Here is a 107121-nt window from a genome sequence, read left to right on the forward strand (position 1 = left end):
TTATTTATTTATTTTAATTTATTTTCAGTTGTTACAGATAGGACAGACATGACTGGGGGATAGGAAGGAAGGAAGGAAGGAAGGAAGGAAGAAAAGGGGAAGAGGGACAGTGAGAAAGGGCACTTAAAAAATATCTCCCAGGTCACCTGTTGAGAGAAGAAAATAAGAGAAAACAAGCAAAAAAGAGAGCAACATAATAACACAACACCATTGCAATAATCTAGCTAAGTGTAAATAACAGTAAATATTAAATACTGAATGTGATTGTGCAGCACGCAAGATTGACATCGCACAATGTGGTTTGAGGTAGCAGCCAAGAAAGGTGTAGCTTGTGTGTGTGAACACCTGTGTGGATGAGTGCTCGTCTATTCAAAAGGCTTCTCCATGTAACGATCTGCTAGAAGGTGTGGGGAGCCACAGCCCCGTCCCCCAGGGCATGAAGCAGGCATGGAGGAGATCCAGGCCCCAGACATCCAGAGGCCCCCAGAGTGCGAGCGCCCAAAGAGGACCACCGGAGGGGCAACCGTGCCACCTTCCTGGGAAGAGCTGAGGAGAACCCCAGATGAGGGGTCACCCAACAGCCACAGAGCAGAAGCCAGAGGGGGCTGCAGTGACGTACACGCGGGCTCTGCCGGCAGTCAGCTGTGCCAGAGTGAATCGAGCCCCCACAAGGGGCCCGACCGAGCCACAGGCACCAGGCCCCACCAAGCAGCCGTACCGGGGAGTAAGCTGCTACAAACCTGAGCGCCCAGCCTTGGACACCAAGTATGCACCGATGTCTGAGGGCATCAGCCACCAGCAGGGAGTGTGGTGAGGGGAAATAGGCCTCCATACCTTGGAGGGCCTGAGATGTTCCAAGGGGGTGGAGTGTAAGACCCGAGCTGACATATAGACACAGACGAATAGGCGCACACAGACCTAAACATGCATTCCCACCCTCATGCACACATATACAAATACTCGGCGCTCATCCAACCTGGATACAGACACAAAGAGTATTTTAAACTATTCTGTAAATTCTTGGAAAGTGGTCTTTTTTGGGGGGGACCTCTGCTACTACCAGAGGTTGTCTGCACCACACCAGGGCCTGTGCTGCTAGCATAAACCAACTGAGCCTCACCAGGGCCTGTACTGCCGGCTGGACCCATAGGCACCACACCAGGGCCTGTGCTGCTAGCATAAACCAACTGAGCCTCACCAGGGCCTGTACTGCCGGCTGGACCCATCTGCACCACCCCAGGGCCTGTACTGCTGGCTGGGGCCATCTGCAGCACACCAGGGCCTGTTCTGCCGTCTGGACCCATAGGCAACACCCCAGGGCCTGTGCTGCTGGCTGGGGCCGTCTGCAGCACACCAGGGCCTTTGCTGCCGGCTGAACAAACTGCATCTGTGTTGCTAGTGCAAGACATCAGCACCACACCAAGGCCTGTGCTGCTCGAAAAGCTTATCTGCAATACATCGGGCGCTGTGCTGTTGATTGAAGCCTTCTACACCACATTGGTGAATGTGCTAGCAGAAGCCCTCTGCTAGCAAGCCACCAGGACCCGAACTTTTGGCTGGAGCCTTACTTGCCATCCTAGGTTTGTGCAGCCTATTTAATTCAGCATCAACAATCATTGTGTTTTGGATAATGGCTTTTTTAATAACTTTACTTTGCTTATTGGCCGTGGGGGACTTTTGGACTCTCAATTTTTCTAAGATGAGAACATTTAACAGTGACCCCATTCTGCGAGACATGGTTCCCAGATCTACATGCGTCACTGCTGCTATACATCCTGTACAATTTCCAATGTATTTGGAACAGGACATTAATCATTTTGAACTACAGAAAGATTTACCTCATCTTCAAAACCTTCTTGCTTTGTACAATTACAAAATTAGTTACGAAAAATCCTGCTTTGTGTCAACATTTCACACGTCAAAATCAATAAGTACAAAGCAGAGACTTCTGATCGTCTTACTACTGCTCTTATCTGGTAATGTGCAACCTAACCCAGGCCCTGAGCTGCAATGTAGCCAGACACCATCTGAATTTAAATCCTCACCTGGGCTGAAGATAGTTCATCTTAATGTGCGCAGTTTGTTACCCAAGATGGATATGATCAAGATCTGGGTTCAATCAACAGATGCAGATATTGTCCTCATTTCTGAAACTTGGTTGTCTAAATATTAGGGGTGCAACGATATACGTATCGATATTGAACCGTTCGATACAGTGCTTTCGGTTCGGTACGCATATGTATCGAACAATACAACATTTGTAATTTATTTTATCAACTTTCCTTCTGACGATGCTGTCTGTGTTGAGCGCTCAGTGAATCTGCGTTCGACTACTCCGCCTAGGCTGCACTGTCGAGCGCAGATCCACTGAGCGCTCAACACAGACAGCATAGTCAGGAGGAAGAGCGCAGGGCAAGCTAGCGAGACAGAAGTTAAGCTCTCCTTGCAAGATGGACCTCCCCCACCCTCATTCAGATCTGGCGTTTGGAATTATTTTGGTTTTCATGTGACGTATGACCCTGAAGGTAAGCGAGTCATGGACTAAAGTAAAACAGTATGTTGGATGTGCCATGCAATGCTTAATTACATTGGTGTGAACTAATGTGTTAGCGCAGTTAGCTCGTTAATGTGTTGGCCATCTAGCCCCATGCACGGGGGGATCGGCGGTAGCTCGTTTACGGAGATTTGCCGTGTTGTGGCGTTAAGGTCATTTCAACGAGATTAACCTGAAAGCACTAGTGGGAACACAACGAATATGACTGCACATTTACCCCGACATCATCCTAGTGCAAAGACAAAAACAACAAGCATGCTACTAACTTTAGCCGAGTCATTTAGACAGCTGTTAGCACATGATTCTCCTTATGCTGCTGAGAATATAGCCCAGAAGAAGCGGATAGTATAGCTTTTATTTTGGAAAGAGCCATTTCTCTGTAATAAACTCTCTTTTCCAAAGATGAGTGATTCCTCAATCAGATACAGGGCTTGCAAAATCGCTAGCCTGACGTCCTGGAGCTAGCGATTTTTCCAGTCGGGCTACCAAAATCTACCTCTGCCCTGCCCGTCGGGCTATTGTAGGAAAAATATATGTCAATGCTTTTGCATTCTTTCAGAAATGTAGCTGGGTAATTATGTCATTGGCATCGGTGAGCCACTGTCAATATGTGACATATTGAAATCGCGTTTGAATTTGCGCTTGTTTTTTTGCTTTCACTTTGCAATGACAGCACTGATCTGTGAGTGATGATAATTTGTGCACCAATTCCTCTGACATCGTCTTATTAATCGTTAGCTTACTATGCAAACATGACAAGTGAAATCTCCCGCAGCAAGCTTAAACATGTGAGAGGTTGATCGCGCAGAGAATCGCTGAGCTTATGTGAGTCCGTGTGTAAAAGTAGCAGTATATATATTTTAGTTCTGCTGAGCCAAATAAGACAGGTCGGGGTGAAGAAGTGACAGCCAAAGAAAAGCTTACCGCAAAACGGAGAAGTTATGACAAATCAGACTATAAGGCAAAAAGAAAGTGCAGCTTTATGGTTTCATGGACAAAATAATTTCTGTGGCTGCGATATGATGAGCTATATAACCAGGGCTGCACATAAGTGGTCCGCAGGTGCGCATTCGCTGTCAAAATAAAAAACACGCACAAGGGTTAGGGTTAAATTTAAAAACTGTACTTTTGAGTTAAAATATATATTTATAATTTTAATAAATGACAAATTAAAAAGGCATGAACATTTTTTTGTATCGAAAAAATATCGAACCGTGACACCAAAGTATCGAACCGAACCGAACCGTGAATTTTGTGTATCGTTGCACCCCTACTAAATATATATCTGATGAACATGTTAGCATGGCTGGCTACAATATCTATCGCACCGATAGGTTTAAGAAAGGTGGTGGTGTTGCTGCTTATGTTAAGTCAAAATTTGATGCTACAATAGTTCTATCAGAATCAATTTGCAAACAATTGGAATTTTTGGCTCTGAATGTGAATGTTGCAAAGGGTCTTTGCATAACAGTTGCTTGTTGCTATCGACCCCCTTCTGCCTCCACAGAAGCTCTGCGTTCTTTAAACCTTTTGCTGTCCAGACTAAATTATGGGGAGCTTGTTCTAGCTGGTGACTTTAACTGGGATTGGCTCAAAACTGTTTCAGATGATTTTAAATCTTTCTGTGATTCTATCAGTCTTACCCAGCTGGTCAATTTACCCACTCGGCCGAATCTCAAAAGCCCCGAAAAGTCTACCTTGATTGACTTGATTTTGACAAATGTTCCTCATAAATTTTCATCTTTGGGTGTCTTTTGTAACGACTTAAGTGACCACTGTGTTGTTGCTGCTATTAGAAATACTAAAGTGGCCAAGTCACAACATGGTATTATTTTTAAAAGAACTCTTAAACATTTTAATGAGCAAGCATTTTATCATGATTTGTCAAATTATGACTGGAAGAAAATAGGATTGATCCCTGATGTAGAATTAGCGTGGGCATTCTTTAAGGATGGGTTTATGCAAATTGTGAATAAACATGCTCCATTAAGAAGATATAGGATAAAAGGTCGTGAAAACCCCTGGTTCTCCCAAGAGCTGGCAGATATCATTCATGAGCGTAATCTGGCTTGGGCCAAAGCGAGGAAAACAGGCTACCCCAGTGATTGGCTTCTTTTCAGACAACTAAGAAACAGATGTACTTCCTCTATTAAGAAAGCTAAAACAGAATATTATCTGTCTGTCACCACTGAGAACCTAAATAATCCACAGAAGTTCTGGAAAATCATTAAGTCTCTTTCAGTGAGTAAAAGCTCCCACGCTCTACCCACCTATGTTTTTAAGGATTCTGTTCCTGTTTATGATAGGAAGGAGATTATGAATTGTTTTAACAAGCACTTTATATCTTCTGGCTCTTTGTTTGACTCTCTGAACCCAGTCTCTGTAAAATCTGGCACAAACCTTCCGGTGTACACTGGTCAGCCATTTAACTTTGTTCCTTTCTCTGTGCAGGAGGTCTGTAAAGCTCTTAAACTGTTAGATCCTAGAAAATCTCCAGGGCCAGACTTACTAGATCCTTACTTCTTGAAACTGGCAGCTGATTTTGTAGCAGAGCCTCTCACAACACTTTTCAACCTCACACTGGATACGAATAAAATTCCCTCAGTATGGAAATCAGCTTTTGTTGTTCCTCTATTAAAAGGGGGCGACCCAGCAGTGTTAACTAATTACAGACCAATATCTAATCTATCTGTGCTGGCTAAAGTTCTTGAAGCTCTTGTGTGTGAGCAGTTAAAGGAGTTTTTGCACATCAATGCCATTTTATCTGAATATCAATCAGGCTTTAGGAAGAATCACAGTACTATCACAGCTGCAATTAGAGTGGTAAATGATATTACTATTGCACTTGATAAAAAACAACACTGTGCATCCCTTTTTATTGATTTGTCAAAAGCATTTGACACTGTTGATCATTGTATTTTAAAACTTAGACTCTTCCAGTCAGGACTCTCCGAGAGAGCAGTGGCATGGTTCTCAAACTACCTCAGTAACAGGACTCAGTGCATTAAATCTGACGGTCTATGTTCTGACTTTGTTACAGTGCACAACGGAGTGCCACAGGGTTCTGTATTAGGTCCCCTTCTATTTATCATTTACGTAAACAATCTTAGTCTACATGTGCCAGATGCAAACTTGCACTTCTATGCTGATGATACAGTTATTTACAGCTGTGGTTCAACTCTTGTCCAAGCCATCGACTCCTTGCAGAAAGCCTTTTCTGCTGTCCAGCACTCATTACATCAGCTTAAACTTGTTCTCAACGCAGACAAAACAAAGCTCATGTTGTTTTCTAAATCAAGGAGACGAGCCCAAACAATCCCATCAGTAACCACTCTTGAAGGTAATAAAATAGAGTTGGTTCACACCTATAAATATCTGGGAATCTTAATTGATGACTCGCTTACCTTCAAACCACATGTAGAGAATCTTGTGAAAAACCTGAAGTTAAAACTGAGATTTTATTTTCAAAATAAGTTGTGTTTCTCTTTTAATACAAAGAAGCGGCTTGTTGCTGCAACATTCTTGCCTGTGCTGGATTATGGTGATATTCTATATATGAATGCTTCTGCTCAATGTCTTCGAATGGTTGATTCTGTGTATCGTGCTTCTCTGAGGTTCATCACTAACCGTAAATTTCAGACTCACCACTGTGAGTTATACTCTCAGGTAGGATGGCCTGCTTTGGTAAGTCGGAGGAACTCTCATTTATACAGTTTTATATATAAGGCGATACTTGGGTTGCTGCCTTCTTATATATGTTCCCTGCTTGTAATGAAACATGCTGGTCGGTATTCTCTTCGTCCGCATGGTTACTTGTTGCTTTCTGTTCCATTTGCCCGAACTGAACTTGGTAAAAGAGCTTTTGTCCATTTAGCACCCTTGGCCTGGAACAAACTGCAGAAGGAATGGAAAATGACTGAATTCATTTCATTAAGTGATTTTAAATCTAAACTACGAATCCTTGAGGCCAAGTCCATAACATGCAACTGTTTCAATTAGATTGATTGTCATTTTAACTGACTTTTTATTTTATTTGAATTTTATTGAATTTTATTTTTTATTTTATTTGTATTCTTTCACTTATTGTTGCATGTGTGTTGTTGCTGCCTGTGTTTGAGTAATTTCTGTAACTGTGAGACATCTGCTGCTGCCTATCTTGGCCAGGTCTCCCTTGAAAAAGAGGTTTTTAATCTCAATGGGATCTTCCTGGTTAAATAAAGGTTAATAAATAAATAAATAAATAAAAAATGGACACTGTACATGTACTGTACAGCACGGCCCCTCCTGAGAACCCTCAATGTCTACATGCATTTAAAACTGGGTGGTGGGCACTATGGAACGCCAGGACTGCCATAATGAATTAATTAAATACATCATTAAATAATTAATTAAATGTGGCAATAATTAATTAAAATTGGAATTAATTACTTAAATAAATAGTTATGACACATGTAATTAATTAGTTATTGACACATTTAATTAATTATTTATGTATTTCACATTTTAATTAATTATTGACACATTTAATTAATTATTGACACATTTAATTAATTATTTAATGCTATATTTATTTATTTCATTTTGGCAGTCCTGGCGTCTGGCTGTCATCTTGAAATAATTTTATCTGTCAGCCTCACCCATCAAACTCAGGGGGCGGGGTTAATGCTGCCCATGCAGCTTCTCTAACATTTGATTGGTTGCCGTGCAAAGTAAGTCAAAACAGGTCGATCCTAGATAATCGATTGCTTGTGTAGACTTGGGGCAGCCAGGTATCCCAGAATGCATTTCAAATCACAGGCAGCAATGGTGGTGGTGTAGTTTTAAAATATCCCGTTTTTCTGTCACCAACTACACTTTTAACAGTGTTTTAGCTGCGAATGTCGCGCCGTAATCTTCACATGTCTGGTCAGGTTGTCAACATAGAACATGTTTGCAAAAGTGCTCAGATGTTTTCAGAGATTTCACTAGCTCTGCTAACAGTTAGCATGCAGAGTGCACCGAGGGGGTTACGTTAACCGGTTTGTTTACATATTCCACTCTCCGTGTTCCACATGTTGCATTCGCAGATTCTCATTTTCACCGAACGATCGTCTCTTTCCGCCTGGTCTTGTGTCTCTGTGCTTCTGTAACATAAAGAACGAGCTGACATTTTTCTCACGAAACCAGCGATCAGCTCAACAGACCCTCAGTTTACCTGCATGCAGACAGAGGTCAGACAACAATTTTACATGTATGATCTTAAAACAGGACACAGCCACTATACGTGCTGCACAGTAAAAAATGGAGTGTCAATATTTCAGTGTAAACCTATTTTAACCTAGAGAGAGTATATACAACTCTGTGAGGAGTAAACCAGCTCTAACGTCAGAGTTAAAAGTCAGTGTAAAGTTCTGTAGACACGGAGTGAAGACATAACTCCACACAGTGTTGATTAGTACCAGTCCGCAGGCGTGTGCGGTCTGAGAGCTACCACAGTCAGGTAAGTTAAGTTAACATTCCCATACTGGTAACATTGTTTAGTAAGTATTTTTAAACTAAATAGCTCTTTATAGTTACACTGATGTCGAGTTAGCAGCATTTACCCATAGGTTTAATGATATTGTCGAGTAGCTACATGCTAACCATTGCTAAAAGTTCAAATGTTCGTTATATTCTCACTGAGTTAAGATTAACCTAAAACATGTTAACTATGTATTTCTTCTAAGTGCAGCTTAGATAATATTATTGTCACATGTCTAATGGGATAGTTTTAGCAACTAAATTACCGTTTATTAGTAAGCTAATAATCGCTAATTAGCTTCGAAGGAACTATCAGAAAAAGTGGGTAACATTACAATAAAGTTTACTCTACTGATTTATATTCTTTTAAGCAAATGCCAAAGGCTTACATTAATTTAGAATTAATTCAGATTCTTTTATATAAATTAATTGACAGCAATGTTAATGATATGTTAATATACAGTAATTGTTCACAGAAATAAAGCGAATTGCAGTAAGAGCGACCAATACTTGATAAGTAGACTAAAGTTATTAAACAATATTAGATGTTAGTCACACTTGGTCCATTTGCAGTAACACTGGTTGATAAAGGATCTTTATTAGCAGTTAATCTGTTACTTATTTCTTCATGCTGTAGCTGTTAAGTAATATTGACTTTTAACTGCTTCTATTTTGTATAAAAACTAAAGCTCTAAAGTACATCCACAGTTTTAAACTCTTTCCTTTATTATTTTTTTCTCTTTTGTTTTGTGAACAGAATATGTTGCTGCGTGTTTTGTTTGGTGGGGAGCAGAAGTATGTTAGGCTGTCTGACCTGGGCCCTATTTCAGAAAGCCGGTTTAGTGCAAACTCTGAGTAAGTATACCCTGAGTTAACGAAAACTCTGGGTTTTCGGTTTCACAAAGCGAGTTCAGATGAATCCTGAGTGAGTCACTATGACGACACACTCCGTGAAGCTAACCTGCCCCCTAGCAGGTTTACCACAACTAACCCTGACTGTCTCCGCCTCTTTGTCGGAAACCTGACAGTAGGAAGTGTCGGACATGGCGTGCCCCTACCTCGAAGAGCCAGTAGATGTTGAAGCCCAAATTCTCCGCAGAGCTCTCCGCCGGGAGAGAGTGATTAGAGCGCGTTTGGACATTTGATCATTTCCTGATGATTTTCTGTGTGAACGTTACCGTTTTTCAGCACAATCTATAATTCATTTAAATAACATCCTCAGGCCTAATATTGCTCATGTGACACATCGCGGACATCCTCTCAGTTCTGTACATATTATTTGTATTGCACTTCGTTTTTTTGCAAACGGGAGCTTTCTGTATAATATTGGTGATGCTGAGCACGTTTCCAAGGCTACCGTCTGTCGGGCAGTCAGGAATGTTACAGTTGCACTGAAACGTCTCCTCAAAGTCAAAGTCAAAGTCAACTTTATTTGTCGATTCTGCCACATGTACAGGACATACAGAGAATAGAAATTGCGTTACTCTCAATCCCTAGATAAATAGCAAATGAACATTTAAATATATTTAAATATAAAAGTGATTAAAAATGCAAGTAAAATAATTAAAAAGTAAAAATTTAAATAAATACAATTTTACATATAACAAGAAAGCTATACAATATACAATATAATGGGTAAGTGACATTGAGTGTAAACCAGGCAGAGTAGTGCAAATAGGCAAATAGTGCAAATGGAGATTTACTAATGTACGGTAAGAGAAAGTGTAACAACAAAGTCTTATGAGGTAATGGCAGTCCAATGCTCCACAAAGTGACTGGTAACTGGTGCAGGCCAGTGAGTGAGTCAGAGAGTGTGTGTGTTTGTGTGTGTGTGACAGAGTTCAGTGAGACCGTGGAGGAGAGAGGGGGCAGAATCGGGAGGGAGTTAAGCTTCCTGACAGCCTGATGGATGAAGCTGTCCTTCAGCCTGCTGGTCCTGGCCTGGAGACTCCGCAGTCTCCTCCCCGACGGCAGCAGCTTGAAGAAGCTTTGCATTGGGTGCGTGGGATCAGCCGCTATGCAAAGGGCTTTTTTAGTGAGACGGGTGCTGTAAATGTCCTGGAGGGAGGGGAGAGAGACACCAATGATCCTCTCTGCAGCTCTCACTATGCGTTAGAGGGTTCTATGACAGGACGCATTGCAGGCTCCAAACCAGGCTCCTGTACTCGTCTGCACTCGTCTGTGGTGTTCCCCGGTCATAGACCCACAAGATTTATCAAAGAGGGATTCCACAAAATTGCAGGTATCAGGATGAACAAAACTCAATTCATGATGTGGTGATACTTGAACTACTACTTAAATTTTACATTTATTTTCAGGGTTCCCAGGCGTGATTGGCTGTACAGATGGCACTCACATTCCAATCATTGCTCCTTCAGTAAATGAAGGAGACTATGTGAACAGGAAGTCTTTCCACAGCATTAATGTACAGGTACATAGTTCCCTGTAGCATTTCAAACTAACAAATTATTTCATTATAGTAATGGATGCTAATTTGTGTTCTCTGCACTGTGAAGATCATATGTGATGCTGCCAACATTATGACAAATGTGGAAGCCAAGTGGCCAGGCTCTGTTCATGACTCACGAATTTTTTGTGAATGTACACTGAGCACAAAATTTGGACATGGTGAGTTGAAAATACTTTAAAATATATAAAGACCAATTGCTACAGGGACATTTGAACTGAAGTGTATCCTTCTGTCTTAGGAGAGTTCACTGGCTACTTGCTTGGTGATAGGGGGTATCCATGTTTACCCTATTTGCTTACCCCTTACCCTGACCCTGAACCGGGCCCACAGCAGCGATATAATCTGGCTCATTGCAGGACAAGAGCCAGAGTTGAAATGACTATCGGAATGCTTAAGGCCCGGTTCCAGTGCCTTCAAAGACTCAGGGTCACCCCAGAAAGGGCATGTGACATTATTGTGGCATGTGTGATTCTTCACAACATTGCCACAATTAGAGGAGAACACTGTCCTTCTGAACCAAACATCAGCAGTGATCCAAACCATGAACATCCTGACCCTCCCACGGACATACAAGATGGAAGAGCAGTCAGAGACACCATATGTCACAATCATTTCCTTTGACCCATCATCTCAACATGTTGAAAGAAGAATAAACAGATTTTTTGTTCAACTGGCTTTATTGGTCGCCTGTATTTCCTGTACACAAAGTATTAATAAGTATATTATTATGTATAAGTATATAACACTGAAATAATTCGTCCATCTCTGACCACTTCACCCACCCTTAACTGATGTTCTAGCAGTAAAATCTCAATCTTGGTCTTTTGGATCTGCTGCTTGAAGTGTTCCATTTCCAAGTCACATTTTTTTATTTTCTTGATCAAATGGGTCTTGTACAGCTGCTTTACAGGGAGCTATTGAAACAGAAAATAGCATTGACATTCATAGTACATGCCTACTTAGGTTGGTTGTAAATCAGTGCTGAACATCTTACTGAGGAAAGGTTTGTTGGAGACGTGGCTGGACCCTCTTCCTCTTCATTTCCATCATCACTCTGTTAGAGACATAGAAAGTCCATGGTTTTATTATAGTACCACATTTTATTCAATTGTTATATTTTCCATTGTAAGATGTAAACCTCATAAAGTGTCTCTGTTGCTTCCTCCTCTGTTACAGCTGTCAATGTTTCTTCATTATTTTCCTGTAGTAAAGAAATTAACAACATTGCTGTTCTACTGTAAACTCATATAATCTGTGGAGTATTAAGAGTACTCATAACTGCATGTTGGTCTGGCTCAACAGGAGGCTGCACCAGATGCAGTACACCATCACCATCAACTGATAGAATATGAGGTTTATACAGGTCACTTATAACTTACAAGGGACCAAATGGCAATTAACAAACATATACCAATCACCTTACACTTCATTGTCATTATGCTCTCAAAGACAACCAAGACTGAGGGAAGGCAAAATCAGTAGGAAAATAACTTCACTACAAAATAATTCATTATGGTAAAGAGTTTATCAAATGAATGAGTAGCACTGCAAAGGTGACTGTGAAGAAAGGATGTATGCACATCATGTATTATTTTGAATTTACCTCTTATGTAGGCACTTGTGTCTTGCGGGGTTACTGACTCAGAGGATGTCCCCGCAGAGATGCCTTCGGCCACAGGGCGCCCACTGTTTTGGCTGAGGGCCAACTGCTCAGCCTCTGTGAGTGGTGGTGGTGGAGGACCCCCACCTGTTTTTCAGGCCTCTGCTTTTTTTCTGTTGGCTATAACGGGGTCACATTTGAGCATACAGAGTAAGCAAATATGTACTTGTAATGTGCTCAGATAATTTCAATAAGTGCTTACAGAAGGAAAATTAATGTAGCCTCTAACTGCAATTGATTTACATGGGACAAACAGACCAAGCACTATGGCTCATAATACAATTACACCTTACCTGTTTGGACTATATTTTTATATTTCATTTTTACTTGCTGCCAGGAACGTTTGGGGCCTGTTGGGTTGCACCTGCGCTCACATCACGTCACAAAATAAAATGTATAAAATAAAAAATAAAATAAAATAACGTGTTAAATGGGTGGAAATCCCTAGATCAATGTTTAAAGTAACACTCACGCATTGACTCTGTCGGCTATGTTTTGCCATGCATGCTCCCTTTGTTTTGCAGCTGAGGCTGTGTTACTTTTTTTCCGCAAAATTTGCATGTTATCGGCATATGCTGCCATCAGAATTTCGGCCTCAAGCGCTGTAAAATACATTGACCGCGCCTTCTTTCCCTCCGTCTCCATGGTGACTCGCTTAATCTGTGCTCCACTAATCAGGGCTTTATGTATCCTCGTGCGCGCGCTTGACTTGGGGTTAAAGCAACTCCGCGTTGATTGAACTAATTGTTATCAGCCTTTCTGAAACCGAATATTCCGAGTTGGACAGTTCGGGGTTACTCAACCCTGAGTATCGTTTTTCACTCTGAGTTTTCTAAACCGGCTTCCTGAAATAGGGCCCTGACATTTGATGCTTTCATGAAAGAAGGTTAGAATATCAGGATAAAACAAGATAACAACGTTTACCTGGTCAATAAACAAGCTTAATTATATTCTAAGTCAACTACCTAAGTTGATAATTGTTTCTACTTCAACAATGAATGAGAATTACCTATATTCTTAAGCTTCATCTCATCAATATTTTGTGAAGACATAGCCTTACTCTACCATTTGATAAGAAAATGCATGGCCTTTTTTTTTTTTAACAATTTCTGTAACATTTCTTTTCTCTTACCTTACTTCAGTGTGCCTAAAATTTAACATACCAGAAGGCAGACAGCTAGATATGAAGGTGTTTGACCAGTCTGACACAGAAGTAGACGCAGAGGTGTTTGAAGAAATAGTGAAGGGGTCACCTGTAACCTTCCGAGTCATGCTGAGCAATGAAGAACTTGGTAATCACTCACATACGTATATGTTTATATGAAATTTAAAGGTTGAGATTGAAGCATTAACAGTTAAATTTAATGCTTCTGCTTTGGTCATGTTCCTTAATGCACAGGTGTATCTCTGTCATCATCATCTTCTCCATCGGATGATACAATCATTCTAAACTTCACAATGTGTGAACCTCCTGAAGAAGCAGCAACCACTGAAGGAAGACAACCTAAAAGGCCATGCCATATAAACTATGAGGCAAAAGCTGTGGGTAGTGAACATTGTTAGTCTAATTTGCATGTTTGATGTGAAGTGTTTTTATGTAATCGTTTCCCAGTTTTTCTCAAGGTTTAAAAAATTTCTGACTTCATATTTTATGTCTATTTAAGTTGATTGAAAAAATCCTAACAACAAAGCCTGGTGGTGAACACATCATACAAGAGTATGCAAAAACCAAATCTCTGACAGATGCAACTAGAAGACAGATGATAAACATACTTGCTGCTGAGATGACAGAAGCACATGGGTAAGAATCATAAATGTAGTCTATAAAGAAACATTTTTAGTATTGTATTATTTTTAATTGTGATGTTCAATGCCAATTGAGTGACGGTCATCACTGAATTTATACATTAGGACATCACCCCCTAAAAGTGTAAGAGTGATGTATGCGCAGGGGATTGTTGCTCTGTTTCCATATCTGGAAGACCCATATTCACAACATGGATATGTAAGTAAAGGGGACTTTGCAACATTAAACACATAGTTGCCCTCAGAAATGTTGATAACATTCTGCTTGTATTTAATTACATAAGAACATTACTATGATCCAGAGAGCGGTTCAGGATACCTTGCGTGGCGGTTGAAGACAATTCAAAGAAAAGCTGCAGAGGAAAGAAGTGTCTCACTTTCCAAATCTCCTAAAAGTAAGTTCACTTGTGATTTAAATGATTCTGATCTAATTTGTAGGCAGGAGTCAATCAAATTGTTTTTTCTTAAGTTGGCGGGCCAGGCCGTGGTCGATCCAGACCACTCACCACTGAGACAGTGTTATCAGATGAGGATGTAAAAGCAGCTATTGCTCTTTTGAGACACTCTGCTGATGAAGACACTATCCGTGAAAAGATGAAAGCTACCTTCATTTATCGGCATTCAATGGTCAGCGATGATAAGAATGCAGCAGATGTCTTCATAGTCTTCCCGCGGTTTCTGGACACACCAGGACTGGTAAGACATCTTCATTTGTTGAATCACTGAAATATTCCATGCAGCTTGCAATTTCACTCATTACACCTCTTATCTTCTATTTTTGCATTATAGATAGAACAAGATTTCAGACTCCTGTTTGATGAGGTCACTGCCAACAAATTCTTGGAGAGGTGGCCCATCGATCTCAAATCAAAGATTGTAAAGGAAAGTCATGGACTTGTACCCACCTCGGAGCTCTTGGAGTTGATGTGCAATGCTGAGTCAGCTACTGAAGTTGAGAATGGTATGACTGACTGTTTTTATTTGCCATTGTTGGTTATATAGGCAATTCTGTCTATCGAATGTATTTTTGGAGTAATTCTTTGTTTATTCGTCTGTAGGCTGGGACAGTGACATGTCTGCTATCTTGCTGCTGCTACATCTGCTACCGCCATCTGCACAAGGGTGAAAGAGACCAGGAAAGATGTCTGCATCTCAAGCTGTCGATAACCTCATCAAATTCCTAAAGGTATGTTATTTAAAATATATATTCCATCACCGCCATTGTAATGTACAGTAAGGTGATCTAATCTAATGGGATAGTCACTAAATACTGCTGTTTAATGTGTTGTTGTAGGCTGGAACCAGTGTACAGCAGCATCTAGACAACATCACCCGAAGCAGTCAGCCCTACCTTCTTGCTCAGGGACCCACAAGAAGCAGCATCCACACCTTCTTCATTGTGATTGACAAGCATGCACTTCCATGTAAAGCGACAGGTTCAGTAGGAGCCCTTGATGAACTCTTTAAGGCCCATTATGTCTTTGATACGTCATACAGTTCATCCCTGACCAACTTTTTCACTTTTCTGCAAACAACCATTTACAACATTGATGTTGGGGAAACAAAGGAAACTCCCAGAGTTGCGAGCAAGAATGGTGCGTTAGTATCCATTGAGATCAAAATAATGAAGTGCTTTCTTTGCAAAAGTGATCATGGTAGACCAAACAGCCTTGTAAAACACCTTAAGGTAATTCATGGTCTCTGTACTGGGAGGACACTATATCTCAAATGTGGCCAAGTGGGATGCTCACGTTCTTTTAGTAGTTTTTCTGGCTTTAGAAAGCACCTGAACAAATGCCACGTAAGCAGTTCATTTGATTCTGCAGAACTAGATTTTTCACCAGTTCAAAGTGTTACGGACACAAGTACTACTGCTAATGTTGATGTGGTGCCTGAACATTTAGAGCATAGGTGTCAAACTCTGGCCCGCGGGCCAGATTTGGCCCGCAGCCTGATTACATTTGGCCCGCGAAGCCATACCAAATTACTATTAGAGCTGGCCTACTGGTAGTATACAGTTAATATATATATTGTTTAGTATTAAGCTTTGCTTGTTCCATATTCAGGTTTTCAGCAAAACTTGTTTGAGTCCATAAAAAAAGATTCATTCTTATATCTAGAGGAAGATTTTTTTTTTTCAATAAATATTAATGTTAGCCCGCGACTTTGTTCCAGTTTTGAATTTTGGCCCACTGTGTATTTGAGTTTGACACCCCTGATTTAGAGGCTGAGTCGGAATTATCTTCAGCAGACCTTGTAAATAGTTGTGCAGCTGTTATTTCTGATCTAAAGGCAGCAGGTGTAGGCCAAAGTGTAGTGAATTCTGTAGTGAATTCCATGGAAGAGATTGTTCAAGATATCCAACAACATGCTAAAGAAACAGTCATTAAGCATGTATTTAGTAATGAAAGAGAAACAGAAATGTGCAAGAAAGTTGAAGCATGTTTTGATGAGTTAGAGAATCCTTTCTCAGTTCTTAATTCTGAGTACAAGAGGTCAAAATATTTATCAGACAAGTGGGAAACTGTAGAACCAGTTGAATGTGTAATTGGCTCAAGATTTGACACAAGGCGAAATAAAAAGACTGGAACATATGATCAGGCAGTTGTTCAAGATAAATTCATGTATGTTCCAGTTTTATCAACATTGGAATCAATATTTAAGAGTCAGCATGTTGGAGAAATGTTGAAAAAATCAGACACTTGTGATTCAAGACGCAGAGATATTTGTGATGGATCTCTATTGAAGACACGCCCTCTTTTTTTCAACAGAAAAGCACACAGTTCAGATCCAAATGTTCTATGATGACTTTGAGGTTGCAAATCCTCTTGGTTCCAAGCGAGGTATTCACAAGTTGGGTGCAGTATATTTTACCTTAAGAAACTTCTCTCCCAAATGGAATTCTTTTTTGGCCAACATACACCTTTGTGCCTTATTTCATGCACAAGATCTGAAACGTTATGGTTTTAGTGAAATTCTTGTTCCTATTGTTCGAGACATTAAAGTGTTAGAGAGCGATGGTATTGAGATTCCACTATTCGGTGGTTATGTTCGTGGTAGTGTGGTACAGGTCACTGGTGATAATTTAGGCTTACATAGCTTGTTTGGTCTGGTGGAGTCTTTCAGTGCAAGGTACTGTTGCAGGTTTTGTTTAGCTGATAAAGATGACTTTCAAACAGAATTCTCTGAAGATTTCCCCCAAAATAGTGTTGCGCACCAAAGACAACCACACTGCTCACTGTCAGGAAATGTCTAATAATCCATTGCTTCCTTATGTTTTTGGTGTAAAGAGTTCATGCTTATTGAATTCACTGACATATTTTCACACAACTGAGAACTTCTCAGTTGATGTGATGCATGATGTTTTGGAAGGAGTGGCCCAGTACAAACTGAAGTTATTGTTTTTGTATTTAAAAGAACAACATCTTACATTGGGAGAAGTGAATTTGAGAATACAAAGTTTTGATTATGGATTCATGGAGAAAAACAATAGGCCAGTAGCTGTGAATTTAGGTGGAGAGTCTAATGATCTGGGACTGAATGCTATTCAGACATGGTGCTTACTGAGGAATGTTCCCCTCATGTTTGGAGATTTGGTAACCTCTACTGACCAACATCGGGGCCTACTACTTTTATTACTACAGATAGTTAACATTGTATTTTCTCCTATGTTATCTCAAGGTATGTGTGTATATTTAAAACATTTGATTGTGGAACACCACAAACTGTTCAAGATGTTGTATCCCCAGAAAAAACTTTTACCAAAGCACCATTTTCTTATCCATTATCCTCGCTGCATCCAAAAAATAGGGCCTGTACTTCATAGTTGGTGCATGCGCTATGAAGGTAAGCACAATTTTTTCAAGAAACTGCTCAAATCATTCAAAAATATCACCAAAACGCTGGCCAAAAAAACACCAGAATTATATGGCATACATTTGGCAATCTTCAACAACCTTTAGTCGGTTAGACATTGGTCCAGGAAAAATGGTGTCTTTAGATATGGTAAAAGGAGGTTCTGGAATTGCAATAGCAATGCAACTGCCCAATAGAGTTCAAGTTATGAAAGTGAACTGGGCTAAACAGAATGGTATTGTTTACCGCCCGCATTTGGTTATTTGTGGCAAAGTAGTGTCTGAAATGCCTGTGTTTTACCAGATTGAGTCAGTTCTGATAATACATGAGAAACTGGTACTTCTCATTTTGCCATTATGTACAGTAGCCTTTCAAGAACATTTCCATGCTTATGAGTTGACCAGGACAAAGCAAGATTTAGTTGTCTTTCATGTTGACAGCCTGCATTATCCCAGGCCTTTTGACATACAATTGTCGTATGGAGTGAATGACAACTGTCATTACTTACTGTCATTTGTAAGAGTTTGTTATGCTAATAAATGCTGTTACTGTAACCTGTATGTTTGTAGTTATTTTCATAATATAGGATAGATCACAGCCATTTAGAAATATAGCATCATATGATAAATATGAAAAAATAATGAAAATGAAATATTATTACACATTAGAGTGAACTTGGACTAAAAATAACTCTATAAAGTGAAATCATATTACTCTAAACAGTGTGAATAACCCTCAGTGTTAAATATTTTTACACATTTTGTTGTTAATTTTGACACTAAACTGAGTAGAATTAACACTAAAAAGTTAACACTGGCCATAGAGTAAATTTTACCCTAATTTTGAGTGGGACCAAATGTTATCTGAAACAGAGTTAAAATCAACTCTCTAAGTGTAAAATTGACAGTTTTTTACTGTGTGGCCTCATATCAAATGTGAAGGCAGAATGAGTCTACGTTTGACGTTTGTTTATATCTAATCTTCCTTTTCAAACATTTAAACAGCAGCGAGTCTGCAGCTGAGGGAACACAAACTCAAATTGTCGGAACAGGTTTGCTCGTTTCTTGGATTCATTTGGTGATTTATTAAATGTATAACTGTTATTCTAATCTGCTGCTGGGTCTCTTACACTTTTCTTTATGCTGTATATTTTCACGTCTCTGGAATAGTTGGCAGTTAGTCAGCTGGGAAACTCTGCATATCGTGAATATGCTGACCTCGCTCCGTGGTGTACAGGGCCGTTTACCCTCATGATTAATATTCACAATAAAAATATTAGCCGAACATCATGAAGTCTGTATGTGTTTCATAGTGTCGAACAACCTTTGTACAGTTAAAGCCAGCAGTTACTACATGACAGAAACACCAACGTTATCTCTTTTATGCGTTTATACACAGGTCACGCTGATTACTGAACAAAAACCCAAAGATCAGATGTTAAACAGATTTATTTGCTCTCTCTCCTCCTTAAACATGTTTTTAATGTTAGTTATAATTCAGAATTGGCGACTGAAACACGTAGGACACATAAGAACATCAGGAAATAAAACACCGATAAATATAACCTCAGTAAAAGAAGTCAGCGGGGGTTACTACAGCTGTGTACCGGGGCCTGCGCTTTGTCGGTGGGATTGCTTGCGAGGCGAGCGGGTCTATCCCACGCTTTGCCGTGAGACTGGGCAGACGTCTCCGAAATCATCGAAGCACTTTTGCAAAGAGGCTGTATCTTGACAAACCGACCAGACACATGAAGATTAAACCACTACATACTCGGCTAAAAAAATATTAAAACGGTATTTGGTGACACACAAACAGGGTTTTTCAAAGTTCAGTTCTGTTAGCTTCCACATGCCGGTTGTTGTGTGCTAGAAACAATGGCCACCAGGCCTAAGCAATGGTTTTGACTTGATCAGCGTTAACCCCGCCCCCTGAGTTTGATGGGTGAGGCTGACAGATAAAATTATTTCAAGATGAGAGCCAGGCGCCAGGACTGCCAAAATGAAATAACTAAATATAGCATTAAATAATTAATTAAATGTGTCAATAATTAATTAATTAAATGTGTGTTGGCCCTGCGACAGACTAGCGACCTGTCCAGGGTGTACCCCGCCTCTCGCCCTATGACAGCTGGGATAGGCTCCAGCGCCCCCCGCGACCCTGAAAAGGATAAGCGGAAGCGAATGGATGGATGGATGGATGGAATAATTAATTAAAATGTGAAATACATAAATAATTAATTAAACGTGTCAATAATTAATTAATTACATGTGTCATAACTATTTATTTAATTAATTAATTCCAATTTTAATTAATTATTGCCACATTTAATTCATTATTTAATGGTGTATTTAATTAATTCATTATGGCAGTCCTGGCGCTCCATAGGCACCAGCGCCAGAGGTGAGGTTGAATACAAAGACTGTCCTCTGGACACCGTATAACATGCCCGATCCCAAGGCCCTATATGTATGTGTTATGAGAGTGTGAGTAATGTGGATGTCTAGGTTGTGGAATAAAATCAGTCTGCTGATAAAACAGTGAGCACAGTGAGAAGATCTTCACTGAGCTGATCCATCTCATCTCATAAAATTGAGGCACAGGTGACCAGGAGGGGACAGAGGGGGAACGACCTTTTATTGCTTTTTTCTACAACAATTTCTTAGTTCAGCTGCAGTATTTGATATCCTGTAATGACTAAAATGATAATTTAAACTAATTTACATAAAAAGATTGTCTTTTAAATGTTAAGGTTATTTAACAACTTTAAAGGCTGAGCAGTGCTATTTTTAAATGAAAAACTCACAGGCTCACATGTTCCAGGATTGAATTAGTGTCTGATAACCCTCCCTCTTCCTGCTCTCTAACTCAGCACCTCCTCTCTGTCCACATGTTCCCTTGTTCCCTCCCCTTCTGATCTGCAGTTTGAAGATGGGTGCAACCAACATGTGGTGACGTATAAGAGCTGACAGATCCCATTCGCTACAGAAACCTATGTTGTTTAGATCAGAGCAGTTTCAGTTCTGAGGAAGTGAAACTCACACAGTCACTGACACTGTTGGGTGAAATGGCGCAGAAAAGTGTTCAGCTGGACCGAGAAACCTTCTCTTGTTCGATCTGTTTGGATCTACTGAAGGATCCAGTGGCTCTTCCCTGTGGACACAGCTACTGCATGAAGTGTATTAAAAGCTTCTGGGATGAAGAGGAAAAGAAGAAAATCTACAGCTGCCCTCAGTGCAGACAGACTTTCACAGCGAGGCCTGTCCTGGTGAAAAACACCATGTTAGCAGTTTTAGTGGAGCAGCTGAAGAAGACTGGACTCCAAGCTGCTCCTGCTGATCACTGCTATGCTGGACCTGAAGATGTGGCCTGTGATGTCTGCACTGGAAGAAAAATGAAAGCCTTCAAGTCCTGTCTGGTGTGTTTGGTCTCTTACTGTGAGAAACATGTTAAGCTTCATTATGAATGTCCTGCATTTGACAAACACAAGCTGGTGGAGCCCTCCAAGAAGCTCCAGGAGAAGATCTGCTCTCGTCATGATGAGGTGATGAAGATGTTCTGCCGTACTGATCAGCAGAGTATCTGTTATCTCTGCTCTGTGGATGAACATAAAGGCCACGACACAGTCTCAGCTGCAGCAGAAAGGACTGAGAGGCAGAGAGAGCTGGAGGTGAGTCGACAAAACATCCAGCAGAGAATCCAGGACAGAGAGAAAGATGTGAAGCTGCTTCAACAGGAGGTGGAGGCCATCAATCAGTCTGCTGATCAAACAGTGGAGCACAGTGAGAAGATCTTCACTGAGCTGATCCATCTCATCCAGAAAAGAAGCTCTGATGTGAAGCAGCAGATCAGATCCCAGCAGGAAACTGAAGTGAGTCGAGTCAAAGAGCTTCAGGAGAAGCTGGAGCAGGAGATCACTGAGCTGAAGAGGAAAGATGCTGAGCTGAAGCAGCTCTCACACACAGAGGATCACATCCAGTTTCTACACAACTACCCCTCACTGTCAGCACTCAGTGAGTCTACAGACTCATCCAGCATCAATATCCGTCCTCTGAGCTACTTTGAGGATGTGACAGCAGCTGTGTCAGAGGTCAGAGATAAACTACAGGACATTCTGAGAGAGGAATGGACAAACATCTCACTGACAGTCACTGAAGTGGATGTTTCACTGTCACAACCAGAGCCAAAGACCAGAGCTGGATTCTTAAAATATTCATGTGAAATCACACTGGATCCAAACACAGCAAACACATGGCTGTTATTATCAGAGGGGAACAGAAAAGCAACATTTATGAAACAACAACAGTCTTATTCTGATCATCCAGACAGATTCACTGGATGGTATCAGGTCCTGAGTAGAGAGAGTCTGACTGGACGTTGTTACTGGGAGGTGGAGTGGAGAGGGGGAGGAGTTGATGTAGCAGTCGCATACAAGAATATCAGCAGAGAAGGATATGAATGTGGATTTGGATGTAATGACAAATCTTGGTCATTAGATTGTAACAACAACAGTTTTACATTTCGGTACAACAACATCCAAACTCGTGTCTCAGGTCCTCGTTCCTCCAGAGTAGGAGTGTACCTGGATCACAGAGCAGGTATTTTGTCCTTCTACAGCGTCTCTGAAACCATGACTCTCCTCCACAGAGTCCAGACCACATTCACTCAGCCGCTCTATGCTGGACTTTGGCTTTACTGTAATTATGGAGCCACTGCTGAGTTGATTAAAGTGAAATAGACTGAAGTCTTTCATATTGTTGTAAGTTTAAATCTGTATTTTAGTTCCCTTTTAGTTTCTCTCCATCATTATTGTGGTATTTATGTGCTGCACATAAATCAGATGTCAGTCAAACATTATGGGCAGTACCTCGACATCTTCAACATGTTGTCTTGATGTTTTTACGTTTTATAGGTGGAGCTCTTTCCTGTGTCTGTTCAGCCATGGAGACTATCAATGCTTATGGATATTTTTATTTGAAAAATTTCTCCACATGACAACATAAACTTCTCTATCTTCTAAATGTTTACTGAATATTTTTCTTAGGTATTTGTATGTTGTTGTTTCTCTTCACTGATCTTAACAGAGAAGTCTACAGACCTTCCTTTATCACACAGATTTTATTCTCATTTGTACATTTATAAAGAAAACAATTAATTACAGAGCAATAAGAAATTTTAAGAAAGTGCACTATATCATAATTTATAGTAAAGTGTATTAAAGCATCGTTAGTTAGTCACTTATTTAGTTTGGAGCTGTATCATCTGACACTGTAGAAACATTTCCTCCAGCTTCAGCACAGAATGTTAAAAACAGAACTATTAATGAGAACAAACAGTAGGAACACAGTATCAGCAAACATCATGGCTTAAAATGGAGAGTAAAAATCTAAAAAGAAATAAACAAATTAGTAAAAAGGATTTCCTGTTGACATGTTATTGGTCCTATCTTGTCTGCAGCACCTCCAGGATGCTTCTTATATGTTTCTGGTTATTTTTGCACCAATTTTAGTTTTTGTCAGTAGGAAGTTCAAGTTCAACTCAGTGTGTTTGTTTGTTTTTTTTCAAACTGATACCTGACCTTGAACACCAAACATCTGTCAATAAAGCAATGATATAAAATGCTTATATTAGTACTGAAAAACTGCATATCCACTTTACAAATATAAATAATGATATAAATCCACAGCTGAACTGGAGGAGCAGCTGATCTAGTTCACTCATGTGTTTCTGGACTAAGAGTTGGAGCAAATACCTTATGATTCAGTGATGTTTGTTTTTGTTCAATATTTTGTAGATCCAAGAGTGAGTTTGACTCATGATGATGATGTTCCGAATTAAACAAAGTTGGTCACAAATTCTTCAAAGCTGTTTATTAAGAATATATTCACTTGGACTCATGAGACAGGCTTGTGATCCAAGGGAGCCATCAACTGGACAATTACTGACATGACAACAAAAAAGCTAAGTACAGAGGGGGGAACAGAGGTGAAAATACTTGCTTTAAAGGATTGTAATGTTTCCTTTTAAAATAAGTCTCTAAGGTCAGACAAAGGGACAGAAACTCATAGCTTTCTACCAGCCCAATGACAAAACTATAAGTTGTTTTTTAACATCTACTTTTTCATCTATTTGGCAGTCACAGTGAAAAGTATAAACATTGGCACGCTTTGTCTTGTGATTCTGCTGTTCGTAAAAAATGACCATGCGCAAAGTACCAGACTTTAAGGCTTTGACTTGATGCCAATGGCCTGAGGAGGACAGTATTACCCTTGGACATGTGTAGTCTGCCGTCTACTCAATAGAAGAAGAAGAAGCGCGGAAATGGCACAACTGTCTTCAGTTTCTGGGAGAGTTTAACAATGAGAGACTGATGATGCAGAAGAAATCTCCGTGGTTAAAAACATTAAAAACAGTCGTCCAGGATGATGAGATCCGCCACTGGCTCAGACTGCTGTATATCAGCCGGAGACCCGAGATGAAGTCACGCAGCAGGTATGTAAAACTGTGATGTTCTCAATGAACTAACACAGGAACGATCTGAGCTCAGTCTGTAAGCTAACAGGCTAAAATCAGAGAGCAGCTAATCAAACAAGTGCGTCCGTTTTTTTTAAAGGTCAACTTTTAACAATAGACTTTCATGAGACACATCAAAACCAAACAGGGAGGGAAAGCTTCGGTTTTCTGCACTGTGCCACAGTTCGCTGTCTGCTTCGGTTCACGACGCCTCACTCCGGGGCTACAGACAGTTCTCTGCCGCCTGTGGTGCTCCTCACCTCCGTCTGCACCCACAGACTTCCCGAGGTGGAGGCAGGCCGGCAGGGACTTTGAGAGATGGGCTTTACTTTTAAAAATAGCCCTTAATCAGGGTCTAACTCACTAAAAGATGGCCACATGTCTCTCTCCAACTTAATCTCTTTCTTTTAAGTAATTGTTTTTCATTGAAATGAAATTAATTGTTCAATAAAATGATTACATTTATAATTGAATTAAAGTTAAATGAATCAAGGTGATTTTGACTTTGCTAGTTAACAGGAAGAGAAACAAACTTACACAGGATCAAATGAAATTTGGACCCAGCAGAAAAAGTCAGATCACAGACAAACAGAAACATTCCTCTTTGGCTAAAATAAAATGCAGATTATTGCTCATCTGCAGTTTTAATCATGGTGAATAATTTATGATTCAGCCAAGTAAGATTCTTCTGTGTGGAGGTTTTTCCCCTGTCAAAAGGCATTGACCATTACCTTCATCTAAACATGGAATTTAAGTCATGTAGTTGCCGTTGTTTGTTTTTAAAGAGGTCATAATATTTTTGTGATGGTAGAAATTTATCTTCAAAGTAATAGTTATAAAGTGAATTAATAAGACTTTCCAACAAAGAGAGGGAGTCACATGGTGCTTCTGAAACATTTGTACAAACCTCTCTCACATATGTGAGCAACATGCTCACAGTGTACAGCCCTGCTGACTGAGGCTGCACCTTTACCTGTCTAATCTTTTTCTTTTTACTTTGTTCCTCAAGTCCCACATCAACATGAAGTGTAAGGAGGAGGAAGATCTGGCTGGCCAGCAGGTCTGGAAGCAGGAGAGGAACTTCAATCTGGACCAGGAGGACACAGATCCCCCACAGATCAAAGAGGAACAGGAGGAACTCTGCATCAGTCAAGAGGGAGAACAGCTTGTAGTGAAACACGAGGATGAAGGCATCGTCGTCTGGAGCGGGGAAGAGCGGCTCAGACAGCTGCATAACATCTGGAAACCTGAGAAAGATTTACAGACCAGCGGTAAAACTGTAATCGCTTTTCTGAAGTGTTAACATTAATATTAAACCTACAGTTTGTATCAGTTAGATCTATTTAAGGGAGATTGGTTATGGTGTCCACCTGAGTGGCAGTGAGACTTCGAGCTCCGACCTCAACGTCCTTTGCCTACGCCCAACAGCGGTTAAAATCCAATCTTTTAGCGGCTGCCTCACCGACTTAAGCTTCTGTTCTGATCTAAACAACCAAGATGCCGACCAAACATAGGTCCAAGCCTAAAACAGCCGGAAAGGATGGATCAGACGATGACCCTAACAACGAACCTGAAACCGAGAAAATGGAAGGCGCTAGTGCTAGTGCTCAACAGACCGAGGCGAGTGTTTTGGCCGCAATTCAGTCGTTGAAAGTACATTTCACTGCTCAACTGCAAGAAGTTAAAATATCAAACCAAGAAATAAAAGAGGCGATTGGAGTGTTTTCGGAGAGGCTCACCTCCGCAGAAACTCGCATCAGTAAAGTTGAAGACGACGTCTCTTCCCTCGTAAGTAAAGAGACTTCCCTTCATAAGAAAATTCAGGAACTACAGTTAAAGGTGGACGACCTCGAAAATAGAAGCCGGAGATCTAATCTGAGACTCGTCGGATTGACTGAGAATACTGAACAAGGAGAAATTACAATATTCTTGCAAACTTTCTTAATTGATGTTTTGGGACGAGACGCGCTCCCATCCCCACCTATCATTGAACGAGCACACAGACTACAAGGGCGAAATACTCCAAATGGCCCACCCCGTGTGATCATCATGTAATTTTTGAATTATCAAGACAAGATGAGGGTGATGAGAGCGGCACGTCTGAAGGGAAAAATAACGCACAACGGACATCACATTATGTTTTTTCCTGATCTGTCAACGGAAGTCCAGAAACAACGGAAACAATACAACCAGGTAAAACAACAACTCCATGAAATGCATATAAACTTCGGACTGATCTTTCCAGCAAAAATGAGGATTCTCCACCATGACAACAGGCTCCTCTTCCACACACCAGCGGAGGTGGAAGATTTCATGCGAAAAGTCCGGCAACCAAACGAGGGATAAACTTCACGCCCACTCAGAAACGCTACATCAAATATATGCAACTCTGATGAACAACTCCAAACCGGACATATAACGGCTGCTGGTGTACAGGTATGATATAGATGGCCTTAGGTATGCTATGTCTAAATCTTTTCATTCAGTTACATTTGTATGGCCACTTCTTTAGTTAATACGGTCGGACCTAAGTTTGTAACTTCAATCATGAGGACGCTCTATCAGCTCCTTCACACGGATCTGATGCATAACCAATCCGCTATGACTTTGGGGGGGAAGGTTTTGAGATCTACACCGATGGAAGATCTCTGGGTTGTTTTTTTTTTTTTCTTTTGTTTTCTGGTTTATAAGAGATTGTTTTTAAAGTGCAGTGCTCTTGAAATAACAACTTGTGAGTCTCGACAGGAGAGACGAGATGTAGTCAAACCCAGATTACTAAAGGTACAAACTGTATGAGTAGTTATTCAAATATTGATCTAATTTCCTGGAATGTAAGAGGCCTTAGAAAATATATTAAACTGAAAAGAGTAATGGATAGAATAAAACAATATCACCCAAAGATGGTCTTCATTCAAGAAACACACTTACTCGTGAATGAAACTGACCGGATAAGGAGGAGATGGCCAGGTCAGGTTTTCTTTAGCCACTTCTCAACACATGCTAGAGGAGTGGCAACACTCATTCATAAATCAGTACCCATGTGCATTAAAAAAAACATATTGGACCCCGCAGGGAGATTCATTATTCTACAATGCTCCGTGCTGAATCAAGATTTAATATTAGTTAATGTATATGGCCCCAATATTGACGACTCCAACTTTTATAATAATCTATTTCTCTCTATTACAGACCTTCACGGTGAGATAATTGTTGGGGGGGACTTTAATTGTACCCTAGAGCCCAGGCTTGATAGATCATCAGGCTTAGACTCTTCCCATCCAAAATCTAGACAAGTCATACAACACTTTATGTTTGAATTGAATCTTAAAGATATATGGAGATTAAAAAATCCAACAGGGAGAGAATATTCTTGCTACTCAGCCAGTCATAATAGCCGCAGTCGCATAGATTATTTTCTTATCTCAAACTTTCTTATCTCCAGAATTAACAGCTGCTCATATAAAAGTGTGCTTATATCTGACCACTCAATAACCACGCTTAACTTCTCAGTCACAGCAGCTTTTAGACGTAACCCTATTTGGCGTTTAAGACCACACTGGCTGCACAATCAAAATATTTGGAATATGTAGGCAAAAATATTGATGACTATTTCTACTTCAACAAATCCGAAACTACAGCCTCAGTAAGATGGGAAGCTTTTAAGGTCTTTATTGGTAGACAGATGATAGGCTACACCAAAAACAAAGCAAATAAAAACTATACTGAGATGTTGGACCTCGAAGGTCAAATAAAAGAAGTGGAACTTGAGATAAACCTGAATGACTCTAAAGAAAACCAACAAAAACTTTTAAGATTAAGAGCAAAATACGATAAATTAACTACTGAGAAAGCCTCAGCCGGACTATTTAGACTGAGACAGACCTACTATGACCAAGGGGAAAAGGCAGGAAAACTTTTGGCATGGCGTATAAAAACGCTACTGAACGAACAAACAATAAATGAAATTAGAACTGCAGACGAAAATATCACAGATCCTCATAGAATAAGTGAACTCTTTGAACACTACTATTCGATGCGAATTAGACTCTCGGTTATCGATGAATGAACTCTCCACTGCAATTGATAAATTAAAAATGGGAAAAACTCCCAGCCCAGATGGAATTCCACTAGACCTTTTCAAAATATTTAAAGACAAATTAATATTTCCTCTATATGATATGCTGGTGGAAAGCTATGATTCAAAAGAACTTCCCCCCTCCTTGCGTAATGCACTTATATCGGTATTCCCTAAGCCTGGGAAACCGCCTACAAAATGTGAATCTTATAGACCAATTTCACTAATAAACTCTGATGCCAAGATAATAAGCAAAGTACTGGCAAACAGACTTGAACGGTACCTTCATCTTCTTGTTGATAATGACCAAAATGGGTTTGTAAAAGGCCGACAAACGCAGCATGGGATTCGCAGAGTACTGAATGTACTTTACACAAACTCAGAACAACTAGACATGGCTCTGCTTTCCTTAGACGCAGAAAAAGCTTTCGATAGGGTCGAACATAATTATCTCTATACCAAAACATCTCTGGCATTAGAACAAATAATATTGAGTCTAAAATTGGATTATTTGCAGATGATATTATTTTAATGCTGTCTAAATTAAAGAGTTCAATTCCTCAGCTACTTAAAACAATTAACTTCTTTGGCAATATCTCCGGTTATAAAATTAATGAATCCAAATCGGCCATCCTCTTTTTTAATCATTCTGAAAGAACTAAACCACCTATTCAAACAACGTTTCAAATTGCCAGAGACAGTCTCACTTATCTAGGTATAAAAATCACTCCAAAAATTAACGCAAATTATTCTCCTACTATCAACTCTGTTGTTGGCTTAATCAATAGATGGTCTATGCTACCAATCTCGATGATTGGACGTGTAAATATTCTCAAAATGAACATCCTTCCAAAATTTCTATATCTCTTCCGAGTCATTCCTCTCAACCCTCCAGATGACTTCTTCACAAAGACAAAAACAATATTCAGTAAATTCATTTGGAATAACAGACGAGCTAGACTGCGTCTTTCGCTACTATATCTTCCGTATGACAGAGGAGGTCTCTGTGTTCCAAACCTCAAATGGTACTACTGGGCTGCCCAACTCTCTGCGGCCTCATGCTGGTTCTCAACAACTACCCTACCCTGGGTAAATTTAGAAAGGTCAAGTACTACCCCCTTACCACTCAGCACTTATCTGTACTCTGCAAAATATAAAGATCTGATGAAAGATACATCAAACCTCTTTGTTAAAAATACTATTCGTGTGCGGTTCGAGGCACTCGAGTTTAAAAATGAAATGCCAGCACTATCCCAATTCTCACCTATCTGGGGCAATAAGGCCTTTAAACCCGGTTGGAAAGATTTGGGCTTTAAAATATGGGCCGACAGAGGCCTGTGCAAAGTTGCAGATCTATTTGACAAGGACACCTTAATATGTTTCAATGGCTTGACTCAGAAATTTGACATTCCAACCAAACATTTCTTTAAATTTCTTCAAATCAGAAGCTTCATTTCAAAAACTCAAAAATCTCTAACACCGCCCACCCTAAACTCATTAGAGGATATAGCAATAAACCATCAGCTGAAGAAGGGTTTAATTTCTCGCTTCTACAATAACCTTAGAGACGGCTCTCAAATATCCTCAGAAAAAGAAAGACGCGCATGGTGTCAAGACTTAGAGTGTAGTATAACTACAGAGGAATGGCAAAAAGCTTGCTTGAAAGCTCAAACACAATCTATAAACACTCAATTTAAACTAATCCAGTACAAATGGTTAATGAGAACATATATTACCCCAACATTATTAAATAAATTTGACCCCAAAACTCCGGACATATGTGTTAAATGTGGGGAAAAGGGCACACTGATGCACTGCCTATGGGAATGCTCAGAAATTCAAAAGTTTTGGAAGGAAGTTTTAGAAATAATTGCACATATTACAAGTGTCAAATTGGATCCATGTCCTAAATTATGCATCCTAGGAATTTTCCCCGCTGAAATCCAGCTGAGCAAAGCTAACCAAAAAACCACAACCTTCTGCCTGCTACAGGCGAAATACAGTATAGCCAAATCATGGAGATCCACTAGTAGACCACACGTGAGAATTTGGTTATCGACATTGTCAAAAACCCTTGCTCTGGAGAAACTTACGTCTATGATAAAGGGTAAACATGCTTCCTTCAAAAAAATGTGGGGAAATTTTTTGTTATTTTTGGAAGGTGAGGAAATGATCGATAATGTACAGAAATGATTCTATCTATTTAACCTGTATGGAGAAGTAACGTCACAGCTGCTAAAGAAAACCTGGGGAACCTGCGATTGCTGGTCTGCTAAATAGAAGGACAGGAGAAGGGACGTGAAATTAAATGGATTGGAAACGGAAGAGGACGCAGCTTATCATTGCAACCACTAATCTGGATGCCTCTCTAACTAACATGATATCCTTGGATTAAACTTCAGCCCGAAACCCTGGAATGTTATACTTGCTTGATTTTTTTTCTCTCTGGAGCACTATCTGTAAACCTTTGCTTCAGGGTCTTTTTTTTTTTTTTTTTTTCTTTTGTTGTTGGGGGGTTATTTTGGGTTGCATATATTTTTCTGAAATAATATATGAATGATTTTCATGGGAGAGTATATATAATATATCTCTGTGTCCTCCTAACATTAATCATTTACGATGTACATAAATCATTATTATATACTCAGTTTTTTGGTTTTTTTTGGTTGATGGAAAAGTAATAAAGAATAAAATTTTAAAAAAAGTCAGATCTATTTAATGTGTATTCGTGAAAACATGACAGGGAGTTTTAAATGGACTGGTTCTTATATAGCGCTTTTCTACTCAATCTTGAGCACTCAAAGCGCTTTACAAAACTTGTGCATTCACCCACTCACTCCCATTCGCACAAGCACATTTTTCTTAGTGCTTTCTACCAACATTCAGACACACATTCCACAGATCAAAGAGCAACTTGAGGCAACTTGGAGTTAGTATCTTGCCCAAGGATATTTGAAATGCAGACTAGGTGAAGCCGGGAATCGAAGCGATCAGTAGATGATCTGCTCTACCGCCTGAGCTACAGCCACCCCCAATAGTGAAGATTATTTTGAAAAATATCAAGATGTAGATCAGTTTCGAGATCAACTCCAAAATAGATCATCAGTCAGTCAGTAATAAGTGAGTTCTTTTTTGTTTGAAAGGTTTTTTTTACTCTTAATGTTGCTGAAAAATGTCAGAACTCAAGTTCTCATTTGCATCAGAGTGCACAAATAACTTCATTTTTACACACTTTTAATTTCACCTGCAAATGTGAGCAACATGCCCTCATTACAGACTTTAACTAAAACTTTATCTTCTCAGAAGTGTTTTTCTATAATTACATTTTTTTTATTGTTCGTTTAGACCTCCACCAGCAAACTGCCTGTAAGGAGGAGGAGTTTGTCGCCAATCAGCAGGAGAGGAACTCAAGTCTGGACCAGGAGGACCCAGATCCTCCACAGATTAAAGAGGAACAGGAGGAACTCTGCACCAGTCAGGAGCTGGAGGAGATTGTACTGAAGCAGGAGATCAATAGTTTTATGGTGACTTCTAGTTTTGAGGAAAGTGACCTCAGTGAATCAGAACCAAACGATGACCAGCTCCTTGCTCTTAACTTTCCTGAACCAGAGCTTGAGGAACAGGAAGAAAACCAGCATGTGGACTCGGGATCAACTAGAAATGCGGAGCTGAAGAAAAGGAGACGTCACAAAAACCGAACAGATAAGTCTCGGAGTGAAACTGATACAAGTAAAAAATCTGTAAGCTGTGACACTTGTGGAAAAACTTTTCAGTGTAAATCCAACCTGACGAGACACATGAGAGTTCACACAAGTGAGAAGCCACATTCTTGTAGCACCTGTGGGAAAAGATTCATTTGGAAATCAGGATTGGAAACTCACGTAAGGATCCACACAGGCGAGAAGCCATATTTTTGCATCACTTGTGGGAAAAGATTTAATAAGAAATCCGGATTTGAAAGTCACGTGAGAATCCACACAGGCGAGAAGCCGTATTTCTGTAGCACATGTGGGAAAAGATTTGGTAAGAAATCAGGACTAGAAACTCATTTGAGAATCCACACCGGTGAGAAAGCGTATTCTTGCAACGTCTGTAGGAAAGAGTTTAGAGACTTGTCGACTATGAAAAGTCACAGAAGGATCCACACAAGTGAGAAACCATATATTTGTAGCTCCTGTGGGGAAAGATTCAGTTGGAAATCAGGACTGAATTTTCATCTAAGGATCCACCTGAGTGACAAACCAAATCACTGCAGCACCCGAGGTAGAAAATGACCTCATGCTCCAAGTCACGGTACATTTCCTGTCCACAGCAGTGAAGGGCACTCTATGTTGTTTGTTCCAGCCCTGACTTTATGTTTCTCTAAGTTTGATATTTTTTTTATTGGTCTTTAAAGGTGACACAAATATTTATTGAACATGGATGCTCTTTTAATATTTACCACAGAAACTTGTATTTCTTCTTCAGTATAGAAGAAAACAAACATGAAAATGAGTTTTTCATCACTTGTTCCTTGTAACAACCATGATGTGATTCCTTTTTATCAGCCAATAAATAAGTTTTAATACACAGGACTAAAGATTTAAAAAAGTTCAAGACAAGTATACAATTTTTATTTAAATATGTTTTCTTTGTGATTTATGTTAATGAAGGTTATACTTCAGCATGGCTTTGACCTGGTTGTCCTGGTTATTCTTAGCAACATGTTGCAAGATTTGATTAAAATTTTTTGTGACTAATTTTGTGTATTGTGTAATCCCTGCTAAATAAAAGCAGTTAAATGTGCTATATTGGCTCATGATAAGTGTTTATATCATTTTGCCTAAATGCAAGTAAACTCAATGTTTGCCAACTCTGTGTGTGCAGTTTGCTTCATAAGTACAGTAACAGAACTTAAACTACATGGAGCCTATTTTGATTACATCATTACAGATGTAGATATTATTCATAGTTCATATTTCACAGTGTGCTGCAATCTTCTCCACAGACCTGCATTGCTCTCTGTTCAGACCCGTCATCTTCAAGATGTCCACTAGATGTCGTCAGAGTTCCCCCACTTTCCTCATCTATTGTGTTGCCATTACCTGAGCCTGCTTAAAACCTACAGTCCTTTACATATGGGTTCATTCAGGGTCATGTTTAGTGGGCAGGTTTAGTGCGATGAAGGAAACTCGTTTTCTTTAACTTTACCTCTCAGTAAGTAACTGGAGTAACAGACTCACTGATTCCTCCCCACCTGCTGGACATGAACCAGCTGACTGACACTTGTTTTCATTTTCTCATTCATAAAGTTGCTACCAGTTCAATTCATTTATATTTATATATAGTGCCAAAAAACAACAGTTGCCTCAAGGTGCTTTATATTGTAAGGTAAAGAATGTAAAAACCTCCACAATTGAACAAGCTGAAAAGAGCAAATGCTTGGCAGCAGTGGCAGAAACAGGCTGTCTGTCGTAATCACTGTAAAACACTAATCACTGGTCAGTCATTTGTTGTGTTGCAATCGGTTACACTGAGGGAAAAAATTTCACAACTGGATCTCGGAGATAATGTGAATATTTGTGAAAATATGTGAAGATGAGGCTGAAATAACTCTGAGACTCTAAAACATGATGAAATGCTTACATATTGAAATGTGTGTAGTAACATGACCTACAGCTTGTTTAAGAACTCGTGATTTTTTTCCCCTGTTGGCATAAGGTGAAATCCTGCATAAAGGAGGTGACCTTTGCTCCCTGACTCAGACGTGATAAACATGACCCAAATCATTCACGTTGGTGCCAAATAATGTTTTGTTAAAGTTTAACAAGCTTTCCCAGCCTGAAACTGCCAGACAAACAAATCACCTGTTGGAGATGCTGGTTTAGCTCCCTGGGTAAAGTGGGTGACCCAGATGCTAAAGCCCAGCTATGACTCCTGCCTGAGGACTTTTAGTCTTGGTTTGCATCCAACTTTTCTGCCACAATAGTTCAATTTTCTTAATAAAACACCAAATTACAACAAGTTACCTCGAGGCAGTTTATATTGAAGGCACTTTATTTGAAGGTAAAGATCCGACAATAATACAGAGAAACAACAGGTAGAAGCAATGGAAGATTGAAAATAACGGTTGTCATTACTTTTCATTCAGTCATATATTAAGATACAGAAACACCATCTGTTGTGTGTAAAGATGAACAGTAGGGGTAGGGTGATTTTCACCAGATCAAAGCCATGGATTCACAATTATGGTTTGGTGCTGTTGAGTACCTGGATAGAAAATGCACATGTGGAATGGTAGAAAGTGTTCAGCATGCTTTGATGATCTGCTTCAACTATGCTGGGGTGAGCATTACAGACTGCTTCTTAAATTTAATAACCAAATTGCATCAATGGGGAACTATAAATTCTACATTTGGATTTCTGATTATTATTTCTGGCTGATTTTCATTAGATCGACCTGAGTAGGGCAGCGACAGATGTGTGCGGTCCAGAAGTAGAAGAAGAAGAAAGAGGAGAGCAGAAATGATGACATTCTAGGCTCGCTTTTCACCTTTGATGTACTCTTAGCAGGAAGACTTTGGTTTGGTGATGTGTTAGAGATAATTTAGTGGTTGAAGCTACTGTGGACTGACCAGATCTGCCATCAGCTCAGAGTGCTGGATATCACCGCAAACCTGAGACAAAGTCATACAGAACAGGTGTGTAAAACTGTGATGGTGTCAGTGAAATAACACTGACTCATGCAGGACTCTGATAAAAACTCAGCTTGTGGGCTAACAGACTAAAATCAAAGCATTCTTTGATTTTAGTCTGTTAATTTGATTTTAGTCTGAAAAAAGGACAAGTGACGGACAAGGTAAGCGACTCATGTTGTAACTGACGTCAGACGCCGGAGATTGTTGGCGGAAAATTAAAGCAAATGGTAGTTTAGATTTGAACAAATTCATTTAAGCTTCAGTAGGGGAGACCGGGGATAGTTGTAACATTTTTGACATTTCTGTCTGTAAATTGGAGCTCTTTTAAGGTAGTGGATTCAAAATGTAATGCAAAGTATTTACATGTCTCTGCTATTAAATAGTGCAGCTATTTTCTCTGCAGCACAATTACTCATTGCATGGTATGGTCTCAAACACGAAGAGTGAAATGTTACAATTAACCCCATAGTCTGGGTTAGTTGTAACATATCCTGGAGTGAAATGTAACACAATGAAATAAGGGTACTAACAAAACATTAACATGTAATCTTTGTTTATTCAACACATGAATGCACTTAGAGCCATTTATGTAATTATGTGTGTGTGTGACAGAATGCAGAAATCTAGCTTTTGAACATATTCCAACCCCCCAAAAAAGACAAATTATGGAATTTTCTGCAACTGAATATTTCATTAATTTTGGTTGGTCTTCCTTGAGTTTGGCCTCATTGGCTCAGTGGGCATTATAACCGACAACTCTTGCACCAATTTTGAACATAACAATGAAGCTGAAAAAATGTAGTTGTTCACCAGCATCGCAATTCCATTACTTTTTATCCTGGCTTACCTTGGTGTGGTTTGCAAAGTGCTTCAGAAAGATGAGGAAATCTGTTTCTTGCACCCATCCTGATTTATTTCCACTACCAGTACTTCCTACTGGTCCATCTCTGACACAGTGGTCTGCATAATGTATGTGTGGGAACACAAACAGTGGAGGAATTGTGTTGCCAATGGCATTAACCGCATATACAAAAGCGACCAGTGAACCTCTCTCTGCTGATGTCGTTGCCCCAACTTGTTTAATATAAGTTAAAGTAAAAGTGTGGTAAGTTGTAACATCTGCATTATTGTTACAACTAACCCAGACTGTTGCTGTTACAACTGACCCAGACTATAGCCATGAACTAGCTAACATTACAGCCAACGGCTAAAACATTAGCACTAAAGACCTACACAGAATATATCCCCATAGACATACAAATAACATAATTTAAGTTTGATGAGTTTAACTGCAAAGCAGATAATGCTATTAGAAATTGAAATAAAGTAGAAAAACGTACTTTTTTTGATGTTAAATTGTCTGTGTTTGACAAAATGTGCTGATTTTTCACATGTGATAGCAGAACTGAATTGGGCATGCACAGGATGAGTCACATCATTTGAAACTTAGCCTTGATTGGAGAAATTGGAAGTGTTACAACTGACCCACGTTACAACTATCCCCGGTCTCCCCCTATTACCAAATACACTTATCAATTGTCTTATAACTAACAATATTTGTCTAAATAATCTCCAACACCCTGGAGAACAACGGGGAGAGTTTAGAGACTCTCCAAGATTATATTGATCAGTGCTTTCAGGATCTCGTGATGAAGAAGACCCAGTGTGCAGCTTCCCCGGCCAAAGCTGAGACGCCGTCGTCGAAAAGACAACGCCCGGCAGATTCCCCCGGCTCAACATCGCCAGCCGGCAAAGATATTGCCGACATACTGGAGTCAATCGACAAGCGATTGTCCAGTTTCGACGCAAGGCTGTCCTTGGTGGAGATTCTTCACCGAGAATTTAAATGCTTGTGAGAATCCCTGGAGTACAGCCAGCAGCAGGTGGAAACGCTTGCTGCTGAAAATGCCACGCTAAGGGAGTCGGTGAAATGTCTCACAGAAAATGTTACCCAGCTCAATAGAGAAAATAAAAAAATAAAAGAAACAGTTATTGATCTACAAGCTCGTAGCATGCGTGATAATCTGGTATTTTCTGGTATTCCAGAAGCCGCTGGAGAGGACGCGGAGACCACGGTAAAAAGCTTCATCAAAATCCACCTGAAGCTGCCGGAGGACACTGTGAAGAACATCGTCTTCGATCGGGTACATCGCCTCGGCCCCATTCGGGCTACGGCCGGGAGACCACGTCCTATCGTGGCCAAATTCGGCCACTTCAAACAAAAACAACAGGTGAAAAGCCGCGGCAGGGAATTAAAAGGAACGGACTTCAGCGTGAACGACCAGTTCCCCAAAGAGATCTTGGAACGACGCAGGGTCCTCTTCCCAATCCGACGCGGCTTCATCCAGAAGGGCTCCCGCGCTGTCATCGCTGTGGACCGGCTGTACGTGGACGGACAGCTCCACCGCGACCCCAACATCACTCCGTGGCTGTATTAACCTCACACCAGATAAGAATCAGCTACACCATTTCCCTATCCACTCACACTAACTTGCATTAACATCTGTTTAACTTACTAGTATCAAATCGCATCTTAAAGTGTGCTTTCATAGCAGAATTAACACCGTCACTCTCCGTCAGTGATTTAATTGGAATGTTTACGTTTTGTTTTTTTCTTCTCGTTTTTTTTCTCTCTCTCTTTTCCCCCTCTTGCTTTTATGCTGCTCACCCCTGTCCTTGGTTTCTTTCTTTATTCCTTTCACTGCCTCGATCACCTGCTTCGACACTCATCCACAAACAACACCCTTTATTTCGACACATACACACCATGCGCTCAACGGCAGCACATTTACTTCAGTCAGACAGCGCACACAGTCGTTTAGGATACACACACTTAAGCCAAGCCTACTCATATTAGTAACTATGCAAACACATAGTCAGACTCAGGGAGCATCTCGCCACACATTTTTTCTCTCTCTCCTTCTTTTTATTTATGAACAAGTGACATATTCTCTCCACCTGTCTAAGCGACGCACACAGCATACATCCCTATACACAAACATCTATGGGTACACTGAGGTTCATTACATGGAATATAAATGGAGCTGGCTCCAGAGAAAAGAGGTTAAAAATATTTAACCAACTCAAAAAACTACAGGCAGATGTTGTCCTTTTACAAGAGACCCACAGACCTCTTAGAGGTTCGAACGAACTTAAAACACCTGAGTTTCCTAATATGTTCTCAGCTTATTATAATTCTAGACAAAGGGGAGTAGCAATTTTAATACATAAAAATATTAATTTCACAGTACTCGATACAGTTATAGATCCAGAGGGCAGATTCTTAATCATTAAACTATCTATACTTGATAAAAAGCTATGTATTGCAAGTGTATATGGTCCAAATGTTGATGATCCCTCATTCTTTCACGTTTTTTTCAGTGCACTCTCTGAACACTTAGATGGCACACTTGTTCTTGGAGGCGACCTCAACCTTGGACTAAATGAAGAAATGGATAGGCTCAATACAGCAGGAACTCAGCGTAACTGGCAGTCCACAAATATAATCAAACAGTATATGAGCGACTTTGGTCTTTGCGATGCATGGCACTCCCTTCACCCCACCAGTAAGGAATATACTTTTTTCTCACATGTCCATCACTCCTACTCTCATCTGGATTATTTTTTGGTCAGCAGCTCACTGCTGAGTGACATTTCAGACACTGAGATTCACCCTATAGCTGTCAGCGATCATGCTCCTGTATCTTTAAAACTAATGCACAAGAATAATACTACGCCAAGTAAAAACTGGAGATTTAATACATCACTACTTAAAGATGAAGACTTTATTAAATATTTTAAAAAAGAGTGGACTTCATATTTAGACTATAATGAAACTCCCGAAACATCAGCTTCTGTTCTATGGGAAGCAGGGAAAGCTGTGATGAGAGGTAAAATAATTTCTTTCTCATCACATAAAAAGAAAACAAAAATATTCAGGAATTAGAAAAAAACATCAAATCACTAGAAGAAGCCTACGCGTCCCACCAAGATCAGGAAACATTGAACAAAATACGCAAAACAAAACTAGAATTAAATGAGATAATTGATAAAAAAAACAAAATTCTTAGTACAAAGACTACGCTTACAAAATTATGAACATGGTAATAAATCCGGTCAATTTCTAGCAAACCAGCTAAAAATAAATAAAGAAAAAACAACTATATGTGCTGTTCAAGATTCATCTGGGAACACAATATATGACCCGAGACAAATAAACAACATTTTCAGGGATTTCTATAACACGTTGTATTCACCACAAATAAACCCATCTAAAAAAGAAATTGATCAGTTGTTGGACAACATAACTCTTCCAAAATTATTAGACACTCAAGCAATGGCACTGGATTCACCACTGACACCAGGTGAACTCCAGGAAGCCCTGATAAGTATGCCCAATAATAAGGCTCCAGGTCCAGACGGCTTTCCTGCAGAATTCTACAAAGAATTCTGGTCGATTCTAGCACCAGTTTTCTACAGAACGTTGTTGGAAATCAAAGAAAAGGGCAGACTTCCATCAAATATGAATTCTGCAAACATTAATCTCCTGCTAAAACCAGGCAAAGACCCTGTATATCCCTCAAGCTATCGTCCAATATCCCTTATAAATGTAGACCTTAAAATAATCTGCAAAGCTCTCTCAAAAAGACTGGAGAAAATAACCCCCCTCTTAATTCATCCTGACCAAACTGGTTTCATAAAAGGTAGGCACTCATCAACAAATACACGTAGATTACTTAATTTGATGGACTACTCATACAGTAAAAACCTAGAAACTACAATATTCTCTTTAGACGCAGAAAAAGCATTTGACAGAGTTAACTGGAAATTTCTATTTGCAACTTTACACAAATTTGGTTTTGGATCCTCTTTCATAAACTGGTTAAAAATATTAGATAATTCCCCAACAGCTTGTGTCAGAACAAATGACCAGACATCCTCCAGCTTCTGTCTCTTGAGGGGCACCAGGCAGGGATGCCCACTCTCCCCTTCACTGTTTGCAATTTTTATTGAACCACTAGCAGCAGCAATTAGACAGAATTCAGTAATTAAGGGCATAAAATGCAAGAACATGGAACATAAAATCAGCCTTTATGCGGATGATGTGTTACTCTTTCTCCAAAATTCACAAACCAATATCTCTGTGGTGATTGAATTGATAAACTCTTTTGCAAGAATATCAGATTACTCAATTAAATGGTCAAAATCTACAGTCCTACCGATTAATTGCTCCCTCCATAATTCCTCTTCAACACCACTGCAATCGGGAAATATAAAATATTTAGGTATTAATGTTTCTCCCAAGCTTGCAGATCTAACTAAACCATATCCCACTTTTAAAGAAGGTAGAAGGTGATCTGGCTAGGTGGAAATGTCTACCCATATCACTCATGGGAAGGGTTGCCGCTATAAAAATGATGGTCTTACCAAAAAAAAATTATTTATTCTCAATGATCCCAACTAAACCGCCACAAGATTGGTTCAGATCTCTAGATTCATGTATGTCCAAATTGCTTTGGAAAAATAAACCCCCACGTATAAGCTTAAAAACACTACAAAAGACCAAGGATAAAGGAGGATTAGAACTACCTAACTTTCAGCACTACTTCTTAGCCAACAGGCTTCAGTTTATCTCAGGATGGCTAAAACATACCGTCTTAGATGAACCTTGGCTAGATGTAGAACAAGCACTTTGCAATAATCTAGAGATTTCAGATCTACCATTTATCAGCTCAAACATCCAACGACATGAATGCTTTAAAAGCGTCAACATCAGCTCTTCTCTGACAGCATGGTGGGAGTTTCTAAAATTCACGGAGTCTTCATTAATCCCATGCAAACGTACACCTATCTGGAACAACCCTGACATATTACAAAACAATAATATGATAAACTTTTCAGATTGGAGTGGTAAAGGAATCAAATATTTAGAACATATACTAGAAGGAACAGAATTTATTTCATTTGACGGACTAGTTACACAATATGGGATCAACAAGAAAAGATTTTTAGAATATCAACAAATTAAATCCATAGTAAAAAAGAAATTTAAACCGGGTCAAGTTGAACTACAAACACCACCAAGTGTGGTTCAATTTCTTACTCTTAAAACCCCCAAATTACTTTCCAAAATATACAGAATGCTTTCTAAAACAGATGAATCAATATCACTTCCTATTGCAAAATGGGAAGCGGATTTATCAGCTAACTTAGACCAAAACTTCTGGTCTCAGACTTGCTTACAAACCTTTCATCTAATCAGAAATCCCAGTCTTCAATTAATTCAATACAAAATATTACATAGAGTGCACTATACAGGTCATCGGATGTTCAAGCAGGGGCGGAGCATGGGGGAGGCTTACTGGGCTTAAGCCCGGGTTGTTTTGTCAGAAGCCCGGGGTCTTTTGGAGTGTAATTTTTTCATAGTTAGATGCCTGGCTGACAACTGTATAAAACAAAAAGTACACACAATATTCGAAGCACATAGTGCACACTGTGGGAATTTACGACTGTGCGTGAATCCCCCCCTGATATTGGTATGATCCGAGCTCAGGCACTAAGCGACTGAGCGAGGGGGCGGGGCAGCTGCTGCCTGTGAGTGCACTGTTGGAGAAACGGAGCCAGCCATACTAAGGAGAGCTTAAGTTTGAGCAGGTACCAAAGCAAATCATTCGTACCGTACAAATAATGTAAATATGACGGTGCATCACGAAAGATTGATATCAAACTGATCACTTGACCAATATTACGTTACTTGCTGTCCCCCCCCCTCCAGGGGCAAGGGTACCTAGACCCGGTTCGTAGAGTACGCTTGGGGAGTGTGATTGTGTGTACAGCGTCTCTTTATGTCTGTCTCCACGTTGGTTGAGTGTGGAGTAAGTGCATATGAGAGCATGAGGGTGGGAATGGATGTTTGTATCTGTGTGTGCCTGTATGTCTGTGTCTATATGTCAGGCTGGGTATCAGACGCCACCTCTCTGGGGACATCTCAGGCCCTCCAAGGTTTGGAGGCCTATCTCTCCCCCCCCCCCACCACCACTTCCCTTGCCAGTGGCGGACTCCCTCAGACATCGGTGCGTTGGTGGTTCTTTGTGTCTGGGGATGGGCGTCCAGGTACACGCCGGCTCACTCCTTGGCGGCCGCTTATCGGGACCTGGAGCCTGGGGCTCGCTCGGGACACTTCGGAGGTGGGGTGCCCCCGACCTCTCGGCCTGGGGCTCGGTCACTCAGGCACGGCTGGCTGCCGGCGGAGCTCACGGGCACGTCACTGCAACCCCCCCTGGCTTCTGCTCCGCGGCTGCTGAGTGAACCCTCATCTGGGACTCTCCTCAGCTCTTACTGGGACAGTGGCGCGGCTGCCCCTCTGTGGGTCTTCCTTGGTCTCTTGTGTTCTGGGGGCCTCTGGATGTCTGGAGTTTTGATCTCCTCCATACCTGCTTCATGCCCTGGAGGACGGGGCTGTGGCCCCCCCACACCCTCTAGCAGATCATTACATGAAGGAACCTTTTAAAAACAAGCGCGTCCATGCTCACAGGTGTACACACGGGTGATCACACCCACAAACTACACCCTTTTTGGCTCCTACCTCAAAGCACACTGTGTTCTGTTGATCTTATGTGCTGCACAATAATGTTTAATATTTAGTATTTACTGTCATATTCCCATATATCATTGTGATGTTGTTTATTCTATTACTCTTGTTTTCTTCTACTTGTTCTCTTTTTTCTTTCTCAACAGGTGATCCAGGTGATTGATATATGGATTTTTTTTCCTGCCCATTCTGTTGGTTTTTGTTTTTTGCCCCTCTCCCCCGTCCCTCTTCTCAGCTGTTTCTCTTTCCCTCTTTCTTTCTCCCCTTCTTTCCCCCAGTCAAGTCTGTCCCGTATTCAGCAAGTGAAAATAAAATAAACAATAAAAGGTGAATCAAATGGACCATTACGGCAAGGCTGGGATGGTCAATTTGGTAAAGTAAATCCATTGGGCATCTTTCTTTGCCTTTAGACAACAATTCTGATGGCAAAGGAGCCAAACAGGACAGGCAAAAAAAAAAAAAAAATGATGTGTGCGGTCCAGAAGTAGAAGAAGAAGAAAGAGGAGAGCAGAAATGATGACATTCTAGGCTCGCTTTTCACATTTGATTTACTCTTAGCAGGAAGACTTTGGTTTGGTGATGTGTTAGAGATAATTTAGTGGTTGAAGCTACTGTGGACTGACCAGATCTGCCATCAGCTCAGAGTGCTGGATATCACCGCAAACCTGAGACAAAGTCATACAGAACAGGTGTGTAAAACTGTGATGGTGTCAGTGAAATAACACTGACTCATGCAGGACTCTGATAAAAACTCAGCTTGTGGGCTAACAGACTAAAATCAAAGAATGCTTCTCTTTTTCTCTTTTGTTAAAAACGTTGAACATCCAGTGAGACACAGAGTAAAGTGACTTTCCGAGATTGTTTCTTCTTCTACAGATTCAGATAAATGATGTCATTTTGAGCCAGAAAGAACATTTCCATCATAAAGTAGAAGACTTTTATATTCTTTATTTATTTATCTGGTAAAAAGTCTCATTGACTTTAAAATGTCTTTTTCAAAAGAGATCTGGCCAAGACCAGAAGCTCCAGTTTTCTCTGCTTCTTTTTGCAGCAGAGCAAAAAGGACAGAGAGCAAGGGACGAGAGAAGACACGAGACAAAGACATGAACGGGACCAAATACTAACCAAGACAACCTAAACAACAAATACTGAATAAATTCAAGAGCGTAAGCCCTTGAATTCTGATTTAATAAAGTAAATCAGAATACTTTATTAATCCTTCAGGATTAATAAAGTATTCTGATTCTGATAACTAGGAAACATAAGATACACAGAGAACAGAATAATGATTAAACAAGACTCAAAAAACCAAACACAAAACACTGGGTCAACGGCCCAGGTACCCTAACAGCCGAGGGAAAAGATGACCTCCTATTCACATCAGTATGGTATATTTTACTCCCATATCACTACTCAAAGATCATATTTTATTGTTGTAGGTTGTGGAGGTGACACACACACAAGCTGTAGTTCAACAATGACTTCATTCCTCTATTGACCTATAAAGAGGTCTTGTTACATAAGATTAAAGCTGGAAACTGACACACATAAGCCCAAACACATTGTGTTATTGTGGACGTTGAAGTCACTGCATGTGTTTTTCATGAAGATTAAACTTTCCTGTGCTGTTGGTTCTTTGTTTAATTCTGTTGATTCTTACTTTTTTGTTCCTAAAGTTTAGTTTAAACTAAACCTAGTGTTCACATTTCCCCTGTCTCGTGTAGTCAATTAGGTTCAGCTGTGTCTTTGCCATTCCATGTCTCCCCCTGTGTGTATTTATACTATGTGTCCTCGTGTGCTCCTCGCCGGTTCATCTGTGTTTTTTCCTGCATCATTCTGTGTCGTCTCCCTGCATCTCCATTTTAGGTTTCAGTTCTGTGTTGTGTTAGTTTTTTCCAGTTTAGGTTTCACCTCCTGCTGGCCTCCGTTGCCCGTTCCTAGATGCCCCTGGTCTCATATCGCACTGGACTTCATCACTGGTCTCCCACCATCCTCAGGTAACAGTTATTCTGACCATCATCGATCGGTTCTCCAAAGCTGTGCATTTCATTGCTCTGCCTAAGGGGATTAGGTGCAAGAGTTGTTAAAATGTATAATTAAATAATAGATGAATTCAATAGCAAACTGTGCCTCGTTCTCAGATGGACAGCAAGTGGAATGTGATAGATGAGATGAGGAGATGGAAGGAAGAAGAGAGGCAAAGAGTGATTCACAGGCAGAGCTTAGTTTATTTCCCAGTTTTGTTGCCTTATGGTTCCAAGCGCCGTGACCAATCTTTGCGTTTTATTATTATCTCATAACACTTGTTTAATCAGCTACCCTCTCTCCTGTGGACTGTTTAATCTCTACAGTCTCAGATCAACACAGCCCTGCCCTCCAGCACTATCAGCAGCAAGAGCAGAAGCAACCCCCCAAACAGCAACATTGTACCCCATCAGGTAAAAAATGGGCTACGTTTGCTTTGCATTGTGCCCACCTGATGACAGTGATGTAGTGTGATGTGATTCCATATTAGATTCTTGATGAATGTGGGTTGTTGTTCTTCAGCCTGCTTCTATGTGCCCTTTTTAACTGTGAGCACCCGCCCCTTTAAACATCTCTGCACTGCCCTGACTAAATGTATATATAAACTGTCTCTATGGTTTACAGTCTGAGTCTGACAAGCTGTCAGCTGTTCATTTCTGCTATTTGAATTGTTAAAAGAAACAAACTATTCATTTAGCAGATTAACAAAAAGAATAGAGAGGCATCCAGTTATTGACATTTATATTATTTAGTTAAAGGTTTAAACAAAAAAACAATTAAACACAGAGCCTCTTCCTGCTTTCTGGAATGAATCACAGCATGAAAACCCTTCCTCTTCTTCCTGCTCTCTAGCTCAGCACCTCCTGTCTGTCCATATCGTTCTGTGTCCCCTCCCCTTTAGATCTACATTATGAAGATGGGTGTAACCAACATGTGTTAGAGCTGGCAGGCCCCATTCACAGCAGCAACACTTGTTGTTCAGATCAGACCAGTTTCTATATTAAGGAAGTGAAACTCACACAGTCACTGACACTGAGAGGAGAAATGGCGCAGAAAGGAGTTCAGCTGGACCGAGAAACCTTCTCTTGTTCGATCTGTTTGGATCTACTGAAGGATCCGGTGACTATTCCCTGTGGACACAGCTACTGCATGAAGTGTATTAAAAGCTTCTGGGATGAAGAGGAAAAGAAGAAAGTCTAAATGTTTAAAGTAACACTCACGCATTGACTCTGTCGGCTATGTTTTGCCATGCATGCTCCCTTTGTTTTGCAGCTGAGGCTGTGTTACTTTTTTTCCGCAAAATTTGCATGTTATCGGCATATGCTGCCATCAGAATTTCGGCCTCAAGCGCTGTAAAATACATTGACCGCGCCTTCTTTCCCTCCGTCTCCATGGTGACTCGCTTAATCTGTGCTCTACTAATCAGGGCTTTATGTATCCTCGTGCGCGCGCTTGACTTGGGGTTAAAGCAACTCCGCGTTGATTGAACTGATTGTTATCAGCCTTTCTGAAACCGAATATTCCGAGTTGGACAGTTCGGGGTTACTCAACCCTGAGTATCGTTTTTCACTCTGAGTTTTCTAAACCGGCTTCCTGAAATAGGGCCCTGACATTTGATGCTTTCATGAAAGAAGGTTAGAATATCAGGATAAAACAAGATAACAACGTTTACCTGGTCAATAAACAAGCTTAATTATATTCTAAGTCAACTACCTAAGTTGATAATTGTTTCTACTTCAACAATGAATGAGAATTACCTATATTCTTAAGCTTCATCTCATCAATATTTTGTGAAGACATAGCCTTACTCTACCATTTGATAAGAAAATGCATGGCCTTTTTTTTTTTTTAACAATTTCTGTAACATTTCTTTTCTCTTACCTTACTTCAGTGTGCCTAAAATTTAACATACCAGAAGGCAGACAGCTAGATATGAAGGTGTTTGACCAGTCTGACACAGAAGTAGACGCAGAGGTGTTTGAAGAAATAGTGAAGGGGTCACCTGTAACCTTCCGAGTCATGCTGAGCAATGAAGAACTTGGTAATCACTCACATACGTATATGTTTATATGAAATTTAAAGGTTGAGATTGAAGCATTAACAGTTAAATTTAATGCTTCTGCTTTGGTCATGTTCCTTAATGCACAGGTGTATCTCTGTCATCATCATCTTCTCCATCGGATGATACAATCATTCTAAACTTCACAATGTGTGAACCTCCTGAAGAAGCAGCAACCACTGAAGGAAGACAACCTAAAAGGCCATGCCATATAAACTATGAGGCAAAAGCTGTGGGTAGTGAACATTGTTAGTCTAATTTGCAGTTCAAAGTGTTACGGACACAAGTACTACTGCTAATGTTGATGTGGTGCCTGAACATTTAGAGCATAGGTGTCAAACTCTGGCCCGCGGGCCAGATTTGGCCCGCAGCCTGATTACATTTGGCCCGCGAAGCCATACCAAATTACTATTAGAGCTGGCCTACTGGTATTATACAGTTAATATATATATATTGTTTAGTATTAAGCTTTGCTTGTTCCATATTGAGGTTTTCAGCAAAACTTGTTTGAGTCCATAAAAAAAGATTCATTCTTATATCTAGAGGAAGATTTTTTTTTTCAATAAATATTAATGTTAGCCCGCGACTTTGTTCCAGTTTTGAATTTTGGCCCACTGTGTATTTGAGTTTGACACCCCTGATTTAGAGGCTGAGTCGGAATTATCTTCAGCAGACCTTGTAAATAGTTGTGCAGCTGTTATTTCTGATCTAAAGGCAGCAGGTGTAGGCCAAAGTGTAGTGAATTCTGTAGTGAATTCCATGGAAGAGATTGTTCAAGATATCCAACAACATGCTAAAGAAACAGTCATTAAGCATGTATTTAGTAATGAAAGAGAAACAGAAATGTGCAAGAAAGTTGAAGCATGTTTTGATGAGTTAGAGAATCCTTTCTCAGTTCTTAATTCTGAGTACAAGAGGTCAAAATATTTATCAGACAAGTGGGAAACTGTAGAACCAGTTGAATGTGTAATTGGCTCAAGATTTGACACAAGGCGAAATAAAAAGACTGGAACATATGATCAGGCAGTTGTTCAAGATAAATTCATGTATGTTCCAGTTTTATCAACATTGGAATCAATATTTAAGAGTCAGCATGTTGGAGAAATGTTGAAAAAATCAGACACTTGTGATTCAAGACGCAGAGATATTTGTGATGGATCTCTATTGAAGACACGCCCTCTTTTTTTCAACAGAAAAGCACACAGTTCAGATCCAAATGTTCTATGATGACTTTGAGGTTGCAAATCCTCTTGGTTCCAAGCGAGGTATTCACAAGTTGGGTGCAGTATATTTTACCTTAAGAAACTTCTCTCCCAAATGGAATTCTTTTTTGGCCAACATACACCTTTGTGCCTTATTTCATGCACAAGATCTGAAACGTTATGGTTTTAGTGAAATTCTTGTTCCTATTGTTCGAGACATTAAAGTGTTAGAGAGCAATGGTATTGAGATTCCACTATTCGGTGGTTATGTTCGTGGTAGTGTGGTACAGGTCACTGGTGATAATTTAGGCTTACATAGCTTGTTTGGTCTGGTGGAGTCTTTCAGTGCAAGGTACTGTTGCAGGTTTTGTTTAGCTGATAAAGATGACTTTCAAACAGAATTCTCTGAAGATTTCCCCCAAAATAGTGTTGCGCACCAAAGACAACCACACTGCTCACTGTCAGGAAATGTCTAATAATCCATTGCTTCCTTATGTTTTTGGTGTAAAGAGTTCATGCTTATTGAATTCACTGACATATTTTCACACAACTGAGAAGTTCTCAGTTGATGTGATGCATGATGTTTTGGAAGGAGTGGCCCAGTACAAACTGAAGTTATTGTTTTTGTATTTAAAAGAACAACATCTTACATTGGGAGAAGTGAATTTGAGAATACAAAGTTTTGATTATGGATTCATGGAGAAAAACAATAGGCCAGTAGCTGTGAATTTAGGTGGAGAGTCTAATGATCTGGGACTGAATGCTATTCAGACATGGTGCTTACTGAGGAATGTTCCCCTCATGTTTGGAGATTTGGTAACCTCTACTGACCAACATCGGGGCCTACTACTTTTATTACTACAGATAGTTAACATTGTATTTTCTCCTATGTTATCTCAAGGTATGTGTGTATATTTAAAACATTTGATTGTGGAACACCACAAACTGTTCAAGATGTTGTATCCCCAGAAAAAACTTTTACCAAAGCACCATTTTCTTATCCATTATCCTCGCTGCATCCAAAAAATAGGGCCTGTACTTCATAGTTGGTGCATGCGCTATGAAGGTAAGCACAATTTTTTCAAGAAACTGCTCAAATCATTCAAAAATATCACCAAAACGCTGGCCAAAAAAACACCAGAATTATATGGCATACATTTGGCAATCTTCAACAACCTTTAGTCGGTTAGACATTGGTCCAGGAAAAATGGTGTCTTTAGATATGGTAAAAGGAGGTTCTGGAATTGCAATAGCAATGCAACTGCCCAATAGAGTTCAAGTTATGAAAGTGAACTGGGCTAAACAGAATGGTATTGTTTACCGCCCGCATTTGGTTATTTGTGGCAAAGTAGTGTCTGAAATGCCTGTGTTTTACCAGATTGAGTCAGTTCTGATAATACATGAGAAACTGGTACTTCTCATTTTGCCATTATGTACAGTAGCCTTTCAAGAACATTTCCATGCTTATGAGTTGACCAGGACAAAGCAAGATTTAGTTGTCTTTCATGTTGACAGCCTGCATTATCCCAGGCCTTTTGACATACAATTGTCGTATGGAGTGAATGACAACTGTCATTACTTACTGTCATTTGTAAGAGTTTGTTATGCTAATAAATGCTGTTACTGTAACCTGTATGTTTGTAGTTATTTTCATAATATAGGATAGATCACAGCCATTTAGAAATATAGCATCATATGATAAATATGAAAAAATAATGAAAATGAAATATTATTACACATTAGAGTGAACTTGGACTAAAAATAACTCTATAAAGTGAAATCATATTACTCTAAACAGTGTGAATAACCCTCAGTGTTAAATATTTTTACACATTTTGTTGTTAATTTTGACACTAAACTGAGTAGAATTAACACTAAAAAGTTAACACTGGCCATAGAGTAAATTTTACCCTAATTTTGAGTGGGACCAAATGTTATCTGAAACAGAGTTAAAATCAACTCTCTAAGTGTAAAATTGACAGTTTTTTACTGTGTGGCCTCATATCAAATGTGAAGGCAGAATGAGTCTACGTTTGACGTTTGTTTATATCTAATCTTCCTTTTCAAACATTTAAACAGCAGCGAGTCTGCAGCTGAGGGAACACAAACTCAAATTGTCGGAACAGGTTTGCTCGTTTCTTGGATTCATTTGGTGATTTATTAAATGTATAACTGTTATTCTAATCTGCTGCTGGGTCTCTTACACTTTTCTTTATGCTGTATATTTTCACGTCTCTGGAATAGTTGGCAGTTAGTCAGCTGGGAAACTCTGCATATCGTGGATATGCTGACCTCGCTCCGTGGTGTACAGGGCCGTTTACCCTCATGATTAATATTCACAATAAAAATATTAGCCGAACATCATGAAGTCTGTATGTGTTTCATAGTGTCGAACAACCTTTGTACAGTTAAAGCCAGCAGTTACTACATGACAGAAACACCAACGTTATCTCTTTTATGCGTTTATACACAGGTCACGCTGATTACTGAACAAAAACCCAAAGATCAGATGTTAAACAGATTTATTTGCTCTCTCTCCTCCTTAAACATGTTTTTAATGTTAGTTATAATTCAGAATTGGCGACTGAAACACGTAGGACACATAAGAACATCAGGAAATAAAACACCGATAAATATAACCTCAGTAAAAGAAGTCAGCGGGGGTTACTACAGCTGTGTACCGGGGCCTGCGCTTTGTCGGTGGGATTGCTTGCGAGGCGAGCGGGTCTATCCCACGCTTTGCCGTGAGACTGGGCAGACGTCTCCGAAATCATCGAAGCACTTTTGCAAAGAGGCTGTATCTTGACAAACCGACCAGACACATGAAGATTAAACCACTACATTCTCGGCTAAAAAAATATTAAAACGGTATTTGGTGACACACAAACAGGGTTTTTCAAAGCTCAGTTCTGTTAGCTTCCACATGCCGGTTGTTGTGTGCTAGAAACAATGGCCACCAGGCCTAAGCAATGGTTTTGACTTGATCAGCGTTAACCCCGCCCCCTGAGTTTGATGGGTGAGGCTGACAGATAAAATTATTTCAAGATGAGAGCCAGACGCCAGGACTGCCAAAATGAAATAAATAAATATATCATTAAATAATTAATTAAATGTGTCAATAATTAATTAATTAAATGTGTGTTGGCCCTGCGACAGACTGGCGACCTGTCCAGGGTGTACCCCGCCTCTCGCCCTATGACAGCTGGGATAGGCTCCAGCGCCCCCCGCGACCCTGAAAAGGATAAGCGGAAGCGAATGGATGGATGGATGGATGGAATAATTAATTAAAATGTGAAATACATAAATAATTAATTAAACGTGTCAATAATTAATTAATTACATGTGTCATAACTATTTATTTAATTAATTAATTCCAATTTTAATTAATTATTGCCACATTTAATTCATTATTTAATGGTGTATTTAATTAATTCATTATGGCAGTCCTGGCGCTCCATAGGCACCAGCGCCAGAGGTGAGGTTGAATACAAAGACTGTCCTCTGGACACCGTATAACATGCCCGATCCCAAGGCCCTATATGTATGTGTTATGAGAGTGTGAGTAATGTGGATGTCTAGGTTGTGGAATAAAATCAGTCTGCTGATAAAACAGTGAGCACAGTGAGAAGATCTTCACTGAGCTGATCCATCTCATCTCATAAAATTGAGGCACAGGTGACCAGGAGGGGACAGAGGGGGAACGACCTTTTATTGCTTTTTTCTACAACAATTTCTTAGTTCAGCTGCAGTATTTGATATCCTGTAATGACTAAAATGATAATTTAAACTAATTTACATGAAAAGATTGTCTTTTAAATGTTACGTTTATTTAACAACTTTAAAGGCTGAGCAGTGCTATTTTTAAATGAAAAACTCACAGGCTCACATGTTCCAGGATTGAATTAGTGTCTGATAACCCTCCCTCTTCCTGCTCTCTAACTCAGCACCTCCTCTCTGTCCACATGTTCCCTTGTTCCCTCCCCTTCTGATCTGCAGTTTGAAGATGGGTGCAACCAACATGTGGTGACGTATAAGAGCTGACAGATCCCATTCGCTACAGAAACCTATGTTGTTTAGATCAGAGCAGTTTCAGTTCTGAGGAAGTGAAACTCACACAGTCACTGACACTGTTGGGTGAAATGGCGCAGAAAAGTGTTCAGCTGGACCGAGAAACCTTCTCTTGTTCGATCTGTTTGGATCTACTGAAGAATCCAGTGACTCTTCCCTGTGGACACAGCTACTGCATGAAGTGTATTGAAAGCTTCTGGGATGAAGAGGAAAAGAAGAAAATCTACAGCTGCCCTCAGTGCAGACAGACTTTCACAGCGAGGCCTGTCCTGGTGAAAAGCACCATGTTAGCAGTTTTAGTGGAGCAGCTGAAGAAGACTGGACTCCAAGCTGCTCCTGCTGATCACTGCTATGCTGGACCTGAAGATGTGGCCTGTGATTTCTGCACTGGAAGAAAAATAAAAGCCTTCAAGTCCTGTTTATTCTGTCTGGCATCTTACTGTGAGAAACACCTTCAGCCTCATTATGATGTGGCTCCATTAAAGAAACACAAGCTGGTGGAGCCCTCCAAGAAGCTCCAGGAGAACATCTGCTCTCGTCATGATGAGGTGATGAAGATGTTCTGCCGTACTGATCAGCAGAGTATCTGTTATCTCTGCCCTGTGGATGAACATAAAGGCCACGACACAGTCTCAGCTGCAGCAGAAAGGACTGAGAGGCAGAGAGAGCTGGAGGTGAGTCGACAAAACATCCAGCAGAGAATCCAGGACAGAGAGAAAGATGTGAAGCTGCTTCAACAGGAGGTGGAGGCCATCAATCAGTCTGCTGATCAAACAGTGGAGCACAGTGAGAAGATCTTCACTGAGCTGATCCATCTCATCCAGAAAAGAAGCTCTGATGTGAAGCAGCAGATCAGATCCCAGCAGGAAACTGAAGTGAGTCGAGTCAAAGAGCTTCAGGAGAAGCTGGAGCAGGAGATCACTGAGCTGAAGAGGAAAGATGCTGAGCTGAAGCAGCTCTCACACACAGAGGATCACATCCAGTTTCTACACAACTACCCCTCACTGTCAGCACTCAGTGAGTCTACAGACTCATCCAGCATCAATATCCGTCCTCTGAGCTACTTTGAGGATGTGACAGCAGCTGTGTCAGAGGTCAGAGATAAACTACAGGACATTCTGAGAGAGGAATGGACAAACATCTCACTGACAGTCACTGAAGTGGATGTTTCACTGTCAGATCCACCAGAGCCAAAGACCAGAGCTGGATTCTTAAAATATTCATGTGAAATCACACTGGATCCAAACACAGCAAACAAACAGCTGTTATTATCAGAGGGGAACAGAAAAGCAACATTTATGAAACAACAACAGTCTTATTCTGATCATCCAGACAGATTCACTGTCTGGCGTCAGGTCCTGAGTAGAGAGAGTCTGACTGGACGTTGTTACTGGGAGGTGGAGTGGAGAGGGGGAGTTTATGTAGCAGTCGCATACAAGAATATCAGCAGAAAAGGAGATGAATGTAGATTTGGATATAATGACAAATCTTGGTCATTAAATTGTAACAACAACAGTTTTACATTTTGGTACAACAACATTAAAACTCGTGTCTCAGGTCCTCGTTCCTCCAGAGTAGGAGTGTACCTGGATCACAGAGCAGGTATTTTGTCCTTCTACAGCGTCTCTGAAACCATGACTCTCCTCCACAGAGTCCAGACCACATTCACTCAGCCGCTCTATGCTGGACTGAGGCTTTACTGTTATGGAGACACTGCTGAGTTGATTAAAGTGAAATAGACTGAAGTCTTTCATATTGTTGTAAGTTTAAATCTGTATTTTAGTTCCCTTTTAGTTTCTCTCCATCATTATTGTGGTATTTATGTGCTGCACATAAATCAGATGTCAGTCAAACATTATGGGCAGTACCTCGACATCTTCAACATGTTGTCTTGATGTTTTTACGTTTTATAGGTGGAGCTCTTTCCTGTGTCTGTTCAGCCATGGAGACTATCAATGCTTATGGATATTTTTATTTGAAAAATTTCTCCACATGACAACATAAACTTCTCTATCTTCTAAATGTTTACTGAATATTTTTCTTAGGTATTTGTATGTTGTTGTTTCTCTTCACTGATCTTAACAGAGAAGTCTACAGACCTTCCTTTATCACACAGATTTTATTCTCATTTGTACATTTATAAAGAAAACAATTAATTACAGAGCAATAAGAAATTTTAAGAAAGTGCACTATATCATAATTTATAGTAAAGTGTATTAAAGCATTGTTAGTTAGTCACTTATTTAGTTTGGAGCTGTATCATCTGACACTGTAGAAACATTTCCTCCAGCTTCAGCACAGAATGTTAAAAACAGAACTATTAATGAGAACAAACAGTAGGAACACAGTATCAGCAAACATCATGGCTTAAAATGGAGAGTAAAAATCTAAAAAGAAATAAACAAATTAGTAAAAAGGATTTCCTGTTGACATGTTATTGGTCCTATCTTGTCTGCAGCACCTCCAGGATGCTTCTTATATGTTTCTGGTTATTTTTGCACCAATTTTAGTTTTTGTCAGTAGGAAGTTCAAGTTCAACTCAGTGTGTTTGTTTGTTTTTTTCAAACTGATGCCTGACCTTGAACACCAAACATCTGTCAATAAAGCAATGATATAAAATGCTTATATTAGTACTGAAAAACTGCATATCCACTTTACAAATATAAATAATGATATAAATCCACAGCTGAACTGGAGGAGCAGCTGATCTAGTTCACTCATGTGTTTCTGGACTAAGAGTTGGAGCAAATACCTTATGATTCAGTGATGTTTGTTTTTGTTAAATATTTTGTAGATCCAAGAGTGAGTTTGACTCATGATGATGATGTTCCGAATGAAACAAAGTTGGTCACAAATTCTTCAAAGCTGTTTATTAAGAATATATTCACTTGGACTCATGAGACAGGCTTGTGATCCAAGGGAGCCATCAACTGGACAATTACTGACATGACAACAAAAAAGCTAAGTACAGAGGGGGGAACAGAGGTGAAAATACTTGCTTTAAAGGATTGTAATGTTTCCTTTTAAAATAAGTCTCTAAGGTCAGACAAAGGGACAGAAACTCATAGCTTTCTACCAGCCCAATGACAAAACTATAAGTTGTTTTTTAACATCTACTTTTTCATCTATTTGGCAGTCACAGTGAAAAGTATAAACATTGGCACGCTTTGTCTTGTGATTCTGCTGTTCGTAAAAAATGACCATGCGCAAAGTACCAGACTTTAAGGCTTTGACTTGATGCCAATGGCCTGAGGAGGACAGTATTACCCTTGGACATGTGTAGTCTGCCGTCTACTCAATAGAAGAAGAAGAAGCGCGGAAATGGCACAACTGTCTTCAGTTTCTGGGAGAGTTTAACAATGAGAGACTGATGATGCAGAAGAAATCTCCGTGGTTAAAAACATTAAAAACAGTCGTCCAGGATGATGAGATCCGCCACTGGCTCAGACTGCTGTATATCAGCCGGAGACCCGAGATGAAGTCACGCAGCAGGTATGTAAAACTGTGATGTTCTCAATGAACTAACACAGGAACGATCTGAGCTCAGTCTGTAAGCTAACAGGCTAAAATCAGAGAGCAGCTAATCAAACAAGTGCGTCCGTTTTTTTTAAAGGTCAACTTTTAACAATAGACTTTCATGAGACACATCAAAACCAAACAGGGAGGGAAAGCTTCGGTTTTCTGCACTGTGCCACAGTTCGCTGTCTGCTTCGGTTCACGACGCCTCACTCCGGGGCTACAGACAGTTCTCTGCCGCCTGTGGTGCTCCTCACCTCCGTCTGCACCCACAGACTTCCCGAGGTGGAGGCAGGCCGGCAGGGACTTTGAGAGATGGGCTTTACTTTCAAAAATAGCCCTTAATCAGGGTCTAACTCACTAAAAGATGGCCACATGTCTCTCTCCAACTTAATCTCTTTCTTTTAAGTAATTGTTTTTCATTGAAATGAAATTAATTGTTCAATAAAATGATTACATTTATAATTGAATTAAAGTTAAATGAATCAAGGTGATTTTGACTTTGCTAGTTAACAGGAAGAGAAACAAACTTACACAGGATAAAATGAAATTTGGAGCCAGCAGAAAAAGTCAGATCACAGACAAACAGAAACATTCCTCTTTGGCTAAAATAAAATGCAGATTATTGCTCATCTGCAGTTTTAATCATGGTGAATAATTTATGATTCAGCCAAGTAAGATTCTTCTGTGTGGAGGTTTTTCCCCTGTCAAAAGGCATTGACCATTACCTTCATCTAAACATGGAATTTAAGTCATGTAGTTGCCGTTGTTTGTTTTTAAAGAGGTCATAATATTTTTGTGATGGTAGAAATTTATCTTCAAAGTAATAGTTATAAAGTGAATTAATAAGACTTTCCAACAAAGAGAGGGAGTCACATGGTGCTTCTGAAACATTTGTACAAACCTCTCTCACATATGTGAGCAACATGCTCACAGTGTACAGCCCTGCTGACTGAGGCTGCACCTTTACCTGTCTAATCTTTTTCTTTTTACTTTGTTCCTCAAGTCCCACATCAACATGAAGTGTAAGGAGGAGGAAGATCTGGCTGGCCAGCAGGTCTGGAAGCAGGAGAGGAACTTCAATCTGGACCAGGAGGACACAGATCCCCCACAGATCAAAGAGGAACAGGAGGAACTCTGCATCAGTCATGAGGGAGAACAGCTTGTAGTGAAACACGAGGATGAAGGCATCGTCGTCTGGAGCGGGGAAGAGCGGCTCAGACAGCTGCATAACATCTGGAAACCTGAGAAAGATTTACAGACCAGCGGTAAAACTGTAATCGCTTTTCTGAAGTGTTAACATTAATATTAAACCTACAGTTTGTATCAGTCAGATCTATTTAAGGGAGACTGGTTATGGCGTCCACCTGAGTGGCAGTGAGACTTCGAGCTCCGACCTCAACGTCCTTTGCCTACGCCCAACAGCGGTTAAAATCCAATCTTTTAGCGGCTGCCTCACCGACTTAAGCTTCTGTTCTGATCTAAACAACCAAGATGCCGACCAAACATAGGTCCAAGCCTAAAACAGCCGGAAAGGATGGATCAGACGATGACCCTAACAACGAACCTGAAACCGAGAAAATGGAAGGCGCTAGTGCTAGTGCTCAACAGACCGAGGCGAGTGTTTTGGCCGCAATTCAGTCGTTGAAAGTACATTTCACTGCTCAACTGCAAGAAGTTAAAATATCAAACCAAGAAATAAAAGAGGCGATTGGAGTGTTTTCGGAGAGGCTCACCTCCGCAGAACCTCGCATCAGTAAAGTTGAAGACGACGTCTCTTCCCTCGTAAGTAAAGAGACTTCCCTTCATAAGAAAATTCAGGAACTACAGTTTGAAGGAAACGGTTTCCAAGGCCTACTCCGTGGATCGGCTTCCTCCGAGGCGTGGACGTCTATCAGCAGAGAATGTCCCTTAATCTGTAACACAGTCAAATATATTCTCAAGTAATATTCAAGCATGCCATTCAGCGTGTTAGTACGAGCTCGGGAGCAGCTTGGGAGAACAAGAAAGCAGAGACTGCTTTAGATTGTCTTCCCAAAGTGACTCAAATTTATTCACAAGTACAACAGTTTATATAGAGGGTAAAATTCATGAGACAGCAGATTATCAGTTTAAACCAGTACAGACCAAGATAAGGCAGCGTCTTCCTGCCCTTGGGTGAAGAAGCATCCTTTGTGTAGTTTATCAGTTCAGCTACAATTGTGATTATCTCAGCGACATATTTTCAAGGCACAAAACGAAGAGTTCTTTCATTAGTGAAATCTGAAACAAACCATTTGGCCTTCAACAGGCGTCTAAAAGATTAAGAAACTAATGTAGCTGAGGGAGTGATCTCTGTGGTATTTCAACCTTGTACCAGCCTGTGATTCTCACACATCAATTCTTGGGTCAAAGAGAAAAATAACTAAAACAAAGGGGCCTTATTGAATGACAGAGTTTTCCTGCATAATGTCACTATAAAACAATATCCAGTAAATGCTCCCATGGTACTAAAATACCTAACAGTTCCACTCTTTTATTATTTTTTAAAATAATAACTCAAATAGAAAGGAAAAATCACAAATGTAATAACATAATATAAAAAGCAAATCATAAAATGTAATAGTTCACAACCTAATGTTCAATATACACATCAGGAACATCATTGGTAACATCTGGCACATCCTCAGGATCAATTTGTGCTAATTGCAAATACATTGAAGTAGCTGTACTGGTAGCTATATGGGTTATCATTGAGCGTACACAGGGTATCACACAACAGGCAATAATCATCAAAAACAAAATAATACATGCTACAACTGTTAGAAAGGCTACAATTAGTTCGTTCCATTTTCCAAACGTGTCCTGCATCCACTTGTCTAGCCACTGACCGTGACCTGTATTGGCTCTTAGTTCTATCTGCAATGCTTCAAGTTTATTCATAGCTTGTGTGAATGAACCGTCAGGGGCGGTATTTTTGGGAATGAAAGTACAGCATACATCTTCAAACATAGCACAAACACCTCCTTTCTCAGCTAACAGCATATCTAAGGCCATTATATTTTGCATGGTCATTAAGGAGGTAGCAGACATCTGTTCTCCTAGGGCTTTAAGGGCCGTATTGGTCAGATTGGTATGTCTTTGCTGATGGTAATAAACATAATTGATCCAGGCTACATTTTTGTTTACCTGTATCCACGGTAGTATTGAGGCAAACCCTGCTGATATTTCTCCTTGTGCCTTTAATTCATTTGGTATCCCGCGTGGAACTCCTATAGCATCTATGTAAACGTTATGTGATTAAGCGGAGCGTTCCGTCCGTCTGCTGGATACAGGCAGATCCGAGGTTTGTTGTATCAGTAGTTCTTGAGCTAAAGTTACTAGACCACAGGTACCGGTCCAATTAACAGGTAGAGCTAATCTAAGAGTATTATTGCACATCCAATAAGCATGTGGGATTGGTCTGGTCAGGCGCGAAGCTGTAAAGCCTTTTAATATGCCTCCCCAGTACGAGTCGTTTAGTGTGTTGGGCGAATGCAGGATTGTTGAGTTATCTGAATGCGTACTTATATATGCATATATATAAAAAGACATATGTCTATATTGTGTCCTGTCAACACTCGCTGCTAGCCATGTTTCGTTACAGCGTGCTCCTGGAGAGTCAGAAAAGAATGTATAGTTTTGTGTGTCATAATTTATGTTTTCAAGTTTTGGTCGGTGTATGCATGTCATCAAGATATTTGGGTGATGGCGCACCTGTGTTGGGGGCGAAAGAGGTTCAGTGCGGTCTTCGGGGCGCTTCATTGGGTTGCAGGGGTGGGTAGAGTCGTCAATCATGCTAACATCCTTACTAGAGACTTGTCCTGTGTATATGAATAAACAATCTAAAGGACTTAGTTCTACTCGCACCGCTTCAATCAGGGTTACTGTTAAGGGCCCCTTTTTATCATTTTTGAATAGCATCTTTGTTAAGGGAAAACCTGAAATTGGGTATCCCACTACAACCTGTTCTGGATTACCCTTTGAACAGACATAACAGTTACTGTTTCCTAAGTCACGAGCGGCTATTCTGGCATTTTCATACCAGGCGTTAGCTCCTGCTCTAGGGGGTGCATAAGATGGTTTATTGGTGGTGTCTGTGTTGCTTTCTACTGATTTTAGAGAACGTGACGAGTGTACTAGGTGGGTGTCTTGCCAAGTGGAGCATGAGGTATTGTCAGCAAAATGTGGCTTGCAGAAATGTGAACAGGGTTGCAGTTTACAATACGAAATAGTAAATAAAAATCCTAAGGTTAATGCAGTAGATATGATTAATAACCTAAATATATAAAAAACACAGTTCTTCAGTCGTCTCCTGGCCTGGTCCCAGGTTCGAGAGACCCCGTATAAGCGTCGTGTGATGACAATGGGCATTTCATTTTCTCCATTATCAGGATGAAACGAGTCTATCTTTATCAGGTTAGACATTGTGTGGTACTCTAGGCTTTCTGTTCCTGCTGGATGTTCGAGTACCTTGTTGTTGTTGTTCAGGTGGGGGATCAAAGGGCTTTCTGAGTCTTGGCTCTTTCCGGCGTTGTGTGTTAATCAGTGATTGTGTGTGTGTAGGTGTATTGAATCCGGGCGCTGGCTCGCCTGAGTCGTCATCTGTAGGTGTATTGAATCCGGGCGCTGGCTCGCCGGAGACGTCATCTACTTGATCCGACGCCTTAGGTGGTTTGGTGGGGCTGGTCTTAACCCTGCTGGCATGAATCCACTGAGGTTGTCCGTCTGTTAGGATGCTGGTTCTCGTCACTGCAAGTACAGTCTGGGGGCTGGAACACGCGGCCTCCCCGAGTGCCCTTGGTTTTAGCAACTTTACCAATACCGCATCTCCTGGTTTCCATGGATGGGTTGGATCTATGGAAGGGAGAGGCTGAGAGAGACAAACTTTCTGATAGTTATTATTCAGTGTTTCTACCAGGTTATGAACATAGTCAGACAATGCAGTGTCTATGTCCCCTTCCAATAGCGGTGCCCCTCTGGAGGCTGACCATGGTGTTGGAAACGGTCTTCCCATGATTATTTCAAATGGAGATAATTTGGTTGCTGCGGATGGAGTCATTCTAATCTCGCAGAGGATTTGAGGAAGTAGTTTGATCCAGGTCATTCCTGTTTCTATCATTGCTTTAGTCAGGCGATTTTTTATGGTCCTATTCATTCTTTCTACAACTCCTGAACTCTGAGGATGGTATGACACATGATATTTCCAGTCTATTGCTAGAGTTTTAGCACACTTTTGAATTACTTCTGATGTGAATGAAGGTCCTCTATCACTGTTAATTTTGTGAGGTATTCCAAATCTGGGTATTATTTCATTGCACAACTTTTGACAGACTACTTCTGCAGTTTCTTTTGATGTTGGATAAGCTTCTACCCATTTACTAAATTGATCCACTATTACCAGTAAGTACTTGATGCTTCCTTGTGCTGGCATGTGTGTAAAATCAATCTGTAATGTATGAAATGGGAAATCTGGTTGTGGTAAATGCTGATGTTTTGCTTTTGAGCTACCTACATTAGTTCGTGCACATGTTAGACAGGTTGCTAATATGCGTTTTACTGCGTGTGATGTTTTCTCGATTACAAATCTTGATTTTATTGCTCCTATTACCCCTCTTTGTCCGACATGACTCACACCGTGAAAATGGCGGACAAGGATTGGCAGTAGTGAAGATGGGAGGGCAATCAAACCCTCAAGGTTTTTGTATAAGCCGTCTCTGTTATCTAAGGTACAATCATTACTTTCCCAGTAAGTGTAATCTAAGGCAGAGGCTTGCTCTTGTATGAATTTTAGGTCAACATTTGTTTCTAAATAGTCTGGGAGTGCGACAAGTGGCAGCTGTAAAGGCAAAGATAATACTTCCTTTCTGGGTGGTTGCTGTGAGGCAGCAGCTGCTTTCGCGGTTACGTCTGCAAGAGCATTTCCCACTGCTTCGTCTGTGTCAGCCGTGCTGTGCCCCTTCGTTTTAACAACTGCAATTGCCGATGGCAGCTGTATAGCCTGCAAAAGTCTTTGAGTTCATTCTCCGCTGAGGCGTCCAGCTGACACAGAGGCTGTTCCTTCTCCATGGTGTCGGTGCATAGGGCAGAGAAAACATAGCTGTTATCAGTATCTGCAAACATTTCACCCTTTGTGTTAAATGAAATACACAAGTTCATTTTTGCCATTAAATCTCTGCCTAATAGATTCACAGGCGAGTTTGGAATAATTATGAATGGATGATATGTAATTTCATCTGGTTTTGGGCCCCAGCGTGTCTTTAGAGAATGAGTTTTGGGGCATTGCACTAGAGTTCCGTTTATTCCCATGGTGTTGATGCACACAGAGGAAACAGGCCCACTATAGAATTTTCCAGACAGTGAACTTTTAGTGGCTCCACTGTCAACTAAAAAAGAATAAATCTTTTCACCTATTTCTATATCTAACGTGGGCAAGCTTTCTGTGTTACGGGACAATTGCAAATGCAGCATCGTGTGTAGTGCTTCACACTGTCCCTCATCTTCACCTGGGCCTCCCTATTGTCGGTCCAGCCTTTCGTTATCATATGGATGGGGATTAAAATGTGGATTATAAGGTTGCTGCCGAAGTGCAAAAGGGCCATTATTTTGATGTGATTCCTGTCTGCGTTGCCAGTTACCTTGTCTGGAAGAGCTCTGCTGACGCCTAGTGGCAGGAGCTGGTCCTGTGTTTTGTGGTTGAGACCTACGTGCTGCTGATTTGCATTCCCTCCTCCAGTGTCCTATTTTTCCACAATAAAAACATACGTCTCCACTCCTATCTCTCCTTCTGAGATCTCCCTGCTGCGCTTGTTGAGGGGGCGGGGCCCCTGCATACATCATTTTCTCACTTTCCTCTGAGCCTTCAACATCAAAATTTAACATCATCTTAACACTTTTAGCCTTCGTGCTGTTGGGGAAAAGATCTGCACCAGCTTTTGTTTTGACAAGTGTGATAAAGTTCTTTATCTTCATGTCATAGAGATTATCAGTGGCAGTCAGCTTCAATAGTTGTGAACATTCTGGATGAATATTGTTTAAGAATGTTGTTATGAAAATCTGATCATTTCCTCCTTCAGGCGTGCATGCCTCATTAGTCCAGCAGTGCGTGAAACGTTTCATAAAAACTAGAATGGATTCATCTGGCTTTTGCTTGCACATGGTTACTGCATTTAAATCAATTTTATCTCTAGACATTGTGAGCAGAAATTTCTTTAGATTTTGAAAAAAGGCTGTGATCTTGTCATCGTTTATCCACAAAAACGAGGTGGTGTTGGCTGCTTGGTCATTTTTAGGGTCTAGTTCCTCTACTTCTTCAATAAGCTGAGATTCAGTCACACCTGGGATTCGTTGACATAATATATATCTATAATCAGGCCCACCCAAGTGGTGGTATCTGGTACTTCTCTGTAATGCAGAAACATAGGCTGTAGGATTTTTTAGAGGATCGGGAAGTTCTTTAATGGTTGCTGCTAACTCTGAAATTTTAGGGGGTTGAATGCAACACATGTCCCCTATTATCATGAACGGAAGGGAGGGGCTGACGTCATTAAATTGTGATCCCTGCTTTTCTTTATAACGGGTGTTTTTGTGGGGGCCCTCTTGAGTTTTTTCCTCTTTTCTCTGCTTTAAGTAGTTCCTTATTAAATTTCTGGTGTTAGTTATTGCTTTTGGCACAGTTAAACCATTCGCTACTCTAGTGTGGCGCTGAACATGATTATCTATGACGGAAACGGCTTCCTGCAGTTCGGCTTCCGTACGTTCAGTTAAAGGATCTTTCATGACTTCCTCACACTCTGCCATTAACTGTTTTGTTTGCTTTTTATGTTCCTGTAACATAAAAAGCACTGAACGAGAAAGTTCAGTGTATTCTCGTTCCTGTCTTTGATCTAGGTTAAACCAGTCATCTTCTTCTGATTTAGGTGTCATTTCAGTGCCTTCCTCACTCTTTTGGGATTCTGCTGTTAAATCAGGATATACGCGCTGATGACGTGCAGCCGCCGCAGCAGCTATTAATTCTGTCTTTTCATCATAAGGCGGCGGAGCCGTAGGTTGAACGGATGGGCATATAAGGCTAGTTTTTTCTGCAGTGGATTTACTAGAGCCTACACTGGCTTGATTTAAAGCATTTACGTCTGGCTCGGGTCCTTTTTTCCATAGTGGTAGCATGCGATTGGTCACATCACGACATTCTATCATATATTTTTTACAGGACTTTTTAATCAGCCTACTTTCCTTATCACAAATAGTATTTAACATTTCTACTGACCTGTTTTCTGGCGATAATCGTTCGGGATAGGGCTCCGGAAATACATTAGGATGCATTAAAGTTATAGTTCTTAAGTTCGAGACGAAATCAGTCACGTAAGCACTTCCGCATGTTCTGGATATGTAATCATGGAAGTCTTCATTGATTCGCGAGCGTGGGTTAAACGTAACCGGAAGTGGGAGTCGTACGGAGCCGCTATTTTTATATTTTATTTTTTTCGGTTTTACAGTTAATTTTGATTTTTTTATCGGACCCGTCTAAGGTCTTTGAATTATTCTGACCCATGGTCAGTGATTTCCAGAGGGGTTTAGACGCTTTGAAGGATTTAAGTTAGTTTTTATTTTTGCTGTGGCACACCTGAGGTTACTTGATTTTTTGCTAGCAATTTTATCTTTTTAGTGAGCAACTTCTCACTTTTTAACGAGCAACTTCTCGTTTTATGACCCCAGGCAACTTCCTGTGTCCTTTCTGCTTTAATTTACAAAACAACAGGCAACTTCCTGTGTTTCTATGTGGGCCACTAAAGAAGGCTCCTCAGCGTATCCCACTTGTTACTATGTGGGCCACTGAAGAAGGCCTCGTCAGCGTATCCCGTTTCTATGTGGATCACTGAGAAAGGCATAACACAGTCTTATAAAATAAAAGACGAGTGCCTACCTTCGTCAGGATCCCACTTCTGACACCAAAATTGAAGGAAACGGTTTCCAAGGCCTACTCCGTGGATCGGCTTCCTCCGAGGCGTGGACGTCTATCAGCAGAGATTGTACCTTCACCTATCAGCAGAGAATGTCCCTTAGTCTGTAACACAGTCAAATATATTCTCAAGTAATATTCAAGCATGCCATTCAGCGTGTTAGTACGAGCTCGGGAGCAGCTTGGGAGAACAAGAAAACAGAGACTGCTTTAGATTGTCTTCCCAAAGTGACTCAACTTTATTCACAAGTACAACAGTTTATATAGAGGGTAAAATTCATGAGACAGCAGATTTATCAGTTTAAACCAGTACAGACCAAGATAAGGGAGCGTCTTCCTGCCCTTGGGTGAAGAAGCATCCTTTGTGTAGTTTATCAGTTCAGCTACAATTGTGATTATCTCAGCGACATATTTTCAAGGCACAAAACGAAGAGTTCTTTCATTAGTGAAATCTGAAACAAACCATTTGGCCTTCAACAGGCGTCTAAAAGATTAAGAAACTAATGTAGCTGAGGGAGTGATCTCTGTGGTATTTCAACCTTGTACCAGCCTGTGATTCTCACACATCAATTCTTGGGTCAAAGAGAAAAATAACTAAAACAAAGGGGCCTTATTGAATGACAGAGTTTTCCTGCATAATGTCACTATAAAACAATATCCAGTAAATGCTCCCATGGTACTAAAATACCTAACACAGTTAAAGGTGGACGACCTCGAAAATAGAAGCCGGAGATCTAATCTGAGACTCGTCGGATTGACTGAGAATACTGAACAAGGAGAAATTACAATATTCTTGCAAACTTTCTTAATTGATGTTTTGGGACGAGACGCGCTCCCATCCCCACCTATCATTGAACGAGCACACAGACTACAAGGGCGAAATACTCCAAATGGCCCACCCCATGTGATCATCATGTAATTTTTGAATTATCAAGACAAGATGAGGGTGATGAGAGCGGCACGTCTGAAGGGAAAAATAACGCACAACGGACATCACATTATGTTTTTTCCTGATCTGTCAACGGAAGTCCAGAAACAACGGAAACAATACAACCAGGTAAAACAACAACTCCGTGAAATGCATATAAACTTCGGACTGATCTTTCCAGCAAAAATGAGGATTCTCCACCATGACAACAGGCTCCTCTTCCACACACCAGCGGAGGTGGAAGATTTCATGCGAAAAGTCCGGCAACAAAACGAGGGATAAACTTCACGCCCACTCAGAAACGCTACATCAAATATATGCAACTCTGATGAACAACTCCAAACCGGACATATAACGGCTGCTGGTGTACAGGTATGATATAGATGGCCTTAGGTATGCTATGTCTAAATCTTTTCATTCAGTTACATTTGTATGGCCACTTCTTTAGTTAATACGGTCGGACCTAAGTTTGTAACTTCAATCATGAGGACGCTCTATCAGCTCCTTCACACGGATCTGATGCATAACCAATCCGCTATGACTTTGGGGGGGAAGGTTTTGAGATCTACACCGATGGAAGATCTCTGGGTTGTTTTTGTTGTTTTTTTCTTTTGTTTTCTGGTTTATAAGAGATTGTTTTTAAAGTGCAGTGCTCTTGAAATAACAACTTGTGAGTCTCGACAGGAGAGACGAGATGTAGTCAAACCCAGATTACTAAAGGTACAAACTGTATGAGTAGTTATTCAAATATTGATCTAATTTCCTGGAATGTAAGAGGCCTTAGAAAATATATTAAACTGAAAAGAGTAATGGATAGAATAAAACAATATCACCCAAAGATAGTCTTCATTCAAGAAACACACTTACTCGTGAATGAAACTGACCGGATAAGGAGGAGATGGCCAGGTCAGGTTTTCTTTAGCCACTTCTCAACACATGCTAGAGGAGTGGCAACACTCATTCATAAATCAGTACCCATGTGTATTAAAAAAACCCATATTGGACCCCGCAGGGAGATTCATTATTCTACAATGCTCCGTGCTGAATCAAGATTTAATATTAGTTAATGTATATGGCCCCAATATTGACGACTCCAACTTTTATAATAATCTATTTCTCTCTATTACAGACCTTCACGGTGAGATAATTGTTGGGGGGGACTTTAATTGTACCCTAGAGCCCAGGCTTGATAGATCATTAGGTTTAGACTCTTCCCATCCAAAATCTAGACAAGTCATACAACACTTTATGTCTGAATTGAATCTTAAAGATATTTGGAGATTAAAAAACCCAACAGGGAGAGAATATTCTTGTCACTCAGCCAGTCATAACAGCCGCAGTCGCATAGATTATTATCTTATTTCAAACTTTCTCATCTCCAGAATTAACAGCTGTTCATATAAAAGTGTGCTTATATCTGACCACTCAATGACCACGCTTAACTTCTCAGTGACAACAGCTTTTAGACGTAACCCTATTTGGCGTTTAAGACCACACTGGCTGCACAATCAAAATATTTTGGAATATGTAGGCAAAAATATTGATGACTATTTCTACTTCAACAAATCCGAAACTACAGCCTCAGTAAGATGGGAAGCTTTTAAGGTCTTTATTGGTAGACAGATGATAGGCTACACCAAAAACAAAGCAAATAAAAACTATACTGAGATGTTGGACCTCGAAGGTCAAATAAAAGAAGTGGAACTTGAGATAAACCTGAATGACTCTAAAGAAAACCAACAAAAACTTTTAAGATTAAGAGCAAAATACGATAAATTAACTACTGAGAAAGCCTCAGCCGGACTATTTAGACTGAGACAGACCTACTATGACCAAGGGGAAAAGGCAGGAAAACTTTTGGCATGGCGTATAAAAACGCTACTGAACGAGCAAACAATAAATGAAATTAGAACTGCAGACGAAAATATCACAGATCCTCATAGAATAAGTGAACTCTTTGAACACTACTATTCACAACTATATACTTCAACAGGAGATACGACTCGAGAATCACTAGAATCCTTCTTTGACTCAATAAGTACCTCTTTACTTTCTGAAGAAGCCCGATGCGAATTAGACTCTCAGTTATCGATGAATGAACTCTCCAATGCAATCGATAAATTAAAAATGGGAAAAACTCCCGGCCCAGATGGAATTCCACTAGACCTTTTCAAAATATTTAAAGATAAATTAATATTCCCTCTGTACGACATGCTGGTGGAAAGCTATGATTCAAAAGAGCTTCCCCCCTCCTTGCGAAATGCACTTATAACGGTATTCCCTAAGCCTGGGAAACCGCCTACAAAATGTGAATCTTATAGACCAATTTCACTAATAAACTCTGATGCCAAGATAATAAGCAAAGTACTGGCAAACAGACTTGAACGGTACCTTCATCTTCTTGTTGATAATGACCAAAATGGGTTTGTAAAAGGCCGACAAACGCAGCATGGGATTCGCAGAGTACTGAATGTACTTTACACAAACTCAGAACAACTAGACATGGCTCTGCTTTCCTTAGACGCAGAAAAAGCTTTCGATAGGGTCGAACATAATTATCTCTATAAGGTACTATCTCAATTCGGCTTTGGCAATTACTTCACGACCTGGGTTAAAATATTATATAATAAACCTATAGCCTCAGTTAGAACCAACAATATTATATCTAGACCATTCTATCTAGGTAGAGGTACACGTCAAGGCTGTCCCCTCTCACCTCTTCTTTTCATCCTAGCAATAGAACCACTGGCTATTGCGATAAGGAACAACCAAAACATCTCTGGCATTAGAACAAATAATATTGAGTCTAAAATTGGATTATTTGCAGATGATATTATTTTAATGCTGTCTAAATTAAAGAGTTCAATTCCTCAGCTACTTAAAACAATTAACTTCTTTGGCAATATCTCCGGTTATAAAATTAATGAATCCAAATCGGCCATCCTCTTTTTTAATCATTCTGAAAGAACTAAACCACCTATTCAAACAACGTTTCAAATTGCCAGAGACAGTCTCACTTATCTAGGTATAAAAATCACTCCAAAAATTAACGCAAATTATTCTCCTACTATCAACTCTGTTGTTGGCTTAATCAATAGATGGTCTATGCTACCAATCTCGATGATTGGACGTGTAAATATTCTCAAAATGAACATCCTTCCAAAATTTCTATATCTCTTCCGAGTCATTCCTCTCAACCCTCCAGATGACTTCTTCACAAAGACAAAAACAATATTCAGTAAATTCATTTGGAATAACAGACGAGCTAGACTGCGTCTTTCGCTACTATATCTTCCGTATGACAGAGGAGGTCTCTGTGTTCCAAACCTCAAATGGTACTACTGGGCTGCCCAACTCTCTGCGGCCTCATGCTGGTTCTCAACAACTACCCTACCCTGGGTAAATTTAGAAAGGTCAAGTACTACCCCCTTACCACTCAGCACTTATCTGTACTCTGCAAAATATAAAGATCTGATGAAAGATACATCAAACCTCTTTGTTAAAAATACTATTCGTGTGCGGTTCGAGGCACTCGAGTTTAAAAATGAAATGCCAGCACTATCCCAATTTTCACCTATCTGGGGCAATAAGGCCTTTAAACCCGGTTGGAAAGATTTGGGTTTTAAACTATGGGCAGACAGAGGCCTGTACAAAGTCGCAGATCTATTTGACAAGGACACCTTAATATGTTTCAAGGGCTTGACACAGAAATTTGACATTCCAACCAAACATTTCTTTAAATTTCTTCAAATCAGAAGCTTCATTTCAAAAACTCAAAAATCTCTAACATTGCCCACGCTAAACTCATTAGAAGATATAGCAATAAACCATCGGCTGAAGAAGGGTTTAATTTCTCGCTTCTACAATAACCTTAGAGACGGCTCCCAAATATCCTCAGAAAAAGAAAGACGTGCATGGTGTCAAGACTTAGAGTGTAGTATAACTATAGAGGAATGGCAAAAAGCTTGTTTGAAAGCCCAAACACAATCTATAAACACTCAATTTAAACTAATCCAATACAAATGGTTAATGAGAACATATATTACCCCAACATTATTAAATAAATTTGACCCCAAAACTCCGGACATATGTGTTAAATGTGGGGAAAAGGGCACACTGATGCACTGCCTATGGGAATGCTCAGAAATTCAAAAGTTTTGGAAGGAAGTTTTAGAAATAATTGCACATATTACAAGTGTCAAATTGGATCCATGTCCTAAATTATGCATCCTAGGAATTTTCCCCGCTGAAATCCAGCTGAGCAAAGCTAACCAAAAAACCACAACCTTCTGCCTGCTACAGGCGAAATACAGTATAGCCAAATCATGGAGATCCACTAGTAGACCACACGTGAGAATTTGGTTATCGACACTGTCAAAAACCCTTGCTCTGGAGAAACTTACGTCTATGATAAAGGGTAAACATGCTTCCTTCAAAAAAATGTGGGGAAATTTTTTGTTATTTTTGGAAGGTGAGGAAATGATCGATAATGTACAGAAATGATTCTATCTATTTAACCTGTATGGAGAAGTAACGTCACAGCTGCTAAAGAAAACCTGGGGAACCTGCGATTGCTGGTCTGCTAAATAGAAGGACAGGAGAAGGGACGTGAAATTAAATGGATTGGAAACGGAAGAGGACGCAGCTTATCATTGCAACCACTAATCTGGACGCCTCTCTAACTAACATGATATCCTTGGATTAAACTTCAGCCCGAAACCCTGGAATGTTATACTTGCTTGATTTTTTTCTCTCTGGAGCACTATCTGTAAACCTTTGCTTCAGGGTCTTTTTTTTTTTTCTTTTTTTTTTTTTTTTTTTTGTTGTTGGGGGGTTATTTTGGGTTGCATATATTTTTCTGAAATAATATATGAATGATTTTCATGGGAGAGTATATATAATATATCTCTGTGTCCTCCTAACATTAATCATTTACGATGTACATAAATCATTATTATATACTCAGTTTTTTGGGTTTTTTTGGTTGATGGAAAAGTAATAAAGAATGAAATTTAAAAAAAAGTCAGATCTATTTAATGTGTATTCGTGAAAACATGACAGGGAGTTTTAAATGGACTGGTTCTTATATAGCGCTTTTCTACTCAATCTTGAGCACTCAAAGCGCTTTACAAAACTTGTGCATTCACCCACTCACTCCCATTCGCACAAGCACATTTTTCTTAGTGCTTTCTACCAACATTCAGACACACATTCCACAGATCAAAGAGCAACTTGAGGCAACTTGGAGTTAGTATCTTGCCCAAGGATATTTGAAATGCAGACTAGGTGAAGCCGGGAATCGAACCGATCAGTAGATGATCTGCTCTACCGCCTGAGCTACAGCCACCCCCAATAGTGAAGATTATTTTGAAAAATATCAAGATGTAGATCAGTTTCGAGATCAACTCCAAAATAGATCATCAGTCAGTCAGTAATAAGTGAGTTCTTTTTTGTTTGAAAGGTTTTTTTTACTCTTAATGTTGCTGAAAAATGTCAGAACTCAAGTTCTCATTTGCATCAGAGTGCACAAATAACTTCATTTTTACACACTTTTAATTTCACCTGCAAATGTGAGCAACATGCCCTCATTACAGACTTTAACTAAAACTTTATCTTCTCAGAAGTGTTTTTCTATAATTACATTTTTTTTATTGTTCGTTTAGAAGCAATAGTGGAGAGACCGGCTGACTGCTGCAGAAGAAATCTGCTCTGAGGTTAACAGAACGTCTGATCGTCCAGTATGAGATCAACCTTCAGCAGAGACTGCTGGATATCAGCCGGAAACCCGAGATAAAGTTACGCATAACAGGTAAAACTGCGATGGTCTCAGTGGACTAACACAAGAATACAACTCATGTAGGACCTGATCAGAGCTCAGCTTGTAGGCTAACATACTGAAATCAGGGAGCGGCTAATCACACAAGTGCGTCTCTTTTTTACGGTAAACTTTTAGCATTAAACAAACCTTGAGACCGAGAGAAAGTGCCTTTATAGAAGATTTATTTAGAAGATTAAGATAAAGGAGGCAGGGAGGGAAAGCTTCTGTTTTCTGCACTGTGCCACAGTTCGCTGTCTGCTTCGGCTCTCTGACCCTCACTCCGGGGCTACAGACAGTCCTCTGCCGCCTGTGGTGCTCCTCACGTCCGTCTGCACCCACAGGCTTCCCGAGGTGGAGGCAGGCCGGCAGGGACTTTGAGAGATGGGGGTCTAACCCTACAAGACCATCGTGCCTCCCCCACCATCCTCACCTCATGTTAAAATGTATATTTTTCAACTGAATTATATTTGGGTTCAAGAAAATGATGAAGTTTTTAAAATAACTTTGTAATGTTCTAATAAACAGTCTTAACTCGAACTAAATCAGCTCAAATCTCACAGATGTCAGTGTTATTCACAAAGCATGGAAACATAGTTGTTAGTTTTGAATGCAGCCACAGCAGGCAAACTATGGCTGCATGCTCCAAAGAACAGGAGCACAGTAACTGAACACACTCTTAGCACACTTACATCTGATTTTGGGAACAGTTAACAGATCTGAACCTGATGACCTGAGAGGTTTAACTGGGTCAAAGGTCGAGAGCCAATTGAGAACTGTCCAGTTAAACCAACTAAATGATGAAACCTTTGATTTAAAATGTCATGATCAACAGTATCAAAGGCAGCAATGAGATCAAATAGAACTAAGACTGAAACTCTGAGTCCCTAATAATCTTCAGATCACTGATGACTTTAGTTGGGTTGATTCTGTGCAATGACTGGCTGTGAAACCTGACTGGTACTTATCTGCTATGGCACTGTGAGATTTTCAGTTTAATCTACAACAATGACAAACATTTACTTGCAGCGTGAAGCTGGCAGCAGCTACCTGAATGATTTGTACTCTGAACTTTCCTAATAAGAGTATCAGAGCTCGAGAGTAACTTACACTTTCATTGTTCACGTTTGTACAGTTTAAATTTCACTCACATATGAGGACATGCTCAGAGTGGACTATATTTGCTCAGATGTGTTTTCCTGTCATCACATTATTAACCTTTTTCCTCAGTGACCCTTTGTTCCTCAAGATCTCCCCCTAACATGAAGTGTGAGGAAGAGGAGGGCCTGTATGACCAGCAGGTCTCCAACCAGGAGAGGAACTCCAGTCTGGACCAGGAGGGCCCAGATCCTCCACAGATCAAAGAGGAAGAGGAGGAACTCTGCATCAGCGATGACGTAGAAAAGATTGTACTCAAACAGGAGGATGAAGGCCTCATCTGGACTGAAGAAGAGCAGCTCAGACAGCTGGATAACATCTGGAAACCTGAAATGAACTTACACAGCAGGGGTATGTAAAACCGTAATGGTCTTACCTAAAAATTAATATGACTTTAATTCATTCAATAAAGATATTTTGGAAACACATCAGAGTTCTTCAAGGCCAGTGTTTAAATAAACTCAGCTGATTGTTAGTCGAGGTTTTCTGAGAGCTTCGCTGCTTTTTATCCCCATATTTTAATCCTACTTTTAAATTTCCCCTTCTGTCTGATGTTTGTCTTATCATTTACATAAACATCTTTCCAACAGTAATTGGTGGACAAACTGTGATTGGTGCATAGAAATTTACTAACGTGTTAGAAGTGAGTGCATGAAATCTTATTTTAACAGTTTCCAGGTCTGGGTAAATGATATGATGATATTTCTGATGATATTTTGATTAAACTCTGTTGTAGAGTTGGAAATGGACAGCTGTAGACACCACTGCCGAGTAGTCATTCTTGTTATACTTCTATATTTATCTAAGACAAGTAATTTTGTCCATTTGTCACCTCAGCTTTCCCACAACAGCATGAATGTGAGGAGGAACTGGTTTTTGGGGACCAGGAGAGAAACTTCAGCCTCGACCAGGAGGATCCGGAGCTTCCACAGATAAAAGAGGAAGAGGAGGAACCTTGCACCAGTCAGGACGTAGATCAGCTTGTAGTGAAGCAGGAGACTGAAGGCATTATTATCTTCATGGTGGCTCCTACTTATGAGGAAAGTGAGCCAGAGCTGGACAGTGAACATCTCCTTTCTTCCAGCTCTCCTGAACCAGAGAGCAGAGATCAGCAAGACAACTTTCCTGTGTCAGAGAGTCAGCGTAAAACTGACACAAGTAAAAAGTTTGTGAAATGTGAGATTTGTGGAAAAACCTTTGAGTACAGATCCAAACTAACGAGACATATGAGGGTTCACACAGGTGAGAAGCCACATTCTTGCAGCACCTGCGGAAAAAGATTCAGCCTGATGATAAACTTGAAAACTCACATGAGAATCCACACAGGTGAAAAGCTTCATTCAGAGGATACAGTTACAAAGACACATGAGGATTCACACTAGTTAAAAGTGGGAGAACTGTCAGATGAAGCAGTCCACTGAGAAGCCAGATCAGAGCAGATCAGATGACCTCCTTCCTTAAAAAACTCTGTATTGTTTATTGTATGTAGGGGTGGGAGATATAGCCTCAAAATAATATTTCAAGAAACTTACATTTAAAAAAAATAATGTACATTTTATCAGCTCGGCAGGCAGCAGCATTTATATGTGTAAGTAAATGATGGATTTTCCATCTTTCTCTTCCAGTGAGCTGCTGTCACTGATGACAGCTTAGCTAATTCAAAGTGTGAAAATGTGGCCACCTCAAGGTGCTTGATATTGTAAGGTAAAGACCCAACAATAATACAATGAAAACAGAGAAAACCCAAACAGTCATATGACCCCCTATTAGCAAGCGTTTTGGCAACAGTGGGAAGGAAAAACTCCTTTTTAACAGGAAGAAACCTCCAGCAGAACCAGGCTCAGGGAGGGACCCCCATCTGCAACAAGGAAAGTTTTAAGTCTAATCTTAAAAGCTGAAGGCTCTGCCTCCCATTCTACCTTTAAATACTCTATGAACAACATTATAGTGCAATGTTAGTGACACGGCATACATGAAATATGAGCACATAAGTATCCTCAGGGGTGTTTTTCCTGGAAGTTTTAAGAAAAGTGTATTACAAGTGCTTACACTCTAGCTTAATATCCAAAATAACCTTGTAATGCGGAGCCTGCACAATTCTGTCATATAAGCAGAGGTGGAAAGTAACGAATTACATTTACTTGCGTTACTGTAATTGAGTAGTTTTTTTGTGTATTTGTACTTTTTAAAGTCATTTTTCAAGTCTGTAATTTTACTTTTACTTAAGTATATTTTTTAAAAAGTATTGTAGTTCGCTACGTTTTCAATCACACCCGTTACTGAGTAAATTAAAAAAACCATTGCGCTTCGGAAATACTGCAGGGAATGATGGGTAGTAGAACAAATTGGCGCTAAGGTCACGTTAAAGATGGAGTCTGACATCGGTGTTATGGATCCAGTGAAAAAAGAAGCCCCGTCGAATTCTGCTGACCCTGAACTCGAAGAAACGGATGTGAACCCCTGGCCGTATTTAAGGGACCATTTCGGCTTCAAGTGCAAGAAAGGCAACAGCTTTATTATGCAGTGTAAGCTGTGTTTGCCCAGAGAGACCGAGTTAGCAGCTTTTAAAAATTCCACATCAAACCTGCGCAAGCATGTGGAGGTAAGTTAAATACAACTCGTACCGTTATGGTAGCAAAAAGGCTGTGTTCAAATTAATCACATTAAGTTAAGACATCTGTGAAGAACACAGATAACGTTGGTTGGTACTAGCAACTTGCTGTAATCGGGCACGTTGTTGTCCACGCAACTTACATTTTTTTTACTGGGTTGGTAAATTGCCAAAAGAAAATGTGTTTACCTACGTTTTTCCTGTTTGTTAATAATAAGAATTTATTTAAAAAAATAGTTAAATTAAAGACAGAAGCGGCTACTTTCTTACTTAACCCACATATGTTCACACTGCAGGCAAAAGAATAACAGAGCGCTCACTTACCTTAGATTAGTCAAAGACAGCTGACTTCTGTTACTTGTTAATTAGCACTTGCAACCTCCCGTTAACTAGCCTGTTACTGTCCAATAAAAAAAACCCCACGAGGTATATTGGTATAATTTACCAGCGGTAGCTATGTAATGCATTGATGTCTTATTAGGGACATCAAAAAACTTTCTCTCAAACTTAACACTGGCCTGCCTGCCTCAGCTGCCTTCGAGCGTCTCTTTAGCTGTGCTGGACTACTGTTCACTGCAAAGTGAGCAAGGATGAACTCTACTAACTCTGAAAATCAACTGCTCCTCAAAATTAACAGGAAGTTCAGAGAGTAACACTCTAGGATGGATACAAAGGAACTTTAATCTAGAGGTACAGTAGGGCAGGGCCAAGTTTAAAAAATTCAAAAACATTTTTAAAGCAGCTGCCGTTCAGTTCAGTACTTGTTCTCTTATTTGACAGTTTAGAACACATTCTCATGTGAAAGAATGATATGGTTTTGTATTGAAAACACTGTGATACCTGACGGTTTGGTTTGGTTGATTGCTTTGGTGACCATTATCCATTTTCATGTATAGACTTGCAGTTTAACTGCCACTGCACTTTAATTTGTAAAGTTTTTCTTTTCACTAAAAAAGAACTACTTTGAGATTTATATCCCACTGTCCTTTTTTGCACTACTCAGAAGCGGCTGTCCTCCTGCTGACAGAAAAGTAACTATGTAACTTTTACTCTGAGTACATTTTAAATGAGCTACTTTTTACTTTTACTTGAGTACATTTTTAGACAGGTAATTTTACTTGTACTTGAGTAAAATTTCAGCAAAGTAATAGTACTTTTACTTGAGTAAAATATTTTAGTACTCTTTCCACCTCTGCATATAAGGAAAAGAAATTCTACCTGGTTTGTTTCATCTTGGGTCGAGCTTTTTAACCTCCTGCTTTTCCACCGTGTAGCACATCAGTAATTTCCATCCACTGACTGCTCTTGCTGTTATATGAAATGTAACTCGCGAGTGCTCCAGTGATGCATGGTTGAATCATTTGTTTACCTTTGGGTCGCACATCACTGCTGCTAGTATCTCCTGCTCACGTGCCTTCACAGCCCGGTTGTACTCAAGTGTGTTTTTGCTTAAAGTGTTGTAACAGGTTTGCTTTTTTCACTTTCAGTGGGAAAAGTTTTCTTGCATATTTTGCGAACATTCAGCTACCAAACTGTGACTGGAGCCCGACATATGGCTCTGGCTGTGAGACATGACTGGGGTTGACTCATTGGGGTGAATGCAAACACATGATGTTCCTCTAAACACACTTTTTTGTAAACATTTATACCAGTATTATTGCAGATCATATGATATGTCACAGCCCTAATTCTGTTTGTTGCATATTCCATTAAAACCTGTAATGAAGATGAAACACGTATTTACATTCATTTGATGTGATATTTGTATCGTGTTGAGCTGTGGAGGTGACAAAAAAGTTGCTGAGATGTTTTATTTTTTTGTTTAGTGGAGAGGTTTTACTCCACAGAGTCAAAGCTGGAAAGAAACACACATGAGACCAAACATTTTGTGATTTAATCTTGATTTTCATGAAGACTGAATTTCAGCATGTGCTCATCCTGTTGATTCGTATGTTGGTGTTGGTTATGTGTCTTAAAAGTGAAATAAAGATTTCTTTAAAACTTCTTGTGGCTATTTTTTTAAGGCACAATCTTTACAACATGAAACAACGTCTGTGAAGCACATTTTGTACAGTGGGCAGGGAGACTTGCCCATCACTGTGGTGGTGGGGTGGATGAGATTTGCCTGCGGTCACTTAAGGCTCTGTATGTTGTGGGTCTGTCCTGGTTGTCCTGCTCAAACATTGTATGGAAGTTGAGGTCAGTGCCTTCAGACCGGCCAACTATGGTGGTAATCATGGTCCCCTGTTTTATGAAGGGAGTGTAGAGGGTATGTTTGCACTTCAGGCCTCCCTAGGAAGGTCTATATCTGTAGTCACTTTCACTGTTTTCTTATTGCTGTTTCAAATTGTTGTTTCTGTTTGTAGCCTTTTTATTGAAGGATTTTGGTTTATATTATTAATATGTGCATTTGTTGTTATTAATAATATTTGCTTCACTCTCCATTTGATGTGTTTTTGGTATGTTTTACTTTTAATTGTTCTATGATTATGTTTATGTGGGGTTTATAATTATATTTAAGTTCTGGGTTTTTTTATGAATAAAAGTGACTTAACTTGTCAGAGATATGAGACTTTGGGCATTTCCCCTTCTGTCTTATTCTCAGTGTCTTGTCTCCATGTTTATTTACCTCTGTGTTGCTATCTTTGTGTCTCTGTCTCTTTCTCTTCCCCTGTTCAGTGGGATTTAAGACTTCCAACAAATAATTTCAAAGGGTCAATTAAATTTTAATAAAACCATTTTACTCAACACTGCACTCGAATTTTAGCATTTTTTTTTACTCAGTCATAAAAAGATTCATCTTAAAATATGTTTTAGATACATTTTTATTACTTTTTTCTTTCTTTCTTTCTTTTCTTGTTGTTGTCCCGTTTCGTTTTTTAGCCATCAGAATTATTGTCTGAAGGCCAAAAAAGATGCCCAACTAACTTAATTTACCAAATGGACCATCACGGCCTTGCCATATTGGTCCATTTGATCAACCTTTGTTATTATTTATTTATTTTAATTTATTTTCAGTTGTTACAGATAGGACAGACATGACTGGGGGATAGGAAGGAAGGAAGGAAGGAAGGAAGGAAGGAAGAAAAGGGGAAGAGGGACAGTGAGAAAGGGCACTTAAAAAATATCTCCCAGGTCACCTGTTGAGAGAAGAAAATAAGAGAAAACAAGCAAAAAAGAGAGCAACATAATAACACAACACCATTGCAATAATCTAGCTAAGTGTAAATAACAGTAAATATTAAATACTGAATGTGATTGTGCAGCACGCAAGATTGACATCGCATAATGTGGTTTGAGGTAGCAGCCAAGAAAGGTGTAGCTTGTGTGTGTGAACACCTGTGTGGATGAGTGCTCGTCTATTCAAAAGGCTTCTCCATGTAACGATCTGCTGGTGTGGGGAGCCATAGCCCCGTCCCCCAGGGCATGAAGCAGGCATGGAGGAGATCCAGGCCCCAGACATCCAGAGGCCCCCAGAGTGCGAGCGCCCAAAGAGGACCACCGGAGGGGCAACCGTGCCACCTTCCTGGGAAGAGCTGAGGAGAACCCCAGATGAGGGGTCACCCAACAGCCACAGAGCAGAAGCCAGAGGGGGCTGCAGTGACGTACACGCGGGCTCTGCCGGCAGTCAGCTGTGCCAGAGTGAATCGAACCCCCGCAAGGGGCCCGACCGAGCCACAGGCACCAGGCCCCACCAAGCAGCCGTACCGGGGAGTGAGCTGGTACAGACCTGAGCGCCCAGCCCTGGACACCAAGAACGCACCGATGTCTGAGGGCATCAGCCACCAGCAGGGAGTGTGGTGAGGGGAAATAAGCCTCCATACCTTGGAGGGCCTGAGATGTTCCAAGGGGGTGGAGTGTAAGACCCGAGCTGACATATAGACACAGACGAATAGGCGCACACAGACCTAAACATGCATTCCCACCCTCATGCACACATATACAAATACTCGGCGCTCATCCAACCTGGATACAGACACAAAGAGTATTTTAAACTATTCTGTAAATTCTTGGAAAGTGGTCTTTTTTGGGGGGGACCTCTGCTACTACCAGAGGTTGTCTGCACCACACCAGGGCCTGTGCTGCTAGCATAAACCAACTGAGCCTCAACCAGGGCCTGTGCTGTTTTCTGAGGCCATCTCACTGCACCGGGGCCTGTGCTGCCAGCTGGATCCATCGGCACCATCCCAGGACCTGTGCTGCTGGCTGAGGCCATCTGCACCGCACCAGGGCCTAGCTGGACCCATAGGCACCACACCAGGGCCTGTTCTGCTAGCATAAACCAACTGAGCCTCACCAGGGCCTGCACTGCCGGCTGGACCCATAGGCACCACACCAGGGCCTGTTCTGCTAGCATAAACCAACTGAGCCTCACCAGGGCCTGCACTGCCGGCTGGACCCATAGGCACCACATCAGGGCCTGTGCTGCTAGCATAAACCAACTGAGCCTCACCAGGGCCTGCACTGCCGGCTGGACCCATCTGCACCACCCCAGGGCCTGTACTGCTGGCTGGACCCATCTGCACCACACCAGGGCCTGTTCTGCCGTCTGGACCCATAGGCAACACCCCAGGGCCTGTGCTGCTGGCTGGGGCCATCTGCAGCACACCAGGGCCTTTGCTGCCGGCTGAACAAACTGCATCTGTGTTGCTAGTGCAAGACATCAGCACCACACCAAGGCCTGTGCTGCTCGAAAAGCTTATCTGCAATACATCGGGCGCTGTGCTGTTGATTGAAGCCTTCTACACCACATTGGTGAATGTGCTAGCAGAAGCCCTCTGCTAGCAAGCCACCAGGACCCGAACTTTTGGCTGGAGCCTTACTTGCCATCCTAGGTTTGTGCAGCCTATTTAATTCAGCATCAACAATCATTGTGTTTTGGATAATGGCTTTTTTAATAACTTTACTTTGCTTATTGGCCGTGGGGGACTTTTGGACTCTCAATTTTTCTAAGATGAGAACATTTAACAGTGACCCCATTCTGCGAGACATGGTTCCCAGATCTACATGCGTCACTGCTGCTATACATCCTGTACAATTTCCAATGTATTTGGAACAGGACATTAATCATTTTGAACTACAGAAAGATTTACCTCATCTTCAAAACCTTCTTGCTTTGTACAATTACAAAATTAGTTACGAAAAATCCTGCTTTGTGTCAACATTTCACACGTCAAAATCAATAAGTACAAAGCAGAGGCTTCTGATCGTCTTACTACTGCTCTTATCTGGTAATGTGCAACCTAACCCAGGCCCTGAGCTGCAATGTAGCCAGACACCATCTGAATTTAAATCCTCACCTGGGCTGAAGATAGTTCATCTTAATGTGCGCAGTTTGTTACCCAAGATGGATATGATCAAGATCTGGGTTCAATCAACAGATGCAGATATTGTCCTCATTTCTGAAACTTGGTTGTCTAAATATATATCTGATGAACATGTTAGCATGGCTGGCTACAATATCTATCGCACCGATAGGTTTAAGAAAGGTGGTGGTGTTGCTGCTTATGTTAAGTCAAAATTTGATGCTACAATAGTTCTATCAGAATCAATTTGCAAACAATTGGAATTTTTGGCTCTGAATGTGAATGTTGCAAAGGGTCTTTGCATAACAGTTGCTTGTTGCTATCGACCCCCTTCTGCCTCCACAGAAGCTCTGCGTTCTTTAAACCTTTTGCTGTCCAGACTAAATTATGGGGAGCTTGTTCTAGCTGGTGACTTTAACTGGGATTGGCTCAAAACTGTTTCAGATGATTTTAAATCTTTCTGTGATTCTATCAGTCTTACCCAGCTGGTCAATTTACCCACTCGGCCGAATCTCAAAAGCCCCGAAAAGTCTACCTTGATTGACTTGATTTTGACAAATGTTCCTCATAAATTTTCATCTTTGGGTGTCTTTTGTAACGACTTAAGTGACCACTGTGTTGTTGCTGCTATTAGAAATACTAAAGTGGCCAAGTCACAACATGGTATTATTTTTAAAAGAACTCTTAAACATTTTAATGAGCAAGCATTTTATCATGATTTGTCAAATTATGACTGGAAGAAAATAGGATTGATCCCTGATGTAGAATTAGCGTGGGCATTCTTTAAGGATGGGTTTATGCAAATTGTGAATAAACATGCTCCATTAAGAAGATATAGGATAAAAGGTCATGAAAACCCCTGGTTCTCCCAAGAGCTGGCAGATATCATTCATGAGCGTAATCTGGCTTGGGCCAAAGCGAGGAAAACAGGCTACCCCAGTGATTGGCTTCTTTTCAGACAACTAAGAAACAGATGTACTTCCTCTATTAAGAAAGCTAAAACAGAATATTATCTGTCTGTCACCACTGAGAACCTAAATAATCCACAGAAGTTCTGGAAAATCATTAAGTCTCTTTCAGTGAGTAAAAGCTCCCACGCTCTACCCACCTATGTTTTTAAGGATTCTGTTCCTGTTTATGATAGGAAGGAGATTATGAATTGTTTTAACAAGCACTTTATATCTTCTGGCTCTTTGTTTGACTCTCTGAACCCAGTCTCTGTAAAATCTGGCACAAACCTTCCGGTGTACACTGGTCAGCCATTTAACTTTGTTCCTTTCTCTGTGCAGGAGGTCTGTAAAGCTCTTAAACTGTTAGATCCTAGAAAATCTCCAGGGCCAGACTTACTAGATCCTTACTTCTTGAAACTGGCAGCTGATTTTGTAGCAGAGCCTCTCACAACACTTTTCAACCTCACACTGGATACGAATAAAATTCCCTCAGTATGGAAATCAGCTTTTGTTGTTCCTCTATTAAAAGGGGGCGACCCAGCAGTGTTAACTAATTACAGACCAATATCTAATCTATCTGTGCTGGCTAAAGTTCTTGAAGCTCTTGTGTGTGAGCAGTTAAAGGAGTTTTTGCACATCAATGCCATTTTATCTGAATATCAATCAGGCTTTAGGAAGAATCACAGTACTATCACAGCTGCAATTAGAGTGGTAAATGATATTACTATTGCACTTGATAAAAAACAACACTGTGCATCCCTTTTTATTGATTTGTCAAAAGCATTTGACACTGTTGATCATTGTATTTTAAAACTTAGACTCTTCGAGTCAGGACTCTCTGAGAGAGCAGTGGCATGGTTCTCAAACTACCTCAATAACAGGACTCAGTGCATTAAATCTGACGGTCTATGTTCTGACTTTGTTACAGTGCACAACGGAGTGCCACAGGGTTCTGTATTAGGTCCCCTTCTATTTATCATTTATGTAAACAATCTTAGACTAAATGTGCCAGATGCAAACTTGCACTTCTATGCTGATGATGCAGTTTTTTACAGCTGTGGTTCAACTCTTGTCCAAGCCATCGACTCCTTGCAGAAAGCCTTTTCTGCTGTCCAGCACTCATTACTTCAGCTTAAACTTGTTCTCAACGCAGACAAAACAAAGCTCATGCTGTTTACTAAATCAAGGAATTCGGCCTAAATAATCCCATCAGTAACCACTCTTGAAGGTAATAAAATACAGTTGGTTCACACCTATAAATATCTGGGAATCTTAATTGATGACTCGCTTACCTTCAAACCACATGTAGAGAATCTTGTGAAAAACCTGAAGTTAAAACTGAGATTTTATTTTCAAAATAAGTTGTGTTTCTCTTTTAATACAAAGAAGCGGCTTGTTGCTGCAACATTCTTGCCTGTGCTGGATTATGGTGATATTCTATATATGAATGCTTCTGCTCAATGTCTTCGAATGGTTGATTCTGTGTATCGTGCTTCTCTGAGGTTCATCACTAACCGTAAATTTCAGACTCACCACTGTGAGTTATACTCTCAGGTAGGATGGCCTGCTTTGGTAAGTCGGAGGAACTCTCATTTATACAGTTTTATATATAAGGCGATACTTGGGTTGCTGCCTTCTTATATATGTTCCCTGCTTGTAATGAAACATGCTGGTCGGTATTCTCTTCGTCCGCATGGTTACTTGTTGCTTTCTGTTCCATTTGCCCGAACTGAACTTGGTAAAAGAGCTTTTGTCCATTTAGCACCCTTGGCCTGGAACAAACTGCAGAAGGAATGGAAAATGACTGAATTCATTTCATTAAGTGATTTTAAATCTAAACTACGAATCCTTGAGGCCAAGTCCATAACATGCAACTGTTTCAATTAGATTGATTGTCATTTTAACTGACTTTTTATTTTATTTGAATTTTATTGAATTTTATTTTTTATTTTATTTGTATTCTTTCACTTATTGTTGCATGTGTGTTGTTGCTGCCTGTGTTTGAGTAATTTCTGTAACTGTGAGACATCTGCTGCTGCCTATCTTGGCCAGGTCTCCCTTGAAAAAGAGGTTTTTAATCTCAATGGGATCTTCCTGGTTAAATAAAGGTTAATAAATAAATAAATAAATAAAAAATGGACACTGTACATGTACTGTACAGCACGGCCCCTCCTGAGAACCCTCAATGTCTACATGCATTTAAAACTGGGTGGTGGGCACCTATGGAACGCCAGGACTGCCATAATGAATTAATTAAATACATCATTAAATAATTAATTAAATGTGGCAATAATTAATTAAAATTGGAATTAATTAATTAAATAAATAGTTATGACACATGTAATTAATTAGTTATTGACACATTTAATTAATTATTTATGTATTTCACATTTTAATTAATTATTGACACATTTAATTAATTATTGACACATTTAATTAATTATTTAATGCTATATTTATTTATTTCATTTTGGCAGTCCTGGCGTCTGGCTCTCATCTTGAAATAATTTTATCTGTCAGCCTCACCCATCAAACTCAGGGGGCGGGGTTAACGCTGCCCATGCAGCTTCTCTAACATTTGATTGGTTGCCGTGCAAAGTAAGTCAAAACAGGTCGATCCTAGATAATCGATTGCTTGTGTAGACTTGGGGCAGCCAGGTATCCCAGAATGCATTTCAAATCACAGGCAGCAATGGTGGTGGTGTAGTTTTAAAATATCCCGTTTTTCTGTCACCAACTACACTTTTAACAGTGTTTTAGCTGCGAATGTCGCGCCGTAATCTTCACATGTCTGGTCAGGTTGTCAACATAGAACATGTTTGCAAAAGTGCTCAGATGTTTTCAGAGATTTCACTAGCTCTGCTAACAGTTAGCATGCAGAGTGCACCGAGGGGGTTACGTTAACCGGTTTGTTTACATATTCCACTCTCCGTGTTCCACATGTTGCATTCGCAGATTCTCATTTTCACCGAACGATCGTCTCTTTCCGCCTGGTCTTGTGTCTCTGTGCTTCTGTAACATAAAGAACGAGCTGACATTTTTCTCATGAAACCAGCGATCAGCTCAACAGACCCTCAGTTTACCTGCATGCAGACGGAGGTCAGACAACAATTTTACATGTATGATCTTAAAACAGGACACAGCCACTATACGTGCTGCACAGTAAAAAATGGAGTGTCAATATTTCAGTGTAAACCTATTTTAACCTAGAGAGAGTATATACAACTCTGTGAGGAGTAAACCAGCTCTAACGTCAGAGTTAAAAGTCAGTGTAAAGTTCTGTAGACACGGAGTGAAGACATAACTCCACACAGTGTTGATTAGTACCAGTCCGCAGGCGTGTGCGGTCTGAGAGCTACCACAGTCAGGTAAGTTAAGTTAACATTCCCATACTGGTAACATCGTTTAATAGGTATTTTTAAACTAAATAGCTCTTTATAGTTACATTGATGTCGAGTTAGCAGCATTTACCCATAGGTTTAATGATATTGTCGAGTAGCTACATGCTAACCATTGCTAAAAGTTCAAATGTTCGTTATATTCTCACTGAGTTAAGATTAACCTAAAACATGTTAACTATGTATTTCTTCTAAGTGCAGCTTAGATAATATTATTGTCACATGTCTAATGGGATAGTTTTAGCAACTAAATTACCGTTTATTAGTAAGCTAATAATCGCTAATTAGCTTCGAAGGAACTATCAGAAAAAGTGGGTAACATTACAATAAAGTTTACTCTACTGATTTATATTCTTTTAAGCAAATGCCAAAGGCTTACACTAATTTAGAATTAATTCAGATTATTTTATATAAATTAATTGACAGCAATGTTAATGATATGTTAATATACAGTAATTGTTCACAGAAATAAAGCGAATTGCAGTAAGAGCGACCAATACTTGATAAGTAGACTAAAGTTATTAAACAATATTAGATGTTAGTCACACTTGGTCCATTTGCAGTAACACTGGTTGATAAAGGATCTTTATTAGCAGTTAATCTGTTACTTATTTCTTCATGCTGTAGCTGTTAAGTAATATTGACTTTTAACTGCTTCTATTTTGTATAAAAACTAAAGCTCTAAAGTACATCCACAGTTTTAAACTCTTTCCTTTATTATTTTTTTCTCTTTTGTTTTGTGAACAGAATATGTTGCTGCGTGTTTTGTTTGGTGGGGAGCAGAAGTATGTTAGGCTGTCTGACCTGGGCCCTATTTCAGAAAGCCAGTTTAGTGCAAACTCTGAGTAAGTATACCCTGAGTTAACGAAAACTCTGGGTTTTCGGTTTCACAAAGCGAGTTCAGATGAATCCTGAGTGAGTCACTATGACGACACACTCCGTGAAGCTAACCTGCCCCCTAGCAGGTTTACCACAACTAACCCTGACTGTCTCCGCCTCTTTGTCGGAAACCTGACAGTAGGAAGTGTCGGACATGGCGTGCCCCTACCTCGAAGAGCCAGTAGATGTTGAAGCCCAAATTCTCCGCAGAGCTCTCCGCCGGGAGAGAGTGATTAGAGCGCGTTTGGACATTTGATCATTTCCTGATGATTTTCTGTGTGAACGTTACCGTTTTTCAGCACAATCTATAATTCATTTGAATAACATCCTCAGGCCTAATATTGCTCATGTGACACATCGCGGACATCCTCTCAGTTCTGTACATATTATTTGTATTGCACTTCGTTTTTTTGCAAACGGGAGCTTTCTGTATAATATTGGTGACGCTGAGCACGTTTCCAAGGCTACCGTCTGTCGGGCAGTCAGGAATGTTACAGTTGCACTGAAACGTCTCCTGCACTCGTTTGTGGTGTTCCCCGGTCATAGACCCACAAGATTTATCAAAGAGAGATTCCACAAAATTGCAGGTATCAGGATGAACAAAACTCAATTCATGATGTGGTGATACTTGAACTACTACTTAAATTTTACATTTATTTTCAGGGTTCCCAGGCGTGATTGGCTGTATAGATGGCACTCACATTCCAATCATTGCTCCTTCAGTAAATGAAGGAGACTATGTGAACAGGAAGTCTTTCCACAGCATTAATGTACAGGTACATAGTTCCCTGTAGCATTTCAAACTAACAAATTATTTCATTATAGTAATGGATGCTAATTTGTGTTCTCTGCACTGTGAAGATCATATGTGATGCTGCCAATATTATGACAAATGTGGAAGCCAAGTGGCCAGGCTCTGTTCATGACTCACAAATTTTTCGTGAATGTACACTGAGCACAAAATTTGGACATGGTGAGTTGAAAATACTTTAAAATATATAAAGACCAATTGCTACAGGGACATTTGAACTGAAGTGTATCCTTCTGTCTTAGGAGAGTTCACTGGCTACTTGCTTGGTGATAGGGGGTATCCATGTTTACCCTATTTGCTTACCCCTTACCCTGACCCTGAACCGGGCCCACAGCAGCGATATAATCTGGCTCATTGCAGGACAAGAGCCAGAGTTGAAATGACTATCGGAATGCTTAAGGCCCGGTTCCAGTGCCTTCAAAGACTCAGGGTCACCCCAGAAAGGGCATGTGACATTATTGTGGCATGTGTGATTCTTCACAACATTGCCACAATTAGAGGAGAACACTGTCCTTCTGAACCAAACATCAGCAGTGATCCAAACCATGAACATCCTGACCCTCCCACGGACATACAAGATGGAAGCGCAGTCAGAGACACCATATGTCACAATCATTTCCTTTGACCCATCACCTCAACATGTTGAAAGAAGAATAAACAGATTTTTTGTTCAACTGGCTTTATTGGTCGCCTGTATTTCCTGTACACAAAGTATTAATAAGTATATTATTATGTATAAGTATATAACACTGAAATAATTCGTCCATCTCTGACCACTTCACCCACCCTTAACTGATGTTCTAGCAGTAAAATCTCAATCTTGGTCTTTTGGATCTGCTGCTTGAAGTGTTCCATTTCCAAGTCACATTTTTTTATTTTCTTGATCAAATGGGTCTTGTACAGCTGCTTTACAGGGAGCTATTGAAACACAGAAAATAGCATTGACATTCATAGTACATGCCTACTTAGGTTGGTTGTAAATCAGTGCTGAACATCTTACTGAGGAAAGGTTTGTTGGAGACGTGGCTGGACCCTCTTCCTCTTCATTTCCATCATCACTCTGTTAGAGACATAGAAAGCCCATGGTTTTATTATAGTACCACATTTTATTCAATTGTTATATTTTCCATTGTAAGATGTAAACCTCATAAAGTGTCTCTGTTGCTTCCTCCTCTGTAACAGCTGTCAATGTTTCTTCATTATTTTCCTGTAGTAAAGAAATTAACAACATTGCTGTTCTACTGTAAACTCATATAATCTGTGGAGTATTAAGAGTACTCATAACTGCATGTTGGTCTGGCTCAACAGGAGGCTGCACCAGATGCAGTACACCATCACCATCAACTGATAGAATATGAGGTTTATACAGGTCACTTATAACTTACAAGGGACCAAATGGCAATTAACAAACATACCAATCACCTTACACTTCATTGTCATTATGCTCTCAAAGACAACCAAGACTGAGGGAAGGCAAAATCAGTAGGAAAATAACTTCACTACAAAATAATTCATTATGGTAAAGAGTTTATCAAATGAATGAGTAGCACTGCAAAGGTGACTGTGAAGAAAGGATGTATGCACATCATGTATTATTTTGAATTTACCTCTTATGTAGGCACTTGTGTCTTGCGGGGTTACTGACTCAGAGGATGTCCCCGCAGAGATGCCTTCAGCCACAGGGCGCCCACTGTTTTGGCTGAGGGCCAACTGCTCAGCCTCTGTGAGTGGTGGTGGTGGAGGACCCCCACCTGTTTTTCAGGCCTCTGCTTTTTTTCTGTTGGCTATAATGGGGTCACATTTGAGCATACAGAGTAAGCAAATATGTACTTGTAATGTGCTCAGATAATTTCAATAAGTGCTTACAGAAGGAAAATTAATGTAGCCTCTAACTGCAATTGATTTACATGGGACAAACAGACCAAGCACTATGGCTCATAATACAATTACACCTTACCTGTTTGGACTATATTTTTATATTTCATTTTTACTTGCTGCCAGGAACGTTTGGGGCCTGTTGGGTTGCACCTGCGCTCACATCACGTCACAAAATAAAATGTATAAAATAAAAAATAAAATAAAATAACGTGTTAAATGGGTGGAAATCCCTAGATCAATGTTTAAAGTAACACTCACGCATTGACTCTGTCGGCTATGTTTTGCCATGCATGCTCCCTTTGTTTTGCAGCTGAGGCTGTGTTACTTTTTTTCTGAGAAATTTGCATGTTATCGGCATATGCTGCCATCAGAATTTCGGCCTCAAGCGCTGTAAAATACATTGACCGCGCCTTCTTTCCCTCCGTCTCCATGGTGACTCGCTTAATCTGTGCTCCACTAATCAGGGCTTTATGTATCCTCGTGCGCGCGCTTGACTTGGGGTTAAAGCAACTCCGCGTTGATTGAACTACTTGTTATCAGCCTTTCTGAAACCGAATATTCCGAGTTGGACAGTTCGGGGTTACTCAACCCTGAGTATCGTTTTTCACTCTGAGTTTTCTAAACCGGCTTCCTGAAATAGGGCCCTGACATTTGATGCTTTCATGAAAGAAGGTTAGAATATCAGGATAAAACAAGATAACAACGTTTACCTGGTCAATAAACAAGCTTAATTATATTCTAAGTCAACTACCTAAGTTGATAATTGTTTCTACTTCAACAATGAATGAGAATTACCTATATTCTTAAGCTTCATCTCATCAATATTTTGTGAAGACATAGCCTTACTCTACCATTTGATAAGAAAATGCATGGCCTTTTTTTTTTTTTTTTTTTTTTAACAATTTCTGTAACATTTCTTTTCTCTTACCTTACTTCAGTGTGCCTAAAATTTAACATACCAGAAGGCAGACAGCTAGATATGAAGGTGTTTGACCAGTCTGACACAGAAGTAGACGCAGAGGTGTTTGAAGAAATAGTGAAGGGGTCACCTGTAACCTTCCGAGTCATGCTGAGCAATGAAGAACTTGGTAATCACTCACATACGTATATGTTTATATGAAATTTAAAGGTTGAGATTGAAGCATTAACAGTTAAATTTAATGCTTCTGCTTTGGTCATGTTCCTTAATGCACAGGTGTATCTCTGTCATCATCATCTTCTCCATCGGATGATACAATCATTCTAAACTTCACAATGTGTGAACCTCCTGAAGAAGCAGCAACCACTGAAGGAAGACAACCTAAAAGGCCATGCCATATAAACTATGAGGCAAAAGCTGTGGGTAGTGAACATTGTTAGTCTAATTTGCATGTTTGATGTGAAGTGTTTTTATGTAATCGTTTTCCAGTTTTTCTCAAGGTTTAAAAAATTTCTGACTTCATATTTTATGTCTATTTAAGTTGATTGAAAAAATCCTAACAACAAAGCCTGGTGGTGAACACATCATACAAGAGTATGCAAAAACCAAATCTCTGACAGATGCAACTAGAAGACAGATGATAAATATACTTGCTGCTGAGATGACAGAAGCACATGGGTAAGAATCATAAATGTAGTCTATAAAGAAACATTTTTAGTATTGTATTATTTTTAATTGTGATGTTCAATGCCAATTGAGTGACGGTCATCACTGAATTTATACATTAGGACATCTCCCCCTAAAAGTGTAAGAGTGATGTATGCGCAGGGGATTGTTGCTCTGTTTCCATATCTGGAAGACCCATATTCACAACATGGATATGTAAGTAAAGGGGACTTTGCAACATTAAACACATAGTTGCCCTCAGAAATGTTGATAACATTCTGCTTGTATTTAATTACATAAGAACATTACTATGATCCAGAGAGCGGTTCAGGATACCTTGCGTGGCGGTTGAAGACAATTCAAAGAAAAGCTGCAGAGGAAAGAAGTGTCTCACTTTCCAAATCTCCTAAAAGTAAGTTCACTTGTGATTTAAATGATTCTGATCTAATTTGTAGGCAGGAGTCAATCAAATTGTTTTTTCTTAAGTTGGCGGGCCAGGCCGTGGTCGATCCAGACCACTCACCACTGAGACAGTGTTATCAGATGAGGATGTAAAAGCAGCTATTGCTCTTTTGAGACACTCTGCTGATGAAGACACTATCCGTGAAAAGATGAAAGCTACCTTCATTTATCGGCATTCAATGGTCAGCGATGATAAGAATGCAGCAGATGTCTTCATAGTCTTCCCGCGGTTTCTGGACACACCAGGACTGGTAAGACATCTTCATTTGTTGAATCACTGAAATATTCCATGCAGCTTGCAATTTCACTCATTACACCTCTTATCTTCTATTTTTGCATTATAGATAGAACAAGATTTCAGACTCCTGTTTGATGAGGTCACTGCCAACAAATTCTTGGAGAGGTGGCCCATCGATCTCAAATCAAAGATTGTAAAGGAAAGTCATGGACTTGTACCCACCTCGGAGCTCTTGGAGTTGATGTGCAATGCTGAGTCAGCTACTGAAGTTGAGAATGGTATGACTGACTGTTTTTATTTGCCATTGTTGGTTATATAGGCAATTCTGTCTATCGAATGTATTTTTGGAGTAATTCTTTGTTTATTCGTCTGTAGGCTGGGACAGTGACATGTCTGCTATCTTGCTGCTGCTACATCTGCTACCGCCATCTGCACAAGGGTGAAAGAGACCAGGAAAGATGTCTGCATCTCAAGCTGTCGATAACCTCATCAAATTCCTAAAGGTATGTTATTTAAAATATATATTCCATCACCGCCATTGTAATGTACAGTAAGGTGATCTAATCTAATGGGATAGTCACTAAATACTGCTGTTTAATGTGTTGTTGTAGGCTGGAACCAGTGTACAGCAGCATCTAGACAACATCACCCGAAGCAGTCAGCCCTACCTTCTTGCTCAGGGACCCACAAGAAGCAGCATCCACACCTTCTTCATTGTGATTGACAAGCATGCACTTCCATGTAAAGCGACAGGTTCAGTAGGAGCCCTTGATGAACTCTTTAAGGCCCATTATGTCTTTGATACGTCATACAGTTCATCCCTGACCAACTTTTTCACTTTTCTGCAAACAACCATTTACAACATTGATGTTGGGGAAACAAAGGAAACTCCCAGAGTTGCGAGCAAGAATGGTGCGTTAGTATCCATTGAGATCAAACTAATGAAGTGCTTTCTTTGCAAAAGTGATCATGGTAGACCAAACAGCCTTGTAAAACACCTTAAGGTAATTCATGGTCTCTGTACTGGGAGGACACTATATCTCAAATGTGGCCAAGTGGGATGCTCACGTTCTTTTAGTAGTTTTTCTGGCTTTAGAAAGCACCTGAACAAATGCCACGTAAGCAGTTCATTTGATTCTGCAGAACTAGATTTTTCACCAGTTCAAAGTGTTACGGACACAAGTACTACTGCTAATGTTGATGTGGTGCCTGAACATTTAGAGCATAGGTGTCAAACTCTGGCCCGCGGGCCAGTTTTGGCCCGCAGCCTGATTACATTTGGCCCGCGAAGCCATACCAAATTACTATTAGAGCTGGCCTACTGGTATTATACAGTTAATATATATATTGTTTAGTATTAAGCTTTGCTTGTTCCATATTCAGGTTTTGAGCAAAACTTGTTTGAGTCCATAAAAAAAGATTCATTCTTATATCTAGAGGAAGATTTTTTTTTCAATAAATATTAATGTTAGCCCGCGACTTTGTTCCAGTTTTGAATTTTGGCCCACTGTGTATTTGAGTTTGACACCCCTGATTTAGAGGCTGAGTCGGAATTATCTTCAGCAGACCTTGTAAATAGTTGTGCAGCTGTTATTTCTGATCTAAAGGCAGCAGGTGTAGGCCAAAGTGTAGTGAATTCTGTAGTGAATTCCATGGAAGAGATTGTTCAAGATATCCAACAACATGCTAAAGAAACAGTCATTAAGCATGTATTTAGTAATGAAAGAGAAACAGAAATGTGCAAGAAAGTTGAAGCATGTTTTGATGAGTTAGAGAATCCTTTCTCAGTTCTTAATTCTGAGTACAAGAGGTCAAAATATTTATCAGACAAGTGGGAAACTGTAGAACCAGTTGAATGTGTAATTGGCTCAAGATTTGACACAAGGCGAAATAAAAAGACTGGAACATATGATCAGGCAGTTGTTCAAGATAAATTCATGTATGTTCCAGTTTTATCAACATTGGAATCAATATTTAAGAGTCAGCATGTTGGAGAAATGTTGAAAAAATCAGACACTTGTGATTCAAGACGCAGAGATATTTGTGATGGATCTCTATTGAAGACACGCCCTCTTTTTTTCAACAGAAAAGCACACAGTTCAGATCCAAATGTTCTATGATGACTTTGAGGTTGCAAATCCTCTTGGTTCCAAGCGAGGTATTCACAAGTTGGGTGCAGTATATTTTACCTTAAGAAACTTCTCTCCCAAATGGAATTCTTTTTTGGCCAACATACACCTTTGTGCCTTATTTCATGCACAAGATCTGAAACGTTATGGTTTTAGTGAAATTCTTGTTCCTATTGTTCGAGACATTAAAGTGTTAGAGAGCGATGGTATTGAGATTCCACTATTCGGTGGTTATGTTCGTGGTAGTGTGGTACAGGTCACTGGTGATAATTTAGGCTTACATAGCTTGTTTGGTCTGGTGGAGTCTTTCAGTGCAAGGTACTGTTGCAGGTTTTGTTTAGCTGATAAAGATGACTTTCAAACAGAATTCTCTGAAGATTTCCCCCAAAATAGTGTTGCGCACCAAAGACAACCACACTGCTCACTGTCAGGAAATGTCTAATAATCCATTGCTTCCTTATGTTTTTGGTGTAAAGAGTTCATGCTTATTGAATTCACTGACATATTTTCACACAACTGAGAACTTCTCAGTTGATGTGATGCATGATGTTTTGGAAGGAGTGGCCCAGTACAAACTGAAGTTATTGTTTTTGTATTTAAAAGAACAACATCTTACATTGGGAGAAGTGAATTTGAGAATACAAAGTTTTGATTATGGATTCATGGAGAAAAACAATAGGCCAGTAGCTGTGAATTTAGGTGGAGAGTCTAATGATCTGGGACTGAATGCTATTCAGACATGGTGCTTACTGAGGAATGTTCCCCTCATGTTTGGAGATTTGGTAACCTCTACTGACCAACATCGGGGCCTACTACTTTTATTACTACAGATAGTTAACATTGTATTTTCTCCTATGTTATCTCAAGGTATGTGTGTATATTTAAAACATTTGATTGTGGAACACCACAAACTGTTCAAGATGTTGTATCCCCAGAAAAAACTTTTACCAAAGCACCATTTTCTTATCCATTATCCTCGCTGCATCCAAAAAATAGGGCCTGTACTTCATAGTTGGTGCATGCGCTATGAAGGTAAGCACAATTTTTTCAAGAAACTGCTCAAATCATTCAAAAATATCACCAAAACGCTGGCCAAAAAAACACCAGAATTATATGGCATACATTTGGCAATCTTCAACAACCTTTAGTCGGTTAGACATTGGTCCAGGAAAAATGGTGTCTTTAGATATGGTAAAAGGAGGTTCTGGAATTGCAATAGCAATGCAACTGCCCAATAGAGTTCAAGTTATGAAAGTGAACTGGGCTAAACAGAATGGTATTGTTTACCGCCCGCATTTGGTTATTTGTGGCAAAGTAGTGTCTGAAATGCCTGTGTTTTACCAGATTGAGTCAGTTCTGATAATACATGAGAAACTGGTACTTCTCATTTTGCCATTATGTACAGTAGCCTTTCAAGAACATTTCCATGCTTATGAGTTGACCAGGACAAAGCAAGATTTAGTTGTCTTTCATGTTGACAGCCTGCATTATCCCAGGCCTTTTGACATACAATTGTCGTATGGAGTGAATGACAACTGTCATTACTTACTGTCATTTGTAAGAGTTTGTTATGCTAATAAATGCTGTTACTGTAACCTGTATGTTTGTAGTTATTTTCATAATATAGGATAGATCACAGCCATTTAGAAATATAGCATCATATGATAAATATGAAAAAATAATGAAAATGAAATATTATTACACATTAGAGTGAACTTGGACTAAAAATAACTCTATAAAGTGAAATCATATTACTCTAAACAGTGTGAATAACCCTCAGTGTTAAATATTTTTACACATTTTGTTGTTAATTTTGACACTAAACTGAGTAGAATTAACACTAAAAAGTTAACACTGGCCATAGAGTAAATTTTACCCTAATTTTGAGTGGGACCAAATGTTATCTGAAACAGAGTTAAAATCAACTCTCTAAGTGTAAAATTGACAGTTTTTTACTGTGTGGCCTCATATCAAATGTGAAGGCAGAATGAGTCTACGTTTGACGTTTGTTTATATCTAATCTTCCTTTTCAAACATTTAAACAGCAGCGAGTCTGCAGCTGAGGGAACACAAACTCAAATTGTCGGAACAGGTTTGCTCGTTTCTTGGATTCATTTGGTGATTTATTAAATGTATAACTGTTATTCTAATCTGCTGCTGGGTCTCTTACACTTTTCTTTATGCTGTATATTTTCACGTCTCTGGAATAGTTGGCAGTTAGTCAGCTGGGAAACTCTGCATATCGTGGATATGCTGACCTCGCTCCGTGGTGTACAGGGCCGTTTACCCTCATGATTAATATTCACAATAAAAATATTAGCCGAACATCATGAAGTCTGTATGTGTTTCATAGTGTCGAACAACCTTTGTACAGTTAAAGCCAGCAGTTACTACATGACAGAAACACCAACGTTATCTCTTTTATGCGTTTATACACAGGTCACGCTGATTACTGAACAAAAACCCAAAGATCAGATGTTAAACAGATTTATTTGCTCTCTCTCCTCCTTAAACATGTTTTTAATGTTAGTTATAATTCAGAATTGGCGACTGAAACACGTAGGACACATAAGAACATCAGGAAATAAAACACCGATAAATATAACCTCAGTAAAAGAAGTCAGCGGGGGTTACTACAGCTGTGTACCGGGGCCTGCGCTTTGTCGGTGGGATTGCTTGCGAGGCGAGCGGGTCTATCCCACGCTTTGCCGTGAGACTGGGCAGACGTCTCCGAAATCATCGAAGCACTTTTGCAAAGAGGCTGTATCTTGACAAACCGACCAGACACATGAAGATTAAACCACTACATTCTCGGCTAAAAAAATATTAAAACGGTATTTGGTGACACACAAACAGGGTTTTTCAAAGTTCAGTTCTGTTAGCTTCCACATGCCGGTTGTTGTGTGCTAGAAACAATGGCCACCAGGCCTAAGCAATGGTTTTGACTTGATCAGCGTTAACCCCGCCCCCTGAGTTTGATGGGTGAGGCTGACAGATAAAATTATTTCAAGATGAGAGCCAGGCGCCAGGACTGCCAAAATGAAATAAATAAATATATCATTAAATAATTAATTAAATGTGTCAATAATTAATTAATTAAATGTGTGTTGGCCCTGCGACAGACTGGCGACCTGTCCAGGGTGTACCCCGCCTCTCGCCCTATGACAGCTGGGATAGGCTCAAGCGCCCCCCGCGACCCTGAAAAGGATAAGCGGAAGCGAATGGATGGATGGATGGATGGAATAATTAATTAAAATGTGAAATACATAAATAATTAATTAAACGTGTCAATAATTAATTAATTACATGTGTCATAACTATTTATTTAATTAATTAATTCCAATTTTAATTAATTATTGCCACATTTAATTCATTATTTAATGGTGTATTTAATTAATTCATTATGGCAGTCTTGGCGCTCCATAGGCACCGGCGCCAGAGGTGAGGTTGAATACAAAGACCGTCCTCTGGACACCGTATAACATGCCCGATCCCAAGGCCCTATATGTATGTGTTATGAGAGTGTGAGTAATGTGGATGTCTAGGTTGTGGAATAAAATCAGTCTGCTGATAAAACAGTGAGCACAGTGAGAAGATCTTCACTGAGCTGATCCATCTCATCTCATAAAATTGAGGCACAGGTGACCAGGAGGGGACAGAGGGGGAACGACCTTTTATTGCTTTTTTCTACAACAATTTCTTAGTTCAGCTGCAGTATTTGATATCCTGTAATGACTAAAATGATAATTTAAACTAATTTACATAAAAAGATTGTCTTTTAAATGTTAAGGTTATTTAACAACTTTAAAGGCTGAGCAGTGCTATTTTTAAAAAGGATAAGTCACAGGCTCACATGTTCCAGGATTGAATTAGTGTCTGATAACCCTCCCTCTTCCTGCTCTCTAACTCAGCACCTCCTCTCTGTCCACATGTTCCCTTGTTCCCTCCCCTTCTGATCTGCAGTTTGAAGATGGGTGCAACCAACATGTGGTGACGTATAAGAGCTGACAGATCCCATTCGCTACAGAAACCTATGTTGTTTAGATCAGAGCAGTTTCAGTTCTGAGGAAGTGAAACTCACACAGTCACTGACACTGTTGGGTGAAATGGCGCAGAAAAGTGTTCAGCTGGACCGAGAAACCTTCTCTTGTTCGATCTGTTTGGATCTACTGAAGAATCCGGTGGCTATTCCCTGTGGACACAGCTACTGCATGAAGTGTATTGAAAGCTTCTGGGATGAAGAGGAAAAGAAGAAAATCTACAGCTGCCCTCAGTGCAGACAGACTTTCACAGCGAGGCCTGTCCTGGTGAAAAACACCATGTTAGCAGTTTTAGTGGAGGAGCTGAAGAAGACTGGACTCCAAGCTGCTCCTGCTGATCACTGCTATGCTGGACCTGAAGATGTGGCCTGTGATGTCTGCACTGGAAGAAAAATGAAAGCCTTCAAGTCCTGTTTAGTCTGTCTGGCATCTTACTGTGAGAAACACCTTCAGCCTCATTATGATGTTGCTCCATTAAAGAAACACAAGCTGGTGGAGCCCTCCAAGAAGCTCCAGGAGAAGATCTGCTCTCGTCATGATGAGGTGATGAAGATGTTCTGCCGTACTGATCAGCAGAGTATCTGTTATCTCTGCTCTGTGGATGAACATAAAGGCCACGACACAGTCTCAGCTGCAGCAGAAAGGACTGAGAGGCAGAGAGAGCTGGAGGTGAGTCGACAAAACATCCAGCAGAGAATCCAGGACAGAGAGAAAGATGTGAAGCTGCTTCAACAGGAGGTGGAGGCCATCAATCAGTCTGCTGATCAAACAGTGGAGCACAGTGAGAAGATCTTCACTGAGCTGATCCATCTCATCCAGAAAAGAAGCTCTGATGTGAAGCAGCAGATCAGATCCCAGCAGGAAACTGAAGTGAGTCGAGTCAAAGAGCTTCAGGAGAAGCTGGAGCAGGAGATCACTGAGCTGAAGAGGAAAGATGCTGAGCTGAAGCAGCTCTCACACACAGAGGATCACATCCAGTTTCTACACAACTACCCCTCACTGTCAGCACTCAGTGAGTCTACAGACTCATCCAGCATCAATATCCGTCCTCTGAGCTACTTTGAGGATGTGACAGCAGCTGTGTCAGAGGTCAGAGATAAACTACAGGACATTCTGAGAGAGGAATGGACAAACATCTCACTGACAGTCACTGAAGTGGATGTTTTACTGTCACAACCAGAGCCAAAGACCAGAGCTGGATTCTTAAAATATTCATGTGAAATCACACTGGATCCAAACACAGCAAACAAACAGCTGTTATTATCAGAGGGGAACAGAAAAGCAACATTAATGGAACAACAACAGTCTTATTCTGATCATCCAGACAGATTCACTGGATGGTTGCAGGTCCTGAGTAGAGAGAGTCTGACTGGACGTTGTTACTGGGAGGTGGAGTGGAGAGGGGGAGGAGTTTATGTAGCAGTCGCATACAAGAATATCAGCAGAAAAGGAGGTGGTTATGAATGTAGATTTGGACATAATGACAAATCTTGGTCATTAAATTGTAACAACAACAGTTTTACATTTCGGTACAACAACATTGAAACTCCTGTCTCAGGTCCTCGTTCCTCCAGAGTAGGAGTGTACCTGGATCACAGAGCAGGTATTTTGTCCTTCTACAGCGTCTCTGAAACCATGACTCTCCTCCACAGAGTCCAGACCACATTCACTCAGCCGCTCTATGCTGGACTGTTGGTTTACTGTTATGGAGCCACTGCTGAGTTGATTAAAGTGAAATAGACTGAAGTCTTTCATATTGTTGTAAGTTTAAATCTGTATTTTAGTTCCCTTTTAGTTTCTCTCCATCATTATTGTGGTATTTATGTGCTGCACATAAATCAGATGTCAGTCAAACATTATGGGCAGTACCTCGACATCTTCAACATGTTGTCTTGATGTTTTTACGTTTTATAGGTGGAGCTCTTTCCTGTGTCTGTTCAGCCATGGAGACTATCAATGCTTATGGATATTTTTATTTGAAAAATTTCTCCACATGACAACATAAACTTCTCTATCTTCTAAATGTTTACTGAATATTTTTCTTAGGTATTTGTATGTTGTTGTTTCTCTTCACTGATCTTAACAGAGAAGTCTACAGACCTTCCTTTATCACACAGATTTTATTCTCATTTGTACATTTATAAAGAAAACAATTAATTACAGAGCAATAAGAAATTTTAAGAAAGTGCACTATATCATAATTTATAGTAAAGTGTATTAAAGCATCGTTAGTTAGTCACTTATTTAGTTTGGAGCTGTATCATCTGACACTGTAGAAACACTTCCTCCAGCTTCAGCACAGAATGTTAAAAACAGAACTATTAATGAGAACAAACAGTAGGAACACAGTATCAGCAAACATCATGGCTTAAAATGGAGAGTAAAAATCTAAAAAGAAATAAACAAATTAGTAAAAAGGATTTCCTGTTGACATGTTATTGGTCCTATCTTGTCTGCAGCACCTCCAGGATGCTTCTTATATGTTTCTGGTTATTTTTGCACCAATTTTAGTTTTTGTCAGTAGGAAGTTCAAGTTCAACTCAGTGTGTTTGTTTGTTTTTTTCAAACTGATGCCTGACCTTGAACACCAAACATCTGTCAATAAAGCAATGATATAAAATGCTTATATTAGTACTGAAAAACTGCATATCCACTTTACAAATATAAATAATGATATAAATCCACAGCTGAACTGGAGGAGCAGCTGATCTAGTTCACTCATGTGTTTCTGGACTAAGAGTTGGAGCAAATACCTTATGATTCAGTGATGTTTGTTTTTGTTCAATATTTTGTAGATCCAAGAGTGAGTTTGACTCATGATGATGATGTTCCGAATTAAACAAAGTTGGTCACAAATTCTTCAAAGCTGTTTATTAAGAATATATTCACTTGGACTCATGAGACAGGCTTGTGATCCAAGGGAGCCATCAACTGGACAATTACTGACATGACAACAAAAAAGCTAAGTACAGAGGGGGGAACAGAGGTGAAAATACTTGCTTTAAAGGATTGTAATGTTTCCTTTTAAAATAAGTCTCTAAGGTCAGACAAAGGGACAGAAACTCATAGCTTTCTACCAGCCCAATGACAAAACTATAAGTTGTTTTTTAACATCTACTTTTTCATCTATTTGGCAGTCACAGTGAAAAGTATAAACATTGGCACGCTTTGTCTTGTGATTCTGCTGTTCGTAAAAAATGACCATGCGCAAAGTACCAGACTTTAAGGCTTTGACTTGATGCCAATGGCCTGAGGAGGACAGTATTACCCTTGGACATGTGTAGTCTGCCGTCTACTCAATAGAAGAAGAAGAAGCGCGGAAATGGCACAACTGTCTTCAGTTTCTGGGAGAGTTTAACAATGAGAGACTGATGATGCAGAAGAAATCTCCGTGGTTAAAAACATTAAAAACAGTCGTCCAGGATGATGAGATCCGCCACTGGCTCAGACTGCTGTATATCAGCCGGAGACCCGAGATGAAGTCACGCAGCAGGTATGTAAAACTGTGATGTTCTCAATGAACTAACACAGGAACGATCTGAGCTCAGTCTGTAAGCTAACAGGCTAAAATCAGAGAGCAGCTAATCAAACAAGTGCGTCCGTTTTTTTTAAAGGTCAACTTTTAACAATAGACTTTCATGAGACACATCAAAACCAAACAGGGAGGGAAAGCTTCGGTTTTCTGCACTGTGCCACAGTTCGCTGTCTGCTTCGGTTCACGACGCCTCACTCCGGGGCTACAGACAGTTCTCTGCCGCCTGTGGTGCTCCTCACCTCCGTCTGCACCCACAGACTTCCCGAGGTGGAGGCAGGCCGGCAGGGACTTTGAGAGATGGGCTTTACTTTTAAAAATACCCCTTAATCAGGGTCTAACTCACTAAAAGATGGCCACATGTCTCTCTCCAACTTAATCTCTTTCTTTTAAGTAATTGTTTTTCATTGAAATGAAATTAATTGTTCAATAAAATGATTACATTTATAATTTAATTCAAGTTAAATGAATCAAGGTGATTTTGACTTTGCTAGTTAACAGGAAGAGAAACAAACTTACACAGGATAAAATGAAATTTGGACCCAGCAGAAAAAGTCAGATCACAGACAAACAGAAACATTCCTCTTTGGCTAAAATAAAATGCAGATTATTGCTCATCTGCAGTTTTAATCATGGTGAATAATTTATGATTCAGCCAAGTAAGATTCTTCTGTGTGGAGGTTTTTCCCCTGTCAAAAGGCATTGACCATTACCTTCATCTAAACATGGAATTTAAGTCATGTAGTTGCCGTTGTTTGTTTTTAAAGAGGTCATAATATTTTTGTGATGGTAGAAATTTATCTTCAAAGTAATAGTTATAAAGTGAATTAATAAGACTTTCCAACAAAGAGAGGGAGTCACATGGTGCTTCTGAAACATTTGTACAAACCTCTCTCACATATGTGAGCAACATGCTCACAGTGTACAGCCCTGCTGACTGAGGCTGCACCTTTACCTGTCTAATCTTTTTCTTTTTACTTTGTTCCTCAAGTCCCACATCAACATGAAGTGTAAGGAGGAGGAAGATCTGGCTGGCCAGCAGGTCTGGAAGCAGGAGAGGAACTTCAATCTGGACCAGGAGGACACAGATCCCCCACAGATCAAAGAGGAACAGGAGGAACTCTGCATCAGTCAAGAGGGAGAACAGCTTGTAGTGAAACACGAGGATGAAGGCATCGTCGTCTGGAGCGGGGAAGAGCGGCTCAGACAGCTGCATAACATCTGGAAACCTGAGAAAGATTTACAGACCAGCGGTAAAACTGTAATGGCTTTTCTGAAGTGTTAACATTAATATTAAACCTACAGTTTGTATCAGTCAGATCTATTTAATGTGTATTCGTGAAAACATGACAGGGAGTTTTAAATGGACTGGTTCTTATATAGCGCTTTTCTACTCAATCTTGAGCACTCAAAGCGCTTTACAAAACTTGTGCATTCACCCACTCACTCCCATTCGCACAAGCACATTTTTCTTAGTGCTTTCTACCAACATTCAGACACACATTCCACAGATCAAAGAGCAACTTGAGGCAACTTGGAGTTAGTATCTTGCCCAAGGATATTTGAAATGCAGACTAGGTGAAGCCGGGAATCGAACCGATCAGTAGATGATCTGCTCTACCGCCTGAGCTACAGCCACCCCCAATAGTGAAGATTATTTTGAAAAATATCAAGATGTAGATCAGTTTCGAGATCAACTCCAAAATAGATCATCAGTCAGTCAGTAATAAGTGAGTTCTTTTTTGTTTGAAAGGTTTTTTTTACTCTTAATGTTGCTGAAAAATGTCAGAACTCAAGTTCTCATTTGCATCAGAGTGCACAAATAACTTCATTTTTACACACTTTTAATTTCACCTGCAAATGTGAGCAACATGCCCTCATTACAGACTTTAACTAAAACTTTATCTTCTCAGAAGTGTTTTTCTATAATTACATTTTTTTTATTGTTCGTTTAGACCTCCACCAGCAAACTGCCTGTAAGGAGGAGGAGTTTGTCGCCAATCAGCAGGAGAGGAACTCAAGTCTGGACCAGGAGGACCCAGATCCTCCACAGATTAAAGAGGAACAGGAGGAACTCTGCACCAGTCAGGAGCTGGAGGAGATTGTACTGAAGCAGGAGATCAATAGTTTTATGGTGACTTCTAGTTTTGAGGAAAGTGACCTCAGTGAATCAGAACCAAACGATGACCAGCTCCTTGCTCTTAACTTTCCTGAACCAGAGCTTGAGGAACAGGAAGAAAACCAGCATGTGGACTCGGGATCAACTAGAAATGCGGAGCTGAAGAAAAGGAGACGTCACAAAAACCGAACAGATAAGTCTCGGAGTGAAACTGATACAAGTAAAAAATCTGTAAGCTGTGACACTTGTGGAAAAACTTTTCAGTGTAAATCCAACCTGACGAGACACATGAGAGTTCACACAAGTGAGAAGCCACATTCTTGTAGCACCTGTGGGAAAAGATTCATTTGGAAATCAGGATTGGAAACTCACGTAAGGATCCACACAGGCGAGAAGCCATATTTTTGCATCACCTGTGGGAAAAGATTTAATAAGAAATCCGGATTTGAAAGTCACGTGAGAATCCACACAGGCGAGAAGCCGTATTTCTGTAGCACCTGTGGGAAAAGATTTGGTAAGAAATCAGGACTAGAAACTCATTTGAGAATCCACACCGGTGAGAAAGCGTATTCTTGCAACGTCTGTAGGAAAGAGTTTAGAGACTTGTCGACTATGAAAAGTCACAGAAGGATCCACACAGGTGAGAAACCATATATTTGTAGCTCCTGTGGGGAAAGATTCAGTTGGAAATCAGGACTGAATTTTCATCTAAGGATCCACCTGAGTGACAAACCAAATCACTGCAGCACCCGAGGTAGAAAATGACCTCATGCTCCAAGTCACGGTACATTTCCTGTCCACAGCAGTGAAGGGCACTCTATGTTGTTTGTTCCAGCCCTGACTTTATGTTTCTCTAAGCTTGATATTTTTTTTATTGGTCTTTAAAGGTGACACAAATATTTATTGAACATGGATGCTCTTTTAATATTTACCACAGAAACTTGTATTTCTTCTTCAGTATAGAAGAAAACAAACATGAAAATGAGTTTTTCATCACTTGTTCCTTGTAACAACCATGATGTGATTCCTTTTTATCAGCCAATAAATAAGTTTTGATACACAGGACTAAAGATTTAAAAAAGTTCAAGACAAGTATACAATTTTTATTTAAATATGTTTTCTTTGTGATTTATGTTAATGAAGGTTATACTTCAGTATGGCTTTGACCTGGTTGTCCTGGTTCTTCTTAGCAACATGTTGCAAGATTTGATTAAATTTTTTGTGACTAATTTTGTGTATTGTGTAATCCCTGCTAAATAAAAGCAGTTAAATGTGCTATATTGGCTCATGATAAGTGTTTATATCATTTTGCCTAAATGCAAGTAAACTCAATGTTTGCCAACTCTGTGTGTGCAGTTTGCTTCATAAGTACAGTAACAGAACTTGAACTACATGGAGCCTATTTTGATTACATCATTACAGATGTAGATATTATTCATAGTTCATATTTCACAGTGTGCTGCAATCTTCTCCACAGACCTGCATTGCTCTCTGTTCAGACCCGTCATCTTCAAGATGTCCACTAGATGTCGTCAGAGTTCCCCCACTTTCCTCATCTATTGTGTTGCCATTACCTGAGCCTGCTTAAAACCTACAGTCCTTTACATATGGGTTCATTCAGGGTCATGTTTAGTGGGCAGGTTTAGTGAGATGAAGGAAACTCGTTTTCTTTAACTTTACCTCTGAGTAAGTAACTGGAGTAACAGACTCACTGATTCCTCCCCACCTGCTGGACATGAACCAGCTGACTGACACTTGTTTTCATTTTCTCATTCATAAAGTTGCTACCAGTTCAATTCATTTATATTTATATATAGTGCCAAAAAACAACAGTTGCCTCAAGGTGCTTTATATTGTAAGGTAAAGAATGTAAAAACCTCCACAATTGAACAAGCTGAAAAGAGCAAATGCTTGGCAGCAGTGGCAGAAACAGGCTTTCTGTCGTAATCACTGTAAAACACTAATCACTGGTCAGTCATTTGTTGTGTTGCAATCGGTTACACTGAGGGAAAAAATTTCACAACTGGATCTCGGAGATAATGTGAATATTTGTGAAAATATGTGAAGATGAGGCTGAAATAACTCTGAGACTCTAAAACATGATGAAATGCTTACATATTGAAATGTGTGTAGTAACATGACCTACAGCTTGTTTAAGAACTCGTGATTTTTTTCCCCTGTTGGCATAAGGTGAAATCCTGCATAAAGGAGGTGACCTTTGCTCCCTGACTCAGACGTGATAAACATGACCCAAATCATTCACGTTGGTGCCAAATAATGTTTTGTTAAAGTTTAACAAGCTTTCCCAGCCTGAAACTGCCAGACAAACAAATCAGCTGTTGGAGATGCTGGTTTAGCTCCCTGGGTAAAGTGGGTGACCCAGATGCTAAAGCCCAGCTATGACTCCTGCCTGAGGACTTTTAGTCTTGGTTTGCATCCAACTTTTCTGCCACAATAGTTCAATTTTCTTAATAAAACACCAAATTACAACAAGTTACCTCGAGGCAGTTTATATTGAAGGCACTTTATTCGAAGGTAAAGATCCGACAATAATACAGAGAAACAACAGGTAGAAGCAATGGAAGATTGAAAATAACGGTTGTCATTACTTTTCATTCAGTCATAAGATACAGAAACACCATCTGTTGTGTGTAAAGATGAACAGTAGGGGTAGGGTGATTTTCACCAGATCAAAGCCATGGATTCACAATTATGGTTTGGTGCTGTTGAGTACCTGGATAGAAAATGCACATGTGGAATGGTAGAAAGTGTTCAGCATGCTTTGATGATCTGCTTCAACTATGCTGGGGTGAGCATTACAGACTGCTTCTTAAATTTAATAACCAAATTGCATCAATGGGGAACTATAAATTCTACATTTGGATTTCTGTTTATTATTTCTGGCTGATTTTCATTAGATCGACCTGAGTAGGGCAGCGACAGATGTGTGCGGTCCAGAAGTAGAAGAAGAAGAAAGAGGAGAGCAGAAATGATGACATTCTAGGCTCGCTTTTCACCTTTGATGTACTCTTAGCTGGAAGACTTTGGTTTGGTGATGTGTTAGAGATAATTTAGTGGTTGAAGCTACTGTGGACTGACCAGATCTGCCATCAGCTCAGAGTGCTGGATATCACCGCAAACCTGAGACAAAGTCATACAGAACAGGTGTGTAAAACTGTGATGGTGTCAGTGAAATAACACTGACTCATGCAGGACTCTGATAAAAACTCAGCTTGTGGGCTAACAGACTAAAATCAAAGAATGCTTCTCTTTTTCTCTTTTGTTAAAAACTTTGAACATCCAGTGAGACACAGAGTAAAGTGACTTTCCAAGATTGTTTCTTCTTCTACAGATTCAGATAAATGATGTCATTTTGAGCCAGAAAGAACATTTCCATCATAAAGTAGAAGACTTTTATATTCTTTATTTATTTATCTGGTAAAAAGTCTCATTGACTTTGAAATGATCTGGCCAAGACCAGAAGCTCCAGTTTTCTCTGCTTCTGTTTGCAGCAGAGCAAAAAGGACAGAGAGCAAGGGACGAGAGAAGACATGAGACAAAGACATGAACGGGACCAAATACTAACCAAGACAACCTAAACAACAAATACTGAATAAATTCAAGAGCGTAAGCCCTTGAATTCTGATTTAATAAAGTAAATCAGAATACTTTATTAATCCTTCAGGATTAATAAAGTATTCTGATTCTGATAACTAGGAAACATAAGATACACAGAGAACAGAATAATGATTAAACAAGACTCAAAAAACCAAACACAAAACACTGGGTCAACGGCCCAGGTACCCTAACAGCCGAGGGAAAAGATGACCTCCTATTCACATCAGTATGGTATATTTTACTCCCATATCACTACTCAAAGATCATATTTTATTGTTGTAGGTTGTGGAGGTGACACACACACAAGCTGTAGTTCAACAATGACTTCATTCCTCTATTGACCTATAAAGAGGTCTTGTTACATAAGATTAAAGCTGGAAACTGACACACATAAGCCCAAACACATTGTGTTATTGTGGACGTTGAAGTCACTGCATGTGTTTTTCATGAAGATTAAACTTTCCTGTGCTGTTGGTTCTTTGTTTAATTCTGTTGATTCTTACTTTTTTGTTCCTAAAGTTTAAACTAAACTCTTGTTGGATACCAGGTGTTCATTTAATAAAGCTGCAGGTTCAAACTTCTAACTGCATGAAAATGTAATGTGTAATGTCATGTGTTTCTAAGTACCATCATTGATTTTGGTCATCAAATCAGCCATTACTCATTTAATTTGATGTAAATTTCCCCTAATTTGCATATTCAGATTCAGTATTCAGTACCACATGTGAAAGTGACCCAGATCAGATTTGAAAATATTGGATTTGTGCCGTTCACACTGTCATAGCATGATTGGATATAGGGTCGCATAGGGTCAAAAAAATCGGATTTAATGCGCTTTCGCCTGCAGTGTGAACGTAGCCTTAGTTAGTTCTTAGAGTTTGGTTTCTGTGTTCCCCTCTATTTAGTGTCTGTACCGTGTCTCTGTGCATTTCCTGTTTTATTGTGAAGGTCCATGTCTTATGTTAGTGTGTTCTGTTCACATTTCCCCCTGTCTCGTGTAGTCAATTAGGTTCAGCTGTGTCTTTGCCATTCCATGTCTCCCCCTGTGTGTATTTATACTATGTGTCCTCGTGTGCTCCTCGCCGGTTCATCTGTGTTTTTTCCTGCATCATTCTGTGTC

The 107121-nt window shown here is 40.0% G+C and overlaps 7 protein-coding genes across 12 annotated transcripts; all 7 read left to right on the forward strand.

Annotated features, from left to right (window-relative positions):
• The first annotated feature begins 20612 nt into the window (after window positions 1-20612).
• On the forward strand, window positions 20613-23696 carry LOC113010245 (tripartite motif-containing protein 16-like). Its single transcript, XM_026149232.1, has 2 exons — window positions 20613-22600; window positions 22754-23696. The coding sequence occupies exon 1, from the start codon at window positions 20909-20911 to the stop codon at window positions 22577-22579; it is 1671 nt and encodes a 556-aa protein (XP_026005017.1). The 5' UTR covers window positions 20613-20908; the 3' UTR covers window positions 22580-22600; window positions 22754-23696.
• A 60-nt stretch (window positions 23697-23756) lies between these two features.
• LOC113010287 (zinc finger protein OZF-like) lies at window positions 23757-33282 on the forward strand. 2 transcript variants are annotated; one of them, XM_026149300.1, is made up of 4 exons: window positions 23757-24333; window positions 25364-25625; window positions 31775-32326; window positions 32411-33282. In XM_026149300.1, exons 2-4 carry the CDS (start codon window positions 25376-25378, stop codon window positions 32701-32703), a joined length of 1095 nt encoding a protein of 364 aa, XP_026005085.1. In that variant the 5' UTR covers window positions 23757-24333; window positions 25364-25375; the 3' UTR covers window positions 32704-33282. The 2 variants fall into 2 exon arrangements, with proteins under 2 accessions (XP_026005085.1, XP_026005084.1); XM_026149299.1 differs by having other exon boundaries at window positions 31775-33282.
• Window positions 33283-43924: 10642 nt separating this feature from the next.
• LOC113010220 (tripartite motif-containing protein 16-like) lies at window positions 43925-54470 on the forward strand. 2 transcript variants are annotated; one of them, XM_026149196.1, is made up of 4 exons: window positions 43925-44694; window positions 45049-45135; window positions 45624-45730; window positions 52084-54470. In XM_026149196.1, exons 1-4 carry the CDS (start codon window positions 44454-44456, stop codon window positions 53788-53790), a joined length of 2142 nt encoding a protein of 713 aa, XP_026004981.1. In that variant the 5' UTR covers window positions 43925-44453; the 3' UTR covers window positions 53791-54470. The 2 variants fall into 2 exon arrangements, with proteins under 2 accessions (XP_026004981.1, XP_026004982.1); XM_026149197.1 differs by lacking the exons at window positions 43925-44694; window positions 45049-45135; window positions 45624-45730 and having other exon boundaries at window positions 51842-54470.
• Window positions 54471-54748: 278 nt separating this feature from the next.
• On the forward strand, window positions 54749-74155 carry LOC113010321 (zinc finger protein 430-like). Of its 2 annotated transcripts, XM_026149356.1 has the most exons (5): window positions 54749-55543; window positions 56574-56835; window positions 71136-71281; window positions 72518-72796; window positions 73283-74155. In XM_026149356.1, the coding sequence occupies exons 4-5, from the start codon at window positions 72550-72552 to the stop codon at window positions 73825-73827; spliced, it is 792 nt and encodes a 263-aa protein (XP_026005141.1). In that variant the 5' UTR covers window positions 54749-55543; window positions 56574-56835; window positions 71136-71281; window positions 72518-72549; the 3' UTR covers window positions 73828-74155. The 2 variants fall into 2 exon arrangements, with proteins under 2 accessions (XP_026005141.1, XP_026005143.1); XM_026149358.1 differs by lacking the exons at window positions 54749-55543; window positions 56574-56835 and adding an exon at window positions 65244-65844.
• A 15063-nt stretch (window positions 74156-89218) lies between these two features.
• Window positions 89219-90951, forward strand: LOC113010752 (uncharacterized). Its single transcript, XM_026149960.1, has 6 exons — window positions 89219-89366; window positions 89474-89616; window positions 89739-89875; window positions 90441-90576; window positions 90670-90818; window positions 90939-90951. Exons 1-6 carry the CDS (start codon window positions 89258-89260, stop codon window positions 90949-90951), a joined length of 687 nt encoding a protein of 228 aa, XP_026005745.1. The 5' UTR covers window positions 89219-89257.
• A 5593-nt stretch (window positions 90952-96544) lies between these two features.
• On the forward strand, window positions 96545-99588 carry LOC113010243 (tripartite motif-containing protein 16-like). 3 transcript variants are annotated; one of them, XM_026149231.1, is made up of 3 exons: window positions 96545-98185; window positions 98385-98493; window positions 98647-99588. In XM_026149231.1, the coding sequence occupies exons 1-2, from the start codon at window positions 96799-96801 to the stop codon at window positions 98456-98458; spliced, it is 1461 nt and encodes a 486-aa protein (XP_026005016.1). In that variant the 5' UTR covers window positions 96545-96798; the 3' UTR covers window positions 98459-98493; window positions 98647-99588. The 3 variants fall into 3 exon arrangements, with proteins under 3 accessions (XP_026005016.1, XP_026005014.1, XP_026005015.1); XM_026149229.1 differs by having other exon boundaries at window positions 96545-98493; XM_026149230.1 differs by having other exon boundaries at window positions 98385-99588.
• A 60-nt stretch (window positions 99589-99648) lies between these two features.
• Window positions 99649-103661, forward strand: LOC113010286 (zinc finger protein OZF-like). The gene is made up of 3 exons (XM_026149298.1): window positions 99649-100225; window positions 101256-101517; window positions 102220-103661. The coding sequence occupies exons 2-3, from the start codon at window positions 101268-101270 to the stop codon at window positions 103146-103148; spliced, it is 1179 nt and encodes a 392-aa protein (XP_026005083.1). The 5' UTR covers window positions 99649-100225; window positions 101256-101267; the 3' UTR covers window positions 103149-103661.
• The last annotated feature ends 3460 nt before the right edge of the window (window positions 103662-107121 follow it).

The sequence above is a fragment of the Astatotilapia calliptera genome, chromosome 18, assembly GCF_900246225.1.
Source record: "Astatotilapia calliptera chromosome 18, fAstCal1.2, whole genome shotgun sequence".
Classification (NCBI taxonomy): Eukaryota; Metazoa; Chordata; class Actinopteri; order Cichliformes; family Cichlidae; genus Astatotilapia; species Astatotilapia calliptera.

What these genes read in the sequence shown, in the direction of transcription:
- LOC113010243 (XM_026149229.1), top strand. Translation starts at nt 96,799, where the DNA reads ATGGCGCAGAAAAGTGTTCAGCTGGACCGAGAAACCTTCTCTTGTTCG.
- LOC113010220 (XM_026149196.1), top strand. Translation starts at nt 44,454, where the DNA reads ATGTCTCCCCCTGTGTGTATTTATACTATGTGTCCTCGTGTGCTCCTC. An exon ending in GCAACATTGTACCCCATCAG is followed by an intron (nt 45,136 to 45,623) that starts GTAAAAAATGGG and finishes CCTCCCCTTTAG; the next exon opens with ATCTACATTATGAAGATGGG. An exon ending in CCAGTTTCTATATTAAGGAA is followed by an intron (nt 45,731 to 52,083) that starts GTGAAACTCACA and finishes TTCAGTTCTGAG; the next exon opens with GAAGTGAAACTCACACAGTC.
- LOC113010752 (XM_026149960.1), top strand. Translation starts at nt 89,258, where the DNA reads ATGAAGGTGTTTGACCAGTCTGACACAGAAGTAGACGCAGAGGTGTTT. An exon ending in TAAACTATGAGGCAAAAGCT is followed by an intron (nt 89,617 to 89,738) that starts GTGGGTAGTGAA and finishes TGTCTATTTAAG; the next exon opens with TTGATTGAAAAAATCCTAAC. An exon ending in GAGATGACAGAAGCACATGG is followed by an intron (nt 89,876 to 90,440) that starts GTAAGAATCATA and finishes TGCTCTTTTGAG; the next exon opens with ACACTCTGCTGATGAAGACA.
- LOC113010287 (XM_026149299.1), top strand. Translation starts at nt 25,376, where the DNA reads ATGAAGTGTAAGGAGGAGGAAGATCTGGCTGGCCAGCAGGTCTGGAAG. An exon ending in GAAAGATTTACAGACCAGCG is followed by an intron (nt 25,626 to 31,774) that starts GTAAAACTGTAA and finishes TTGTTCGTTTAG; the next exon opens with ACCTCCACCAGCAAACTGCC.
- LOC113010245 (XM_026149232.1), top strand. Translation starts at nt 20,909, where the DNA reads ATGGCGCAGAAAAGTGTTCAGCTGGACCGAGAAACCTTCTCTTGTTCG.
- LOC113010286 (XM_026149298.1), top strand. Translation starts at nt 101,268, where the DNA reads ATGAAGTGTAAGGAGGAGGAAGATCTGGCTGGCCAGCAGGTCTGGAAG. An exon ending in GAAAGATTTACAGACCAGCG is followed by an intron (nt 101,518 to 102,219) that starts GTAAAACTGTAA and finishes TTGTTCGTTTAG; the next exon opens with ACCTCCACCAGCAAACTGCC.
- LOC113010321 (XM_026149356.1), top strand. Translation starts at nt 72,550, where the DNA reads ATGAAGTGTGAGGAAGAGGAGGGCCTGTATGACCAGCAGGTCTCCAAC. An exon ending in AATGAACTTACACAGCAGGG is followed by an intron (nt 72,797 to 73,282) that starts GTATGTAAAACC and finishes TTGTCACCTCAG; the next exon opens with CTTTCCCACAACAGCATGAA.